General features: G+C 43.6%; 1 protein-coding gene across 1 annotated transcript; it reads left to right on the forward strand.

The window, feature by feature from the left end:
* Positions 1-40,216: 40,216 nt before the first annotated feature.
* CARD10 (caspase recruitment domain family member 10) lies at positions 40,217-112,030 on the forward strand. Its single transcript, XM_060245498.1, has 22 exons — positions 40,217-40,485; positions 41,403-41,532; positions 50,208-50,426; positions 52,617-52,754; positions 54,154-54,479; positions 66,045-66,227; positions 73,512-73,667; positions 74,486-74,611; positions 75,337-75,534; positions 87,606-87,752; positions 94,018-94,133; positions 95,289-95,329; positions 96,226-96,346; positions 99,271-99,451; positions 100,460-100,583; positions 101,860-102,100; positions 104,076-104,145; positions 105,531-105,621; positions 106,218-106,388; positions 107,410-107,513; positions 108,827-108,942; positions 111,278-112,030. The coding sequence occupies exons 2-22, from the start codon at positions 41,526-41,528 to the stop codon at positions 111,483-111,485; spliced, it is 3,084 nt and encodes a 1,027-aa protein (XP_060101481.1). The 5' UTR covers positions 40,217-40,485; positions 41,403-41,525; the 3' UTR covers positions 111,486-112,030.
* The last annotated feature ends 19,200 nt before the right edge of the window (positions 112,031-131,230 follow it).

Here is a 131,230-nt window from a genome sequence, read left to right on the forward strand (position 1 = left end):
ACTTGTCACCTGCTGGGAACAAGGCAAACTACCACAGGACTTTCGCGATGCAATGATCATCACTCTATACAAGAACAAAGGAGAAAAGTCAGACTGCTCCAACTACCGGGGGATAACCCTGCTCTCCATCGCAGGCAAAATCCTTGCCAGAATACTCCTGAACAGACTGGTGCCCACCATTGCAGAAGAACTCCTCCCAGAGAGTCAGTGAGGCTTCAGAGCTAACAGGAGCACCACCAACATGGTATTTGTTCTCAGGCAGCTCCAAGAGAAATGCAGGGAACATCTAGATCTACTGCGGCTCTTTGAAGCATCATGCTAAAGAAGATCGTAAAGAGAGTTGGCGCAAGAACGCAACCTTGCTTTACACCTGTGCCTATTGGGAAGGGCTCTGAGAGGTCGTTGCAGTGTCTGACTTGGCCTCGCTGGTCTTCATGTAGCTGGATGATCATGCTGAGGAATCTCGGGGGACATCCGTGCCTTTGTGAAAATCTGCTTGTTAACGACCTTCACAGGTAGATGATGACGATGGTGTCTACATCCGCTATCGCACTGATGGCAGCCTGTTCAACCTGAGGCGACTAAAGGCTCACTCCAAGACAATGGAAAAACTCATCCGAGAGCTACTATTTGCTGATGATGCTGCACTCGTCTCCCACTTGGTATCAGCTCTGCAGCATATGACGTCCTGCTTTGCAGAGGCTGCCAAGCTATTCGGCCTAGAAGTTAGTCTGAAGAAGACAGAAGTTCTCCACCAGCCTGCACCCCAGGAAGATTATCACCCTCCCTGCATCACTGTGGGTGAATCAGTACTGAAGACAGTCCAGCAGTTCAGCTACCTGGGGTGCATCATCTCCTCAGATGCCAAGATTGACAAGGAGATCGACAACAGGCTGGCAAAGGCAAACCGTGCATTTGGCTGACTGCACAAAAGAGTGTGGAGCAACAAGCATCTGAAAAAAGGCACAAAGATCAATGTTTACAAAGCAGTTGTGTTGACAACCCTCATCTACGGCTCCGAATCGTGGGTTTTATACTGTCATCACCTGCAACTCCTTGAGCGCTTTCATCAGCGCTGCCTTCGCACCATCCTCAACATCCACTGGAGTGACTTTGTGACCAACACTGAAGTCCTCAAGAGGGCGGAGGTTACAAGCATCGAAGCACTGCTGTTGAAGACGCAGCTGCTCTGGGCAGGGCATATTTCTAGGATGGAAAACCACCGCCTTCCCAAGATTGCTCTGTATGGCGAACTTTCCACCGGCCATTGAAATAGAGGGGCACCAAAGAAGAGGTACAAGGACTCCTTGAAGAAATCCCTTGGCACCTGTCGCATCAACCATCACCAGTGGTCTGACCTAGCCTCAGATCACAAAGCATGGAGGCACACCATCCACCAGGCTGTCTCTTCCTTTGAGAACGCACGCATAGCTGGTCTTGAGGACAAAAGGAGATTGAGGAAGAATCGCACTGCTACAGCACCAACCCCAAATCAGACTCTTCCCTGCAGCCACTGTGGCCGGATCTGCCTGTCCCGCATTGGTCTTGTCAGCCACCAGCGAGCCTGCAGCAGACGTGGACTACTGCACCCTTCTTAAATCTTCGTTCGCGAAGTCAAGCCGAGAGAGAGATGTAGTTGCCATCATTTCAGGGGCTGGAGGTGGGCAATAGCCCATTGGAGTGCAAGAGAAGTATGCATTAAAAAATTACCACAAACCTGTGTAAAGGTGAGAAGAGTTGAATCCTCTTCATCTGCCTTTACTGTTACCCAAGTTTCCTCTGCAGCCCGATGCCAATGTCACAAATTAGCTGGGCTGGAGAGAAAACGCAGCAAAGCTCCTCTTATCTACACATACCTTTTGTTGGAAAAAATCAGGCCTCCTTCCATTATAACCCCTTTTATATATCAACAAGGCTACATAAGAACCATCCTGTCTGCCCTCCCCCATCTAATCTGCCTCTAATCTGAGTGACAGAGGTACAGTGGCTAGATGATTGTGGATTGAACGGCAGAGGGCACTGTTGGTCTAGATGAAATACACAAATATGGACAGACTCCAAAAGTGGTATAGGATTAGTTCATATTTTAGACCCTGGAATTCCATGAAAATTCAAACTCTTCCCTTAAAAGGAAAAATGTGAATATGTTGGTCCAGTTCCCCCCACCCTCAGCTTCATGAAACTGCTCTTTTCTTCCCCCCATGTGGGTCATGTACAGAGTGAGGGAGACACCCTGTGGCCTGGAAATAGCAGTGCAAACTTATTTTTTAAAACTGGGCTCTTCCCCTGTGTTTTTTCCTTAAAGGAAGCAATAAAATTGTAATCTATGTTGCAATTAAAAGACTTATCTTACTGAACAAGAACCACTGAAATTCCTGGCCAAATGTGTTTTGTGTTCAAATAGTGGTGGGGCATGGGGGTTGTCAGAGCAGCTTCATCCAGGAAACTGTTCCCTTGACAGTAAATTCTCTGAGATGAGGAGGCATGTGAGGAGGAAACTGAAAGGAAAGGTAAATACGGTCAAAACCCTTGGGGAAGCTTGGAGACTATTTAAAACTATAATCCTAGAAGCTCAGATAAAATACATACCACAAGTTAGGAAAGGCACAAACAGGTATAAGAAGAGGCCAGCATGGTTAACAAACAAAGTAATGGAAGCTGTAAAAGGTAAGAAGGACTCCTTTAAGCGGTGGAAAACCAGTCCAAGTGAGATTAATAAAAGGGAACACAGGCAGTGGCAAATCAAATGCAAGACTGTGATCAGGCAGGCAAAAAGGGACTATGAGGAGCATATTGCAAAAAACATAAAGACCAACAATAAAAATTTCTTCAAATATATTAGAAGTAGGAAACCAGCCAGGGAAGCAGTGGGGCCCTTGGATGACCATGGGGTAAAAGGATTACTGAAGGAGGATGGGGAAATGGCTGAGAAGCTGAATGCATTTTTTGCCTCCGTCTTCACCGTGGAAGATGAGAAGTGTTTGCCCGCCCCAGAACCACTAATATTGGAAGGGGTGTTGAAAGACCTGAGTCAGATTGAGGTGACAAAAGAGGAGGTCCTACAACTAATAGACAAATTAAAAACTAATAAGTCACCAGGTCCGGATGGCATACATCCGAGAGTTCTGAAAGAACTCAAAGTTGAACTTGTGGATCTTCTAACAAAAATCTGTAATCTTTCATTGAAATCTGCCTCCGTTCCTGAGGACTGGAAGGTAGCAAATGTCACCCCCATCTTTAAAAAGGGTTCCAGAGGAGATCTGGGAAATTACAGGCCAGTCAGTCTGACTTCAATACCGGGAAAGTTGGTAGAAACCATTATCAAGGACAGAATGAGTAGGCACATTGATGAACACGGGTTATTGAGGAAGACTCAGCATGGGTTCTGCAAGGGAAGATCCTGGCTCACTAACCTGTTACATTTCTTTGAGGGGGTGAACAAACATGTGGACAAAGGAGACCCGATAGATGTTGTTTACCTTGACTTCCAGAAAGCTTTTGATAAAGTTCCTCATCAAAGGCTCTTTAGAAAGCTGGAGAGTCATGGAGTAAAAGGACAGGTCCTCTTGTGGATCAAAAACTGGCTGAGTAATAGGAAGCAGAGAGTGAGTATAAATGGGCAGTCTTCGCAGTGGAGGACGGTAAGCAGTGGGGTGCCGCAGGGCTCGGTACTGGGTCCCATCCTCTTTAACTTGTTCATAAATGATTTAGAGTTGGGAGTGAGCAGTGAAGTGGCCAAATTTGCGGATGACACTAAATTGTTCAGGGTGGTGAGAACCAGAGAGGATTGTGAGGAACTCCAAAGGGATCTGTTGAGGCTGGGTGAGTGGGCGTCAACGTGGCAGATGCGGTTCAATGTGGCCAAGTGCAAAGTAATGCACATTGGGGCCAAGAATCCCAGCTACAAATACAAGTTGATGGGGTGTGAACTGGCAGAGACAGACCAAGAGAGAGATCTTGGGGTCATGGTAGATAATTCACTGAAAATGTCAAGACAGTGTGCGTTTGCAATAAAAAAGGCCAACGCCATGCTGGGAATTATTAGGAAGGGAATTGAAAACAAATCAGCCAGTATCATAATGCCTCTGTATAAATTGATGGTGCGGTCTCATTTGGAGTACTGTGTGCAGTTCTGGTCGCCGCACCTCAAAAAGGATATTATAGCATTGGAGAAAGTTCAGAAAAGGGCAACTAAAATGATTAAAGGGCTGGAACACCTTCCCTATGAAGAAAGGTTGAAACGCTTAGGGCTCTTTAGCTTGGAGAAACGTCGACTGCGTGGTGACATGATAGAAGTTTACAAGATAATGCATGGGATGGAGAAAGTAGAGAAAGAGGTACTTTTCTCCCTTTCTCACAATACAAGAACTCGTGGGCATTCGATGAAATTGCTGAGCAGACAGGTTAAAACGGATAAAAGGAAGTACTTCTTCACCCAAAGGGTGATTAACATGTGGAATTCACTGCCACAGGAGGTGGTGGCGTCCACAAGCATAGCCACCTTCAAGAAGGGGTTAGATAAAAATATGGAGCAGAGGTCCATCAGTGGCTATTAGCCACAGTGTGTGTGTGTGTGTGTGTGTGTATATATATTTGGCCGCTGTGTGACACAGAATGTTGGACTGGATGGGCCATTGGCCTGATCTAACATGGCTTCTCTTATGTTCTTATGTTCTTATGACCTTTCTGAGACTGTCCCCCACTCCAGGGCTTGCATGCTGCCTAGGGGCTTCCTGTGCAGACTGCTGCTTCCCATCTGTCCCTTGGTTACCTGTGAAGGTCGTTAACAAGCAGATTTTCACAAAGGCACTCTATGACATCAGTGTGTCTTCTTTCAAAGAAACTGACCTTGGGACAGGCAATTCTGAGCTCCCTGCTGCTCAGGAAAGAGAGGGAAGAAAACTAGATCTTTCTGAATTTACACATCCAGCTGGAGGATGTTAAATATTTATTTTGGGCCTCGGAGGATGCTGCCAACATATTTGTTAGATGTAGCAGTCCTTACTAGCACTGTGCAGTGCAAGAGAACAGCAGACAAAACCAAATCTCTCAATGAATTCAGAAAAGCTGTTGGTTTCAGAGCCTCCTATGTAATTGCAAAGTCAGTGTCAAAGCTCCCAGGGAATGAAGTGGAACAGGATTAGCCCCTGAGCCCCCCTGAATTATTTTGCTTGTCTTGCTTTATTTGCATTGTGGTCACTGAACTACTAGTATTTCAGTGCACTTTCCAGACTTTGTGGTCAGCAATGAGGAATGCTTGCAGAGAAGCACAATCTTGGATTTACTTTTTTTCATAATGGGTGGATTATGCATGATAATCTATAAAACCAGCCACAGCACGTGAACAAGCTCTGGGGGGAGCAGGATTCAGCCTTGATTCTTGGCAAAGACTCCCTTCACACACATTTACAGCAGAGTAGTGCATACTAGTACCATAGGGAAAAGGTCCTAGTGCCTGCTAGTACCACAGGGAAAAGGCTCCTATTTTTCTGTAGATATGTGTGACTAGTATGCATACCAATACATGTGGTTGTCTGTGGCTTGTTACTTGGATTTGTCAGCAGACTCTTGTGGTTTTAATTTTTATTTTTAAAACATATTTCTTTGAATGGGAATACTGCAGTTCACCTTCCCCATTTTACATTGGTGGTGTAATGCTTATTGTCTGCCACTAGGTTCCTGCCTGTCTAACCTATACCGTGAGCCTTCTGGTCACGAATAGACCTTTCCAGTACAGAATGTATATTGTTGGGAGAGGGAATTAGGGTTTCCAGACCCAGCCTGGCAATCAGGAGAAGACTGGCAGGGGGAGAACATGGAGGGGCATCAGCAATGGTATAATGTCACTTCAAGGAAAAACCTAGAAGTGATGTAACACCTCTCTAGGAATTGCCAGACATAATAAAACAGAGGGATTTTTTTCTTCACCACTGGCTACTGAGCACCAACAGGCAATGGCTGCTGGGGCCTACGGCAGATGTTCTGCCCCCGTTGGGCATATGGTATTAGGTTAAATGTAAAATAAATAAATAAATAAATAAGTTATGACTTGGAAGCACAGCAGCTTTATATGTGGTATCCCCGATTCTCCATGTTTGCTGGTTAAGGGGAAAATGCTGTTCAAATACATTACAAAGATGATCTGACTCCAGTGGTAACAACAGAAAGAAATGTTACTTACAAAAATAGAAGCACATCTTACATGACAGATTCATATAGATATATTGAACTTATTTTGAAGGTTAACTTGCTACAGCTCCAAGCTCATGTAAGAGAGAGAAGAGAGGGCCAATATAAAATGAGAACAGAAGGCAAGTGACATCCATTGAGACTCGACATCTAACTGATGAGAGGGTGGAGCCAATTGCCAAGTGTACCTGAGCGAGAATTCTCTTCCCCCTTTTCCCCTCAGATCCTCTTGCATTTGGAATTGCAATATTCAACATATGGTAACCCTATAGATGGAATATATAATTGTTCAGCAGTAATAGCAATAGCTAGTGAAAGGACTGGACCGGTTCCCAAACTCAGTATTTTGTTCCTTGACACTTTCTCCCTTCTTGGGTCTGTCTGCATGAAGAAATGGTACTTCCGTGCTGCAGAATGAAAAAAAAAAGTTTTGTTTGGTTTCTTGGGCATCTGTGATGTAAAGAAATGTGTGTGACTGCAATCAACAGTTAATGTGTAATTCCAATTTGTGTTTAAAGTCTTCAGGGAGGCTTCCAATTCACTCTTGTTTTGAGGCCAGACAGTGAAGAATCAAACTCTTATGTATTTCCTAATAGAAGTGGCAAAGCTTTTCCATTAAGCTGATACACAGTCTCTGAACTGTTGCTCAGGGGAGCAGAGGGAAGAGAGTTGAAACAGGATTAAATTTTTAATTTCTGTGATCACTTGTTTATTGTGTTTTCATCTGGCACAAGGCTACATGTTGTTCTCAGTACCTCTAGTACAAAAAATAATAATAATCATCAGCAGCAAGCAGCTTCTCAAACTATAAACTGCAAACAGGACGTTCATCATTGATGCAATACCACCAGTGTTATAGTATCGACTTCTGTCTCTGTGGGGCCTTATGCTGGCACAACCAAGCACTTTTGGTGAACAATCAAAGAAGCAAGAGATGATGAGAGAGATTCTCAGCTTGTTCCCAAAGGGGTGAGGATTGGGGTCATATAAGACAGGGATGTCAAACATGCAACCTGGGGGCCAAATCAGGCCCCTGGAGGGCTCCTATCAGCCCCCTGAGCAACTGGCTGTCATCTGCTTCCTTCTGCATAACAGCTTGCTTTGCAAGGTTTGCTCAATCATGCAGGAGCCATAGAGCAAAACCTCTGTTTTCTCAATTGGCTGAGGCTCCTCCCTTGAGGAGGAAGGAGGAAAGGCAGAGCTTGTTTTTCTAGGCTCTCTCAATCGCACAACAGAGCTACTGAGTCAAGCCTCTCTTCCTTCTATTGGCTGAGGCTCCTCCCTCCAGTCCCCTGGGGAAGGAAGGAAAGAGCCACAGCTTCCAGCCCAACAAGGTCTCATTTATGTCAGCTCCGGCCCTCATAACATATGAGTTTGACACCCCAGATATAAAAGATGTGTTTTTTATTAGATCAAGACAGGTAGCCATGTTAGTCTGTCTGTAGCAGTAGAAAAGAGTACAAGTCTAGTAGCATGTTAAAGACTAACAAAATCCGTGGGTCACTACTCAGTTCTTCAGATACAGTTAGAATGTGAGTCCTGTCCTAAATATTGGAAAGCGAAGTGATTTCAGATGCCAAATGACATCAGCAGGCAAATGACAACAGCAGGTGTCATTGATTGGGTTAGGTGTGATATGCAGCATGGGTGATGAGACAGGAAGCCTAGGTCTCGATTCAGTCCAGGTGAATGCATTGTCTTGAACTTCATTTTCAGGTACAATTCAGCAGTTTTTGATTCTTTAGTTACAGGGCTGGTCCTAGACTGTCTGGCACCCTAGGCAAGGCTAACCTCTGATGCCTCCCCCCCCCTGCACTGATAATGTCACAGAGACACAAGGGAGGTGCCAAATTTGGCATCCCCAGAAGGCCAGCACTCTAGGCAATCACCTAGTTTGCCTAGTGGCAGAACTGGCCATGTTTAGTTATGTTGAACATATAAATTCTCTCCTTTAAAGCAGCTGTCATACATTCTGTACAGTGACAGATCACTTATATTAGTACTTCATGTTGATTATGTTAATACAACAGGAGTTCATGCTCATAAAGCTTTTATAAAAAAGAAAATATGTAAATAAACAGTGAAAACAAATATTTATATGTTTCTTTTCTATCCTCAAAATAGCTTAGAATAAGTAGATTTGAATAACTATCATCCAATCTCAAATATATATATATCATTCTTGAGTAAAGTGACTGAATTAGTGGTAGCTGGACAACTTCAAGGATTCCTGTATGAAGCAGATTATTTGGATCCTCTCCAATGTGGTCTTTTGAGGCATTGCTGTCCTGGTGAATAACCTGCACTGGGAGACACACGGGGAGTGCAATCCTCCCTTGTGACTCTGTGACATTATCAGTGTGGAGGGGAGGCACCAGAGGTTAGCCTTGCCTAGGGTGCCAGACAGTCTAGGACCAGAAGAAGAAGATATTGGATTTATATCCCGCCCTCCACTCCGAAGAGTCTCAGAGTGGCTCACAATCTCCTTTACCTTCCTCCCCCGCAACAGACACCCTGTGAGGTGGGTGGGGCTGGAGAGGGCTCTCCCAGCAGCTTCCCTTTCAAGGACAACCTCTGCCAGAGCTATGGCTGACCCAAGGCCATTCCAGCAGGTGCAAGTGAAGGAGTGGGGAATAAAACCTGGTTCTCCCAGACAAGAGTCCTCACACTTAACCACTACACCAAACCAGCCCTGTGATTCTCCTGGACCTCTTAGTGACTTTTAGTACTACCAATCATGATATCCTTCTGAATTTCCTTTCTGGGTTGAGACTGGGAGGAACTGTTTTGTGGCGGCTTTTGTCCCCCTGGAAGGGAGGTTTCAGAAAGCAGGACTGGGGAATTGCTGCTTGGCCCATTAGCCTCTGGCTTACAAGGTCCCAGAAAGTTCCATCTCCCCCCTCCCCCTTTTAATTCCAAAACCATTGGGTAAGGTAATCCAGAGATCTGTGTTGGGTTGTCGCCACAATACAGATGACCTGCATCTCTATATTGCACTTCCAGCAGATCCCAGGAAGGCTGTGGAAACCCTGAATCAGTGCCTGGGGCAGTTTTGTCAGTTTTGTCTTCAGGACAGAGGTGCGAAAGGACTGACCAGGGCATTGTGTCTCCTATTCCAGGTGAGATTGCAGTCCCTATAAGGAGCAGGTTCACTGGGTGGGAGTACTACTAGAGCTCTTGCTGGTAAGCAGCTGGCAGCAGTGGTCGAGGGTGCCTTTCACCAGTTTTGGCTGGAGAGCCAGCTGCAGTGGGTAAAAAAGATCTCGGCAGTGTGGTACATTACCTAGTAAAATATCGATTTGGTTACTGCAATGTGCTTTATGTGGGACTACCGCTGAAGAGTGTGGTATAGAATGCTGTGGCAAGTATGTGGACTGGGGTGGGTCATAGAGACCATATCACTCTTGTCTTGTTCACATGAATACATGAAGCCACCTTATACTGAATCAGACCTGTGGTCTATCAAGGTCAGTATTGTCTACTCAGACTGACAGCAGCTCTCCAGGGTCTCAGACAGAGGTCTTTCACATCACCTACTGCCAGATCCTTTAACTGGAGAAGCTGGGGATTGAACCTGGGACCAAGCAGACACTGTATCACTGAGCTGTGCCCTTTCCATCTACACCAGCTTCCAATGTGTTTCTGGACCCAATTCAAGGTGCAGGTATTGGCTTTTAAATCCTATACAGCTTCACACTAGCATCCCCTAGGGACATATCCAAACATGATCATATTCAGGGGGCCTTACTTTAGATGACCCCGTTGTTTGAGGTGAGACCGATGACATCCCCAAAAAGTGCCTTCCTCATTGTGGCATTCCCTCCTCCGGGAGATTAGTCTATCATTATCTTCTACCAGTGTGTGAAGACCTTTTTATTTCATTAGGTGTCCCCTTCTTCCTTTTTGTGTTTTTAATCATTATTTAATGTGTGTGTGTGTGTTTATGTATGTAATTTAAAGTTGGTTTTTAATTGTTGTAACTGTTCACTGCTTTGAGGACACAAATTGGGTGGAAAGGTGGCATGAAAATGTTTTAAATAAGTAAAATATAATCACAGTTATTAAACTCTTATAACAATATTTCTACGAAGCAGTATGAAAACATAGATAAAGCAGTAAAAAAGTACAGCAGAACCATGGGGCAACTAGTTCTCTTCAGTCCCAAATACCACTGCAAATAAATGTGCCTTCACTTGCCACTTGCATTATCCTAATGATGGAGCCTGGCAGATTTTCTCTGGGAGGGCATTAAGGCTACAACAAAGAAGACCCAGTCTCATGTAACACCCTCCCATACACTTTGGATAATACAAGAAAGTAGGGACTCAGAATATGACCTAACAAGGTGTCTAGGCAGAAGGCAGCCCTTGGTGAGGCTAGGGGAGGAGTCATGGACAGGGTTGCCAACTTCCAGATGAGACCTGTAGATCTCCTGGAATTACAACTGATCTCCAGTCTACAGTTTCCCTTGGCAAAATGGCTGCTTTAGTGGGTGGACTCCATGGCTTTATACACTTTCCTTGTCCACAGGCTCCACCCCCAAATCTCCAGATAGTTGGCAACCATAATCAGGAAAGATGAAGCCATAACAGACCCTGAAGAAATGGTGGCTCTTTCTCATGACAAGCTGGTATGGATTGGGGCAGAATCCAGATGTAACACTAAAGGATGGAGCTCACCTGGTTCCCCCAAGGATAAGCCTGGTAAAACCTTATGTTTATTGCTTCTTGAGGCCCCATAGTTGGACCAGTAAGATACTTGGTGCTTAACAACTCAAGGTCAATGCTGTACCCAAAACAGAAGGGGAAGCCTGCAGAGAGAGGCTGGTCAGCAGTTCATTCTTCTCTAGTGTTTCCTGTGCATCTCCTCGCTGCTCTCAGATCTCTAGAGTGGGGAGGTGGTACATGAAGATTTGCTTCCTACTGCAGCCCCCATCCCCATCCCCCTGCCCCGGTCCCTTCTGCATGGAAGCAGGAGATACCAGGGAATATGTCTTATTCTAAATACAAGCTAGCACTGTCATACTGTTGCAAAAGAAAAAAAATGGATGGCAAATACAATTTTAGATAACCAAATGCCACTTGGAGGTTGTACTGGATGCAACACATGGGCTGTGTCGATCAGTAATAGTGCTGCTCTCTTACTACTAGCTAGGCTTCAAAGCCACAGCAATCGGGAAAGAACTCAAAAGGGAGCAATAAAGATGACTGAGAGAGTATAGAGCAGAAAACATGAAGGAAGAATGACAAACATCCAGGGCATGTTTAGTTTATTGTAAAGGTGACTGTGGGAGAATGCGAGAGTAGTTTTCAAATATCTAAAAGGCTGTTGTAAATAGTTTGGAGGACAGCTATTTACTGGTGCGCCGGAGGAGCAGTGGGTTCAGATTGTAGCAAAGTGCATCTGAGCTGGAGAGCAGAAAATGCTTCCAGGCTGTAAGAAGTGTAAAGAAATGGAACAAGATGCCAAGGGAAATCATGGAATACAGTATCTGAGTTTGCATGAGCTGCAATATTTCAATAAAAATAAGACTGCAGGTAGGAGTTAACTGTGACGATAAGGTTCCTTTAAGAGATGAGCAGAAAGGAAGAATCAAACAGAGACTAATGGAGAGGTGTGATTATTAGGCAGACCAGCTTCAGGAGAGCAAGTGGAAAGACTCCTTACAAATGGAGTTGTCTGGTTAATAATGTTAATAAAATGTTAATTATAGACTAATGATTCCTGCATAAACTGCCAGCTAGAGAACATCATGTCTAGCTTCTAGGATAGAATGCCTCTGAACAATGTTCCCTTTAAGATGAGTTAGTGTGAATTAGTTCAGTTTTTTAGCCTCTGGCCATGCTCGGCAGGTGGGAGTAGGCCATGTAGGCAACCATCTGGGGTGCCCCTTGGCCTACAGGGACGCTACTGGGCACCCCCTCCCTGCCACTCTCAGCTTCCCAGGTCACAGACCTGGAAAGCTGAGAGTGGCAGAGTGGTGTGTTGGTGTGTGCACTCCTCCAAGCCCACCTTCCCTTGCAACGCACCCCACCTTGAAGGCGAGAACAGCCAGGTGGGGCACTGGTGCAGTTTCTCCAATCCCACCTTACCCTTGCAAGGAAAGTGGGCTTGGAGAAAAAACCCTAATCCACAACCCCCACTCGGCCTTCTCAGGTCTGCCTGTGCAGTGTGCTCTCAGAGGCACTCCAAAACTGCCCATCCCTCCCCCCCCAGCTGCGCCACTGTGCCTGCACTCCCCACGGGCAGGGGTGTGGCAGCAGGACAGGCACAGGCATGTGTGTGTGGGGTGTGTGCAGGGCAGGCACTAGCCTGGAGTGCCTGAGGACCTAGTGCCAGCCCTGTCTCTGGCTCTCACATTTTTGTCTTAGTTCAAGAAAAAGCCCAAGAGTAAACTAATTTTTGCAGTAGCTCACAACTTTAATGCCAGTAGCTCACAAAGTAAAAATTTTGCTCACAAACAGGGCTTTTTTGAGCAGCAACATACAGGAATGCAGTTCTGGCTGGCTTGGTCAGGGCTCCAGCTCAAAAAAAGGGTCTCTGGCAGAAGGAAGGCACTAGGCAGCCAAGCGCTCCCAGACCATGTGCTCCATCCTCTCTGCCACCTCCAGCCTCCAAGGGACTTCTGAAGAGAGCCAGAGCTGCCCATGAGTGGCCTCTTCTGGGAGAAGCTGGGACTGCCCCTATCTGCTAGGGTTGCCAAGTCCAATTCAAGAAATATCTGGGGACTTTTGGGGTGGAGCCAGGAGATATTGGGGGCAGAGCCAGGAGCAAGGGTGTGACAAGCATAATTGAACTTCAAGGGAGTTCTGGCCATCACATTTTAAAGTACCGCTGTTAGCCAAAATGCCCTCCAAACGAGGTTGGGGAATTAGTTAGGTGGGCACCTGGCTCACTCGGAATCTTTTTACCTATGTATAGAAGATTAACCAACCAGAGAGTGATGCTTAAATAATGGGGCTCTAATTTAGTAAAACCAATTTATTGAGAAAAATATAGTCTTCCATACAAGATAAAAATACGCATACAATCACACATACATACAGTCCTAGGAAATATAGATAGATGGATAGGGGAACATATAAGGGTAGACACACAGGGTAATATTACCTATCGTAGTCTTCGAGGAAGGCTCCAATGGGCGACACGTGAGGAAATGGGTAAGGGACCCGAGACAGATCAGGAATCGGGGATGGATCTATGCAGCGAAAGGTGGGATACTGATAGATGCACACATGAGTGGAGTTGGGTCAGAGGTTATAAGGACTCCCTTGAGCCCTCAAGGAATGGGAGGTAGGAGGGAGGAGAAAGGGAAGGCTCTGCAATGACCAGGAGGGCTGAACTATTGCAGAGCCAATAGCAAGTTCCTTGGTGGCACCTAATTGGGTACCTGCTCTTGACCAATGAACTCTGCCTAGGTCCTGTGTACCTGAAAGAACTTCCAGATTGAAACAGGCCATGGGGCAGGCTCCAAAGTGACAGAATAGAAGTGATTACTGGGTGGGGAACACTTAAGATTAGATGGACTTATCTGAAAAGGTGACAATAGAGAATCAAATATTGACCTAGGTACCACCCGGTTTAGACAAAAGACTTGGCTCATGCAGGAGATGGTCTTCCTCTTTCTTAGTCTTCTTCCTGACACCAGTCTTTGTTCTGGGTTTCGTTAGACAAAGGCTTGAGTGGTCTGGCAGGATCCATGCCTGGATAAGCTTGATTGCCTTATGCAAAAGCTGAAGCAGCTGTTGGATATGGAGTCAGGAAAGCAAGATGGATTCTGGTGGTGTTAGCCTTTGGTTCATGGAAACAGGCTGGAAACTGTTTGCTTTTACAGTTCATGGTGGCATGGCTTCCTTTACTGCAGCGGCCAAGACTGGGCACACAAGGAGTAGCTGGAGCACGTCTGTAGTTCTGGCTAACACCCTTCAGAGATGTAGAATGCAGCTGCAAAGCTGAGGCTTATAGTATCCACATAAGCCTTAGAAACTGTGGGCAAAGTCCACTTCTTAGAGCAGATGTGTGAGAGTCAAAACTCCAGGCACCCTGGCAACCATACTGGTGATCACGATGTCCATATGTATGAAAAGTAGGGGGCTTTCCTTACACCGCACATCTTTTAAATCCCTTCCCTTCATAGGAAATAATGAAGGATAGGGGCACCTTCTTTTGGGGCTAATAGAATTGGACCGCCTGATCCAATCTTTTTGAAACTTGGGGGGGGGGGTATTTTGGGGAGAGGTACTGGATGCTATGGTGCAAATTTGGTGCCTCTACCTCAAAAAACAGCCCCCCCAGAGCCCCAGATACCCGCGGATCAATTCTCCATTATTTCCTATGAGAATAAGTCTCCATAGGGAATAATAGAGTTCCCTCCCCTCCCCCTGCTTTCTCTCTCTCACTCACACACACGCTTAACTGTCTCTGGTGCCTCCACAACGAGGTCTGGAGAGTACAGGGGCTACGCTGCTCTCTTTTACACACACACTCACTTGTCTGAAACCAAAGCAAAACAAACAGAGGGGCTGCACTCTGACCAGGTCTATTGTTGCTAACCCTTCCCCATGAAGTACTTCCTGCTTCCTGCTCCAATTTGAAGGAACACGCCTGTTTTAAAACTGGATCTGTTTGCAGGTTCTGCCAGAGATCTAGAGGTACATGGTGTCTGTGGGGAGGGGCTTCCCTCGCCGGCCAGCTGGCTGGGGGCGGGGGAAGCCTGTAAAACCAGGGGATCCCCCGCTGGGACCTGGAAACTGGAAAGCCTACTACTTGCTCCACTGCATGTGGCTCTCTGTCTCTGGCCATGTTTGGGTGGGGTGAAACAAGGACTCTCATTGGGCTGTATGAGAACACACATCCATGAAATGCAGCTGATGGCATTGTACTGTTCTATGTCAATATGCAGAAAATAACCTACTAAATGGGTGATGTCACTTCTGACATCACGTGGTGTGACCTAATATGCAAATGAGTTCCTGCTGGGCTTTTTCTACAAAAAAAGCCCAGCTCACAAGACTCAACAGCTTAAAGGGGATAATGCTCTGAACACGCACAGAGTTCCTTCTCCTGTGCCCACATCATTTGCTGACTCTTCTTTGTGAAAAGAACAGAGCCTGGCTATGACATGGAATCTGCTGTCCTGCTTTTCACTCCCACTGTACCAGCCAAGGGTGGCCATGAATCCATAATCCTACAGAAGCTTTACTTCCTGAATGGTGGACTGGGATGAGATTGCAGCCAACCATTCAGCTGAGTGGGAGAGACTCAAACTAGACTCTGGGGGTTGCTGTTTTGTCTGTACAGGGGCTCAGAAACAAGTGAGGCATATCAAGTGCATCTTATTAAGCAACCAAAGTTCCATATTGTTTGAGCAATGTCCCGCTTGTCTGGTTCTATTTGCAGAACACACAGCCTTCCCAGCACATACAAGCATGCACAAGGAGAGCTGTAGCTACTGTCTCCAACTTTTGTGCAATGATAATAATGCGCTTGAGTATTAATACTACTCAAGGTCCCCCACCCTCTGGTACCCTTTAATTCTAGCAACAGACCAACAGCAATACTAAATAAGCAGAGTTACACCCTTCTAACAGTCAGTGGGCTTAATTTAGGACTGCATTGTAAAAGGGTAATATGGACAGGTCAGTCAGAGTCTGGTTGGGTGGCTACTCTAAATGCTACCAGGCAGGTTCATTTGAGCCCTGCCTGCCTCCCCACTGGGGACCCAACGGGGCTTACATAATTTTTCTCAATCTTATCCTGACAACAACACCATTAGAAAGACTAGACTGAAAGAGTGTGACTGGCCCAAGATCACCCAGTGAACTTTTGTGGCATGCGTGAGGATTCGAATCTGGGTTTTCCAGCTTATAGTCTTACACTCTGCCCATTATAGCACACCAGCTCTATGTGGCAGAAGAAGGGCATGAGAAGCTCTATGGCTCCTCTGTAAACCTGGAAGGTTTCTGCATTACTCTTCTGTGTCACGTCATCCATTTTGATTAAGTTATGCCGCTGTCCACTTTTGGAACAGGACTGAAACCCCCTGTTTAAAAATCAGCCAGCATATTCAAGGTGTGTGAGAGACATGCTACTCCCGCTCCTCCTTTGCAAGCATAACAGTATTTTAATAAGAAGACAATTCAGAAGCAGAGCCAGGGGTATACCTATCTGAAGATGGAGATTTATGGTTTAATTCTGATTCAGGCTTATTCATCAGTGGTTTGAAGGATGGGCCTTGCATTGCACTGAGAAACCATTCCGTAATGAAAAATGGATTCCATTTAAAAGGCCGTATCCAAGATTTGATTTCGCTGCAGGCATTCAAGTCTTGCTTCTTGCACCCCTGTACATGGCCTGCAGTTCTAATGAACGCAGGGATGTACTGACCATATTTTAGGAAGGGCTTCTTTGCCTATTCCTTTCTCCCTGGAGACGGCTGAATCATAAAAGTGTAGGCTTGCAAAGGACCTGGAGGTCATACAATTCAACCCCCTGCACAGAAACAGGTGTGATGTATTCAAAAAATATGGATAGATAAAAAACTTGTGTTAGTTAAGGGACCTGGGCATTACTGTAGGGTACAGAAAGCTATTAAATAGAATGTCTCCTAAACCTGTGATAGCTGAAGTGTCAGTTTTTTCTGAATTAAAAAAAAGAAGAGGGACACCTCACACTTGAGGCAGAAGTCTTCCTTTTTGATTGTCTGAGTAAAAACTACCCAGGGTAGTTTTTAGGCTTAGAGGAACTGTCCCTTGGTTTCTGCAGGAGATTATTAATTTGAGCAGGTCCTTTCCCAATTAGGAGATATGCAGAAATCAGTGACTCAGATGGAGAAGCACCAGGCAGCCTCCTCTGATTATGTTTTTGAGACTTTGCATTGGGGATAATTGAATGATCCAATCCAACATAATGCAGAGATGCAGCAGAATTAGGCATCCTCTACAAAGTTTCTTTAGGAGGAGGCAAAACCACCTTCTAAAGCAAAATCATGCAGTGGCACCTTCTTGTTTGTAGAAGTCCTTTAGACCCCCAGGAATGACGTGTTATTTAATTTATTAATTTCTTGCAGCACATAAGCACTTTCCAAGTATGTTTGGGGGAAGTGTTGACAGAAAGAAAGAGAGAGCAGAAATGCCAAAAAACCCAGTTTGTGATTAGTTTTGGCCTCAACACTAGGACAGCATGATAAGGCTCTAGTATCTGTGTACCTGCCGGTGTTCCTCAAAGGAAGCTGAAACAGCTTAGCACACAGTAGTGTGGAAAGTAGGGTTGCCACCTGAGTTAGGAAATATCTAGAAATTTAGGGGTGGGGCGTGGAGCCTCCTGAAGTTTGGGGAGGAGAGGAGCTTTAGTGGGATATAAGAAGAAGAAGAATCTATTTTCTCCAGGTGAACATATTCTCTGATTCTTGGAGATCAGATGTAATTCCAGGAGATCTCCAGCCACTGCCTGGAGGTTGGCAAGCCTAGAAAGTAACTGTAAGGGTGCTTCCACAGACTCTGATTAATGGGTTAGTTTAGCCACTTTTCAAAAACCTTAGCCCCAAAGTGTTTTTTCAGTACCAGGGTTCAACCCTCAATATGTGAAGTAGTCATTGGACAGACTCGAATATGTTGTTCTGCAATTGCGTTTCCTGAGGACTTTCTTTTGTTATCTGTCCCTCCCCCTAAGAGCTGATGAGTCAGATTTCAAAACGTGGAAAGCTTGGTTTATACTAGCAAATTTATTAGTTCTGGTAACTAACTTGCCAAACTGGCATTCCACCAGTCAACTAGGTAAAATTGGATTAAAAGGTGAAGGTAGTCCCCGTTTCCGACTCTGGGGTGACATTGCTTTCACAACGTTTTCATGGCAGACTTTTACGGGGTGGTTTGCCATTGCTTTCCCCAGTCATCTACACTCCCCCCCCCCCCAGCAAGCTGGGTACTCATTTTACTGACCTCGGAAGGATGGAAGGCTGAGTCAACCTGAGCCAGCTACCTGAAACCTGCTTCTGCCGGGATTGAACTCAGGTCCTGAGCAGAGAGTTCAGAAATTGGATAGCCTGGCCTAAATTTAGGTGTCAGTTTGGGGCACACCAGCAATTGCAGTTTGCAGACAGTGCTTTCTTCATGCAATGCATATGCTGTTGTTACTTATTGGTCACAAATGATTGACTTGTGGCAGGGGGTGTTTCTGAAGCATGGGTATCACACTTCCCTAACCTTTTGATTACGGAAGAAAGGTCTTGATGTGAGCTGAGTTAACCCTGGAAACTTTTTTAAAAATATATATTTTTAAGTATTTGTGTGCTTGCATGCTTGGAGGTTATGGTGACTTCTGGCAGCCCCTAGTGGTGTTTTTTCAGAAGGTGACTTGTATTGCCTGCATCTGTGTCCTGGCCCTGGTATTCCTTGGAGGTCTCCCATCCAAGAACTTGCCAGGGTTGGCCCTGCTTTGCTTCTGAAGTTCCAAGATCTGATGAGATTGGCCTTGCCTGGGCTATCCAGGTGAGGGCACCCTGTAAACTGTTTTCAGTGTAACATCATTTAAAATGGCTGGGTTAATTTCAGCCTGTTTTATTCTAGAATCCTCATGGTGCACAGGTATGTTTAGATTAGGAATGTAAGCCAATTAAGGCTGTAGTTAGTGGCGGTTTAGGAAGGAATACATTTTTACACATCTTTGGGGACCCATATGCACTCTTGTTTAAGGACATAGGACAAAAAACTTGCTGGGGGTCAGACGAAGGTAGGGTAGCAGGCTCCAGGATGGGAAATACCTGGTGATTTTGGGGCAGGGTTTAGAGAGGGGAGGGATTTCAGTGGGGTTTAATGCCATAGAGTCCATCTTCCAAAGCGACTATTTTTTTCAGGTGAACTGATCTCTGTTGCCTGCAGATCAGTTGTAATCCCAGATCACTAGCCACTGTCTGGAGACTGGAAACCCTAGATGAAAGTCCACTTACACCAGACTTCTTTGCCAGAATCAGCACAACCAGTGGGAACTTGAAGACCCACCAGACTTGTTGGTCCACCATTACCTCACAATCAAGCTCCTGCCCTCCCTTGCCCTCCATGCTCCAGAATATATACAGATCAATAATAAAGAAAATAAGGCCTGTGAATTTGTTACAGTTCTCAACTGGCCGGGCAGCGTGTGGGATGTCCTTTCCCTTTAATACAGGTTTAATATAGGAAAACTGGCAGTTGAAACTTTTCATGGCATGGAGCTAAATAACATTCCCTGATACATCCTCTTTTTTATTTTGTTGTGTTTCTTATTTGGAACAATAGATTAGAATAGGAGATTGTAATGTAACATAATGAAAAGTAGAATGTAATATAATTTGGAATGTATTGGAATGTATTTCTCTGGTCTGGGGACAAGGGAGGTAACTCTACACAGTCAATCACCCCACTTCAAAGAAGAAGATGCTAAAGGTTTCCTCCATGCTTGAGAGGAGGCGGATGGAGCATAATGGTAAAGTCTCAGTTAATTAATCTCAGCATTCCACAATTACAGATACTATACATCTGCCCATCAGTCTCCAGTTCTGACATATTTATTTCCCTCACTATGTTCCCCCACTGGAATTAAACCCAAACAAATGGTAACCATATAAACTAAACTTGTTATTCCTGTTTGGTGCTTGATTCTGTTAAACATCTTCATTATGTTCCATGCTAATTACTGCTCACCCTCTACCTATATGCATGGACTGGTAACTTCCATTTCATTGTATCTGAAGAAGTGTGCATGCACACAAAAGCTTATACCCTGAATAAACTTTTTTATTCAAGTGCCAGTGGACTCAAACTTTGTTCTGCTGTTTCAGACCAACACAGCTATCCACTGAAGCTATCAAAATCAAACTGATATAAAAGAGATTGCTAGAACGGTTAGATTTAAAATTGGCAACCCTAGTTTTTATGTGCATTGACTTTCCTATACATAGACAGGTTTCAATGAACAAGATCAAAGGAGTCTGGCATCCAAGAATGCTGGAGCCCTAGCTCCCGGTGGGTGAGAGTGGGGGAAGGGCAATCCCCCTCACTTCTGAATTTTAAAAAGCTGGGTAGACAAACTACCTGCCCCAGGGCAAGTCTGCTTGAAGGAAGGAACAATAAGATTCTCATTTAGTGATTCATGAGGCTGCTTGGAAAACCTTAAAAGGACATCACCTACTACTACATCTTATCAGTAGCTAGGGAAAGCCCCTTGTGTTACTTGCAGTGCAATCTATCCATGTTTACTCAGAAATAAGTCTCACTATAGTCAGTAGGTAGATTTGCATAGGACTGCAGATTTAGACTTGAACAGGATAGTTTGCTCATTTCCAGATCTGTGTGCATTTTCCAAAGTAATACTAAGAAAGCCATTTAGTTGAGGATGTGTTGCTTGTTAATGTTGTAAATCCATAATGGAAAGCATAAATGAAATGCACATTTTAGATTACATGTGAGCATGGGCTTGCCAATCCCCAGGTCCTGGGGAGGGGGGTGGGGTTCTTCAGCTTTCCCAGGCTCCTTCCCCCTCCCAGTCAGCTGGCTGGTGGGGGGAAGCCCTGCCCCCACAGCCACCATGTGGCTTTCCACCTCTGGAGGCTTTAGACTCTACTTGGAAAGGCTTCCTCTTGGGATGGTGTGTCTGTATCTTTAAGGTTGAATGTGGGCGGGGGGGGGAGCAGTCTGTGAAAGCAGCCCAGAGCCTCTGTTGGTTGCACAATCTTTTCAGAGGTCGTTTGCATAGGAAAGGTAAACTTGAACCTTTGGTTGCTCTGTGTTACTTTGAAGAAGTTGGAAGTTCTGCAGCTTGTGAGTAGAGATGCCAAGCCCCAGGTGGGAGCAGACCCTCCCCCACTTCAGAGTAATCAGAAATGATGTGTGGGGGAGGGAAATGTCTGCTGGGCACTTCATTATTCCCTATGGAATCGATTCCCATAGGGTATAATGAAGAATTGATCTGGGGGTTTCTGGGGCTCTGGAGGGGCTGTTTTTGAGGTAGAGGCACCAAATTTTCGGCATAGCATCTGCTGACTCTCCTCAAAATACTCTCCAAGTTTCAAAAAGATTGGACCAGGGAATCCAATTCTATGAGCTCCAAAAGAAGGTGCCCCTATCCTTCATTATTTCTAATGTAGGGAAGGCATTTAAAAGGTCTGTGGTTCCTTTAAATGTGATGGCCCAAACTCCCTTTGGAGTTCAATTGTGCTCGTCACAACTTTGTTTATGGCTCCACCCCCAATGTCTCCTGGCTCCACCCCCAAATTCCCCAGATATTTCTTAATTGGACTTGGCAACCTTATGTAAGCACCTTAATAATAATAAATTTTATTTTATATCCCGCCCTCCCCCGCTGAGGCAGGCTCAGGGTGGCTCACAGGACATGGTATATACCATGATTACAATAAAATACACATTCAATACCCTCGATCCTTGGGGCCGGGAGCGCCCTAAAGGACTAAGCCTCTCGTATAAATAATGCCACTCCTCCCCCCCGCCCGCTAGTCCGCGATTGGTGAAAGACTAATAATAATAATAATAAACTTTAATTTGTATCCCGCCCTCCCCGCCGAAGCAGGCTCAGGGCGGCTAACAAGACATGGTATCCCATGATTTACAAAAACAATTTTAAAATACAATTGGAACATACATTTAAAAAACGGTTACATAGAAGTTAAAATTACATAAAAGTTAAAACTACAATAGCCCGGGGGAGCTGAATAGCCCGGGGGAGCTGTTTGTAAGAGGGCTACTGTATCTCCCTCTTGAACCCTGGTTTCAGTCACGCAAGCCAGGTCCATGTCCTGTTCGAATAGGAACTCTCGAAGGACTGAGATCTTATTATTAACGGACCTGGCGTTACATGACACCAATGACGGAGGCGAGTTATTCAGCCTGACCCTACTACCTGTCACCCTTGGGATGGGACACAGATTGGAGGATGATCGAGCACTATCTTGTCTCGGTCCTCCTCCCTTATATTGTCTGTTCCCACCGCCATACCTCCCCCTCCCCAGGAGCACTGGAATCCCTAGGCCAGCCATTCCCCGCTGGTAGCAGCCGCTATCTTAGCCACCACCAATGCATTACTATCACTAATACTCCCCAGTCCACTCCGCCCTACTAGATCCCAATATTCAAATTAACCCAATAAAACCCCAACCCTCAATTTCTCTTGTATATTAATTGGTAAAAGTTTAGATCAGATAGCAATAATTAATTATAAATCCCACCCTATTAGTCATCCTCAAATTAATTAGCCAAAAATTTTTTTTATACAATTCAGACCCAATATATACAGTAAACCAATCAAAGTGAGTTACTTAGTAAAAAAATTTTTTTTTTAAACTAGTAGTTCATGAGTAGGTGGAGGTAGGATGTTGTTAAAGTGCAATATAAATTCTTCTAATTAAAGCAAGTGCAAAGTAGGGTACCGGGTGTGGTATATTGCGAGGTAGACTGTTAAGGATAGTAAAGTGCGGAGTGCAAAGTCAAACGCCGGCGTTGAGGGAATGCTGTACCAGATGAATGCCTTGTGGCCATGAATGTGACAGAAGCCCTAGTTGTGAGAGTCTCACATTCCTGGAGAGAAGCAGGGTGGGCCATGGCACAAACTCTCCCCTCCTCTGCTTTTCTTGTGCTGTCCTTGGGTTAGTGGACTATAGGGACACCTGCAGAGGCTTTGAATATGTGCTGTAGTGCTTAATTAAGCAATGTTACCGAACATTTAGGACTTACCTTGTGATACATTCCCCCCCCCTCCATCATTTGAATCAACCAGCATCAAAATAGTACAATATAGAATAGAGATGGGATGGTTTATGTATAAAAACGGTGAACACTAAGAAACCTTGAAATCAGTGGTGGCTGGCTAATTTCAGTTGGGAAAAACTGGCAGCAAATTTGACTACCTGCTACCCTATTGCCTTATTGAGCCTTGCTATCCAATCTGTCCAATGAATAGACCAGACCTTAATTTATGTTTGTTTACACATCTCAAAGTGGGCCCCAAGTCCCTGAGCCCAGACTGATGACAGTCGGTTTTCATGAAAGTAGCGATTGTTTCCAATTAAAATGTTGACATTGCCTTGTCAGGCTGATTGCACATCTTCTGCCTTGCTGGGGATTATATGACGCCATCCCTTTCCAAGGTGGGAAGCTATAATGCTGCCTTTGCTTATCTTCCTATTTTTTCACCTCATCATACTTTCCCTGGAAATCTTCTCATTTAAAAAAAAAAAGGAGGGGGGGATGAAGGAAAAGAGAGAGATTCTGGTTGGCTGCCACAGAATAACTAGCAGCAACTGTTGCCAAAGCTTCATTTGGTCTCAGCTCACTGAAGATGGTACAGCTTGTACAGGCTTCTGATCATTCATTTGAAACTGGTGAATTGATTCCTCTGAATGGAGATAAAGAAGGGAGACTGGAACTGAACGCTGAGTGCTGAGTTGGGTTGAGTTCTCTTTTTTACAGCAGCAGCCACCGCAAGGTGACTGGCTTGGGCCCCCTTCCTCCTCCCTTTTCAGACAATGAGTCAGCCACACTGACTCTGTTAACTGGAGCTTAATGGGGCAGATGAAATGCAAATATTGTATTGTGCTGTTGACTTAGATTTAGCTGTTCCGTCTTCTCCCCTGGCCATTGGTTGAAGAGATAGAAGCTGCAGAACAGGAGTCTCTGTAGTCCACAGTGCTGCAGGGTGGGCTGGACTTAAAAGGTGGCAACTTATTTACCAGCCTCAGCTCCTGTGCTGATAACAGCAACTAATGTTTCTGTATTTCCTGTAAAAAGCCCAGCACACTTCTGATTGGCCACTGGAGAACAGATTGGCTGTGAAGATTAAAATAGCATTGCTTCCACAGCTGCTGCCACAACACTGTTGGTTTTATTCCCTCTCTCATGCCTCTTGCCCAGCATATTTTTTTAAAAGAAGAAGAATTACCTCTCTTTATCCCTGCACTTGGACTTCCTCTCTCTCTCTGCATGGCTTTGCCTCCTGTGACAACTATTTTTGTAGCTGCACCCAGCGCACCCTATGTCAGAATCCCAAAGATGCCCACAGGCTCAAAAAGGTCAGGGACTCTGGCAATAGATCCAAATGCTATTAAAAACACAACAGCAGACTGGGCTAATTTGTTTTTTTTTTCCTGATCAGACAGCAAACCTAGCAGAACCATTCAGGCTTCCCAGCTATAATCCTCCTGCCTATTAACTTGAAAGTTCCAAGGCCTCAGAAGAGGATATTGCAGCCACTGTACCTCCTCCACCTGCTAAAGCAAGGGCTAAGCAGAGTCCATTCTCCCAGCACACCTTTTTTGTGAAGGCTTTGCCGTAACTGCTTGGCCCTTTCCTAATTGAAAACAAGTCTAACTCTATTTGCATGACCTATTACTCCTCTTCTATACCCTTCCTTCCCTTTGATTATACCCAAGTACGGTTTAACTTTATACTGTAAGCCTTTTAGGACAAGGATGGTTCTTTTGCTTTTGCTTTTGCTACACTGTGAAGCACCATATATGCTGATGGCACTAAAAAGTAACACATACTGCTGCGTAGGACAGCCAACTTTTCTTCCAACGGATCTGACTCCTGAGTCTGGTAATAGCATCCTACAGCACAGTACTGAAGTGGTTTAAATGCTTGCTGCAATCACATATCTCTGCACTGGAAAAACCATTGCCTGCTAATTTTTATTTATTACTGCATTTCAGGTTGTTGTTAAAGGCACAGAAACAACCTGTCTCACCCTTCCTTTTAAAAACTCATCTCCTCAAGCTTGTGAAGTTGGCATCCTATTTGAACTTCTGAAGAGAACAGTATCTTTCAGCTGAGACTTGACAGAATTAGATATGAAATAGACATAAAATTCTTATCCTAGCAAAAAAATGAAATGGATCTTTTTGTTTCATGTCTTTTTATCTTAAGCATGACCTTGAAAAGGACGCAGCAACAATGGAGTATGGAAAACCACTTGCTAGGTCTAGCAATTCCAGGAGGGCATCTGCAGTTATTGCAAACAAGGAAGAATTGTGCAGTGCTGTAAATGCTGGAACATTCATTGTGGCATATCAGATGCATGAAGTAGAATCCTCAGCTGGCAGACAGGTACGTATATATGTGTATGTATCTTGTGTGTATATATATATATATGTATGTATACACACATACATACACACAAAGTGAAGCCAGAAGCCCAGCAAAGCAAAATTAGTATGCGTAGCCCAAATGAAAGCAAGATCCAATCCAAAGAGAAAAAAAGATCAAAGGAAATAGAGGTAAAGGGCAGCACATAAAATTAACTAATGGTTAGTAAGGAAATTCTCTGATGATGAAGAGGACAGGGCAGTGGGCTTAATGAAAGTATTCTCTCTCTCAATATTTATTTCCAGATATAAAACAATAGATTCTGCAAGAAGGCTGGTGGTGCCACTTTGATGATGAACTAACTTTCATGTTAGAAACTTGGAAGTAGAGCACAGAACAGACTGCATAATGAACTATGGGCTGCACAAGTCATTCAACAATATTTCCAGGTACAAATTGCATGAACACCAGCTAATTTAGACATACCCCCAGGTTTTGTATGAAAAGTATAAAGAGGAGCTTTTGAGTTCACTTTCTTGTATTCCTCTATCTAGTCTCATTTCTTTGTTGCCCCTAATTGCCTGCACTAATGTTTCTATAATTAAATCGAAGAGAAGGGACTACAGCAGATATCTCAGAGATGTTCCCTTTTGTAATAACCTATATTGGGGTCAGTCTTAGCAATGTTTCTTCACGTACATGCCCCTAGGTTTAAGAAAATTAATGTTATGCATTGTTGAATGGAGCACATTTTGAGCTTTTTGAAATAAGAAGAAATGTTCCATCGGGGGTTGGGCAACTTCCTCAGTACTAGGGCCATGCCTGATTTCCATGTGTGAAGTGCTATTGCATTAGCAGTGTTTGCATAAATGCACACTATTAGGTCATGACCCAAGGTGGACCCTAAGACATATTCTTGATCCAATCTGTGAAATTTACAGTGTGATACTGGAAGTGTCAGTTCTTGGAAAGTCTAATGAATGCCCATTAGTTGTAGGAACTGAATTTAAATGTACAGAGATGCAGCAAAGACTGTGTTTTCTCACATGTTTTACTGCCAGAAATAGAAGTACTTTGAACGACAAGAAAAAAAATAACAGTATACTGAGAAAGCAGACAATCTCTTATTAGATAATACCTCTGCGCTATGGAAAGGAGGAACATTGTGTTATCATTCTGCAATTAAGTCCTGCAAATTAAAGCTGGAAGCAAAAAATTGAGAGAATATTTGAGAGACCAGTTGGACTGTGTAGGACAGAATCCAATTGATTTGCAGTCCCTCTCTTGGTCACCTGTAGTGAATAAGAATTATCTCTAGATGACCAGAGAAGGCACCTTTTGCTAACTAAGAATCACCCTGTCCCATTCCCCACCCTCCATGCTGCAGGTAATTACGATAGGTCAAATAGGTTAACAGACAGGTTAGGAAAAATGTTAGCAGGATATTGACTCCTGTGGGCTTATTTGCTAGGCTGTCATTTACCGTAAACAGCTCTATAATTTCCTGTGTTAATGTTGCATAGCGAATAGTTCTCTGACTTTGCAAAAAGTGGACATTGCCTGGTCTCCTGAGACATCTCAAAATCTTCTCCCTACTTTTGTTAGCACATCACAGCAAAGTTCTTGGTGTCTGAGAAGTGTGCTTCTATTGGTGCAGACATTTAGGTGTTTTTTTTTTTTTTTAATCATGTCAAGTATATAGTTAAAAATGGGGAAAGCCTGTGTTAGAGAAGTTCTGTTGGAGTATTTGCAAATTTACTACCTGATATCATGAAAGAGTTAACTTGTTTGTTTATGCATGCTAATTGTTAGTTAGTGAGCTTAGAATCAATAAGCCAGGGATGTCAAACATACCGCCAGTGGGAGGGAACCGACCCATCCAGGGCTCTTATCCATCCTGCTAGTAACTGGTCATTACCTTTATTTATAGATTTATAGAGGAAATTCATTATTTATAGATGACAGAGGCTGTGCAGTATGTCCCTGTATACTGTCTCAGTGCTAATGAATAATGGGTGGTGGAAGTGGGAGGGTGGGCACTTTAAGGAAATACTGTACGAGTGTTAATGTTTTAAGCATGTTTATGTTTTGAGTAAAAAATTAATATCATTCATTGGGTTTGCCTGTATCCTTTATAAAGTTTATATCTCCCATACCTGGCATTACATTTTGGCAGACATGGCCGGCCCAACAAAGGGACATTTATGTCAGATTCAGCCCTCATAACAAATGAGTTCAACTCTTCTGAATAAGCTGCCTCCCACTTAGTTCCAGCCAGAGAAAAGGAAGTCCTGTGCGTGATGAAGTGATCTTTATCCTGGCTATTGGTCAGTTCACAGTTGGGTGATGTTAACCTGATACTTTGCACATAGGCATTTTGGGTTTCTTCTTCCTCCCGTTGTTTAGGGATTAGAATTGTGTATCCATCTTGGAGTAACCAGTAACTAAAAAGATGTAGCTAGTCTGTTATACCTTTTATTGTTTTATCCTCATCATGCAACCCTTCCTAATTGTTATTAGTAAACTTTCTTTGAGCTAACTTACTTGAGTGTGCTGTGTAGTTCCCTTTTACTCTGCTAAAATTTTCAACAACTTCCTTTGTTCCTAAGTAGAGGTGTTCCTAGCTTGCTGGTGATGGAACTGTTGTTGTGGTCAAGTAGTTTTAAGCAAACACACACTGAGAGTCAGTGTGGTATAGTGATTAAGAGTGGCAGACTCTAGAGAACCGGATTTGATTCTCCACTCCTCCACACAAAGCCTGCTGGGTGACCTTGGGCCAGTTACAGTTCTCTCAGAACTCTCTCAGCCCCACCTACCTCACAAGGTGCCTGTTGGGGAGAGAGGAAGGGAAGGTGATTGCAAGCTGTTTGGAGACTCTTTAGGGTACACAAAAGCGGGATATGAAAATAATAATAATAATAATAATAATAAATTTTATTTGTACCCCGCCCTCCTTTGCCGAAGCAGGCTCAGGGCGGCTAACAATACGGTGACCAATGGTGCACCAACAATAAAACAGTTACATTGGAAACATTAAATTAAACATTAAATTAACCTTAAAAGCCTGAACTAAAACAATTAACTAAAACATATTATAACGCTATCCTTGATACTCTTCTAGTTGATGCTGATGGCGGATTTTCAGTTATTCATAAGCTAATTTAAAAAGGGTGGTCTTGCAGGCCCTGCGGAACTGATCAAGGTTCCGCAGGGCCCGCACCTCCTCTGGGAGTTGGTTCCAGAGATGTGGGGCTGCGGCCGAAAAGGCCCGAGAGCGAGTGTTCTGTAGTTTAATTTGTCTTGGCCCAGGGGTAGTCAGTCTGTTCTTTCCTACTGACCTCAGTGCTCTCTGGGGTTCATACGGGGAGAGACGGTCCTTCAGGTAGGCTGGTCCTCGGCCATATAGGGCTTTAAAGGTGATAACCAGCACTTTGTACTGGACCCGGTAAAACCAACTCTTCTTCTAATCTACCCAAGGTCACTTACAGAGCCATCCTAAGCAGAGTTATACCGTTCTAAGTCTATTTAAGTCAGCAAGTTTAGAAGTGTGTAACTTTGCTTAGAATGGCATTGCCATTGAGTTTCATGGGGCAAACAGCATATACCTTCTTGGTCTTGGCCCCAACCTGATGGAACTCTTTGCCAGACACCATCAGGGCCCTTTGGGATCTTATGCAATTCCACAAAGTCTGTAAGACAGAGATATTCTGCCAGGCTTTTGGTTGAGGCAGGGCTGGTGCCAGGTTTTATGGCACTTTAGGCAAGGCCCCCCACCCCATCCCACTAGTCTCCCCCTCCACTGACAGCCCCCTGCCTCCGATATCTTGCCTCACTGCCCTGCCTGCCTGCTGTGCCACGCCCTTCCTCCTCCCCACACACGGCAAAGCCAGCCTGGGGCCTGCCATCCCTCTCCTGCATGGCGTCTCCTGGCATCTCCTCCCTTGGCTGCTGCTGCTGCACAAGCAAGGGAGCCAAAAAGGTTCAGGTGGTTGGAAGGTTCAGGTGCCATTTAAGGTGCAGCTGTTGGCTGAACAGGGGAAAGCAAGGGATAGAATTTGCCAATCTAATTGCTGTTGCTGAAGCCTCTTCATCCTCTCACAACTTTTCACACACCTCAGTGTCAGCTGAAGAGGTGGTTTGGGGTTGGGGGATGAAGAGAGAAAGAGGGGAAGAGGGAAGAAGGAATGTGAAAAGTGACAAGGGAAAAAGCAGAAAAGCAGGGAAGGTGAACAAGGTGAAAGAGGACAGAGAAGAAGAGAAACTGAAAATGGATAAGGAAGGAATGTGGAAGGATTCAGGTTGTAGGACAACAGAGAAGCAGACAGGCACCAGCAAGCACTTTAACTGGTGCTGTGGTGTCTGTGGGTGCCGTAATGGGCATCACTGGTCTTTGTGCCACATCCCCCACCCCAGCAGTGCTTGGTGACCAGTCCCTAAAGATGGGAGAGGAAAGTGCTTCTGGGCATATTACACTTGTTGTGGTCCTTTTGCATTGTTCAACCCTCCCTCAGACCCATCTGTAATAACAACAGGCATTTTCCTAGACAGGATATAAACTGAGATGCACTAAACTGGAAATATGTATCTCCTTTTAGGTTTGTTTTACAGGGCTTTATGATAACAGGATCCTGGATCTCATTGCTTCAACAATGTAACTAAACCACTCTCCAGCCTGGGAGAACATAACCCCATTTCAAACTGTAATGTACTGAGAACCGAGACGGTTGGAAGGCAACATTCTTTATTGTGAGCACATTACAAGAGAGGGAACACGTGGGCCAGGCCCCGCTTATATACATTACCCGGAACTCCCCCTGGAATTGACCAGGCTAATCCTGGTCCATCCAAACTTCATGCCACAGGTCTTGGTGGGTGGGGTGAATGGCGAGCTACATCTGGGGACCCTGGGGTCGCCTTCTGTAGAGCCGGCCATGCGGTACACTTTAAAGTTAATACATAACACAAACCATAGAAGCAATGTTGTGGCAAGATATTTCCCCAGCTGAACATGCAGCTATGGCGATGGTTAAGCAACTGGATGAATGAGAAGAAGAAGAAGATGATATTGGATTTATATCCCGCCCTCCACACTGAAAAGTCTCAGAGCGGCTCACAATCTCCTTTACCTTCCTCCCCCACAACAGACACCCTGTGAGGTGGGTGGGGCTGGAGAGGGCTCTCACAGCAGCTGCCCTTTCAAGGATAACCTCTGCCAGAGCTATGGCTGACCCAAGGCCATGCTAGCAGGTGCAAGTGGAGGAGTGGGGAATCAAACCCGGTTCTCCCAGATAAGAGTCCGCACACTTAACCACTACACCAAACTGGCTCTCCAAGAGATTCTTTGTTCAAATTCCAGTTTGTCAAAGAATACACCAGAGGTTATGCAAGGTGTTGTCTCAGTTCTGATGTTGCACACAAGCAGTTTGTTTGAGATGGGCACAGGATTCATTTAGTAGAAAAAGAGGTTCTGGAGCTCATTAGCACAACTCAGTTGCATATGCCACACACCCCTGACATCACCAGAAGGTGTACTAAATTATATCAGCTCAGCATCTACCTTAAAATGCTTCTTGAATTGTAATTGTCATAATAAAACCTTACTCATGCTTTTAAAATTACTTTTTCCTATGTGGCCACAGTGGCATGATGAAGATTTCCATCTGTCTGTTTCTTATGTTTTGGTTATTTTCCCATTTTTTGTGGGGAAAAATATTAGAAAGTTTGACAAAGCTTAGAGTTCAGCAAAATTCTCACAGGGAGGTTGAACAATGGAGCCCAGAAGCAAGTATGGGAGAGGGGGGTAAGAAAGAAAGAGCACAATAAAATTTAGATGTTCTGGAGCTCCACTCCTGTGAGCTTCTGCCTGCCCAAAATGAGGCCTGTCTGGTTGTACAGCAGACTCATTTGTTCCTTCTACCTTTGGTGTGTAATGACTGGAAACAGGAGTCTTCAGCTATTTTTTTATGATGCTTGAATATGGGCATCTTAACAGATTGAAGTTAATTTATATCATGCTTTTCTCCCAGATGGTGTCCCAAAGTAGCTTACAACATGGTTCTCCCCTCCTCTGTTGTATCCCAACAACAACAACCTTGTGAGGTAGGTTAGGCTGAGATTGTGTGACTGGTCCAAAGTCACCCAGTGATCTTCAACAAAGAAGCAGGAAGGAGGGAGTCTGAAAATAGGAGAGTTAACTGTGGTTTGTTCATGACATTTTAATTAAGCTGTCCAAGTTTGATGCTGCCTTTTTGTACAGGTCTGTAAAGACCCTGAGGTAATGCATGTGAAGTGCTGAGAACCTGTTTGTCCTATGTAGACAACAAAAGGACACCGCTGATGGATGACTTCGTATATCACATTTAGGATGAATAGGGTAAATTAGCCCCTACTGGTATGGCGGATGTTATTAAGTTTGTAATAGTGTGACCTGAGTGAATACAGGGACGGCATCTAGGTTTATTGCAGGGTCTCATCCCTGGGCTGTTTTAAGTGGTCTGTTATTTCTAGTGAGTAGCTGTTTTAGATGAGAATGCTATTGGTAAGGGAGGAAGGGTCAACCACCCAAGGCCTGTATGCCAGAAAAAGATCATTGCTCAGGGATGGGCTATAGATCATTGATGATTTGTTGCAGAGGGTTTAGCTGAGAGCTGTAAAGGGAAACAAGCAGCATGCTGTCTCCTCTATTTTGCTGTGTACATAGGATATCAGAATCTACACAAAAGAAAGTCAGGACACAGATTTGAGCTCAAAAATGACAACATTCAGAAACCAGGGGGAGAACACTTTTTGTTCCATTTGTAATTGGAATACAGCTTGCTGCTAGAAGGGGCACTCTGCTGCTGACTTGAAAGTCACCTTTCTTCAACAAAGGAAGACTGCAGTGTGAAATTGCAGAATTAGGAAAAGCAGGCATTTTAACCAAGTTCTAAGCTCACTAACTCTAAAAACACTGTGAGGACCTTCATCATGTGGGCCTCAGGCAAGCTTGTACCCCCATGCCTTTTCAAATACCATTCTGACACTTGAAAAGATAAGACCACCTGGTACCCCCAAGCTGTGGACGATCAGGATTAGGCCCTCACAGCATTTTTTTTTCAGTTGTCACATTCTTCTGTAAAATGGCACCAGCGGCCACAAGTCAAACCTGTGATCACTGTACAATGTAGTTTGGCTCTTAGACATCTTGAACAAACCTCAGTTTATTCATGACAGGCATGATCCTGGACAAAGATACCATCAGGGCTATAGCCAGGATTTCAGGTTTGGTGGGGCACATAGCCAAAAATTTGGTTGGGGGGGCAGGGGCCCAAAATGACATCCAAAATGACATCACAACGATAAAAAAAAAAATCTTAAAATCCTTGCTGGTGGGCTGGAGAAACATGGCAAGCTGGGCAGGCACCTTCCAAGCCTCTCAGGGAAGAGCAGTTTGGGGGTGGGGGGCACCATAGAGTGACTGAGCAGCAGCGGCAGATTCCTGGAAGCCACTCCTGCTGCTGCTGGAAACTCCTCCAGGGCTCCCTGCCTCCAGGTGCCAGAAGCAGGCCAGATGCAGCAGGCAGAGAGGAGAAAGGAAAGGAGGAATGAAGGAGGGAGGCAGGTGGGCACACAATGGAAGAGTGGTGGAGGCAAGCACAAGAAAGTGGTGGCACCAGCACCGGCAAGCATGAGGGGCAAGACAAGCAGGAAGTGAGAGAAAGAGGCAGTGACACATGCAAGAAAGCAGCACTGCAGGCTGTACATGGCGGGGCCAGCCAATTTCAACTAGGCTTGCCCTCCCCCCCCAGCCCCACTGTAGTTATGGACCTGGGCATCATTTCAGATTTCAGTGGTACCCAGAATTTTGTATGTGTGTGTGTGAGAGAGATGCCGACTATAGAGTGGTAAATTCCTGGAGACATGGGGGCAGAGACTGAGAAAGGCAGAGTTTGGGAAGTGGAGGGAGTTTAGGAAGTTATAATATTGCCACAGAGTTCACCGTCCAAAGCAGCTGTTTTGTCTAGTCAAACTGGTTTTCCGTAGTCTGTAGATCAGTTGTAATTCCAGGATATCTCACCCCCACTGTCAGGTTGACATTAACCCTAGTATCCAGATTCAGAAGGCCAGTCTTTGTTTCTTTCAAGATTAATAAACAATATATTTTGAGAACATTGGTTGGGAATATTTTTAATCTCTTATGTAATTATCCACATGAACATGGATCTTTTGCAACCAAAGGATTTGTCCCCTTGGCACCCAAACCTGTCCTGTAAAGGCTGGAGTCCATCAGGGTTCTAAATATCCTTTATCTGAGCTGGAGCATACAAAGCTTCAGCTGGGCTTCTTTGTTAAGAATAAGCCTACCTTCAACTCCATCTTCCCCAGGAGTATGATTAGTCTGTCTGGACAAGATACAGCTTCTACTTGGCCACTAGGTGGCAAATAACAGGAACATATATTACGCTTCTCCCCCCTTAGTTTATGATTTATAACACATACTATAATACAAAAAGGAGATCAGAAAAGAACATAAAAAATCTGGGTATTATGTACTATTGGAAAGAATATATTTTTCCAACCCAAACCCTCATGCTTATAAATCATTCCGCTGGGCTTAGGAGTTCCTTTTAAACGGTGAGGTGGAATGATAATGTCCTTGGTGCAACATCTTTGTTCCCTGCTTGTTTCCTCATTTTATTCATTTACAAATTTATTTATAGGTAGAGAGCCAACATGGTGTAGAGGTTAAGAGCAATGGACTCTAATCTGGAGAACTAGGTTCAGTTCTGCAGTCCTCCATATGAAGCCAGCTGGGTGACCCTGGATCAGTCACAGATCTTTCAGAGCACTTTCAGCCCCCCAAATAAGCCTAGCTCACCACCTAGTGGTGCATAATGCTAAAACAGCTAGAACTTAAGGCTGCCAGACAATCTTAGGGTCTCCTGTTTATACTACATATGATGTCATGTGATAATTATTACCTTTTATAGGTGGCTCAACAACAATGAAACAAGTGGAAACGAAAATAGATAAATAAAAGCATCAATAAAACAAGTCAGTTAAAAATGCCAAGAAAAACAAGTCTTCCAGGGAGGCAGGCATCCAAGTATCTGACAATGCAAGTGGACTAACATACAAGCAGGGAGTTTAGAGTTTGAGGAAGGGAGTTTGGCAAGAGAGGCAATGTAGGGTCACCAGTGAGCCTAGAGGAAAATATCCTGTCTCTTCAATAGAGGCTTCATTTGTGGAAATAGGTGGTTGATACTTTTTATAGCATGGAAGTAAAATAACATCACTGGGTAAATAACATCCTATTAACCTCTATTAAAGGGACAACATTTTTTCTTCAGGCAGCTGGCAATCCTACCAGACAGAGGTATCAAGCGATAATTCAAGGACATCCAGGGGGCAAACTATGTAGAGCAGGACTGGGTTTGGCGAACAAGTCAGTAGGTATCCAGGGAACACAGCTCAATGTCAAGCATGAACTGGAATAATAATAGGAGCTCTCAATACAAAAGCTTTGGGATATATATGGATTTCCCAGGCTTTGAAGGATGCAACAAGATTACAGATGAAACAAAAGACCAGTTTCTGGATTACTTAAGGGAGGAGGCATGGCCTGAGGATATCATAGGTCTGTCTTTTTCTCCTTTTGTTCAGCAGAACAACAGAGCATTATGCCTAAACACCTTGAATGGATTGAAATACTTAAGAGTGCAACCTTAGGTATGTATACTCAGAAGGGAATCCAACTGAATTCAGTGGGACTTACTCTCTAGTAAGCAGGTTTAGGATTACAACCCTACAACAACAGTTGCAGACCTGGTCATGTCTGTCTGGATCCATTTCTGTATGAGTTTTTTATTGAGAGAAATTCCACCTTTTCTGGGATTGTCCACTTAGGGTAAGCTAACAAGTGATCCTTCAAAGCTAAGTGTTCCTTCAAGACAGCCTGCTCCTGCCTTTTTTCTACCCTACTTGCCTCTTTTGTCTTACAAATATATTCTGGAACAACTTCTAGGCAACTGCTGGCCAGAACTTTCTGAATTTGGCAGAACAGGTGTCTAATTATAGGCCATGGCATAGAGAACAATGTCAACAAAATGGAGGCATTAGTGGCAACAGCTATAGCTGATGCTGGGGGGAGGGGCAAGGAGTGCCTCATCTAGTTCTGAACATGAGAGCCACACAACACAGGCAAGAGTTATTGTTACCCTCACCCCGAGTTATACAGTGTGTGTGTAATTCCAGATGGGGAATACACACCTCACAACACATATCCCAAACCTCCAACTTTACTACACCACATTGTAGGATATAATATTTTGTTACAGTTAGTTAAAGCCATTCCAAAATATCTGTGTGTGTGTGTGTGTGTGTGTGTGTGCGCGCTAGTGTTTTACCTTCCTTTATGGATTTACCTTCTCATGGATTGCTGCCTTGACGTGGCGAGAGGGCTTGCGTGGTTCAATGAGGCTGTGAGCTATGCCATGCAGGGCCACTCAAGATGGACAGGCCACAGATGAGAACCCAGACAAAATGTAATCCACTGGAGAAGGAAATGGCAAACCACTCCAGTATCCTTCCCAAGAAAACTCCATGGACAGTAACAAAAGGCTAAAAGATATGGTGCTGGGAGATGAGCCCCTCAGGTCAGAAAGTGCCCAATATGCTACTGGGGAAGAAGAGCGGAGGGAAAGTCCAAGTAACCACAGAAAGAATGAAGTGGCTGGGCCAAAGCCGAAAGGATGCTTAGTTGTGGATGTGGCTGATGGTGAAAGAACAGTCCAATGCTGCAAAGAACAATACTGCATTGGAACGTGGAAAGTAAGATCTATGAATCAAGGTAAGCTGGATGTAGTCAAACAAGAGATGGCAAGATTGAACATTGACATCTTGGGAATCAGTGAACTAAAATGGACAGGAATGGGTGAATTTAACTCAGAGGATCACTACATCTATTATTGTGGACAAGAGACCCGTAGAAGAAATGGTGTGGCCTTTATAGGTAACAAGAGAGTGAGGAAGGCAGAAATGGGATTCAAGCTCAAAAATAACAGAATGATCTCTGTCCGTATCCAAGGCAAACCATTCAGTATCACAGTAATCCAAGTCTATGCCCCAACCACTGATTCAGAAGAGGCTGAAGTGGATCAGTTCTATGAAGATCTACAACACCTTCTAGAATTAACACCAAAAAAAGATGTCCTCCTCATCATAGGGGACTGGAATGCCAAAGTAGGAAGTCAAAAGGTAACAGGAACAACTGACAAGTTTGGCCTTGGAGAACAAAATGAAGCCAGGCAAAGGCTAATAGAGTTTCGTCAAGAGAATAAACTGGTCATAGTGAACACCCTTTTCCAACAACCTAAAAGGTGACTGTACACATGGACATCACCTGATGGGCAACACAGAAATCAGATTGATTATATACTCTGCAGTCAAAGATGGAGAAGCTCCTTACAGTCAGCAAAAACAAGACCTGGAGCTGACTGCAGCTCAGATCATGAGCTACTTATTGCAGAATTCAGGCTTAAACTGAAGAAAACTGGGGAAGCCATTAGGCCATTCAGATTTGACCTTGATCACATCCCTTATGAATATACAGTGGAGGTGAAGAATAGGTTTAAGGGACTAGAGTTGATAGACAGAGTGCCTGAAGAACTATGGATGGAGGTTCATGACATTGTACAGAAGGCAGCAATCAGCACCATCCCAAAGAAAAAGAAATGTAAGAAAGCAATGTGGCTGTCTGATGAGGTTTTACAAATAGCTGAGGAAAGAAGGAAAGCGAAAGGCAAAGGTGAAAAGGAAAAATTCACCCAACTGAATGCAGATTTTCAGAGAACAGCAAGGCGAGATAAGGAAGCCTTCCTGAAGGAACAATGAAAAACAAGAGAGGAAAATAATAGAATGGGAAGAGAAAATTGTAGAAATCAAGGTTATATTTCATGCAAAGATAGCCATGATAAAGGACAAAAATGGTAGGAACCTAACAGAAGCAGAAGAGATCAGAAAAAGGTGGCAAGAATCCACAGAAGAATTATACAAGAAGGACCTCAATGTCCTTGACAAACATGACAGTGAAATCGCTGACCTTGAGCCAGACATCCTGAAGTCAAATGGGCCTTAGAAAGCATTACTAACAACAAAGTGAGCGGAGATGATGTATCCCAGTTGAGCTATTTAAAGTCCTAAAAGATGATGCTGTTAAAGTGATGCACACATTATGTCAACAAATTTGGAAAACGCAACAGTGGCCACAGGATTGGAAAAGGTCAGTTTATATTCCAATTCCAAAGAAGGGTAATGCCAAGGAATGTTCAAACTATCGTACCATTGCACTCATTTCACATGCCATCAAGGTCATGCTAAAGATCCTACAAGCTAGACTTCATGTAGATCGGGAACTACCAGAATTTCAAGCTGGGTTTCGGAGAGGTAGAGGAACTAGAGATCAAATTGCCATCATTTGCTGGATTATGGAGAAAGCACAGGAGTATCAGAAAAATGTGTATTTCTGTTTCATTGATTACGCTAAAGCCTTTGATTGTGTGGATCACAACAAACTGTGGCAAGTCCTTAAAGAGATGGGAGTACCAGAGCACCTCACATGTCTCCTGAGAAACCTGTATAAGGGTCAAGAAGCAACTGTCAGAAGAGTATATGGAACAACTGATTGGTTTAGAATTGGAAAAGGGTTTCAACAAGGATGTATATTGTCACGCTGCTTATTTAATTTATATGCGGAATACATCATGCAAAATGCTGGCCTGGATGAAGCAGAAGCCGGAATTAAGATTGCTGGGGAAAACATCAACAATCTCAGATATGCAGATGATACCACTCTAATGGCAGAAAGTGAGGAGGACCTAAAGAACCTCTTGTTGAGGGTGAAAGAGAAGAGCATAAAAGTAGGCTTAAAACTCAACATCAAAAAAACTAAGATCATGGCATCCACCCCTTGGCAAATAGAAGGGGAAGACATGGAAGTAGTGACAAACTTCACATTTCTGGGATCCAAGATCACTGCAGATGGTGACTGTAGCCATGAAATTAAAAGAAGTTTGCTCCTTGGGAGGACAGCTATGGCGAACCTGGGCAGTATAATAAGAAGTAGAGACATCACCCTGCCAACAAAAGTCTGTATAGTCAAAGAGATGGTATTCCCAGTAGTAATGTATGGCTGTGAGAGCTGGACCATAAGGAAGGCCGAGCGCAGAAGAATAGATGTTTTTGAGATGTGGTGCTGGAGAAGACTCTTGAGAGTCCCTTGGACTGCAAGAAGATCAAATCAGTCAGTCCTAAGGGAAATCAACCCAGACTGTTCCCTGGAAAGTCAGATGCTGAAGCTGAAGCTCAAAGGGTGAAGCTGAAGGGAGCACTCCCTGGAGAAGATCCTGATGCTGGGAAAGACAGAAGGCAAAAGAAGAAGGGGACAGCAAAAGATGAGATGGCTGGACAGCATTACTGATGTAACAAACACAAATTTGAGCAGGCTTTGGAGGATGGTGGAAGACAGGAAGGCCCGGCATGGCTTTGTCCATAGGGTCACAAAGAGTTGGACTCGACTGTGCAACTGAACAACAAAAAATCCCCTCATCAGGACTTCTTTAGTTTCAAACTAACAAAAATTATTTAAAAATATACACTATATTACAATGTATCTATGGACACAGTTCTCAACCTTTCATATCTTATTTCCCATCAATCACTCTGTCAAAGATCCTGGGTCACACAGTTCTGCTAGTTGGGCATATCTCCCCAGTCCTGCCCTTGGTGTATAGAACAAATGGCTGGAGTCAGAACTCCTTTGAACTTAGTCCCCCCCCAACATACTTTTCATTCCTGGATTCAGCTGAGATTGCTTTTGAGCATGTGCAGTATGCTCTTCTCCAATCACCGAGTAACTCTGAAAATGAAGTATAAGTACTATTATGCCCTTAGCAGCTGTGTAGCAGGCTGAAGGTGATGTATCCCTGGGAATTGTGTCTTCATGCCAAGGAAAGCTGCACCTGTTGAATGTGTGCAGCATTTAAAAGTATAGAGAAGGGGCCAGGAATGTGGCAAATAGTAGCTGTTATCATCACACATCTGGGGTTTGGTGTATGTGTGAGGAGACTTCCAGCCTAGAGAGCATTACTTACAGGCCTGCTTGTGCCTTGACACTTTAATTTCTAGCAGTGGATGGGGGCTATAAGCCAAAGAGCCCATTTGGACAATCACATCTGGAACTTAAGCTGTGCTGCTTCTTCTTGTGCATAAATTTAATATTGAAAACTGGTCTTGTGGCTTGTCTTCCTTACTGGCCAGGAGAAAACATGATTTCAGAAAGAACATTTGTAAGGAAGGCAGAATAGGTGAACATCAAGATACCCACTTGTGCTTTTGACACCTAATGGCTAGATTTTTTCCATAGTACTCAGTCTGTGTCCAGATTTTACTTATTTTGATTATCTACTGACATTTCTGCAACACCTTATATTCCGCTAGTGATTATAGGGCATTTGTCTACTAAAGCCTTCAGCAGCCAGGAAAAGGCCATTGCAGAGAACCAAGGTCGGTTGCTGCACCTCACAGTTCAAACTGCTTCTTAAGCCTCCACATGCGGTCTCACAGAGGACATGGCAACGTCAGAGTCCAATAGCACCTTACAACTCTTTCATGAGGGACACTGCAACAGTCCTGTGTAGGACACCGCTGAGAGTGGAGGCGTCTATACTGGCAACACTTTTTAAAAAACTGCCGCTGTTTCGATTGCTTGTTCTCTAGAAGCGAACAGGTGTGCGTGCTTGGGGAGCAAAAAGAGCTTTGCTTGGTAGCTGCTCTGTCTCCTTTTCCCTTGTTGCTTTTTGTCCGTCCATTCCCGCCCACCAGGGTGCCTTTTCTCTTCCGAAAGGAATCCACACAGCGCACATTCCTGGGCAGGCGGAGGGGCTGCTGGGACTTGTTTTGGCTGAAGCCACCTCATGCTCCTCATTCAACTGGGAAGCTATCCCGCCCTCCCTTTCTCGGCAGGGCGCGGGAGGCGCTTGCCGCTCCGGCCCCTCCAGGTGTGCCAGTGAAAGAGATGAGTAGGCGCAGGAATGAGGGAGGGAGGGAAGGAAGGGGCTACAGGAAAGAAAAGGCAGGCAAGAGAGACTGAGGGGAAAGCTGGCAAACTTCTGGCTGGCTCCCCTATTGTTTGACCAGACTGCTGCTGAAACGCAGACCCAAAGGAATTAGCTCCTCACTGGAGAGGCTGAAGGTAATAGCGCCCAGGGCTTCAACAGGACTGCAGGATGGTGGGGAAAGGGCTGTGTTCGGCAGTCTTTCCGATCATCTTTACTCTGAAAAGCAAGGCTCAAATGCCTGTGGGTGTGAATGGGGAAGTTGAGTAACCACTGCAGCTCCTCTTATCCGGGCCCAGGAGCCTGGAAGCGGGAAGGGACTACATTATTGTGGCTTTGTCACTTCAGAAACAAAATAGAAATTCTTCTGTCATGAGACTGAGTGTTGGGGTCGTGTTCTATGACTGTCATGGGGGCAGAGAAGCTGGGTGTTGGGCCAGCACAAGGTGTAAGCCCCGGTTGGTGATGTGTGTGTGTGTGGCGTGGGAGAGTTAGCTGCTGGTTAATCAGTGCTGTAGAAAAGGCTGTCTGCAAAGTGGTCCAAGAGGCTTTCTTATTGTTCCTAAGTAAAGGGGCTGAAGCCTAATTAGATCTGGGTTCTGAGGTAATGGTAAGTGGTAGAAAGGCTGGATATAAATTTTCTAAATAAAATAATTAATGTATGTTCAGAGTTGGCTTATATTTGGGTTAGCCAGTTGCCAGTGAGCGGCTCAATGCCCTGTAAACTGCCAGTTTACAATCGGATAGGCTGCAGAAGTTAAGTTAAACGTCAGGATGCTGGTGAAACACGTGGCATTTAGCCTTGTACCACTTTGCTAAATGTTTTCTTTTGATTATTTCTGATGTCATAAGGTATTTCTGCAGCATGCGTTTTGGTTGTGCATGACAGCTGCATAGAAGCATAGCAAGAGAAAATCCAAAAAGGGGCGGTGGCGGGAATGGGGCTGAATGCCTAGGGATAAAAGGGGAAACCCATCCATGCAGCTAACTCTAACAATACTAAGAGAATGTACAGTGCTGTAACAATAAAAGCCCTTCTCTGATGCATTGCCAGTTGGATTTAGGATAATCTGAGCTTCCCAAAAAGCAGCTGTCCCAGGAACTCTTATTGAATTGAGGGCAAAACGCCAAAAGCAGCTCACAGAAGCAGAGATATTTCTACCTGTGACTTCTGAGCATGACAGGTAAGCTAATTTGAACTGAGCGAGTGTGATGGGCTGGTGGTCTTACTTCTGTATTCTAAAACTGAAGTGATTGTACGTGAGAGTATGTGTGTTATATTTGCATTTGGGCATGCCTTTTTCTTACATCATAAATGTAACTCCATAAATCAGTTAAGACTGATGACAAACTGCTAAAGAAACTGCCCTCAGGTTGTCTGTGTAGGATGGAGTTGGCGAGACCGGTGTTTGATAACTTAGCAAGACATTTGACTGTCTAATATTGGTGACTCAGGCACTTCCTTGGAATGTCCTTTCTCTACCTCTGACATCACTTTAGCACAGCAAAGGGTTGGGAGAAAGACATCAATATGTGCTTATGTTTAATTTGAATGACAGGGAGGGCAGGATCGTTGTTCTTGACTTTTGCAGAACTTGTGTGCCTTTACTTGATGTGACAAGATGGCAGCCATTGGAAAAGGTGCAACTTCTTTCCAGTGAAGGATTAGAGATGAGAAGATCTTCCATTTTTAAATTCCACTTTGCTTTTCATTCTGCTTTTAAAATCACAGAAAACTGAGGTGATAGACTCTTGATGGGCCCTATTATTTCTGTCTCTTCAGCCTTAAGTATCCTTTCTATTGTAGTTGGGAGCAGCTCCCCAGAGTATTCAGGCAGTGATGCTTTCCAGTCATGTTGTCTGCAAACTTTTTAACAGGAGACCCCAGGGTTGAATTTTATGTAGGTAATTTGGTTGCTCTGTTACTAAGATACTATTTGTTATTATTTATCTACTTCCTTTATAACCCATTGCCGCTGTTTCAATTGCATGTTCTCTAGAGGCTGTAACCCTCTAGAGACAAAGCAGCTCACATCATTATCTTCTCAATTTTTTCTTCACAACAACCCTGTAAGGTAGGTTAGCGTAAGTGTATGACTGGCCCAAAGTCACGCAGCGAGCTTCTGTAGCAGAGCAGAGATTCAAAGCTGGGTCACCCAGATCCTAGTCCAGCTGTCTAACAACTATAGCACACTGACTCCTGGGAGAAATATGAGCTCTCCCTAAAAGTGGTGACACCCGGGTAGTTCATGATATGGACAACATGGAATGTACATTCTAAATATAACCTTTGGACTTTTTTCTTGGTGTTTAAAGAGACTTGACACTTCTTTTCATTCATTTCTTATTTTAAAGTTCTAATTCTTGCATTGTTTGTTCATGTGAATGCTACAGAAGTAGAGCCTGCCCTTTCACTCTCCTGGGGGGTTAGTTTACAACCAAGAGTGTGTTTATTTGCACTTGAAAAGTGGAGCTAAGAGTAGCTTTAGTTCATCCCCAGATGATTTCATTAATTAATTACATCCAGGAGGGGAAAGAAGCAGTGATGTACTCCTAAACCAGGGGTGACCACCGATAGCTCTCCAGATGTTTTTTGCCTACAACTCCCATCAGCCCCAGCCATTGGCCATGCTGGCTGGGGCTGATGGGAGTTGTAGGCAAAAACATCTGGAGAGCTAGTTTGCCACCCCTGTCCTAAACTATATGTATATACCAGGGTTGGCCAGGCTTGCTTATTGTAAGAGCCACATAGAATAAACGTCAAATGTTTGAGAGTCGCAAGATATGAACAAAATATTACATATACGTCTTTATGAAAATTCTTTAAAACTCTGCACAGAAAGATAAAATACATATGTATGCACTTTACAACACAACCATGCTAGGAGATTATTTTAAAAAACCAAAAGCTGGGAATAACAGTCGAACATCAGCATAGGGAAAGGTTAGGGAATTATTTTTTGGCACCAGTGGGAGAAGGAAACACACATGCACCATATAAATCACTGACCACCCTTCACATCATTATGTATCTCTTTGTCTTGACACAACATTAGTAGATACAGCTCCTAAAAGAGCTATGAAACCAAAGGGAAACTCTGTGCCACCCTCTTTAATTCTGTCCCTCCTTCCAGTAGCTCCCAGGGCTCTTGCACTCTCTTTCCCCACTCTAGGTCTCCAGGTGACCTCTGTGGTGGTGAAGAGCTTGCAAGCCTGCCTATTTCCCCCTCCTTCCCCACTTCACACACAGCAGAAATAGTCGGCTACCTATGGATTAGTGCACAGAGGCTGACTGAGGTCCCAATGCTAGGCATGCTTACTTGAGAGTAAGCCTGCATTAAGTACCTCCTCATTCTCCGGGAGCCACACAATATGTGTGAAAGAGCTGCTCTTGGCTCCTGTCCCGCAGTTTGGCCACCCCTGGCATATACAATTCCCTTAATTCTTTTCATTCAAGCTGTAGGCCTGGTTTGGGGACAGAGACTGCTTTAGTGGCACTAGTTCAAATGATAAAGGAACTGTGTCCTTGCTAGTGTTGCTGACCTTTTGGCCAAACTGATAGTGTGGACTATCCCATGTTACTGCAGTGCCTAAAAGGAGGTAGATCTAAGGGGAGGAGAATTAACTTTTAAGGTCCTTGATAAAATGCTGTACTCAAAAAGTGGTAGTGGGAGATGAAGAATCAGATCTATGAATTTGCATGGGGAAGGTCCCACAACATCAGGTTTTTCTCCTCCTCGTTCAGTTCTTATTTATTTATATTATTTATAGCTCACTTACACAGTGTAAGTTAATACCATCAACAGGATGGGACATATAATAAAAATGCAATGAGATTTGTATAGCAGAAATATGAAACAGAGCTGAAACAAGCAGTTAAATGACATGTTAAATGATTAGGGTTGCCAGGTCTGGTTTGGAAAATTTCTGAAGACTTTGGGGACAGGTCTGGGAGAGGGTAGCGTTTGGGGACGGGAAGGACCTCAGCATGATACAATGCCATAGAGTTTCACCCTTCAAAGTAGCCATTTTCTTCAGGGGAGCTGATTTCTGTCAGCTGGAGATCAGTTGTAAAAGCAGGAGATCTCTAGGCCCCACCTGGAAACTTCAAATGTTAGGGTTTCAGTGTGAAATAGGCAACAAGATAAAGAACCACTGAAATGTCGGAGTGCAAATAAGCTTCTGTGTCAATTTTAAGCAAACAAAAGCATTTTAAATCTTTAGTATGTGTAAATTATTTACTATGGTACCAAAATATTTAACAAATATATCACATTTCAAACATACATGCCCTTCCTGAATAATACAGAAGAAGTGACACAATTACAGTTTCTTTCACTGAAGTAGAGCTTCAAGGACACAGTTTCTCTTGCTCCCACAGTCACTTATTTCTTGTGTTCAGTTGGTCCTATAGGTACTCAAAATGAAAAGGTCACTTCTTTAAAGCCAAACGACGATATGAGACTGCAGTAACAACAACAAACAGACACACCTTCCGGTACAGGTGGTTTTGTTATCACTTTTTCAGCGTTTGCTTAGAATTTTTATTTGGAGCCATAGGAATAGATTCAACCTAGATCATTTCCTTTTCTTCTTGTAAGTTTCCATTCTCAAGTCCCAAAGTGTTTGAAATGTGATATGATATACCTATTAAATATTTTTGGTGTCACAGTAAATAGTTTACACATACTTAAGATTTAAAATGCTTTTGTGTGCTTAAAGTTGATATAGAGGCTTATTTGCATTCTGATATTTTAGTGGTTCTTTATCTTGTTCCCACCTGGAGGCTGGCAGCCGTAGCCAATGCAAAAATTACATAGTATGAGCATACTTTCAGCAACAGATAGTAGAAAAGTAATATAGTCCACAGCCCCTATCCCTTTACCAAAGCATCTTTCTGAATCCTTTCATTACAGCCCAGTCCTATTACCTGTGTAAAAAGCTCTCCTGAATAATCCAGGTTTGTATAGTTCGCAGGGTCATATGTATGTGTGGCATGAGGTCATCAATATGCGAATAGTATCCAGCTGTGTATCACCTTGACTAAATCACCGGGAGCTGCCATCTCTGTGCTAAGCCAGTGCCTGAATGCAGAGGTCAGGTGGCTGAGGGAGAATGAATTGAATTCAGATCTGATTTAGGTGATGCTGATTGGTAAACTCCTGGACACTTGCTCTGGCTGTGCTGATCCATGCTGTACTAGGTTTGAGGCTAAATTACTGTAATGCACTCTGCAAAGGGCTGCCCTGGCAGACAAACTGGAAGATTCAGCAGCAGCCCCGTGGCGCAGAGTTGTAAAGCTGCAGTACTGTGGTCTGAACTCTCTGCTCACGACCTGAGTTCGATTCCGCAGAAGCTGGATTCAGGTAGCCGGCCCAAGGTTGACTCAGCCTTCCATCCCTCCGAGGTTGGTAAAATGAGTACCCAGCTTGCTGGGGGGAAAGTATAAAAGACTGGGGAAGGCAATGGCAAACCACCCCATAAAAAGTCTGCCATGAAAACGTTATGAAAGCAACGTCACCCCAGAGTTGGAAATGACTGGTGCTTGCACAGGGGACCTTTCCTTTCCTGTATGATATTAGGTTCTTCTTGTTGGGACCACATTACATTGGTCCTGAGGTCTCTTCACTGGCTGCCTATTTGTTTCCAGGTCCAATCTGAGGTGCTGTAGCTCACCTTTAAAGCCTTTCATGACCCATATTATTGAAGGATCATCTCTCCCAATATGAACTTGTGGGGCAATTAGGAGCCTGCAAACAGTCCTATTGAACCCTTAATAGCCAAGCTTCTTCCTTTACGGCCCTGCTGCTATGGAACAGCATCCCAAAAAGGATGAGGAAGGACCTACCTTCAAGGCTTTTCAGCAAGGCTATAAGACAGAATTATTATTTTTAAATACTTATGGAAAGCGTTGATGGGCTCTGTTTTTAACTGTTGTAATTGTATGTATTTAACTATGCAATTTTAATTTGACAGATTATCGCTTTGGTTTTTGTGGCGGTGTTGCCCACCATGGCTCCTGACTGTTTTGGGAGAAAGTTGGGGTGTATCAATGTGTTAAATAAATAAACATGATTACATGAATTATGCCTGCAGGTGTAGCTAGTGCTTCTTTCTCTTGTTCATATGAATGTCGCATTCAAAAACCAAACTGAGCATAATGGAGACCATCACAGGTATTGTCTGCACTGCTCAGGTGTAAGTAACGGATGTATGGGAACTCTATTACTTATGTAAAAGTAGGGGGTACAAAACTCCTCCTACACCTTTCCTTGCTGCATATCATTACTTCAAACACTTTTCCCTTCAGCTTTTCTGGCTCACTTTCCATATTAGAGCTGGCCAGGAGAAAAGTTCTCTGAGCAATGGAACCTCAGTACTTCTCCATCCTATGTTTTTCTCCATGTGGAAGGACTACCTCCTCCTGTGCTGTCCAGCCCATGAGTTAAGAACTTTCTCTCAAGCCCTGTTCTTGGTGTTCCTGCCTGCAGAGAGGTGAGGTACGTGGTAACCAAAGACAGGGCTTTTTCAGTGGTAGCACCTCACCTATGGAATCATTTCTTTTCTACTTTCTTTTAGGTGGTAAGAAGCATTTCTTTCTACCTAGGCTTTTGGTTAGGGAATGATATATTGAATTTTTTTTTACAGTGTGCTCATAGCCTGAGAACTGTTTTTTGAGACTCATTTTATGCTGCTAATAGTTTTATCCTAGGTTTTTAATAGTTTGCTCATTTTTAATGGTAGTAATTTTTCAAGATTTTTATCATTTTATTTTGTGAGTCATCTCAAGTTTGTTCTCCAGAGAGGCAGCATGTAAACTTTCTAAATAAATAATAAATAGATATAAACCTTGTCTCCTTTGGAAAACAAAACACACAGCCGTGTGAAAGGGGCAAACCCATTAATAAATACACATGGCAGACCTTATCCCATGGTACATGGACCTACCTCTCCCTACCTATTTCCTCCAGTTGCTGCTAGCCCCTGATATTTCCACAATCCCAGCCTTGTTCTGGCTATAGCAGACGGTGTGAAAATTCTATAGACATATCTGTACTGCTGATTTAAATTGGGTCGATAGTTATTTTCTCTTTCTGAGGAACCCTGAACATGGGTGATGAGAGGGTGGAATAGGGTTTTTTTACATAGTAGCTCACCAAACTGAAATGCCTAGGATTCTTTGGAAGAAGCAATAACAATTAAAATGGTCTAAAGTAAATACAAGTTTGCAGACCAAGGACCTTTTAGTCACTGTCAGGTTTGGTTTAGGATCCTTGTTAAAGTGACTGTTCTTTTTGATGTTCCAATAAGTTCAGTTTGGCTTGTGGCTTACGGAGGCTGATGTGTTGAGCAGTGGCACATTTCTGCAGGCAATGCTGGCATTTGCTGAAAGAGGCTTCTGTGGAAAAGCAAACATTTACATCTGGGTCTCCTATATGAGTTCAGAGTTTCCAAGGAAACTCTGGGGAAATCCTTTCAAGTAGGAACTGGAACTCCAGTGAGCCTTGAATCAAGTTCAGGTGTAAGGTGGTGAGTCATATCCAATACTGTGTTTCTGTGGAGGCACTGTGAAGATTTTCTCCTGTTCAATGGAGCTAGGGCCATGCCTTTGGTTGAGGCAGCAGACACCTGAGGATTTCAGCCTCCCCTGCCTACACTGCTCTCTTTAAAAAAGATCATTATGGCATCTGTTGAATGGGTCCTTGTTTTAGTCATCATGTGCCCTGCACTTGTGGGAGGCCTTTGTGAATGCCAGAACTGAGTCTCTTTGATACTGGTTTTAAATTTTTTAACCCTGCATAATCTGTTTGTATTATCATGTTGTAGTTTAGCTACTGTAACCCACCCTGAGCCGGCTTGTGGGGAGGATTGGGATATAACTCAAAGAAATAAATAAAATATTTAGTGGGTTTTTTCCCTTGGCTCTTTGCCATGTGAAAACAGAGGCTCTTGAGTCTGGGAGGGAATGATGGCAGGGTGACTTTTTCCTCTGTGGAAGAAGAATTTCTTTAAAAGTTAATGGAAAACTTTTTGTCCACATTTGCAGAGCTGTTGGAGATCTCTTTTACCCACAGAGCTTTTAAATGTGTTTGTAGTTGTATAATTGAGGGACTTTAAATTCCTTTCATTCCTGCTGGTTTGGCATAAAGCTCATGGGGACAGTGTTACTCTGCCCTTGTCTGCCTGCTTGACTCAGTAAGTCCCGATGTATGGTCTGAGGTGCATAATAAATATAGTAATCTACATGCCAAAGTTAGGCAGGACTGGGCCTGGTCAGTGCCTGGATGGGAGAGCACTTGGGAATCGAGTGTGTATTGAGCTGTGGTCTGTGAAAGAAAGGCAAGGTACAAAGGCCAGACAGCATCTAATGTGTGATTTCCACAGCTGAAACTGCAGACAGTGTTCAGTCTTTAAAGCCTGGTGTGTGTCGTATGGATTGGGGTTTGAGGAACAGGAGGGAGATCAACAGTCCCTTCCCATACCATTTTCTCCAATTAAAAATAGTTTCCCCCCCTCCCTTTCCCTTCTTTACGCCCCATTAGAGAAAAAGGCAAGTACAATATAGATCTGTTCCCTCCTAAAAGCAGTCAAGGAGGTTGGCAGTAGTAGATTTCAATTATGGAATCTTGTATCTTACAACTGCAGACTAGTCAAGGGAATTTTGTCATCCTGTCATTATTTAGTCAGTGCCCATAAATACATTATGCTCTGCAGAATTAACAAGCAAGGCAGGATGTCCCCCTGCTCTGTGGTGCTTACAGTCTGCATTTCTATAGTGAATGAAGAAAGGAAGAGGCTAGCTAATCGAGGATAAAGATTAACAAATGCTGTTGTGTATTTTTCAGCTTTATTTCATAGACAGAACTAAGGGGCTGAACCAATGGTTTTGTAAATGAGATGGGTTTGAGGCTGAGATTTGCAAAAAGAAAGAGGTGATTCAGCACACAGGTATTCTAGGAGAGAATTCTAGAAGCTCCCATCTACCCACTCTGTATCTATTCCATCCATGTTGGTACTGGTCTGTCTTCAAACAGTTATGTCCAAGATAACTTAATTAACCCTTACCTTTCTTACAATGTATATGTGATATCACCTTTGTACTCTACATAAATTAATACAGAAAACACAAAACTTCAACTCAGTTCCATAGGGGAGTGGCTGTGGCTCAGGAATAGAACACAGGGATAGAACTAATGTGGTGGAGTGGTTAAAAGTGGTGGACTCTAATCTGGCCATTCCTGAGCCAATGTCGTGTGATAGATGAGCAGGATGAAGAGGAGGTACTGAGTGCCTACTGGTTTCCATGCAGAAGCAACCATACAGGCGAGAAGTACTCGTGGCTAATCTGGAGAACTGGGTTTGATTCCCCACTCCTCCACATGAAGCCTGCTGGATGACCTTGGGCCAGTCACAGTTCTCTCAGAACTCTTTCAGCCCCACCTACCACACAAGGTGCCTGTTGTGGGGAGAGGAAGGTGATTATAAGCTGCTTTGAGATTCCTTAGGGTAGAGAAAAGTGGGGTATAAAACCCAACTCTTCTTCATATGCTTTGCATTTATAAGGCTCTAGGTTCAATTTTGTCGCTTTCTGTTAAAAAGGTCAGGTTATAGCTGATGGAAGAGACTTTTACCTTGAGACCCTGGAAAGCCACTGCCAGTGAGGTTAGATGATACAGACTTTCATAAATTAATGGCTTAAAAATCAGTGTAAGGTTGCATCATGAGTTTCAGTGTACTCTATGGAGGTGAGTGTTCCCTGAGCATACATTGAAATAGAGGGAAATCGCCATCCTGATAGTAAGTGCAGAGATTAAAGGGAAATGAACCCACATTTAATTACCTTGATTGTGCCCTCTAGGGCCTGTGGATATGGACAACCAGACCTCAAGCCTCTCAAAAGTGGAGGAGGAGGAAAGTATCTTGTGGGAGAAGATTGAAAGTGTGCGGCATCAGCTCACCCGATCTCTAAACCCAGCCAAGCTGACGCCATACCTGCGCCAATGTCGTGTGATAGATGAGCAAGATGAAGAGGAGGTACTGAGTGCTTACCGGTTTCCATGCAAAAGCAACCGTACAGGTGAGAAAAGTACTTGTGTCACAGAGCATATGAGGGTAAGATGCCTTTTTTGCTTTGTAAACCTTTCCATTAAGTGTGAGGTAGAGAAGTACATTATGAAAGAAGTTGTGGATATCTGCCATGCTTTGGCTGGTAATGGCTCCCTTGAACATGTTGAGCATTTAGAACAGGGATGGCCAAACTTGCTTCATGAAAGAGCCACATAGATGAAAGGCCAGATGCTCGGAGGGGGGAAGGAAGAAAGGGGAAAGAGGAAAACAAAGAAAGCAAATGCATGGGCGAGGGAGAAGGGGATGAAGGGAGGGAGAGAGAGAGAAAATAGATGGAGAGGGAGGGGAGAAGAATGGAATGAAGAGAGAGGAAGGGAAAGGGCAGGAGGGGAAACAGAGAAAGAAACAAAGCAAATAGATGGGTAAGGGAGGGGTGGGGGAGAGAGAGAAAGAAAACAAATAGATGGGGGAGGGAGGAGGAAGGGAGAGACCAAGCTTGGAGGCTTTTCTTGCCAGGTGGTGTGAACTGCTGGGCAAGAGGAGCTGGTGCCAGGATTTCCCCGCTTAGAGGCTTCTCATGTGGGCGGTTTCAACCTCCCAACAAAAGAAGCTGCTGCTGGCTGCATTGCTGAGGTGGAGGAGGGTGCTGAGGGGAACCCAGGGGGTGGGGTGGCAAGCCTGAGTGAGCCACATGGGAGGGGTTGAAGAGCCATATGTGGCTCATGAGCCACAGTTTGGCTGCCCCTGATTTAGAGGTGTGTGTTTGTGTGTGTGTGTACTTTGCACTTACTCTTAATTTGAATTTTGCTGCAAATGCTCATAGAATTTTCTTAAATTTAGGCGGCCTTGTGAAATCTGAAGCAGCTTTTAGTGTGTGTTTATCTCCTAGTGGTCTCTGTTTCAAGAGAAGATTTACAATAGGCAGGCTACCCTTTTCTCAGGCATTCATGTCAGGTTCTCTGACAATTGTATGGCTGATCATACTTGTACTATATTGTCCTGTACTGGTCATTTATTACATTTTTCTACTGAGCATATATTTACTACATTATCTTGCCAAGTATTTACCCATTCAGCCTGCCTTGTAGTGTCTGCTTGCTGGTAACAGTCTTTCCAAGTTGTGCAAGAGGTGGCTATTGTGGAGAGTTGGTTATCTGGTAGTGACTGGTAGGGTTGTTAGCTCCAGGTTGGAAAATACCTGCAGAATTTGGGAGTGGAACATGAGAACATAAGAGAAGCCATGTTGAATCAGGCCAATGGCCCATCCAGTCCAACACTCTGTATCACACAGTGGCCAAAACCCCCAAGTGCCATCAGGAGGTCCACCAGTGGGGCTAGAAGCCTTCCACTGTGCCCCCCACCACAGGCACAAGAATACAGAGCATCACTGCCCCAGACAGAGAGTTCCAACAATAAGCTGTGGCTAATAGCCACTGATGGACCTCTGCTCCATATGCTTATCCATTCCTCTCCTGAAGCTGTCTATGCTTGTGGAGCCTGAGGAGGGCAAGGTTCAGGGCATAGTGCCATATAATCCAACTTCTAAAACAGCCATTTTCTCCAGGTGAGCTGATTTCTGTAATCAGTTCTAATAGTGGGAGATCCCCAGCCACCACCTGCAGGTTGACAACCATAGTGACTGGCCAGAGATCTCCACTGGACTTTTATGGTGAGCAGGATTCAAACACACAGGTCTCCTTACCCCACACTGATGCTCACTAGAAATCTGCTCATGCAATTGTGTGGTTGAACTTGTTACGGTGTTGTTTGGTATTGTAATTTGGGCAGTTCTTCTATATAAATCTGTAATCCTGCCTTATCTCCATTTATTACTTAGCATCTCAACACGCAGAATAGGTTTAGTATCATTCTCTTGGCTTTGTGTCACAACAATCTCTGCCCCCCATTATTCCCATTTTACATATAAGAAGGAACTAAAGTTGAAAATGATTTTCTTAAAGCTCTCTCTGGGTTTAGAGCAAAAGCAGAAACAGGATTGAATTTGAGTCTCCCAGTGTGAACTATCTATCTACAGCCCCATGCTAGTTTCCAGCAGCGACAGAGAGTTGGATTAGATGGCTGTGTTAGATCCTCTCAGTTCTATGACTTTGAGACTCTGCAATTACATGTTTCTGTCTGCTGCTCATATGGCACTTATTAGTTCAGAAAAAGCATCTTTTGACTGTATTTTTGTCTGCAGGACTCCTCATGGATATTCTTCGAAGCCGAGGGAAGCGGGGCTATGAAGCGTTCCTAGAATCCTTGGAGTTTTATTATCCCGAACATTTCACCCAATTGACAGGGAAGCAGCCTGTTCAGCGCTGTTCTATGATCTTGGGTAAGGAGTTACAGACATCTTCCTCTTATATGATTAGTTAGATGCAAAGAGGCCTGAGGAATCCTAAAATCCAGAACCCTTGGTCATTTGTGTATGACCCTGGACATTCTGTTGAAGTATAGAATTCCATGTGGAATCTGCAGTCTTGTGTTTCACCTGAATTTCTGAGGGTCATGGGTTGTTTTGTTTTTAAACAGAAAAGTTCTTAGTCCTTATGACTGGGAACAGCTAGGCAATGCCTGCAGTCTAGTATATGCCTGATCTGTATGCTTAGCTATGCCTTTGGGGTTACTTTGATGGAAGGTTGCTTTGCCAGAAAAGAAGCAAGAAATCTGGCTTTGTGCATACTGTCATACAGTTCAGCTTGCTAATTCAGAGCCAGTCTACAAAATACTTCATAACGCAGCAGCTGTGTTTCTGTCCCTTGTATGACTACCTCCCATTTCTGCCTGTATGCCTCTTCATGTAGAGCGCTATGCCCCTACTTTCCTTCTTATACCAGTATTTGTGAACCCAGACCATTCTTATTTAAACCACTATCCCCTAAAAAATAAAGCATGCATATTAAGCAAATTTATGCAAAATAATCCATTTTACAAGTTAATGAAAGTGCTCCTGAGCACAAAAATATGAGCTTGCTGAGAGTAAGAACAATGGGATATAATCCTTGGGAGGATTGTATATATGCATAGGGGGAAAAGTCCTTAGAAAGAGAGATGTGTGAATGGCTCTGCACAATAGAAAACTCTGGCTTGGATCCCATGAAGGATTTTTGTGAGCAAAAGCTGGGGTGTGATTTTCACTGATTTTCTCCTCCTATAGCAGACCTCTGACTCCTTCCCTTTGCTGTTCCTGGGGGCTGCGCTGTTCCTCAGAAGCAATATTTCAGGTGGGGAGGCATTTTGTTTTTGCAGCAAGAGACAGCAAAGCAAGAAAGTTATGCTTTGTAGATGGAAATCCCTTCTGCCTGTGGACGTTTCTGATGGAAAGAAGCCTCTGAGTGAATGTGAAAATTGAGCAGGGCAGCACTTGTGTATATTGAGACTCTGGAGTTTAATCACCAGATGTCTCTGTTGCATCCACTGTTGCACTATAAAAGCCAGTTTAACACTGTATGGCAAGCTTTTCAGCCATTTGTTTGCTTCACATTGTAGAGTGCTCTTTGCTGCAGAAATGCACATGAGAGCAAGTATGGCAACCTTGCACTAGTGATTGTCCTAACTCTTCCTGGGTTTCCATCCAGTGTTGATTTAACAGTGCCTGTCTCCATTTCATGCAGCACACTGTTTACTATTGCAGATGCCTGTGACTATGTGGCATTTAAATTAGTTGCCACATTGGCAAGTGTTCTTTGTAGTCGTGGCACTCAAAGACCCAACCATCTCTGCCCTCTTTGCAGATGAGGAGGGGCCTGAAGGCCTGACACAGTTCCTGATGATGGAAGTGAAGAAGGCAAGGGCCCAAAGGAAAGGGCATCTGACCAAAGAGCACCAGCTTCAGGTGAAAAACCAGGCCTTGCAGGAGGAGGTCACTCAGCTGAAGCAACAGCTGCAGGAGCTGCAGAAGGTGCAGGAGCGTTGCCGGAGGTTCCAAGAGGAGTGGAATTCCAACAGCATGGAGCTGCTGAGACTGAAGGATGAGAACTACATGCTGGCCATGCGCTATGCGCAGCTATGTGAGGAGAAGAATGCTGCTGTCCTTCGGAGCAGGGACTTGCAACTGGGGGTATGTGTTGAATGCAGACCCTACTAAAGCTTAATAGCGTGTTGCGAAGAGATGTGTATGTTGAAGTCAAGCTAGCTGACTTCCCTTCGACAGAAGTCAGCCATGAATTTAGCGCTGTCTGCACAGATCTAGCTGCTCCAGTCTCATTAGTCCCAGATTTTTGGCAGCTAGTTCAGAAAGAAATAAGAAAAAGGTGTTGAAAGACTTGCCCTCTTTTTTTCCCCTGGAGTTTCTTGTTTGTGTCTCATCCTCAGCACTGCATCACCCTGCCTGTTTCTGTTCCTTAGGGCACATTTTACACACTGGAGTTAGATTCGTTTATAGAAGACCTTTTATTTTCGAAATGTAGCTACTAGAGCTTCATTTTCCATGGGAGAGGTTAACCCCTTCCTTCTCTGCCATATTTTGGCTGGCTAATGTTGTAACCTCCACTCACCCACTTTTTATTCCTACTGGGGAAAAACTGGCAGATATTCAGAGGTTTTCTTCAGCAGAGGTGAAAATGGTTCAAGGAGTGGCAGAAATACAACCTGGAGCCATAAGAATGTATGAAGCTTAAACAGTACATATTTTAGGGGGAAATCCTGGCACTGATAAATGGTTCTAGAATATGGATCAGCCAGTGTCCTCTGGCAAAGTGTTAGGTTTCTTTCTTTTTCCTAATATGAGTTTGTCCAGCCATTCAGTTGGGGGACTTTTTCCCCCTGGCTAAGTTCTTGCATGGGGCACCTCTAACCTTTCTTGCAGTTTTTCTTCTTGTCACACCTAAAATTCTCTTCCCTGCCCCCCCCCCCCCTCCTGCCTGCTCCCACATAGTTGGGAAGGGGTCTAGATTGTCAAACTCTGTACTTTGCTGCACAGACTTCTTTCCAGCATCCTTCTCAGGCTGCCAAACAATACCCATAATCCTGCCTAATCCGATTTAGAATGTGAGAAAAAAAGAGAATGGGAGTGAAGAATGTGTAACACACTAAGATGCCTACAGAGCATATAAATTCCAGATGACTCCAACAAATGAGTCGTGGCATATTTTGGAGGGCAGCATTAAAAAAACATGTTTCTTTCCAGCCAAAAATAGGTAATGCAGGGATGTATGTTGTCTTAAGCTTCACAGGAACAGCATGGGCAGGTTTCCTGTGCTTCCTATTGCCTACAACAACAGCCCTTTAAGGAAGAGTAGGCTCCTGTATCCTGGAGAGAAAGTAAAGTGGAAAAAGAAGAAAGATGGAAGAGAAAGTAGAACAGTTGGCCATAAGGAAGGGCAAAAGAATAAAGCCTGATGTTAAGGATCCTGCTTTGTGTTGTCTCCTTGCCTTTATTATATGCAACCTTCCCCCAAAATTTGATGTTCATGTTCTAGTTTAAAACAATTTTATTGGTAACATATGGTAACAAATCTTTTCTTACATCTTAATTTCTTTTATCTACCCCATATATTACTTTCTACCCACCCCTCCCCCTGTTACTTGACCCCCGCCGGTGTTATTTACTTAAAATGCTAATATTTAAAGGTGCCCTTAACAATTAAAACACAAATTTATATTCTCCTTCTTTCTAAAACTTAATCATTATCAAAAATTGTCCAATGTCCTTTTATTTTCCACTCTTTTTCTACATATCTTCTAAACTTTTTCCACTCTGTCTTAAAAACTTCTAAATCATAGTCTCTTAATATTCTTGTTAATTTGTCCATTTCACTCCATGTCATAACTTTTATAATCCAATCCCATTTCTCTGGTATTTTTTCTTGCTTCCACAACTGCGCATATAATGTCCTAGCAGCTGAAAGCAAGTACCAAATTACAGTTCTATCTTCTTTTGGAAATTTTTCCATTTGTAATCCCAACAGAAAAGTCTCTGCAACTTTCTTAAATTCATATCCCAAGATCTTAGAAATTTCTTGCTGAATCATCTGCCAATACTTTTTTGCCCTTTCACAAGTCCACCACATATGGTAGAAAGAACCTTCATGTATTTTACAACATCTGTCTGGCATCTTATTGTTCATCTTCGCCAATTTTTTAGGAGTCATATACCATCTATACATCATTTTGAAACAGTTCTCTTTAATACTACGACATGTCGAAAGCTTCATAGAATTCTTCCACAAGTGATCCCAAGTTTTCATCTGTATTTTATTTACATTAATTGCCTATTTAATCATTTGAGATTTCACTACTTCATCCTCCGTAGACCATTTTAACATTAATTTATATAATTTTGAAATTAATTTTTCATTATCCCCAAGCAGAACTTTTTCCATTTCTGTTTGTTTTCTTATTCCTTCAGTTTTGATATCATTATCCACCAAACTCTTTATTTGTTGCATTTGGAACCAATCATATTTATGATACAACTCTTCAGCGGTTTTCAGTTCTATTTTGCCACTTTGTATTTTTAATAATTGATTATATGACAACCACTTTTCTTCACCTATCTCAGCTGTTATTTTTATTACTTCAGCTAGCACTATCCATAACGGTTTTCTCTCATCCTTATATTTCTTGTATTTCATCCATGTATTTAGCAAATTATTTCTTATATAATGGTGAGAGAAAAAACCGTCCATCTTCTTTTTTCCATAATACAAATACGCGTGCCAGCCAAATTTATTTCCGTGACTTTCCAGCACTAAGAGTTTTTTGTTTAACAGCGTTATCCATTCTTTTATCCACACTAAACAAACTGCTTCCTGATATAATTTTAAATTCGGTAGTTGAAATCCACCTCTCTCTTTTGCATCTATCAAAATTTTCATTTTGGTCCTTGGTTTCTTCCCAGCCCACACAAACTCTGAAAATTTTCTTCGCCATTTATCAAATTGTTTACTTTCTTTCACAATGGGAATAGTTTGAAACAAATACATTATTTTTGGTAGAATATTCATTTAAATTGCAGCTATTCTAACCAGCAATGACAAATTAAGTTCATTCCATTTTAACATATCTTCATCCATTTTACGCCATAGCTTCTCATAATTATTTTTTAATAGATCAATATTCTTCATTGTTATCTCCACACCTAAATATTTTATCTTGGAGGTGACTTCACAACCCGTTAATCTCTGTAATTCTTGTTGCTTATTTATTTGCATATTTTTACATAGAAATTTTGATTTTTCTTAATACAAAGTCCTGCCAACTCCCCATATTCTTGTATTTTGGCTAACAACAAAGGTGTGACTTGTATGGGGTTTTCATTTATAAACATTATATCATCTGCAAATGCTCTATATTTGTAAGTAAATCCTTTTATTTTTAATCCTTCTATTTCTTTATCTTCTTGGATCTGCATCAGTAATATTTCAAGAGTCATTATAAACAACAATGGGGAAAGTGGACAACCTTGTCTTGTACCTTTGCTAATTATCATATCTTCTGTAAGGTCTGCGTTTATACATAGCCTTGCACGTTGTTCAGTGTATATTGCTTTTATCATTCTTATAAAGCTTTCTCCCAACTCCCATTTTCTCCATTACTGCAAACATAAAGTCCCAGTTTAAATTGTCAAATGCTTTCTCTGCATCCGCAAAGAATAATGCTACTTCCTTTTCTGGATGTCTTTCATAATATTCTATAATATTTACAACCGTTCTGATATTGTCTCTTATTTGCCTTTTGGGAAGAAACCCCGCTTGATCTTCCTTTATAAAATTTATCAAATGTTGTTTAAGCCATTCTGCCAAGATTCTTGTATATATTTTATAATCATTGTTTAATTGCGAAATTGGTCTATAATTTTTTACATTCGTGACATCTCTATCTTCCTTTTGTATCGATGAAATAACAGCTTCCTTCCATGTGTTTGGTATTTTCCCTTTTATTCTTATGTTCATCAACTTCTGCAATTTTCCTGTTAACTCATCTTTAAAGGTTTTAAAATATTTAGCTGTATATCCATCTGGCCCAGGTGCCTTTCCATTTTTCATTGCATTAATTGCAGCTTCAATTTCTATTTTTTCAATTGGATCATTCAAAACTTTTTGCATATTTTCAATTAAGGGTTCTATCTTTTGTAGATACTCATCCATCTTTTCTTTCTTTATTTTATCACCTTTAAACAACTTGGCATAATACTTAAAAATTCTTTTCCCCCCCTCTTGGCCAACCACCTCTCTTCCATCTACCACAATTTTATTAATAATTTTATTTTCTCTCTTTTTCTTCAATTGCCAAGCCAAATACTTTCCAGGTTTATTTGCTCCCTCAAAAGATTTCTGCTGCAGTCTTTTCAAATTCCATTCCAATTCTTTAACAAATGTCTCATTTGCGTTTGTAATATTGTAATTTCCCTTATAATTTTCTTTTTCCCTGGCCTTTTTCTCAACTCCCCTTCTTTTTTCTTTATTTCATTTTGAATGTCCAACAACTGTTTTTCTTTTGCTCTCATCTTTATTATTCAAGGTAATCAGTATTCCTCTCATTACTGCTTTATAGGCATCCCAGACCATCTGAAATTCTGTATCCTCTTTGTCATTCATTTGAAAGTTTTATTTTTATTTTCTAGGTATGTCACTATTTCTTTATTCTATAGTAAATCTTCATTCAGTCGCCATCTTCTCAACTTCTTAGACAATTTTGTAATCCACATTATTGGGTTATGGTCAGCCCCAATTTTAGGTAAAATCTCTATTTTCCTTGTTATAAGACCTAAATCTTTAGTGCCCCACAACATGTCAATTCTAGAAAAAGTTTTATGTCTTGCTGAAAAAAGGTATAGTCCCGCACTTCAGGGTTAAATTTCCTCCGTATGTCCTCCAAATTTTCTTGTTTGACCAATTCAAAAAAAGACTTCGGCAATTTTCCTTCTTTGTTATTTTTTTTTCCTCCAGACCTATCTAGAGAGTTCTTAATTGTTCCATTAAAGTCTCCCATTATCAAAACTTGGTCATAAGTCAGTTCATCAAATTGTTGTATGATGTCCTTTGCACCATTAGGCACATACAGTCCCAATAACAACTTTTTTTTGCATTTAATATTATTTCTACTGCTACAAATCTTCCATCTTTATCTTTAAACACTAATTTTGGCTCCAATTCTTGTTTAATATAAAAAATCACTCCCCTTTTCTTCTGTTCAGCCAATGAAAAAAATTCTAACTCCAATTGTTTATTCCATAAAAATTTGTAATCCTTTTGTTTAATATGCACTTCTTGTAAACAAACTATATTACAATTTTGCTTTTTAATCCAATGAAACGTTGCCCTTCTTTTTCTTGCATTACATTCCAAGACAATAATTTGTAATCCATCATGGTGCAAATTCTTCTACCTCCTGCACTTCCTTAGATGTTTCCTCTGTTTCCTTTCTGAGATCTTTCATATCTTTTTTAATCTCTTCTATAATTTCTTTTTTTGATGCAGTTATCATCTCTCTCATGCCCTTCATCATTCTGGCCTCCGTTGCCTCTAATTGATCCTGCATTTTCTCCAATGAAGTAGCCCTTGTACGGGTTTGCTTGTGTTCTGACATTTAAAAACACCGAAAATTTTGATCTCACCAATTTCAAATTTAACTATCAGATTTAAAAGATTAGAGCTTGCTTTTTATAACAAGCCTAATTTCGCCATCCTCAGAGCTTCCCAAGCCGAGATATTAATTTTTAACATTTTTAATCCTTCAAAAAGGCGGTTGCGACTTTTTGCTTCTCTCTGCAACTTTTTTCCCTTTTTCTTTTAAAGGCTTCTAAAGTCCATAACAAACAATATGTCCAACAGTATTTATCTTCTTGTCATCTCAATTAATTCCAACAATTTTTAATGTCCTGAACACTTTAAAAACATTATTTTAATTTTGACCTTCAAGCAATGGCCGCTGATGTTTCTCAATGGTATTATAGTCCTAGAGTAGGCTTTTCATCCGCTACTTCCTGCTTTACTTGCCACCAAATCTCGTTTTCACTGGTAAAGAGATCTCACGATGCTTGAGGTACTTCCTGCATTGATTGTATATGCTGCAGGTCTATGACAATGGTGCTCTTTTTTTCAAAACCGCAAGTAGACCAAACAAATTCCTTTCCACTTTTTAGCACTGTCCTTTAAATTTACAAAGTCCAAATTTCACCTCTTCCTCCCTTCTTCTTCCAAGCTTTTTAGATTTCCATTTCCCATCTTCTGAATTTATTCTGTTTAACTGTAAATAGTCCCGGAATGAAAGACAGTAATCTGTACCTTTTCTGCCAATTATCCAGATCCACACCGGTCTTGTGTAGCTTTAGATGTTTAGCAAAGTCCAAGAATGTTAGGATTCTGTCGAGCTTATGTCAAGTAAATGACTCTGAGAACTTCTGCAGATGATGAAAATGCAACTCTTCTCCGGAGAACCCTCAAAGGAGCCCCCCCCCCCACCCGGGACTCCCTTTTAGCCAAGGTAAATCTCCTCAAAGTTTCCTGTGCATATCTTGGACTAATCTCTAACTGAGAAAAGTAGGCAGTAGGCATTAATTTGCCTTCCACTACCCCGAACAGAAGTTCCAGCCTGCTCCCGTTATGAGAAGCAGCTCAGCCAAACAAGCATGGAAAATGTGTGTTGTGAGGATCATGAGTAACTTGTGTTTCTGTTACACATGGTTGAAGTGCCAAAATTGAGCTACTGGATGCATGCTATGTGCTGTCATGCTGATTTTAAATTAGGTCGTGACTAGGAATTAATGATCTCCAAAACATCCTATCATTAGCAGCTCTGCTCAGATCTTGCAAACTGAAGGCCATGGGTTGTATACCGTAGCATCTGAAATACAGCTGTTCCATCATCTCTGCCTGTGAGATGTTTGATCTTAGTCTGCAGCAAAACTTACTCAGAATATTTCTCCAGGAGAAAATTCTATTAGCGTACAAATTTACACTCACAAGTTACAAGTGTATACTTGATGGTTCTTTGTATGTGCGTTGAGAAATTCTCATTTTACAGTCAATGCATGAACAGCTAGATGTCTGATACAAATACCACCTTTATCCAGACACTGGTCCCTGGTTTCATTCGTAAAACGAATGTGTGTTGGCTCTTTCTTAAAAATGAATGTATGCACATACAGAGAGGATGTACATCCATTAACTGTAATGTGTGAACAGGGCTCTTGTCGCTAACAATACTATTTCCTATTGTCCCAAATATGCTTTGCAGCTTTCCCTCTCCAAATTCCTCCTCAAGGTTTCCATCAGCTTCCCACATCCTCAAGCTTGTGTCTAAGTATACATGAAACTGCATTTTCTGCTATAATATGATGTCGCTTGTTGGTCTGTCTGTGTCTCCTTCCTCTTTTTATTATTATCTCCTTCCCCTTGATTCACTGTATATCGCACTCACTGTGGTATAAGCAACTGCCTACTCTTTGGCTGTGTAACTCTATGCATATTGATGAGGCTGTAAAAATGATAGATAGCAGCAGCCGAAGCCTTTGCAGGTTGCATCTGAGGCACCGTAGCAACTTCCATTTTTTTTGCTTTGGGAAGGCACTGCTACACAGCACATGGCCAACTGCTCCTTTTACTTTTTAATGAACTGAATAGGCTACGTTCTCATGCATTTGGGATGCCAGTGCCTTGTTGCTTAGGGTTCCTGTTCCAGAAGTGAAGGATTGGATCCAGAATAAGCCTTCCATAATTGGGACAGAATTTTCCTGCCTCCCCCATCCCACTGCACCCAACTGATCTCCACAAAGTGCTACTACTGGGAGATAGGGAAATATGAGAAAGGTGTTGAGGGGGTGTGGTTACCAGCTCCAGGTTAGGAAATATCTGGAGATTTGGTGGGTGGAGCCTGAGGAAGGGAGAAGATTGGGGAGGGAGGAACTTCTTTGGGGTATAATACCATGGAGTCCACTGTCCAAAGTGGCTGTTTTCTGCACATGAAATGATCTGTCAACTTGCAATCCCAGGAGGACTCCAGCCACCACTTGGAGGCTGGCAACTGTGAGGTGATCTCCTGGGATGGGAAGGGTCCATAGGTAGACAAGTCACCATTATGTACAGCTAAAATTGGTTTCAGTTAGCATCATTCTCTGTTTGGTTTTTCACACACATTATATTAGTAATTAGTAATGTCTACAACCAGTCTGGAATCTGAAGAAGTGAGCAGTGTGTTAGTCTTGCTCTTTTCTACTGCTACAGACAGACTAACATGGCTACCCATCTTGATCTATAACCAAGTCTGTAAGGGAAGATTGTCACACACCTGTTTTAATATTGGCTTATTATGGTGGTAGGGTTGTCAGGTTGCCGGTGGGGGATGGAGGGATAAAGTGTCTAAATCCTGCTTGAGAAACTCCTGGAGATTTGGGGATGGAGCCTCAGGACCTCAGTGGGTTCAAGGACATAGAGTCCACCCTCCAAAGCATCCATTTTCTCCAGGGGAACTGATCTTCATAGTCTGGAGATGAACTGTAATTTCCAGGGATCTCCTGGCCCCACCAGGAGACTGGCATTCCCATGGGTAGGCACATAAGAACATAAGAGAGGCCATGTTGGATCAGGCCGATGGCCCATCCAGTCCAACACTCTGTGTCACACAGTGGCAAAACCACCACCCCCACCACCAACAACAAACCAGGTGCCATCATGAGGTCTATCAGTGGGTCAGGACAGATGCCCTGACTCTGAGTTCTGTTAACACAGGATTCTTGTCAAGTAATATCAAGTTATATCAGTGTTGCATTGTAGTATGAGTGATATTATTATGGAGGCAAAAGTCACTGTTATGCCCACCTTAAAGATAGGGTGTTATCTGTGCTGAGGGCCAAGGCACAATGATTTTGGAGCTCTGTGGCAGGCACTCCCTCTGTGTAATAAGTCAAAAGAGCAACCATGAGGGTGGGGATTGATTTTTGGATTGTAAACATAAGAGAAGCCATGTTGGATCAGACCAATGGCCCGTCCAGTCCAATACTCTGTATCACACAGTGGCCAAAAAAACCAGGCGCCATCAGGAGGTGCACCAGTGGGGCCAGGACACTAGAAGCCCACTGGACAGTGTTGACCACTGTGTCTATGGCACTAGTGTTTAGCCCTTTTCTATCTCTATTGTTGCCTTCCTGCTACACAAGAAGACATTTTAATTCACCATCTCTCCTCACCCCAGCACCTTTCGTGCAGCCATTTGGCACTTATTCAAATTCCTTCCTCCTCCTTCCCCCCATTGTGGCAGCTTTTGAAGCTTGCATGTGAAGTGAGTGCATGTGTGAATGCAGTCCCTTTTAAATGTATTGGATTTAAGATTCTTGGGCCACGGTACTGACCTTTCTTCCCTATAAAAAGGACCTTTCCTCCCTACCATTAGTAATTTTTTTAAAAAAATAAACATTCATATGTGTGTGAACAGCTGAGATTGGTTATATATCTGTTTATATGTCTGGGATTTTTTTTTCTGCTGCCGCCACCCCACTCCAATTTGGTATTTTGCATATTTGTATGTGTATGTGTTTGCACCTGGGAGTAAAGGTGACCTCTGGTGACTGACCCCTGCTGGGGGCTATTCAGAGAGGTAACAGTATAGAGCAGGGGTGTCAAACTTATTTGTTATGAGGGCTGTATCTGACATAAATGAGACCTTGTTGGGCTGGGCCATGTGTGTCATAAAATGCAATGCCAGGTAGCAGAGAGATAAACTATAAAGGACAAAGGCAAACACAATTAAAGATTTTTTTAAAAATATATATCTTTAAATAAACCATGCTTAAAACATTAGCACTTGTTGATCTTAGTGCTTTCTTTGTATTTCTCCCATGGGATCCAGGGAACTGGGGAAAGGAAGTTCTGGTTCTTTCCTTCCTTCCCCATGGGACTAGGAGAGGGAGGGGCCTCAGTCAATAGAAGGAAGAGAGGGTTGGCTCCGTAACTCTGCTGTGCAGTTGAGAGAGTCTGGCAAAACCAACTATTTCTCTCCCTTTTCCTCCCCAAGGGAGGAGCCTCAGCCAATGGAGAAAATAGAGGCTTTGCTCTGTAGCTCCTGTTTGATTGAGCAAGCTTGGCAAAGCAGGCTGTGCTGCAAAAGGAAGCAAGAGAGAGGGAGAAGGAAGCAGATGACAGCCAGTTGCTTGAAGGCCTGATAGAAGCCCTCCAGGGGCCTGATTTGGCCTCTGGGCTGCATGTTTGACACCCCTGAAATAGAGCCTGCCCCTGTCCTCCTGACTAGGTATTTCAAGGAAGTCTTCCATCCAAGTATTAACTACAGTTGACCCTGCTTAGCTTCTGAGAGCTAATGAGATCGGGCTTGCCTTGGCTACCTAGATACTTGAAGACTTTATTGGACCACACCTTTGTTATCTGGTTTTAACCTCTGGCATGCATGCCTCTATATGAGGGCGGCTTCACTTTGAGCAAATGTCCTTGTCATTCTGCTTACAAATATAGAAGTTGTTCTAATACTGTTATGAATTTCTGGCTTTTGGAGTTTAGTCACTGACTTCTCACTGTTGCTATGCAGTACAAATCTTGTTTTTCATTCCCGGGAAGCACACAGAGCCTGTTTCCATATACCTATATTTGGCACTGTCAGAGCTCTTTGTGTAAAGTGGAGTGTTTATGACAGAACAACTTCCAGCTCTTGAAAACACCTTTCACAGGCCACGTGGGTCTTGTTGGGACAGTCATTTGCTCCCAGCATACCTCACAGAATGGTGGTTGTGATGATAAAACTGAAGAGTGAAGTATGTTGTAGGCCACTTTGGGTATCCATTGGGGAGAAACGTGGGGTATAAATGAAGTAAATCAACACAACAGGGTACCATGTAGGGTTGCCAGCCTCCAGGTAGGGCCTGGAGATCTCCTGGAGTTACAGCAGATCTCCAGACTATAGCAGGGGTGGCCAATGGTAGCTCTCCAGATGTTTTTTGCCTACAACTCCCCATCAGCCTCAGCCAGCATGGCCAATGGCTGGGGCTGATGGGAGTTGTAGGCAAAAACATCTGGCCACCCCTGGACTATAGGATCAGTTCCTCTGGAAAAAATGGCTGTTTTGCAGGGTGGACTGTATGACATCATATCCTGTGGAGGCTCCTCCCCTTCTCAGGCTCTAACCCCAAATCTCTAGGAATTTCCCAACTGGCAATGAGGATTGCTACTCTCCAGGTGGTGACTGGAGAGGTCCTGGAATTACATCTGGTTTTCAGGTGACAGACCAACTTTCCTGGATAAAATGTCTGCTTTGGAAGGTGAACCCTATGACATTGTACCCCATTAATATCCCTCCCCTCCTCAGATCTTGCCTTCTCCAGAATCTCCAGGAATTTCTCAACCCAGAGCCAGCTGCCCTACAAGTGGTAACCCTAGTTAAAGGGGATTTTGGCATTACTCTGTGTTAAGTAATCTCTTTTCAAAAGAGAGGTTGATTTGGAAAGAAGCCTTATGCCTGCTTTTTGACCTCAAAGCTCTCCCCCCTAACCCGAGAAATGTGGGGTGGACTGTGGGAGAGACACACTTTGCACATACTCAGATGTCCTGGTGTTCAGGACAAAATTGTTTGATTGTCCTAGTTCAGGTTGAACCTTATGTACATCTCTTTTGCTGCCTTTCCCTCCATTAAGACTTTTTCAGTTGAAGAGACCTGTTAATTTTTGTTCCCTTCATTTCAGGTGGATCAATTGAAATGCAAGGTGAGCAGCCTGGAGGAAGAGTGCTCTGTGCTCAAGAAACAGGCATCCGAGGCTCCCCAACGAGAGGCGGAAGAACACAGCATTGCAGACACCATATCAGAGTTGCAAGCGGAGAACCAGAGGCTCATAGCTTCACTACAGGAGCTGCAGAATGTGGTGCAGGTATTAGCTAGGGCAGTGGAGGAAAAGGAATAATCCTAATAGTTCTCAGAAAGGAAAATGAGAGAAATTACTTGGGTTACAATGAGTCATTACCAAGTTAAAAGGATTATTGGCTTATCTCCCTTCTCTGGCAGAGACAGCAGTTTTTCCAGAGGTCTTTAGTAGGCCAACTACCTGAGACTGCTGAGCGGAAGATGCTGGTTGGTTGAACTTAGGCCCTCAGGTGGGCAGCACACATGCTGTATTAGTGAACTTGGTGCCCCTTTCCTCCTTCTCTGCTGAAAGGAAAAGCTAGCCAAAAGGGAAGCCAGTAGTGTTCAAAGCCTCTATCAATGTCATAATCACCATTTTAGCCAACTATAATCAAATGAGTGCCAGAGGCTGTACAAACAGAAATGAGGAGAATATTTGGAGGTTGAAGATTTATTTATTTTTTTAAAGTATACAAAATTTATGTTTGAACAAACAGTTTGCTTTGGGTTATGGCTGCTTTTACCCCAGTACTTAGAAAGTTACCTCATGAGCAGGGATGACACTTCAGGGCTCTTGTACTTTTCTTAATTAGTATTTTACTGAGGGTTTTTCATTTTAAGAAAGAACACACTATGCTCATTGGGCTCTTAGGTACCTATGATGTATGTATAGTTCAGAGAAATGGTCCTGAACTATTGTTAAAATAATCATGAATGTCCCATTAGCCCCTGCAGGCATGGTAAGGATAGGGCCTCTGAGTTTCAGGGAACAAAGAAGCCAAGGAAGAATTGCTGTCTGGACTGCAGGCAATGCAAAGGTACTGATTTTATGCAACCTGAATGGAGCAGATGGGAACAAAACAATTGATTAGTAACTAGAAACAGGAAAACTGAAATAACAAAAACATGTAAATAAGTAATGAAAGCTGTTTGGGTTTAATGCCAGCCCAGGCCGGCCCAGGACAGCATTATATCAAACTGCAGCAGTAGAAAAGAGCAAGAGTCTAGTAGCACCTTAAAGGCTAACAAAATTTGTGGTAGGAGGTGAACTTTTGTGATTCACAGTTCACTTCTTCAGATACCTGGAGAAGTGAGCAGTGGCTCAAGAAAGCTCACACCTTACCACAAATTTTATTAGTCTTTAAGGTGCTACTGGACTCTTAATCTTTTACTATTAGACAAACACAGATTTCTAGATGACGCTTCTGTCCTAGACCCGTGCCAGTCTGGCTTCCGACCGGGTCACGGGACGGAGACGGTCTTGGTCGCCTTGGCAGATGACCTCCAACGGCAACTGGATCGAAACGGTGTAGCGGTGCTGATGTTATTAGATCTGTCGGCTGCATTTGATACGGTCGACCATCGGCTACTGATCCACCGCCTTGCCGACATTGGGGTTAGGGGGTCCACTTTACAATGGCTGTCCTCCTTCCTCATGGGTCGGGGACAAAGGGTGGCGATTGGGGGTGAACGATCCCAGAGGCGCACACTAGATTGCGGGGTGCTTCAGGGAGCAGTCCTCTCCCCGATGTTATTTAACATCTATATGCGCCCCCTTGCCCAGATTGCCAGGAGGTTTGGGCTGGGTTGCCATCAATATGCAGATGACATCCAGCTCTATCTGCTAATGGACGGCCGGCCTGCCTCCGCCCCGGGAAACCTGGATCGGGCGTTACGGGCTATCGCAACGTGGCTTAGACTGAGTGGGCTGAAGTTAAACCCGGCAAAGACAGAGGTTCTCTGTGTGGGTTGCGGCGCTCCAGGAGGGGAAATATCTCTCCCGACCTTCGATGGTGTGCAGCTAAAGGCGGCGCAGTGGGTGAAGAGTCTGGGTGTCTTGCTGGAGCCTTCATTATCAATAGAGGCCCAGATAACAGCCATTGCCAAGTCAGCATTCTCCCATCTGAGGCGGGCGAGGCAGCTGGCCCCTTTCCTGGAGCGTCGGGACCTAGCAACGGTGATCCATGCGACGGTCACCTCACGATTGGACTACTGTAACGCCCTCTACATGGGGCTGCCTCTGTGCCGGACCCGAAAGTTACAACTAGTGCAGAACGCGGCGGCCAGGCTGTTGCTTGGTCTCCCAAGATGGGAACATATACGGCCGGGGCTACGCGAGCTGCACTGGTTACCGATTGTATACCGGGTCCAGTACAAAGTGCTGGTTATTACCTTTAAAGTCCTATATGGCCGAGGACCGGCCTACCTGAAGGACCGTCTCTCCCCGTATGAGCCCCAGAGAGCACTGAGGTCAGTAGGAAAAAACAGACTGACTACCCCTGGGCCAAGAGAAATTAAACTACAGAACACTCGCACACGGGCCTTTTCGGCTGCGGCCCCATATCTTTGGAACCAACTCCCAGAGGAGGTGCGGGCCCTGCGGAACCTTGATCAGTTCCGCAGGGCCTGCAAGACCACCCTCTTTAAATTAGCTTTTATGAACAGCTGAATTATAATTCTACAACGAAGAAATATCCGCCATCAGCATTAACTAGAATAGCGTCAATGATAATGTTATGGTTTGCTTTAATTAATGCTCTAACTGGTTTTTAAGGTTAAATTAATGCTCAATTTTAATGTTCTTAATGTAATTGTTTTATTAATGTACCATTGGTCATTGTGTTGTTTATTACTGTTCTATTTATTAATGTACCATTGGTCATTGTGTTGTTAGCCGCCCTGAGCCTGCTTCGGCGGGGGAGGGTGGGATACAAATAAAATTTTACTTTACTTACTTACTTACCCATCTTGATCTATCAAACTGCAGTTATTGTTGCTTCCCTGAAACTTCTGCTTCTCTAGGTGGTGAGAAAGGGGCAGGCTGGGCCAAGACAGGGGCTTCTCTGGCCTCATCTGGAGGAAAGGGGGCTAGTTGCACCGTGTGCATGCACCCTACCTCTGACCAGGGGCAGCAGTAGAGCTCCTGCTTCTACCTTGTGATGTGTGCTTTCCAGCTGTGCCTGCTTCCTGTCACTATTGCCTTGCTTATTACTAGGCTCTGATGTAGTTTCCTTAAAATAAGCATTTTTAGACTGCTTTTCTCTCTTTGTGACTCCATGTGGATTACAAAATGAAAAGGTTAGTTCCTAATATTAAAAAAAGACCTTAACATCCAAACAGAAAACAGAAATTTGTTCTTGTCTGGGTCCACCAAGCTGGTTATCATGGGTTTCAGGTGAAGGGTCAAGACCTTACATTAAAGCTTCTTTTTCAAGTGGCTCCCTTCCTGTTCAGCTTATGTGTTCTTTATCCTGTCTTGATATCTGGGGGCATTGGCAAAGATGGGGGATGCTTCTTGAATTATCATACCTGGATAAGAAGAGCCACTTTCTGTAGGCCAGATGATCTTCTTAGTCTGCCAGCTTCTTTTGTCCCATCATAAGAATATTTGATGTTTTAATTTTCCTCCCCCCCAACCCCCATCCATCAACTGTTCACTCCCCCCCCCTCAATTTTCTCTCTTCCTTGTAAAGGGAGGTCTATGACTCAGGGGCAGGGTACCTGCTTTATAAGCAGAAGTTCTCAGGTTCAGCCTCTGGTATGGCCAGTGAAATCATTTTAGGTAGCAAATGCTGGGGTACCTTTCTGTACCTGAGACTCAGGACATCCCTTGCCAGTAAATGTGGATAATACTGAGTTTGATGGACCAGTGGTTCAGTTCTGTGTAAGGTAATGTCAAGGATGAGAATGGAATGGGGATAGCCCAATCTCCTTGGATTGTGAAGGCTGAGCAGGGTCAGTACTTGCATGGGTGACCACCCAGGAGGAATCTGCAGATGAAGACAATGACTGGCCACCTCTGCTTGCTTACTTACACTTGGTGTTGCCGTAAGTCAGTTGTGACTTGATAGCATTTACGTATATAAGGTAGCTCCATATGCACTTGCTAACTTTCTGTAATTTTCCTTTCTGGTGTCTTCACTGATCCCTGATATTCTGAGTAAGTATGTAGCAACCATAGCCTTTCAGAGGTAAATGTTGTAGCAGTGTTTTAAGAATAAGATGGTTAGACTGAAAGAAAGAGGTGATCTAGTGCACTGATTGGAAAAGGAATGAAATATAATATGCAAAAAAAGAGGCAGGGAAGAAAGAAGCTGAAATCAGGCAAGGGAAGTAAATTTTATCCTCCCCCGTCAAAGAATGTGTTTTAAAATATGTGTCACTTCTGCTTCTTTTTGGATGATATTTTTTTTCTTTCATTGCTAACCAGCTGAGTTAGCCACAGCAGGCTTAAAAGTGTGCCTTGAGATTTCCAGCCATTCAGTATTAATCTTTTTGCCACCACTGGTGCTCTATAAATTACGCTTACTTTTAATAGTTTTGTTGTAGGGAAGATCTTGCTGGTGCAGGTAGGCTGCAGCCTTCAGCAGTGCGGTTGTTCCATTGGGTACCAAACTTTCAGTGGTGTTATCCTGAACTGCTGAAGTTCAACAAAAAGTCCCACAGGCCTGTGAGAGTGTGTGTGTAAAGTGCTGTCAAGATTCAGCCGACCTATGGCGGCCCTGTAGGTTTTCAAGGCAGGAGACTTTAACAGAGGTGGTTTGCCATTGCCTTCTCCTGCATAGTGACCCTAGAATTCCTTGGTGGTTTCCCATCCAAATACTATCCAGGGCTGACCCTGCTTGGCTTCCTTGATCTGACAAGAGTAGGGTAGCCTGGGCCATCTTGTCTTGCAGCTTCTACACTTGATCTTAGCTGAAAGGCCAGAAAACAATTGTTTCGCAACTTCTTAATTCCTAGAAGGTGATTCTGTTGCCTCTGGGAGCACTCTCCCATATAGTTATGGCTGCTTATCACATCAAAGTTGTTTATCACCCCTTCATCCTGTCATCACAACACCATCCCTGTTCGGTAGGTTAGGCTGAGAATTTGTGTGACTGTCCTGAGGTCACCCAGTAAGTTTCCATAGCAGAGTGGGCGTTGAACCTGGTTCTCCCAGGTCCTAGTCTGACTCTCAAACCACTGTGCCATGCCAACTCTAACTACTATTTTGCTCACCAGACCTGGCAAAGACATTGTATAGCCTGGCAGTGGCAGGCACTGATGCAGCGTATCTTTATTCTTGTTATCTTCTGTGCCTGATGAGGACTTTAATGTCTCTGTGCATGCAGTGTCTGTTTGCACACTAGGCTGGGTCCTGACTTCAGATCATGAAATCCTGGTTTAAGCCCTGCTTGGTAAGCAGCTGACAACTGTAAGGCCTTCACCGCCTTGCTGCTCAGTGCTCTCTCCCACCAACTGGATCGCATCCATGTCCCACATTGCCTAGCCAATGTATGTGAGTTTATGCATATCCCTTAAATGAAAGACCTTCCCTCTTTCTTCATAGCACTGTCACTTCTTGAAGATTTGTCCTTCATTTATTTCTCCTTCTCTTTTCCCCCTCCCAGAGTATCACTCTACCAAGGCTGCCTGTTCCACCTCTGCCTGTCTGGAATGCACACTTCCCAAGATTTATTTGAAAAGAGAAATTGTGCTTAACAGCTTAACCTCTTGCAACAAGACTGAAACAAAATCACCTCCGTGCTTTGCAGGAGGATTGGAGATAGTGCTTCTGGTTCTGGGTCAGGGCTGGTGTTACTAAAACACTAAAAATAAAATCTGTTTTAAAAGAGAAGTCCTTTAGTGTTTAGGCAGTGCTGGAATATCAATAGGTGCTTTGAACTGCCTTGTCTCTCAGCTGTTGTCTTGGAGCAGTAAGCTGGTGGCTGGTGATATGGGCTATGCGTGCTCCCTTCTCTGCCCCCTCCTCCATCTTCTCCATGGCTGATATGGCAACATGTCATTTTAGTATTTCTTTCCTCTCTGTCAAAAGGCATCCTATATGAGAGAGCTCTAATGGTCTGCTATATCCTCGGTTGTTTTTAATGCTATTTATACAGCTTTATCTTAATAACTTGAAGTGTGTCAAAGCCTAGAGAAAACCGCTTAAAGATGTTTTCTGTTTGGAGTTCCCACCCACAATAAGGATTGAGTGGCAAAACATATAATTTAACTGGCAGGGGGAAGGGAAGGAACCATTTGCCTGTATATGGCCTGCTTTTCTGGAACTATACAAGCCCTAAATGTACTTACTACTTGGAATTACATATTGTCATCATCTCTAGTCTTCCAGTTCTTTCCCCTTCCTTTCTTTTGCTCCCTTCTTGCTTTCCTTTCTCCTGTTCAACCCCTCTTCCCCTTTTCCTGGTAATATGAAAAACAGACTTCAGTTTTTAAAGAAAAAAAGATTAATAAGGGCAAATCTGGAAAAGTCAGTTACATAAATTGATCATATGCTTCATAAAATGTTGACATTGCTGTTAACCCATATAATTTTAACTTGGAATGGTTTAAAAGCTAGTCCCCCAAATCATATGTAAGGTTTTTTGTCTTGAAAGGCAAGTTCTGTTGCTCCATGTTCCTAATAAACCACAAAGCATTGTGTAGTTATGACATTTTGACTCTACAACATTCATGTGGAACAATGTGTGGCATCCTTATTTTGGACATCTGTATTTTTGTCAGCTCTGGTCAGTATTGTTTCCTTATCTGTGGTTAGTCATTTGGCTGCAGCTGCCCCACCACAGCATAAGGATCTTCACTGTGTGACTGCAGATAAATTGTGTGTAAACAAAACAATCTTTTGAAATAGTAGGGTCATTTAAAAAATGTGTCCTGTTAAGCAGAGCTTCAGCCTGAAATCAGAGTTTTGCATAACCATTTTGTGGTTTGGCTCCGTTTCCTGTGGCAGCCACTTTGTGGTTGGCTCTACCTCCTGTGACAGCTGTTTTGTGGTAGCATCCACCACCCAATGTCATAATCCTAAATGTGCCCACGGGTTAGAAAGGTTGGGAATTCTTGAACTAGGGCATATCAAGATGGACAACTTCAGCTGCTTGAACAAGTTGTCCCTTCTCTCATGGGAATTGTAGGGCTTGTAATGAATATCTGGCACTTTCATCAAGCTACAGTTCCTTGGAGTTTTTTTTGGGGGGGGCGGGGCACTGTGACATCTATAGCAGTAGAAAAACTGGTATAGGTCTGCCTTTATTTTCTTGGAGATATGCCGTTATTTTATTGTGGAGAGCTGTACAGGAAGGAGCATATTGGTAACTGTTTTTACTTCAGTGCCCCTGCTGGAAATGTTGATAATGGTCACCCTGAAACAGAATTTCCCACACTGTGACTATGTGGTCCTTTCTATTTTAAAACATTTCAGATTTACAAAAAAATAGAAATTCAAACAAAACAGCCATTTGCTTTTTACTTCATGGCCCCTCAAGTTTATTCATTATGCTTCCCCCTGTGAGCCCACAATCTTGTTTTCCAGATGGCAGGTGAAGGCCAGGTACCAAGTTCTGAACGGATTCTTCTAGATATTCTGGAACATGACCGGAAGGAAGAACAAGCTGACCGCCAGGAACTTTGCCAGAAACTAGACTCTGTGCAAAATGAGCTGCAGTGGGCAGAGGAGTTGAGAGATAAGGTAGGATGCCTTCCATCCCACAAGCATCCTGTGTGGCACAGCCAGCTTCCTTATGTGTTTGTAGTTCCTTTATTTAGAACATTTATACCTCATATTTTCATAGCACGCTTGGTAACAAACTGACACCCCTCTCCCAATTTTAATGAGCCTGGGACCTGTCTCCCTTCGGGACCGCTTCTCCCCTTATATGCTTCAGAGAGCACTATGTTCAGGGTCCCAAAATCTTCTGTAGATTTCTGGACTGAAAGGAGTTCGATTGTCTACCATTAGAGCCAGAGTGTTCTTGGTAATAGCCCCCACTCTGTGGAATGCCCTCCCCGAAAACATCAGGGCCCTGTGGGACCTGCCACAGTTCTTCCAGGCCTGTAAGACCGAACTATTTAAGTTTGTCTTCAATAGTTAAGGGGAGGTAGCAAGTGTCCCACAGCACTGACAATCCCACTGGACAAATATAGATATTCAGAAACATCAATGTGCATCTTGGATTTTATGGTTAAAATGTGTGGATTGATTTTATTTTATATTGTTCTTAATATTCTATGTGTTTTTTAACTGCTGTTCGCCGCCCTGAGCCTGTTAAGGGAGGGAGGGATATAAATTTGATAAAATAAATACAAATAAATCTTAGGAAAGTCAGTCACAATTGGACTTAGCGGCAGTGTGAAAATGCTGGGTATGATCTGCACCTTTTTAATTACTTGAGGTATCCCAGATCTAGCTTTGGCACCAAAAATAAGCTGTAGAGCTGAGTGTTGAATTAATTTAAGCCCTAAATATGTCTCTGGAAAATGTAAGTCTTTGCATTTTCCCACCCTCAGTATTTGCAGGAAGTGGAGCTCCTCCAGCTGAAGCACCAGACCCTGCAGAAGAACTGTGACCTGTACAAGCACAGAATGAACACTGTACTGTCTCAATTGGAGGAGATTGAGAAGGAAAGAGATCAGGTGAGTTACCTCTTTCAGGAGTCCATTCCTTCTGCTGGAATTGGAGCCCCAGCTAGCTGGCTGAATCATCCAGTAGGAAAGTTCTGGGCAGGGCTTTACATCGTGGTACTGGCCACTCCCCTGTAACTTCATCCCACAGTGTGCCAGATAATGCATCTGCAGGACCATTTCTCTAACTGCCTGGAAGGCTGGGTGTGGGGAGTGGGGAAGTCCTGTCTCTTTAATAGAAGCTTAATGAGATGTTGTTTACCAGTTAATGCTATTTACTTCCATACTTAAAAAGCTTCAGCTGCCTATTCCCATACTTTACATTTCTATTAAAGAGGCAGGACATTTTTCTTTGGTCCTGTTGGCAACTCTAATTTCTTCCCATGTATCCCTATGCATCACCTTTGGTTTTCTGGCTGGCACCTTCTAGTTGCCCCCACCACCACCTTAGTGTAGCCTGCTTAGCATATACTGAAGCTTGTTCCTTCTCTGTAGTGGCTTCCACCTTGCCCTAAATGGTCTGATGAGGACTTCCAATAGCCTCTGTCCTCTGCTCCAAATGCAGAGGCAATTATGCAAGAAAAAATAAACAAAAATATGCAAAGCTGTTTAATTTGCATAATTCAGACGTTAAAATTTTTAAAATAAACTTGCATGCACACAGTTCTGTCCATAATCCCACCTGACCAAAGTAAATCTCTACTGCTGCCTCCGCTTTAGCATGGTGTTTGTTTTAGGCAATCCAGAGTCGAGATGGCATTCAAGTGCAGTACTCCCAAAGCCTTGTTGAGAAGGACCAGTACCGCAAATGTGTTAGGGCTTTGGAAGAGGAGAGGGATGAGTTGCTGAGCAAACTGACCCAGGCAAAAGGCAAGATCAACACACTGGAGGCCCAGCTGCAGCGATGCCATTGCTCCAGGGCCTTGGGCAAGAAGGTGAGTTTAACAATGGAAGATGATTGTATAAAAAAAGGGTGACTGGACTTCCGGGGCTTGAACATGATGAGCTGACCTGCTTCTTTCAGGAGGAACAGACTGGAATCTTTGTTTTGGGCATAAAAGGCATTCTAACGCCTACTGCCTACATTTTCCAGTAAAGGAATCTGTCTAAGACATGCTTGAAAATTTTGAGGGGACTTGCTTTGGCTGATGAGAGATCCCAGGAGGGGTTTCTTTTTGGCTTTGAAGAATCCCCAATGAAGAATTGCATTCCATCGTCTACAAAGAATCTCCGGAGTCATTAAATTGAGAAACTCATCAAGATTCCAGCTTTCTATGGACTATAATAACATCTGAAGGCAAAGTGGACAGTATAAAGAAGAATAGACTTCGTTAAGGTAAAAGATACTTATCTATCACTCCGGGACTAAAATAAGACTGTTAAAACAAAAGATTTAAGGATATGGCAGGGAAAATTCTAAATAAAAGTTTTCAAAAAGCCCTGACAGTAGAAGGGAGTAGAGTCAAAATAATGAAAGAGCTGCCAAGACAAGTGATAAATGACAGGAAGAAATACAAGAGATTAACAGAGAAGCTGCGTGCAGAGGGCACGAGATACAGATGGATACTACCCGAGGGTTTGGGCTTTTAACAACGTGGAAGAAGGGTTACAATAAGGAATGAGCAAGAGATGTACAGTTTTTTTGAAGAGAATAAAGACTCTGCATCATAATGGAGTACAAGTTATTATCCTGGAATATAAATGGACTAAATTCACCACAAAAACGAAAAGCAACATTTCATTGGATTAAAAAGCAAAAATGTAATATAATTTGTTTACAGGAAGTTCATATACAACAAAAGGATTATAAATTTTTATGGAATAAACAATTGGGATTGGAATTTTTCTCATTGGCGGATCAAAAGAAAAGGGGTGTGGTCTTTTATATTAAAGAACAAGTAGAACCAAAATCTTTAAATTGATATTTAAAGATAAAGATGGAAGCTATATAGCAGTAGAAGTGATGATGGATGCAAAGAAAACGTTGTTATTAGGATTATATGCGCCCAATGGAGCGAAAGACACTAATCGACAGTTGGATGAAATGTCATATGACCAGATCCTGATGATGGGTGGTTTTAATGGAACAATTCAAAATAATAGAGATAGATCGGGCCAAAAGAGGAATGATAAAGAAGGAAGACTGCCAATATCATTTTTTGAGTTGGTTAAACAAGAAAGCTTAGAAGATATTTGGAGAAAATTTAATCCTGAAGTAAGAGATTATACTTTCTTTTCAGCAAGACATAATTCTTTTTCCAGAATTGATATGTTAAGGGGCTCTAAAAGCTTGGGCCTCATAACTAGAAAAGTGGAGATTCTACCAAAGGTTTGTGCAGATCATAACCCAATATGTTTGATTACAAAACTGCGAAAGAAAACAAGAAGATGGAGAATAAATGAGGACTTGCTACAAGATAAAGATATTGTGACTTTTCTAGAAAAGGAAACTACAGCGTTCTTTCAAATAAATGACACCGATGATATAGAATTCCAGACGGTTTGGGATACTTATAAAGCAGTAATGAGAGGACTATTAATCACATTGAATAATAAAGATAAGAGGGCCAAAGAAAAGCAGATTTTAGATATACAAAATGAAATAAAGAAAAAAGAAGGGGAACTAAGAAAAAGACCAGGGAAAAAGAAATTAATTAGGGAAATTACAATACTACAATTCCAAGTAAGACATTTGTTGAATAAAAAACTAGAATGGAACTTAAAAAGTTTGCAACAGAAATCGTTTGAAGGTGCGAACAAACCTGGGAAGTATTTAGCCTGGCAACTGAAGAAAAAGAAAATAAAATCCTTAACAAAATTGTGGCAAATGGAAAAGAGATAGTGGATCAAGAAGGAATTAAAAGAGAATTTTTTAAATATTATGCAAATTTATTTAAAGGTGTGAAAATCAAAAAAGAAAAAATGGAAGAGTATCTACGAAATATTAAGATAGCACCCCTGACTGAGTATATTAAAAAGATTTTGAATGACCCAATAGAAAAAAAATTGAAATTGAAGCAGCAATAAATGTAATGAAAATAGGCAAGGCTCCCGGGCCAGATGGATATACAACTAAATTTTATAAAACTCTTAAAGATGAGATAGTACCAAATTGCAAAAAAAATTGAATACGATAAGAATAAAAGGGGAAATTCCAAATACTTGGAAAGAAGCTGTAATTTCGTTGATCCCCAAGGAAGATAGAGATGTTACAAATGTAAAGAACTATAGACCAATTTCATTACTAAATAATGATTAAGATTTACACAAGAATCTTGGCAGAACGACTTAAGCAATATTTGATTAACTTTATAAAGGAAGAAAAGCGGGATTTCTCCCTAAAAGGCAAATAAGAGACAATGTAAGAACTGTTGTAAATATTGTAGAATATTATGAGAAACACCCAGAAAAAGAGGCAGCATTATTTTTTGTGGATGCAGAAAAAGCCTTTGATAATTTGAACTGGGACTTTATGTTTGCAGTAATGGAAAAAATAAATCTGGGAGAATATTGTATAAGAATGACGAAAGCAATATACACAGATCAATATGCAAAATTGTGTATAAAGCAAACCTTACAAAAGAAATGAAGGTGAGCAAAGGTGCAAGACAAGGATGTCCGCTTTCACCATTGTTGTTTATAATGACTCTTGAAATTTTGTTAAGGCAAATACAAGATGACAAAGAGATAAAAGGATTGAAAATTAGAGGATTTTCTTATAAATATAAAGCATTTGCAGATGACATTGTGTTCATAACTGAGAATCCGATCCAAGTGATACCTTTGTTGATAGCTAAGATAAAAGAATATGGAGAAATGGCAGGACTATATATAAATAAAGAGAAGTCGAATTTTTTATGCAAAAATATGCAACCAAATAGACAGAAAGAATTGCAGATTTTGACGGGATGTGAAGTTACTCCTAAAGTTAAATATTTAGGTCTAGAAATAACTGAAGAATATCGATTTGTATAAAAACAATTATGAAAAGTTATGGTGCAAGATGGACAAAGATATGATGAAATGGAATAGACTTAATTTGTCTTTGTTGGGTAGGATTGCTGCAATTAAGATGAATATTTTGCCAAGAATAATGTATTTGTTCCAAACTATTCCAATTGTGAAAGATAGCAAACAATTTAACAAATGGCAAAGGAAGATTTCTGAATTTGTATGGGCTGCGAAGAAACCAAGGATTAAGGTGAAAATTTTAACAGATGCTAAGGAGAGGGGAGGTTTTCAACTTCCAGATTTAAGACTGTACCATGATGCAGTTTGTCTGACATGGATAAAGGATTGGATAATGCTGTTAAATAAAAAACTTTTATTGTTAGAAGCTCATGGGAACAAATTCAGCTGGCATGCTTATATGTACTATGGGAAAAATAAGATGGACGGTCTTTTTTCTCACCATTATTAGAAATAATTTACTAAATACATGGATAAAATATAAGAAATATGGTGATGAAAGAAAGCCACTTTGGATAGTGCCAGCAGAAGTAATAAAAATAACAGCTGAATCTGATGAAGAGAGAGGGATGTCATATAACCAACTGCTAAAGATTCAAGGTGATAAAGTTGAATTAAAATCTGCAGAAGAGTTAAACAACAGTATGACTGGTTTCAAATGCAACAAATAAAAAGCTTGATGGAAAATGATATTAAATCTGTTGAAATTAGACGTGAGCAAACGGAATTGGAAAGGGTTCTGCTTGGAGATAATGAAAAATTAATATCGAAAATATATAAATTATTGTTGAAATGGTCTACAGAAGAAGAAGTAGTAAAATCTCAAATGATTAAATGGGCAATTAATGTAAACAAGGAAATACAAATGGATACATGGGAATATCTTTGGAAGAACTCAATGAAAATATCAACATGTCAGAGTATTAAAGAGAACTGTTTCAAGATGATGTATAGGTGGTATATGACTCCGAAAAAACTGGCAAAGATGAGTAAAAAGATGTTGGATAGATGCTGGAAATGTAAGAAACGTGAAGGTTCTTTTTACCATATGTGGTGGACTTGTGGAAAAGTGAAAAAGTTTTGCAGATGATACAACAAGAAATATCGCAAATTTTGGGATATGATTTTAAGAAAGTAGCAGAGACTTTTTTATTGGGACTACAAATGGAAAAATTTCCAAAAGTAGATAGAACTTTAATTTGGTATTTGCTCTCAGCTGCTAGGACATTATATGCGCAGTTATGGAAACAAGAAAAAATACCAGAGAAATGGGACTGGATTGTGAAAGTTTTATCATGGAGTGAGATGGATAAACTAACAAGAATTTTAAGAGACTATGATTTGGAAGTGTTTAAGAGGGAATGGAAGAAATTTAGAGGAAAAAGAGTGGAATTTGAAAGGACATTGGGCAATTTTTTAACAATGAATTTAAGAAAAAGAAAAAATTGAACTTTGATGGGTTAAGGGTACCTTTATAAGTGAACTTAAGTATATAACATCGGCAGAAGTCTAGTAAAGGAGGGAGGGGGGATTAGAAAAATATCATATGGGTTAGGGATTGTAACGATATAATTTGACATTGTTACCATATGCTATTAATAAATTGTTTTAAACCCAAAACAAAAGATTTAAGTTCTGGAACTATTTGCAAGAGCATAAAATCAAGGAGACGTGGAAGGGGGTAAAAGTGGAATTTCTGGAGCTAAGAGCAAGCAGAAAAGTGCAGAAAAATAATTGTTGTTTGGAATTCTTGTGGCTTTGAAAAAAAACCCCATACATAACATAGCTGCAGACTCTTAATATGAAACAGGAAGTGACGTTTTGTAACTATCGTGGGATCTACAACCATTGAGAACGAGACTTCATGGCCAGAGAGTCAGGAAGTAAGTACTGAAAGAAGAGGAATCTTTAAGCATCTGGGTCTTCTCTAGAGCCAGGAACCATAGAGAAACATCAGCGGCCATTACAGAAAGGTCAAAGGTTTTACATAAAATAAATTGGAACTGGACTTAAAAAATTTACAAAACTGATACAAATCATCTCCAAAAGGTAAAACAGCTTAGACTATTTGTTTGAAAATAAATAATAAGCCCTAGGGGGAAAAGGAAAACTTTTTTAAAAAGAGGCTTGGAAATATCGCGGCCGCCATTTTGGAAAAATTAGGAACTTTAAAAATTAATATCTGGAGCTAGGAAGCTCAGAAGACGGCGATTTTGGGCTTGCTGGAAAGGGCATGATCTAATCTATTGAAATCTGTCATCAGATTGTGGTTTGGTGAGGTCAGCTTAAGAACCCATTTATGCAATGGGAGGACAGTGATGTCTGATCAGAAGCTGGGACCAAGGGTTACACGTCTAAGAGAAGAAGGAGAAGAAGGAGAAGAGAAGAAGAAGAAAATAATATTGGATTTATATCCCGCCCTCCACTCCGAAGAGTCTCAGAGCGGCTCACAATCTCCTTTACCTTCCTCCCCCACAACAGTCACCCTGCGAGGTGGGTGGGGCTGGAGAGGGCTCTCACAGCAGCTGCCCTTTCAAGGACAACCTCTGCCAGAGCTATGGCTGAGGCCATGCTAGCAGGTGCAAGTGGAGGAGTGGGGAATCAAACCCGGTTCTCCCAGATAAGAGTCCGCACACTTAACCACTACACCAAACCAGCTCTCCTCATTGGGAGCAGCCTCGTTGGGAGAAGGAAAAATGGCTAAACAAATCCAAGAACAATTGGATGCTATGGAGGCAAGACTGGTGAAGGTAATGAAAGATTTAATAACTGGAAGTGAGAAGAAACTCACTAAAGAAATAAACTCTAGTGCTGAGGAAGCCAAGAAAGATTAAAAAAGAGATTGATGATCTCAGGAAAGAGTCTCAAGCAGCAGCTAAAAAGACAGAGGAGATAGAAGTTAAAATTAAGGATCAAAATGCTACTATTAAGAAGATGCAGGACAAAGCAATACTACAAGATTGTAAGTTAATGGAGAATATGATTCGCCTAAGGGGAGTGCCTGAAAAAGACCAAGAGGATCTAAAGAAGTACATTGCCACAATTATTGCTGAGTTTATGGGAGATGACCCTGAGGTGATGGGACATTTGTGTGACTATGTTTACAAAGTCAACTCAGAATTTGCTAGAAAGTGCAAGTTACCAAGGGACATGGTAGTAAAATTTACTATAAGTGACATGGTGGGAAGGATCTTAAGTCAACAATTTGAAAGCCCAATGGAGGTGGAGGAAAGCCGAGTACGGATAATGAAGGAGCTGCTGAGGAAGGTTATTAGTGACAGAAGACAATTCAAGAAATTGACAGACAAGTTAAGAGAGAAGGGAATAAGATGTTGATGGATTTTACCTGAAGGTCTTAGCTTTGAGTATAAAAGACTGAGAATGACAATAGTAGATACTCAAGGCATGGAGAAGTTTTTTGCAGACAATAAAGAGTTTGGGGATACAGAATAATTGAAGAACCATTATGGATTACAAATTAATTTCTTGGAATGTAAATGGACTTAATTCACCGCAAAAAAGGAAAGCAACTTTGTTGTTAGCCGCCCTGAGCCTGCCTAGGCGGGGAGGGTGGGATATAAATAAAAATTTATTATTATTATTATTATTATTATTGGATTAAAAATAGAAATGTAATATAGTTTGTCTACAAGAAGTACATATTAAACAATTGGATTACAAATTTTTATGGAACAAATCTCTTGGAGAAGAATTTTTTTCATTAGCTCAAGAAAAAAGGAGTGGTTTTTTTATATTAAAAAAGAATTGGAGCCAAAATTGATTTTTAAAGACAATGAAGGTAAATATGTTGCAGTGGAGGTGTTTATGAATGAGAAAAAGACGTTGTTACTGGGACTATACCCCCCCAAATGGGGCAAAATATGCTTTCTTTAAAGACATTATGCAACAACTAGACCAAGTGACTTATGAACAAATAATGTTAGTGGGAGACTTCAATGGAACTTTGTTTCCAGATCTTTGGACAGATCCGGAAACAAAAAGAACAAAGATGGCAAGCTACCAAAGTCATTTTTTGAACTAACAAAGCAAGAAAGTCTGAAAGATACATGGAGAAAGTTTAAAACTAATATGCGTGATTATACTTCCTATTCAGCAAGACACAACTCCTTCACAAGAATTGATATGGTATGGTCCACGAAGGATTTGGGACTTATAACTAACAAAAATAGAGATTCTTCTGAAAATAGGTGCAGACCACAATCCATTAATGTGGTTAGCAAAAGAAAGGAAAAAGATGAGAAGATGGAGGCTAAATGAAGATTTATTGCAAAAAGTAGAAATAGTGAAATCTCTTGAAAAAGAAACTAAGGCTTTTTTCCAAATGAATGAAAATCAAGATGTTAAAATTCAGACCGTATGGGATGCGTACAAAGCTGTTATGAGATGAATCGAACAAATAAAATCGAACAAATAAAAAATAATAATAATACTAATTACATCAAACAATAAAGATAAAAGCGCTAAAGAAAAACGATTGATGGACTTACAAACAGAAATAGGTAAAAAAGAAAATGAACTAAAAAAAAGACTGGGGAAAAAAATATTACGGGAAATCATTATTTTGCAGAACCAATTGAGACACTTACTGAACAAAGAGGTGGAGTGGAATTTAAAAAGGTTACAGCAGAAGTCATTTGAAGGTGCTAATAAGCCGGGGAGATATTTGGCTTGGCAAGTAAAGAAAAAAAAGTGAGAAAAAATTCATAGAATTTTTTCAGAGGGTAAGGAAAATGTGGATCAAGCTGGAATTAAAAGGGAGTTTTACAAATTTTACGCTAAATTATTTAAAGGTCAACAAGTAAATAAAGAGAAAATAGAAGCTTACCTGCAAAGAATAAAAGTGAAACCCCTAAAAGAAAACATGGAAAAAACTTCGAATGAACCAATTGAAAAAGTAGAAATAGAAGCAAGAATTTGTTCAATGAAATTAGGAAAAGCTCCAGGTCTGACAGTCTTTTAGCAAAATTTTATAAAGTTTTAGCAGAAGTACTAGAACCTAAACTTCAAAAATTGATGAACAGTATTAGACAAGATGGGATGGTGCCAAATACATGGAAAGAAGCAGTTATTTCATTGATACCGAAAGAGGAAAGAGATGTCACGAATGTCAAAAATTATAGACCGATTTCACTACTGAGTAATGACTATAAAATATTTGCTAGAATTCTAGCAGAACGACTCAAACAGCATTTGAACATTTCTATCCAAGAGGAACAAGCAGGTTTTCTCCCCAGAAGGCAAAAAAGAAACAATATCAGAACAGTAATAGACATTGTAGAATATTATAAAAAGCATCCAGAGAAAGAGGTGGCTTTATTGTTTGCGGATGCAGAAAAAGCTTTTGATAATCTCAATTGGGACTTTATGTTTGCAGTGATGGAAAAAATGAAACTAGGAGATGATTTTATAAGGATGATCAAGGCAATACATACAGAACAACAAGCTAAACTTTGTGTGAATGCTGACTTGACAAAACAAATGACAATTAGCAAAGGCACAAGACAAGGTTCCCTCTATCTCTTTTGCTATTTATAATGACCCTAGAGGTCTTGTTGATTCAGATTGAAGACGATAAAGAAATAGAGGGACTGAAGTTGAAAGGTTTTTCCTATAAATATAGGGCCTTTGCGGATGATGTGATGTTTATTAATGAAAATCCATTACAAGTAACACCCTTGTTAAAAAAATTAAAAAGTATGGAGAACTGGTGGGTTTTTATGTAAACAAAGAAAAATCGAAAATCCTTAGTAAGAATCTGTCACTAAGCAAACAAAGAGTTACAAAATGCTACTGGATGTGAAGTTACCTCAAAAGTAAAATATTTAGGTGTGGAGATTACGATGAGAAATATTGATTTATATAAGAACAATTATGAAAAGCTTTGGCATAAAATTGAAGAGGATATGTTAAAGTGGAATAAATTGAATCTATCTATGCTGGGGAGGATATCTGCAGTTAAAATGAATGTTCTACCAAGAATTGGTTTTTTTTTTTCAAACTATTCCAATAGCGAAAGATAAGAAACAATTTAATCTTTGGCAAAGAAAGATTTCAGAATTTGTATGGGTGGGTAAAAAACCAAGAATTAAAATGAAAATTCTGATGGATGCGAAAGAAAGAGGTGTCTTCCAACTACCTGATTTAAGGTTATACCATGATGCAGTTTGTCTGGTATGGATTAAGGAATGGATAACTTTACTTAATAGAAAATTATTGGCCATGGAAATATTTTTGGTTGGCATGCTTATATGTATTATGGGAAGGAGAAAATGGATGGATTTTTCTCACACCATTATATAAGGAGGAACTTGTTGAATATGTGGAAAAAATACAGTAAATATGGTGATGAGAGAAAACCACTTTGGATAGTGCCAACAGAAGTTATAAAGTTGTCTTCAAGTACACAGGAAGAAAAATGTGTATCATACAAACAACTGCTAAAGATTCATGGAGGCAAAGTAGAATTGAAATCGGCCGAAGAGTTGCAAGATAAGTTTAATTGGTTTCAACTGCATCAAATTAAAAGCTTGGTTGAGAATGATATTAGGAATACAGGCATAAGACATGAACAAATAGAAATGGAAAAAATGCTGTTGGGTGAAAATGAAAAACTGACTTCAAGGATTTATAAGCTGTTACTGAAATGGTCTACTGAAGAGGAGGTGGTGAAACCTCAAATGATTAAATGGGCAATAAATTTTAACAAGGAAATACAAATGGAGATGTGGGAACACCTATAGAAGAACTCTATGAGAATATCGATGTGCTATAATATAAAAGAGAACTGCTTTAAAATGCTGTATAGGTGGTTTATGACGCCTAAAAAACTAGGAAAAATGAACAATCAAGCTTCAGATAGGTGTTGGAAATGTAAAAAACATGAAGGTTCTTTCTGCAATATGTGGTGGACTTGCGAAAAGGCGAAACAATTTTGGCTTATGATTCAACAAGAGATTTTGAAAATCTTGGGATATAATATTAAGAGAGCACCGGATGTTTTTTTGGTGGGATTACAAATGGAAAGCTTTCCGAAGCGAGACAGGACATTGTTGTGGTACTTGCTTTCAGCTGCGAGAACATTGTATGCGCAAATGTGGAAGCAAGATAAAATACCAGAAAAATGGGACTGGGTCTTAAAAGTACTAAACTGGAGTGAAATGGAGAAACTTACTAGAATCTTGAAAGACTGTAATTTGGAGAAATTCGAAGAAGATTGGGAGAAGTTTCAAAACTGTGTAGAGAAAGTGAAGAGACATTTAGTGGTTTTTGACAACAATAACTGAACTTTTAAAGAGAAGAGAAGAACTGTGATTATTGATAAGTGATTTAATATGCAAATTAGATAACTGAGAATTAAGTAGGGGATAAAATATAATAACCATCTTTGAGTTAAAATAATGGTAATTTTTACTGAAGATTCTATAATTATGAATTTTACCTTTAGAATGTTTTTCATTTATTTTAAATACCGGTGGAGGTAATGAATTAGAGGTGAGGGGGGAAGGAAAATTTGTAATATATTGGCGGATTACATTTGGGTTATGTTAGAAGTATACTTTTCAATATATTGCAAAAATAATAAAAATTTGATTTACAGGTATAAAAAAAGGATGACTCTTTCAGAGAGAGGGAAAGGAAGGCAGACTGGAACTTGGTGGTTTGAAATTGGGATCATAAGATGGAATGACAACAGGTTTTTGTATTATCACAGAGTGCCAGTTTGATGTAGTGGTTAAGTGCGTGGACTCTTATCTTGGAGAACTGGGTTTGATTCTCCACTCTTCCACTTGCACCTGCTGGAATGGCCTTGGGTCAGCCATAGCTGTTGGAGTTGTCCTTGAAAGGGCAGCTTCTGTGAGAGCCCTCTCAGCCCCACCCACCTCACAGGGTGTCCGTTGTAGTGGAGGAAGGTAAAGGAGATTGTAAGCCGCCCTGAGATTCAGAGTGAAGGGTGGGGTATAAATCCAATATCATCATCATCAACAACAACAACAAACTTAACTGGAGATGGACAGTAGTTTAAGGGAGTTGAAAGTGGCATGGAACAAAAAAATCCAAATGTTGGGTATGGGCTAATGGAATTCGAACTTGCTGAGACTGAGAGGGAAAAAGATCTTGGGGTCATAGCAGATAGTCCAATTAAAGTGTTTAACCCAATGTGCTGCAGTGGTGGAAAAAGCAAACTCTGTGTTGAGGATTATTAGAAATTGAAATATAAAAGATTATTAGGAATTGAAAATAAAATGGTCGATATTATAATGCTCCTTGTATAGATCTATGGTGCAGCCTCATTTGGTATACTGCAGGCAGTTCTGGTATCTCAATCAGGATGTTGCAGAGCTGGAAAAAGTACAGCTCACCAGGATGATTAGAGGGTTGGAGAACCTAACCTGTGAGGAAAGGCTGAAGAGTCTGGGACTTCTCAGTTCAGAAAAGAGGGAACTAAGTGGGAGACATGATAGAGGTTTATAAAATTATGCACGGGGTAGAGGGGGTTGGGAACTTTTTCTTCTTCTCCTAAAATACTAGGGCATCCAGTGAAGCTGATGGGCAGGAGATTAGGAACAGACAAAAGAGCATACTTTAAAATATGGTACGTGCTTCTAGAAGATGTAGTGGTGTTAATAGCCATAGACATTTTTAAAGGGGATTAGATTCATGGAGGATAAGTCTATCAGTGGCTACTAATCATGGTGACTAAGGAGCCTCCATTTTCAGAGTCAGTAAACCTCGACTATCAGTGCCAGGAGGCAACATCAGGAGAAGTATACCCTGTTGTTGAACCTCTAGAGAAACTGGCTGGTCACTACGTGAGACAGGATGCTGGACTAGATGGACCACTGTTCTAAGCCATCTGGGATCTTAGGTGACTGAAGCAGGATTTTCCATGATGGATGCACATTTCTGTCCACAGAGGGCTTCTGCCTTGAAAGTGTGACTTCCAGGTAAATAAAAGCCTCATCAAATAGGAATCATCTAGCATATTGAGGCATTTTTTAATTTTTTTCTCCCCTAGATGTGTTCCTCTTCCCATTCACTCTGTTCCATCCTAAGCAGCACCTGGAGCATTATTGACAAGCCTTCCCTCCTGGAGGACGGAATTATAGATACTTCTGGCATCCTGGATGTTGTCTTCCCTGAGGACTACATAAACCAGAAAGCGGTGAGGCTTTAGTGACCCTGAGTGCTGTTTTTCATTTGTGTGACCCAGCTACCTGGAATGAACTGGGCAGACTTGCCAGTATCTGTGGGAGTTGGCAGGTTTTCCTGACCTTATTTTCTTTTTCTTCCAAAGTGGAAAAAATGCAGCCTGGGATGGCTAGGGGTCTTGTCTACAGGGCCGGCACATGGGAGTAGGCCAGGTAGGTGGCCGCCTAGTGCCCCTCCCCTTCCCTGCTTGTCTTGGATGCATTTGGAGCAGCTCTGAATGCCTCCGAGCTGAGGAAATGCACTGCTGTCCCCACTCAGACTTGGGCAGGGGCAGTATGGAGCATGTTTCCTCAGCTTGGAGGTGTTCAGAGCAGCTCCAAATGCCTCTGACCTGAGGAAATGCACTGCACACCCTGCCCAGCCCCCTCCAGACCCAGAAGGGGCTGAGCAGGGTGTGTGGTGCATTTCTTTGCCTCAGAGGCATTGGGAGCTATTCCAAATTCCTCCAAGCCAAGGAAGCATGCCCCCCATCCTCCTCCAGACTCAGAGGGGGCTGGGCGGGGCACGCGGCACATTTCCTCGGGTCAGAGGCATTTGGAGCTGCTCTAAATGTCTCTGAGCTGAGGAAGTGCACCCCATCCAGCCCCCTCTGGGGCTGCAGGGCAGGACATGAACCTTGCCTGTGGTGCTGGAAACCCCAGTGCCGGTGCCACTTGTCTAAAGTCACCAGGAGCTGGAAACCATATTCAGAAGTTAAGAAGCGAGGGCAGAAGACACAAGGCTGCTTCTGTTTTTTAATTTCAGCAAGAGCAAAATATGGCAACCCTTTGTAACTCATGCTATAATGAAAATGTGACACAGCCCCAGCTCATCTATAGTTATTCTTTCCTACTGGAAAAAATAGCTTTTCCTGGCTTTTTTTTGTTCCCCCAGTGGACAAGAAAATATTTTGCTGTGGCTTTTGCTATTACTTAGGAAGTGTGGAGACCTGCCCAGCTGTGACTACAATGCAGTGTTCTGTGTGACTACAATGCAAGCATCAAAGATCTAGTCTATAGAGAGCTAAAGTTGCATGCCTGCTTGGGAACAGGCCTACTGAGATCAGAGTAATTTGCTTCTGAGGAAACTTGCATAGGTCCAGGCTGTGTGAATGTAACCAGTGACATAGGAAGGCCCAGATTCAAATGTCACCTTAGCCAACAGAACTGTGGTATGGTTTTAGGCCTGCCCTTCCCCTGAAATAGGAGAATTATGGTATTAACACTTCTTACAGATTCCTGCTCTCTCATGGATTGCTGCCTTGACGTGGCGAGAGGGCTATGGGCTATGCCATGTAGGGCCACCCAAGATGGACAGCTGAGAACCCAGACAAAATGTGATCCACTCCAGTATCCTTGCCAAGAACCACTCCAGTATCCTTGCCAAGAAAACCCCATGTACAATAACAAAAGGCTAAAAGATATGGTGCTGGAGGATGAGCCCCTCAGACCTGAAGGTGCCCAATATGCTACTGGGGAAGAGTAGAGGACAAGTCCAAATAACTACAGAAAGAATGAAGAAACTGGGCCAAAGCCGAAAGGATGCTCAGTTGTGGATGTGTCTGATGGTGAAAGAACAGTCTGATGCTGCAAAGAACAGTACTGCATTGGAATGTGGAATGTAAGATCTATGAATCAAGGTAAGCTGGATGTAGTCAAACAGGAGATGGCAAGACTGAACATCGACATCTTGAGAATCAGTGAACTAAAATGGATGGGAATGGGTAAATTTAACTCAGAGGATCACTACATCTATTATTGTGGGCAAGAGTCCCCTAGAAGAAATGGTGTGGCCTTTATAGTTAACAAGAGAGTGAGGAAGGCAGTAATGGGATACAAAAATGACAGAATGATCTCAGTCCGTATCCAAGGCAAACCATTCAATATCACAGTAATCCAAGTCTATGCCCCAACCACTGATGCAGAAGAGGCTGAAGTGGACCAGTTCTATGAAGATCTACAACACCTTCTAGATTTAACAACAAAAAAAGATGTCCTCCTCATCATAGGGGACTGGAATGCCAAAGTAGGAAGTCAAAAGATAACCGGAACAACTGACAAGTTTGGCCTTGGAGAACAAAATGAAGCCAGGCAAAGGCTAGTAGAGTTTTGTCAAGAGAATAAACTGGTCATTCCAACAACCTAAAAGGCAACTCTACACATGGACATCACCTGATGGGCAGCACAGATATCTGATTATATACTCTGCAGTCAAAGATGGAGAAGTGCCTTACAGTCAGCAAAAACAAGACCTGGAGCAGACTGCGGCTCAGATCATGAGCTACTCATTGCAAAATTCAGGCTTAAACTGAAGAAAACTGGGGAAGCCATCAGGCCATTCACGTTTGACCATTCAGGTTTGACCATTCTGGTTTGACCCTTATGAATATACAGTGGAGGTGAAGGAACTAGAGTTGATAGAGTGCTGGGAGAACTATGGACGGCGGTTCGTGACCTTGTACAGAAGGCAGCAATCAGCACAATCCCAAAGAAAAAGAAATGTAAGAAAGCAAAGTGGCTGTCTGATGAGGCTTTACAAATAGCTGAGGAAAGAAGGAAAGCAAAAGGCAAAGTTGAAAAGAAAAAATTCACCCAACTGAATGCAGATTTTCAGAAAACAGCAAGGAGAGATAAGGAGGCCTTCCTGAAAGAACAATGCGAAGCAATAGAGGAAAATAATAGAATGGGAAGGACAAGAGATCTCTTCAAGAAAATTGGAGAAATCAAGGGAACGTTTCGTGCAAAGATGGCCATGATAAAGGACAAAAATGGCAGGAACCTAACAGAAGCAGAAGAGATCAGGAAGAGGTGGCAAGAATCCACAGAAGAATTATACAAGAAGGACCTCAATGTCCTTGACAACCATGACAGTGAAATTGCTGACCTTGAGCCAGACATCCTGAAATGTGAAGTCAAATGGGCCTTAGAAAGCATTACTAACAACAAAGCGAGCGGAGATGACGGTATCCCAGTTGAGCTATTCAAAGTCCTAAAAGATGATGCTGTTAAAGTGATGCACACATTATGTCAACAAATTTGGAAAAAGCAACAGTGGCCACAGGATTGGAAAAGGTCAGTTTATATTCCAATCCCAAAGAAGGGTAATGCCAAGGAATGTTCAAACTATCGCACCATTGCACTCATTTTACATGCTAGCAAGGTCATGTTAAAGATCCTACAAGCTAGGCTTCAGCAGTATGTAGATCGGGAACTACCAGAATTTCAAGCTGGGTTTCGGAGAGGTAGAGGAACTAGAGATCAAATTGCCAACATTCGCTGGATTATGGAGAAAGCATGGGAGTATCAGAAAAACGTCTATTTCTGTTTCATTGACTATGCTAAAGCCTTTGATTGTGTGGATCACAACAAACTGTGGCAAGTCCTTAAAGAGATGGGAGTACCAGACCACCTCACATGTCTCCTGAGAAACCTGTATAAGGGTCAAGAAGCAACGGTCAGAACTAATTGGTTTAGAATAGGAAAAGGACTTCGACAAGGATGTATATTGTCACCCTGCTTATTTAATTTATATGCAGAGTACATCATGCGGAATGCTGGCCTGGATGAAGCAGAAGCAGGAATTAAGATTGCAGGGAAAACATCAACAACCTCAGATATGCAGATGATACCACTCTAATGGCAGAAAGTGAGGAGGACCTAAAGAACCTCTTGCTGAGGGTGAAAGAGGAGAGCACAAAAGTAGGCTTGAAACTCAACATCAAAAAAACTAAGATCATGGCATCCGGCCCCATCACACCATGGCAAATAGAAGGTGAAGACAGTTTGCTCCTTGGGAGGACAGCTATGGCGAACCTGGGCAGTATGATAAAAGTAGAGACATCAGCCTGCCAACAAAAGTCCGTATAGTCAAAGCAATGGTATTCCCAGTAGTCATGTATGGCTGTAAGAGCTGGACCATAAGGAAGGCCGAGCGCAGAAGAATAGATGCTTTTGAGCTGTGGTGCTGGAGAAGAATCTTGAGAGTCCCTGGGGGTCACAAAGAATCAGACTTGACTGTGCGACTGAAGAACAACAACGAACAGATTCCTGGGAAGATCCTCGAGACAAAACATCTCAAGTGCTTTGAGCACATTCTGAATTCCACCTTTATTTTATTTTATTTTTTGCATCTCATATTTCCTGCTGGGCCCATTTATGTACTGTGCATTTTTATGACCCTTTTATGACATGGATTCTTATATATAATTAAAGTGCTGTTAGCTACCCTACATTTTTTGGAGTGGGGTATAAATAAGGAAATTTCCCAAGTATTAAAATTGTTTCCAGAATTTCAATAATGTTTTAATACATTCAGTGCTATAAGCCATCCCTGTTTGTAGTGAAGAGCAGGAAGTGAGAGGACAGTGTTCTTGACTCCTCACCTCCTTGTGGCATAAAGATAGACTTGGCCAAATTGAATTTCATTCATTTTTCTTCCATGCAACTGAAACACCACCTACATTTAATCTAGGATCTCCACCATTTGTGCAGAGCTTGCATCCATTGGATTTCACTCTACCCGCATGCTATGCAGCCAAGTAAGTGCATGCTAATTTGGGGAGTTGGGCGGGCATGTGAGATGACGGGCACCACTCTTCTTTATGCATATGATCTTATGCTTCATCTGAGCTGGCCTGTTTTTAAAATCATGAAAGATGTAAAGTCAGATAGAACCTTTGTAAGAATCACTGTGATGTAAAGCCTTTATGGTTTGGGAGAAACTCTTGGGAAAATTGGAGTTAGTTAGATGAAATGGAAATCAGAGTTGTGGGGTTCATCCATTTCTTAGGACACACACATCCCTTGTATATAGACCCCCCACTCCATTTTAATCCTTTTGGTGGAACAACGGCAAGTAGAATAAAGCATATACATTTCATTTGCAAAATTTAGCTTCATTGCAGAATGTTGGGCCGGCAGCCCAACTGTCCATTGTTCTATCTTTTTTCCCCTGGTCTTTTCTAAAAGAAGCCTGAGAACTGCAGCCAATGTCCTCATCACAGCTGGCTCTCAGATGGAGGGAAATTTTCCAGAAACAAATTTGGTTGTAATCCAATAGGCTTCTTGGAGTTTCCCCTTCCCAGAACAACAGCCAGTGTGGTGGTCTGGAGCTTTTCAGTTGGCTGTGAATGTGCAAGTGATGGTTGCTGAATAAAGAGCAGAAGGGCAGTGGGGATTGGCTCCTTGCCCTACATTTTGCTCTGAATTGGCTTGATGGTATGTAATGTAAATCTTGACTGTCATGTGAGTTGCTGACAACTGAATTTTTGCATGGAAGACTTTCTAGCTTGTATTTAAGTATCTGTAGCTGTATTTTTTGGGTACAATATCTTTTGGGCAGAAATAAGCAAACAAGCTGCTCATTTAACTCTGCACTTCTAGCTGAAATGCTGCTGACCCTGAAAAGGAATAGCATGTAACAAAAAAACAGCTTGTTGCTTTTTCTAGCACATCCCCCCCTTACCTCACAACAACTTAGACGTGGATTCAAGGAAGACAGAACTCATTACTCCAGCTTGTACAGGATTCTGCAGCTGCAGACTTGCAATTCTGCGGTGGGAAATAAATTAGAAGAAAAGTAAACTGGAAGGAAATGTAGAGGGCTGTGAATATACTGAATAATATCACCTTCCTACAGTTTGGTTGTATTTCATAACTCATGATTTTATGTTGAGCTTCTGGGTTTTTCCTTTTTAAAAGATTGGGTTTAAAGCAATTAGATTAGGGCCATAAGATACTGTTGTGCATTTGCCTTTGCTCTTTGAAGTCTGCCATAAATTATAGCATTAGTCTGATTTAACATAAATAATTGATCCACATGAACTTCTCCTTTAGTGTTTGCAGTTCAGTATGTTACAAAGATCAATTTCAGAAGGTGCCCTTGACTTAATTAGGCAGCCTTAATGCAAGTTCTTGCAAAAAAAAAAAAGGAAGAGAAAAAAGTTGACTAATGCCTTCTTTTATATAAGAGGTATTCCCCCTTCTCTCGCACGCATGCAAGGGAATGGAATGCCTCTTCTGCTTGCTATGTGCATCATCTGCCTTCAAAAACTATATGTAATAGTTTGTAACATAGATCAGTTTCATATGATGATGGTATTTAATGTAAATCTAATTAATATGATCAACAGATTTCTTTCTTTTAAAAAAAAAGATTAGGCATAATATGAGCAGGAACATGAAGAGTGAGATGAGAAAAATCTGGATCTGGTTTTGAGGCATTTTTTCCTTTCTAAACAGGAAGTGACTCCAGACAGAGAGAAGGAAATTAACCGCCTTTCCATCTTTCCCTTCCCACCCTGTGCTGGCTCCATACTTCGAAGGCAGCGTGAAAATGGATGGATGCACTCCAAGAGGTAACAACAGGGCTCCCAGGCCATCTGTGCTGTTGTGAAATTTCTCCCTATAAGCATCCTGAATTTTATCCCTGAGGTCCAAGTGTCTCAGGAGCCATGCCTCATGCCTTGGGGTACTGAGTTGATTCCCAAATCAGTTTCTCCAGCCAACAGACTAGTATTCTGCTGTAGTTGGGGTTCCAGTAATCCTTGGCTGAGAGAGGCCTGTGACAGGAAGTACCCAGGCCTGTAGAATGATCAACCTTCAGTGGGGCCTGAGCCTGGAGTTCTCCTGGAATTACAACTGATCTCCAGGCTACAGAGATCAGTTCCTCTGGATGAAGTGGCAGCTTCAGAGGAGGGACTTTATGATATTGACCTCAGCAGAACTCCCTCCCCTCCCCATGCAAGCCCCCAAACCTCCAGGAATTTACCAAGCTAGTTGTTGGTGATGTTACCTGTTGGGCTGTATGCTTAAGTAGGGGCTGCCAAGCTCCCAGGCAGGGTGGGGGTTCTTCCACCCTGGAGGTTCTCAACCCGCTGGCGGGGGGATCCCCTCCCAACATCGGCAGCACGATGATGTCACTTGCAAGTGACATCATCGTGCCAGCAATGTCGTGTGCCAACTGCTCTAGGAGCTTCCAGAAAAACTCTGTGGTTTTCCTGGGTGCTCTAGAAATTTGGGAGGAAGACTCTATGGTACCAGAGGCTGCGGGGGACTTAGCAACCCTTTGCTTAAGTACGCTTTGTTTCATACTCTAGTAAAAAAAAAAAAGGGTATTGTAAATTGGTCATAAGGATGCATTGTCTTTAGGAGAAGTCTACAGGTGCATGAATGGGGGTGGGGAAGGAGTGGAAGTACCAACTGCAGAAATGCAGTTGTGCTATTTGCCACTTGCAAAGTGAGAGAGTATCTTTTTGAAGGCCAAATACTGATGGTGAGAAGAATGAGAGGGTGGCTGAGAACAAGTTGACCCATCAGAGCTGCTGTTGTGGAGTTCAAGGCAGTGATGAGTTCAGGAAATGATGCTCATGTAATTCCATCTTTGAAACTGAGCAGATCTGGTACTGGTACTGTTACATGTGGAGAAAGGGTGGGTACAAAATTATATTTTGAAGAACAATTTGAATATTTGAATTAATATCTTCCTTTCTGAATTTCTTTTGTGCCCTCAGTCAGTCTTATGGGTCCTTTGGCAGCATGGAAGACTTGACAGGTATTGCCAGCTGTGGTTTATCTATTATGATTCCCTTGAATACTGTGTGAGGAAACTGGGGAGAGGAGGGGGTTTCCTTGTTCCATGCTAGCTGCAAGACCATATGCCCACTAGGGGCACCCCTGCCCCATACTACTCCTGCCAGCTCAGGTAGTGCCTCCAGGGGGTCAACCCATGGCATGCATGCATGTGTGCTTAGTTTTTAGGCCATTCCAGTCTGGTGTGTTTAATTTATATAGGGTTTTATTTGACAGTGAATTCAATTCAGCTTCAGAGGAGTGGGAACTGGAAGAGATAAATGTCTTTGCTTTAGGCTGTTATCGGCTGTTGGTGACAGGCTGTAAATCTCTAGAGCATGTCCCACTGTATATCTCATATTCGGCTAGATTTGTGGCATATTCTACCAATGTACCTCCCCTGGAGAACTGGCACACATGCAATGCCTGTCTGGCTTCTTCAGTCAGCCTGTGTTCGTACTGGAGGGAAGGTTTGCCTCATAATCCAGGTTTTTCTGGTTGGCCTCTTAAATAGGCAATTCTGAGCCTTTGGTCCAGGGACCGCTGGGGTTCAGTTTAGGTTTTTGCCTGTGTTTAGTGCTGCATTCTCCGAAACTGTGAATGTTCTTTAAACATTACTCCATCCTCTTGGGTGATGCTTTTCCATTGTGCACAACTGGCATAATCTAAAACTGTGCAATCATGGGGGTCCCTTGGTGGGTGAGTGAGAAATATCCACATGGAGTACCATTTCTGGGACCTAAGTGGGTATGTTTCCTGTCTGTCAGAGCTGCAGTCTGAAACTCGCAAATGCTCTTGGGGTCAAAGGGGTGCTGAGCAGTCCCAAACTCTCAAAGGTTTTCTGCAACAGTGATGATCTTCATCCTTCTATCTGTTTAGGAAGCATTACAACAACTGTCTCATCCGCCAAATCACCCTCCTCTTCCATCAGTGCGCACGCCAGGACCAAGTCAGAAATTTGCTTGTCTAGCACATCTGACCAGCAAGAATTTGCTAGAAGGTTTGTGTTGGAGTTTACAAGTTGCATACATTTCAGTCATTATAGGGTTAACTGATACTGCTAGATGTTTTACTAAGCAGGATATCATATACTATTACTTGTAACCACTTAGAGACGAGATTAGTTTGCCGGGGAAAGTTTGTGGGAGCTGTTTATCCTAATTAAGTGACCTTTAACCTTTCTATTGGTCAGTTAACATCTTGGTTGCAGAAAATGCTTTGCTCTTGTTTGCATGTATTCACAAGTTTATGGCTGATCTTCCACTGTGTGGTCTGAGCCAGGAGAAGGAAAGGAGTAGCCATTAGTTACAGCTCTTTGTTTCAGCCATGTAGCAGTTAGGATGCAAGAGCTAGGATGTATTCTTTATTTCTTTCATCCAAAGTTCCCGTCCCTGTTTTTTTTCCAGTAAACTTATGTATTTCTTTATCACCTTAAGCATGATGTCTGGCTCCTGCCTTGCACTCAGCCTTTATTTAAAAGCAAAAATTCCAATAGCATGCTTGCCTCTTTCTCCCCCATTGAATCAAACATGTTGAATTAATAATGAGTCTCCTTTCCTTGGGTTATCCTTATAACACCCCTCTCAGGTAGCTTAGACTGTGCATGTGCAACTGGCCCTAGCTTATCCAGCTAGCCTCCATGGCAGAGTGGGGCTTTGAACCTGGGCCTCCCAAATCCTGGTCCAACACTAACCTTCTACTGGCCATCTGTACTTTCTGTGGGTAACTCTTTGAATTCAGGCATCCTGAATGGGGCTCCCACAATGAACTATCCTGTTACAAGGCTTTTTTTTTTTTAGCAGGAACTCCTTTGCATATAAGGCCACATACCACTGATGTAGCCAGTCCTCCTGGAGCTTACAGGGCTCTTAGTACAGGGCGTACTGTAAGCTCTTGGAGGATTGGCTACCTCAGGGGTGTGTGGCTTAATATGCAAAGGAGTTCCTGCCACCAAAAAAGCCCTGATCCTGTATATTGTGAGTGCTCTCTGCCGCATGATGTCAGTCACCAAGATTCCTCTCCCTCAGTGCTGCAATCTGCCACTGCTAGACTCTTACCCCCTCTTCACCTCTCCTTTCATAACCCCTGCCTGCATTGCAGCCTGTCATAATAAGTGGAACAAAAGCAGTTGCAATTGAGGGGGAGAGGGGGAAGAGAGAGTACCCAGAAGGTTGTGAAACGCTCTTTCTGGGACCAGAACTTGAGACAGAGTCTTCTGTTGTATGTACAAGTCCTGAATGCTAAAGAGAAGGCCAGACTAATATGGGTCTGAGCTGAGAGTCATTTTTCTACAGCAGTATCTTAGTGTCACTGTTGAGCTTGTTGCTCTGCAGAGCAAAGAAGTTACATGAAACCTGTCCAGCCCAGAAGGCTTGTATATGGGAAGAGGCAGGGATGGAGGTGGAGATCAGGGATCAGCAAATGAGGGGGAGGGGAGAGAGAGAGTGGCTGGCTGGCTGGCAACAGAAGTGTTAGCGAAGCATAGCTAGGGTGGTTCTGGGACTCTCTGTGGAAAATGTGGGCTCATGAGGAAGGGCAGTAGCAAGAAGCCTGGGCATTAGACACTCCCTCACACTTTGGACCTACAGTGGACCATCAAAAAACAAAGAAGTGGGCTCTAGATGAAATCAAGCGTGAACTCTCCCTAGAAGCTAAAATGACTAAACTGAAGCTATCATACTTTGGTCCACATTATGAGATGGAAAGGGTCACTAGAAAAGATGATAATGCTAGGAAAAATAGAAGGCGGCAGGAAAAGAGGAAGACCCAACATGAGATAGATGGACTCAGTCAAGGCCCTCAGTCTGCAAGACCTGAGCAAGGCTGTTAATGATAGGGCATTTTGGAGGACATTACTTCTTAGACTTGCCATACATTGGAAGTGACTTGATGGCACTTACCTCACACACACACCCCTCTAAGGACAGGGTAGCAACATGACCTCTATATTCTATCATTTCTGTTGCTAGGTGGGACACTGGGCTGGTTTTTATAAGGCAAAAAATATGCCTGTATGATTTTATGCTCCCCTGAAAAGTGGCTTCAGAGGGCTGGGGTAGGCTCAGGAGTAGAGTGAGGAGAAGTTGGCAGAAACTAGCCCCCTCTCTCCTTGTGTATACTTTTCCACAAATAGAGCAAGAGCTCACCCAATGGAAGGGAGATTTCTGCCAATTCCTCTACAAGCTGCAGCCTCTTGTGCTGTATTTTCACTGCATTTCTTTATTAAAACATTTATACTCTGCCTTTCTGTCGTGGTTCAAGGCTGGGTGTGCCACTCCGTTCCTGAGACTGTCCCACAGATTCTGCATGGGAAGAGATTCATTCCAGATCCTTTTTCTATTCCTGGCTCATAGAATCCAACCCATTGCAATGGTATGAACTTGCAAACAAGGCATTGGTGCTGGTGGTGAAGGTAGGCTGAAGGAGGCACCTCCTCTAGACTGGAGTCCTCTGAGGTAGCAAAGGAAGAGCCAGAATCTCATGAACTTGGCCCAGTGCATGGTGGGAATGTTGGCTGTTTACTCAGAACTGCAGAACACCTCCTGTAAATCAGACTAAGTTAGTAGCACAGCTGCCTTGGGCTTATATGGTAGCTGAGGCAGAAGAGGAAATTGGATTTATACCCTACCCTTCACTCAGAGTCTCAGAGTGGCTTACAATCTCCTTTCCTTTTCCCTCCCCACAACAGACACCCTGTGAGGTAGGTGGAGCTGAGAGAGCTCTGACAGAAACTGCTCTTGTGAGAACAGCTCTGAAAGAACTTGTGGCTGGCCAAAGGTCATACCAGTAGGTGCATGTGGAGGAGTGGGGAAATCAAACCCAGTTCTCCCAGATTGGTGTAGTGGTTAAGTGCGTGGTCACTAATCTGGCTCTCACAGAGAGACTGACGTTGAGAGTTTGCTGTTTCTTTTTGTTCCTCTTCAGATCTGTTGTGGTACAGTTGCCTAGTGCAGGTCAGCTGTGCACTCCAGTGCCTCAAAGCAGGGGACTCGCCGGGGATATCTCCATCCTTGGAGGAAACAGGACTGGGGTTTTTATTCAGTGGGTGAGGCCAGGTTCTGCAGCTGAGCGTTCAGGGCTTCGAGAGGGATGCCGGCTACTAGAGGTATGGATGAATGTGTGGGATATCAGTTAACACCTGTGCAGGAAGACTTGGGTGGGGGGAGATGATCATGTAATCATAAGCAAAGGGGTGGCTCCATTTTGTCTCCTGTGGTTTGCGAGGAGCTGTGGTTTGCGAGGAGCGCATCCTGTTTAAGATTGTTGATATGTAATACAGAATGACACCTAGTGGCTGAGAGGTACATTGCGGACTGTATCATTTAATATCATTTCTAAGATGAGTATCTTAAGTTGAAAGACTGAAACCCGTCCTGGGATAGGCTGGGGATTTGGGAAGGAGCTTATTGCTATGCCTTTTTTGTCCCTTCCAAGAATTCAGCTGTATAAATTTTAAAAAAAATTATAACACTGCTTAACATTTTCTATAGTTCTTGAATTGCATTATCTTAGTCATCTGTTCAACTTCCCTGTAAATTAGTTCCAGTATTATTGTCCCCATATTGTAGATAGGGCTGGGGGAGGGCTGAAACATAAGAACTTGCTATTTAATGAGTTCATAGCAAAGGCACAGTTTGAACGAGGGGCTTCCTGAGTTGTAGCTCACACCCTGGGCTGCTGTACTACATCAGCTCTCAATGCCACCTGTGAACCAAGTTGTTTACCCTCTCAGATTCTGAGCCCAGCTGGAACCCTTGCAGACAGTTAAACATAGGGATGCAGCTGATCATACAGAGTTCCTTCGATCCACCACTGAACAGAGGCCTGAGTCATATTTTGGCAGCTTCAGGAGGTATGACTGCGTTGAGGTGTCCCTAAACATCCCCAACACTCCTCCCTTAGAGAAGTCAGAGAACCGAGCAGCAGCCTATGTAAGATCTCTTATCACAGGGAATCTCTTAGCATACATGGATCAGCCTCATCTTGTACTGTTTATCAAGAGGTGAAGGTAGATCTTTATAAACCTGAAATGGCATGAATTTGAAATGAAATATTACGGGCCAAATGGTGACTGATCTCTGTATCTCCTTTCTTGTGTGTGTTTCTGTGGCAGCTTAGGGAGATGCAGCTAAATTGGCAGGTGTTCTCTCTGGAGAATTGTAGCCGGGAGGTAGCTTATCTGAGCCTGTTACACTGGGATGACCCATCTGCCCTCGTCTTTGTGCCTGATATGAAAGGTAAGTTGCTGTAGCCACATAACAGGGATGGGTGCAGCTTAATGCTGGAAAGTGTGCTTTGGTTTCAGAAGGTCCAAGATTCAACCCTTGGCATCTCCAGTGACAACATGTCTTGGGTAGATGCATTAGAAAAGACACATCTTCCTGGAAAATCCCAGTCAGTCAGAAGAAATAATATTTGGGGAGAAGAACCTCTTTCTCCAGGATAAGCTTTCTTTGTATATTAAAGTATATGTTGCTGTTATCCTCCATGCATCAGGGTAATCATATTTGGCTGTATTCTCTGTTCATCTGATTGCTGTAAAAATACTGATATATTTGACACAGAGTTCCACATCTTGGGTGAATCTCAGCTTTAACTTAGTAAAAATATAAGCAAACTGTTTAGTCCTTATGGCTGCAGGAGATAAGAATGTGCTCACTGAGAATAGTCTGTGGAAGACAGTCTTGTTCTATAGATTGTAGATTTCCAGTGTAATGCTCTTGTGTGGCTCCTAGTTACCCCTCCCCCTTCCATAGCTACCAGAACACATTATTTGAAATAGGCACACATGTATAGATATGAACACCATATATGCTACTTGGAAATATTGCCTGTTAACAAATTTTTGAGGGTTGCCTTCTAAGGAATGGATGGAGCTCCTCATCATCCCAAAACACCTGTCTGAAAGTGATCAGGTCAAGCCAAGAGTCACCACTGAACTTGGTCATGGTTGACAGCTCAGGGGAAGGGAAGGAAAGACTTCTGTCTTTGTGTTGCATGGAATTCCTTCCTTCCGCTGGTGCCAGGTGCAATACAGAAACGTAGAGCTGATGTTGCCTAAAACACACCTCACTTTTAACTGCTTCAGGGGATGATGGTCCTATCGAAGCAGTGGCCTGAGGAGCCCAATGCAGTCTTTATTAACTGTGTCATAACCTTGGAAATTTGGAATTCCAAGCAAAGAGAAAGCCATGGCATGAGCTTCCCCACTGTTTTCATTTTAGAGAGGGTAGTGTTGTCACATTCTATCGGATGGAGAAAGGTTGTACTCCAAACCTCCTTTTTGGGTTTTCAAGCCACGTGTTGCTAAGAAAGAGGCAGCTGTGGTGACATGACAGTAGCCATTTGTTAAGTTCCGCTTGCTTCCCTGATGTGGGAGGAAGATCTATGTGGTATCTGCAGAACCTCTGAAGCTCTTATTCCTGAGCCAGCTGTAGAGTTTGAGCACTGTTCATTTATGCAGATCTTGAATAGCCTCTTTCCCCACACTGTGCACCTTCTTCCCTTTGTCAGGATACCAGCCTCTCAAAGAGGCTCTGGATGCTGGGAAGGAGGTTCCGGGGGACTCATTCTATGTGCGCGTCAACCTGACCCTCCTGGACCTTGTGGATCCTTATGCCCTGTGTGTCAAGTGTCGAGAGATCCTTCACGTCACGGACACCTTGCACAAGGGTCGGCTGGAGTGGTACTGTGCCCGGGTAGACCCCTTCACCCTCCGAGACTTGGACAGGGGCACTGTGCCTAATTACAACAGGTAATGGGATAGAGGGGGTGTGCTTCTGGGGTATCAATTCCTCCTTCTTCTAGAAAGGAGAAAGCAGCTCTCTACCTTCTCTCTCTTCTGTCCTGGTTTGTTTGTTTGTTTTAAGTGAAAAGCAAAGCAGGTTAAAGGGAATGAGGTATGTTGATACCATAAGAATAAGTGTTAATGTAGCACCTGGATTCTGTAGAAGAAGGGATCTGGAATGGATCAGATTTTGGCTGCGTGGGATTGAAACACCCCTCCCCCCAATTCACATCTACCCTGCTCCGTTCCTTCTATTTGAGAAACTGAAACAGTTGGGCGCAGCAGGGCCCTTATCAAACAGTCTGCCCACTGAGTGTTGCTGAGGTCTAGTCTGCAGGCGTTGTTTTTTTGTAGAACCAACAAAGCCATATTTAAGAAGAGTTTTTAAAAAATGCTTCTTGTAATATTTATGTAATTTTATTGGATTAATTTTAGAGCTGGGTTTCAGAGTGCTAATTGAATTTTATTTGGTGCTGTGTTTTTACTGCATGACTGTTGAATTGTTAGTTGCCTTTTCTCCCCACAGAGAATGTTGGGTGTGCATTTCTAAATAAATGGATGGTAAACAATGCTGGGAGAAGAGTGGAGATGGAAGTTTGGGGCAGTGGGATGAAAGCACTGCAGTGCTACTGCAAGGGGCTGTTGAGAGTTGGAGAATTGGAGGGAGTTGTTGTCATGCAGGTGGGGTGTGTGTGTGTGTGCATGGAACTGAGATTCAGGAGACCTGAGTTCAAATTATTGCTCAGCCGGAAATATCCTTGGGTGTTTCTGGCCTAGTCAGAATTTTTCCACGGAGGCTACTTTGGAATAACTGAGTCGAGACTTGTGTAAAGCACTGCCTTTGAAGTGGAAATAGATAATGCAGAGAAACTGATCCCAAGATGAGGCTATGCTTCACGTGGGCAGACTTGATTCTGAAAGCTCCCATCAAGTTCTAATGAGCCAAATCGTGGCAAGGTTAGCTGGATTTGAGTCTGGCAGCACCTTAGACACCAACAAGATTTTTGGGGCATAAGCTTTCGAGAGTCAGCATTCCCTTTGTCAGATAGCTGATGATGGGAGTGTTGACTCTTGAAAGCTTTTATCTGCTTCATCAGATATTTCAAAAGTAAAGTACTGTTGATCTCAGGTGCTACTGGATTTGAATCCAGTACCCTCTGCCTTTTCTCTCTCCTGTCCTGGTTTGTTTTTTTCAAGTGAAAAGCAAAGCAGATTAAAGGCAAAAGATCAAAACCATCTCTTCTTGATGAAACTGGGATCGCAAGATGGCATGCTTCTATCACCTAGTTTCAATCCCTCACCTCTGCAGTTGAAACGATCCCCTGGTAGTTTATGTGGAAGACCCTGGAGAGCCACTGCCCTGTCAGAGTGGACAGTAGTGACCCAGACGGACCAGTGGGCTGATTTGGTATAAGACATATTTGTGTGTTCATGAGAAGGATTTCAAGAAAGTGCAATATGCAGCTATGTTTCTTTATGAAGGAAAGGAACTGAGATGAAGAATAATATCCCTTCTACAGCTGCCTAGCTGTTGTGAGGACGAGCAGCAGAGAAAATGCAATGGGCTTTGCTTGCTGAAAGAGCCAGGTGATTTTTAAAAATTCTGCTATACAAGTGCATCAGTGTGCTTCTCAAGACCAGATCCAGGTGGGTAGCCATGTTGGTCTGAAGCAATAAAACAAACTTAAACCCTAGTGGCACCTTGAAGACCAACGAAGTTTTATTCAAGATATGAGCTTTCATGTGCACGCACACTTCCTCAGAGACATGTGTTCTCAGATAAATGTGTGGGCACGTGAAAGCTTATACCTTGAATAAAATTTCAAGATGCCACTGGACCTAAGCTTTGTTTTACTTTTCAAGACTAGTTTGCTACACTTTGCTGCCTTTGTTTTGTTTTGGGTTTCTAATGAGGTGCTTACCATGGCTATCCTCCTTCCAGGGCTCTCCAGCTGCTGAAGCTACAGGAGAAAGGTCAGGGAGTGGCCCGACAGAAAGGCTACAGGACTAAGGTAAGCTGTCTAAGGGGAAAAGGAGGTGCTGGTGGTTCCTATGTGTGGTTTCAGTGAAGCAGCTGTTCCAATGCTGAGTTGAGTTTGCATGTGGTTGGGGGGGGGGGGTAGAAAGTGCTGTCAAGTTGCAGCCAACTTCTGGTGCCCCTATAGGGTTTTCAAGGCAAGAGATGAGCAGAGGTGCTGTGCTTGCCTCAGCATAGCAGCTCTGGAATTCCTTGGTGGTTTCCTATCCAAATACTAAACAGGCCATCCCTGTTTAGCTTCCGAGATCTGACAAGGTCAGATCAGCTTGGCCCAGCCAGGTCAGGGCTGGTTGTGCTCAGATTGGTGGATTTGTCCTTGCATTAGGATATTGACCAGGGCTCATTTTTGAATACTAAGACCCAGAAAATGCTTTTGGCCTTGCTCAGGTAGGTGTAATGGCACTGAACAAAGTCTTGACCTGGGTTCAGCCCTGGCACCTGCTCTCAGTGTTAAAGCTTCTCACTGCAGCCTATACAGGAGTAGAAAGAAGAGAACCCCTTTGAACATGTGCAAAGAAAGTACTTGAATCTCCCACGTCTGTTTGTAATCCATTTTACAGTTTGTGAAATATAAATATTTGAGATGAGTTTCTAGTTTCCTGACTAGATGATGAGTCTTGCTTTAGGACAAAAGCACCGATCTTAGCTTAGAGAGAAATTTGCATCCTTGCTTGGCCTGTGTTTCAAGCACAGAGCTGCCAGGAAGTCTTATTGTCTGACATTGCTCATTGTTGTCTTGGCTTTCAGTTGGTGGGATTTAGGGAATGGAAGTGCTGGATCGCTGCTTTGTGCCTCCCTCTAGGAATGTGGCTGGGCCAGGTCAGGGTACCTGTGCACCAGTAGAGTGGCAGCTGTTGCCAGTGTAGTGTAGTGGTTAAGAGTAGTAATGTCTAATCTGGAGAACAAGCTTGATTCCCCACTCCTCCACATGAAGCCAACCGGGTGACCTTTGACCAGTCACAGTTCTCTCAGGCCCACCTACCTCACAGGTTGTCTGTTGTGGAGAGAGGAAGCAAAGAAGATTGTAAACTGCTCTGAGACTCCAAGTGAAGGGTGGAGTATAAAACCAGCTCTCCTTCCTCTTCCTGCTGTGTGGTATTCTTTTAGGGAAGCTGTTCTCATATTGGGCATGCAAAGAAGCGCCTTACAGTGTTAAGGTGTTTCTCAAAGGAATTCAGAAATGCAGAAAGGGGGAGGTTTAATTGCTGATATGTCCCTCCTTGCTTTGGGAATTTCATCCCAAGGCAGAGTCTAAACTCCCCATAATAAACATGTATCTGTCATTTTGTGAGCCACTGAGTGATGTGTTCTTTGTTCATGCTCTCCTTCTCTCCCCCCTCCCATTTTTGTTCCTTTCAGCTAAGAAAACGAGCCTTGGGCCAACTCCGCCTGGCGAAATACAGACAGCAGGGGGGGCAGGGGAATGCCTTCCTGCAGGACCCTGGCTCAGGTGAATTGTGGCCCCTGCCTCTGCTGCACCTGCACAGGAAAGGAAAATGCATTTGTTGTTCCACATAACTCACCCCTATCATTCCATAGAAAGAACTCCTAAGAAATCCTTGAAATCCATGACAGGTCTTTCTCCCTTGGGGGGTCCTCTGTGTGCCTGGCAGTGGATATTCTGCATATTCATAACATTATGCTGGAAGCTGGGTCCAGATGAAGCATGCAGCATCTTGTGAATGAGAGAGTGAGATACTCCCTTCTCTTACCTGCATGGCTGTCAAGAAAAGCATGAGAACTTACATGGCAGTGTGCCTGTGCTGAAGGGGGAACTTGCATACAAAGTCTCCTAATGGAGTACATTAGAGTTAATCCTTAAGGTATTTCAGGACTCTCTGTCATTTGCAAAGCACAAGGAGCCAGAAGAGATTAGAATAAAGCTTTCAATGAAGAGCCACATAGAGCATCTTGCCTTTCCCTTATGGTTACTATAGATAATGCAGTCACTAAATGCATGGGACTGGCCCCTGTACTCAGTCTGGCAGCTACACTTCCACCTCTCTTGCTCACCTACAGGCATCTTTTATTGCTTTTTATATGCAGATGGAATTTTGAAACCCTATAGTCCAGTACACCCTCTGGTGGTTCAGACACATCGTCCTGTGGTGTTTTCACCTGACTTCTTAGCACCCTGGCTCATTAGGAACTTGCTGGACGTCCCTTCCTCTCTTCAGGACTTCTACTCGTACCCAGCAGGTAAACCCAAGAAGCTGAGTGATAGGGTTGACAGCTCCAGGTTGGGAAATACCTGGAGATTTGGGGTGGGGATGGGGAGGAGAGGGACCTCAGCAGGGTATAACACCATAGAGTCCATCCTGCAAATCAGCCACATTATCTAGGGGAACTGATATTGGTTGTCAAGTGATCAGTTATAATCGTGGGAGATTTCTAAGTGCCACCTGGAGGTTGGCAACCCCACTAACTTGATGGAGGCCATTTGTAGTGTTGGAGTCAGAAGCAGAACCAAGGCTTCTTCCCATGCTCAGATCTGGACTTTGAGTTTCAAGACTGCCCTTGTAATTGGCCTTCATAGCTTTCTCTACCCAGTCATCATTAATCCCTTTTAACAGGGGGTGTACATGGTTCTCTCTGTCTCCCTCTTTTGTAAACAGGCATCTTCTGCTTTTGGGGAACAGGCATATGTTTCTTCACGGTGAATGGCTGGGACCCCTGAACAGCAATGGTGTTCCGTTAGTAGATCTCTTAGAAAACTAGTAGGGACAGTGATGCTAAAGTCTTAGAAACCAAAGGAAGTCTAGGAGCTATTGTCCTGTATCCAAGCACTTTCTAAAGACTTATGTTTCCCTAGAGCGGCAGTAGTTTCTCCCTTCCTACTTGGCCTTGTAACCTGTTCCTGAGGGATCTGCTGTATCCCAGGAACTAAATTTCAGGGTGGTCTTAAGGGCTGCAGCCTAAAGGGGACATTGTTGTCTTCTCTGCAAAAAATATCAGAATTGCTTTTTTGATACAGGCCTTTTCCTTTCCTTCCCTTCCAAAAGACAAATACTGCAAAATTTTTTGAGAAGGATATAAAGTTGTAAGTAGCATAATTTAGGCTGCAAGCTCATGTATGTTTGGAATGTTCCACTGAATTCATTGGAACATAATTCTGCATAGGATTGGTTTGAGCATACTATTAGGAAGATTCTGTTGTATTCAAACCAGCCTTATTGGCATGTATTCTCCACATATCTACAGATTTGTTTTAACAAATTTCTCTTCACATACAACCTAGCTGAAGAACGACTCTCTTCTGCCTCCAAACATAATACTTATGGGATTTCTCAAAGCCAGAGAGATTGTGGGAGGATCCAAGCCATCCAGGAGGCTATTGGAAAGGTAAAAAATAGAGCACAGCTGGAAGGTGTGGAGGCAGAGCTCTAGGAATTGTTTCTTTAAGTACATTTTACAATAGGGTCCCAGGCAATATAAATTCTCCTTCTGTTGTAAATGCTACCCAGGTGACTCTTTGTGAAAAGAACATCTGTGCTATTCCAGTTCCCCAAGAGTGTGGAGTATGGAGTTTAACAGCCACACTTCCAGAAGTGGGAAATGTAACAAGGAGCGGAATGGCCACACTGTCTAATTCTTGTTAGATTTCACACTCCCTCTTCCTTGATAGATTTCAAATCTTGGATTAACAAGGCATGAGGGAAGAAGTCATGAATTTACTGTGACACGAAGAGGAATGGAACCCAGAAGGGGACCTGGACTTGGATCTCTTTTAATCAAACTCTGATGGATCAGGCGAAAGAAATAGAAAATGAAGACTACCAGTGGGTTAAAAATTGTCAACTTTCTGTGTCAGGTCTCTTGTTCCTCTAGCAGCTGTCTGGCAAGTAGAAATTCAGCTGCTGAAGCCTTTTTTCCTCAGCATATGATGGGGAAAACTTCAATTGCTGACTTTCCTGCTGTGGTATAGCTGCAAAAAAGGTAGGCAAGTTCAGGAAAGAGCACTACTGAATGAAAACTTAGAAAATGGAATGCTGTTGAGTACTAGGCATAAGAACAGAAGAAAAACCTGACTGGGTCATGCTTGCCATCTGTTCTGGCATCCTGTTTACCACAATGGCCAACTAGATGCACCTCATAAGATGTAGAAGTAGGGCACAGATGCCAAGTCTCCCCCCTGTTTTCACCCCCATCAACTGTTATTCAGAGATACACTGCCTCTGAATATAGAGGTTCCATTTATCCATTGTGGATCATAGCCTGTCCTGCATGCATTTTCAGAGACCCAATTAACTCCTTTGGTTACAGTTGTGGAATAGCAAATTGGACACAGTGTATGTACAAAACCACTTCCTCACTTATTTTATCTTCCCATGAAGAAGGAACTTTCCCAGGGCAAAATTAGGGTGAGTAATGCAGGTCTTTGTGGTGAAGCTACCATTGCACACCCAAAAGACAGAGTACTCTGGCAGATCTCCTTATCCTGGACATATTGGACTCCCACTCAGTTATATATCAGGTGACCCTGCCCTTCAATTCTGTTTTCCTCTTAAGTTTGGTAGTAAATCCCATCTTTTAATGGAATTACTATTGGAAAAGCAATAATATTTCACAGTATAGGGTTTGATTTAATGTAACTTGTCAGGGACAGGTTATTTCTTTTCCATTTAAATCGGTAAATCTGTTGGATTTCCTTGCAGAATAAACATTGCCTGCTAGAGCTGAAGGTCCAGATGGTGAGGGATCTAATTAAAAGTGAAATATATCCCATTGTTATCCATGTTGAGGTCACTGCGAAGAATATCAGGGGAGTCAGGTAAGAAAAGCCCCTTCCCAGAATTGACAGAAGTTATTTTGTGGACGGGGGAAGCTAGTCGCTGCATGAGAATAAGACAGGAGCAGTCACTGAAAAGGGAGGCTTTGCCTTTACAGAGTAAATTGTGTGAGCTTTCAGGGCTTTGCTTCTCTTTGCTGACTTTGCATTGGTGCTGGTTTTAGGGGAGGAAAGCCCACTGCATAATGTAGCGTCATAATGTAGATGGAAGCCATTGACCCAATGCAAAGTAATTATTATTTCATTGCTACCTAAGCCAGCCTTCTTTCCAAAAGGGAACTCAAGGCAACTTACAAATGAACCTCTTATCTAGGCACTGACTAGACACAGGCAGACCCTTCTTAACTTGGGCAGGCTTGTTGAGTTGTACACCTTCCAACCCCTGGGATCCCAAGTAATAGAACTTGACTTATTGTCCCAGGATGCCTCCATCCCTTAAGCTTTGATATCTATCCTGTAAACCTGCAAATGGGGCTCATCTTTTTAAAAATACTTTTTTTACCCTGCCTGGTTGACAGGTTAATTATAAATTGATATTATTATTTATGGGTCAGTCCACATATGTCAGCCAGGAGCTTATATTCTGCACATAATCCTTTCCATGGAGAAGATCACTCTGAATGGGCAGGTCAGGGTTGCAAGCTGTCTCTACCTTCATGAGCCATTTCTGTGATTGTGGAGGCTGGAAGAGAAATACTGTGATTATGGAAATAGAGACCACCATGGACAGCAGCTGTCTAACAGTGCTCAAGGGTAGTAATTTCCCTGTTTATGCTCTTCCACGTGGCATATTCTGTGTGTGTGGAGCAGAAAAAATAAGGGGGGTGGGAACTCTGTCCATGTTGTTTCCATGTGGGGAAATGTCTTGGGGAGGAAGGCTGTGGTGGTGTTCCAAGTCCATTTGGGAACTCCTTTACTTTTAAAAGCCTTTCTGCGCAGCTGTTGTTTGGCTGTGAGGAACCTGAATTGGGTGTGGGAATCAGAGCTGGAAGTGACCTCCAGGGTCATCTAGTCTAACCCCCTGCACAATGCAGGAAATACAAAAGAAAAACAGCACACACCCCAGTGACCCCTGTTCCATGCCAGAAGATGGTAAAAAGCCTCCAGGATCCCTGGCCAAGCTGGGATGGAGAAAATTGCTGCCTGACCCCAAAGTGGCAAACAGTGTTTCATTGGGCCTACAAGAAAGGGCCATGAGAACTAAGTACTGATATAACCCTTCCTGCCCTCCTCCTCATGATCTGCCTAAGTTCACAAAATCAGCATTGCTGTCAGATGGCCACCTAGTCTCTGTCTGAAAACCTCCAAAGAAGAAGAGCCCATCACCACCCAAGGAATTCTGTTCCACTGAGGAACCACTCTGTCAGGAAGTTCTGCCTAATGTTTAGCTGAAAATTCTTTTGATTTAATTTCAACCCACTGGTTCTGGTCTGACTTTCTGGGGCAACAGAAAACACACCATTCTTTATATGATAGCCCTTCAAGTACTTGAAGGTGGTTATTGTATCACCTCTCAGTTGTCTACTCTCCAGCTCCTTTAACCTTTCCTCATAGGACTTGGTCTCCAGACCCCTCACCATCATTGTTGCCCTCTTTGTTGCAAATACTACTGTTGAGACAAGTATCTCCCATCCTATAATTATGCATTTGATTTCCCCTACCTAAACACAGAATTTTTGAAATTCATTTTATTTGTTTTAGTCCAGTTTTCCAGCTTGTAAAGATCACCATGACCCAAGTCTTTAAAAACCCGAATGTGTAGTTTGACCCTCAGTGGAGAATTCAATGTTTTCTAGGGAACAGTCTTGTACTTCAAGCAGTGGACAGTGTTGACCATTCGGCCCATTGTGCACAAATGAACTGTAGCCCCGGAATTACTTGCAGTGTCTAAAGATGTCATGGTAGATGTACAGGGATTCCTTTTGCAGGCAGCATGATGTAGAAAGCATTTGAAAACCACTGTATGAGGAGGTGTATGCCACAGACCCTCAGGCTTTGCCCAGGTCAACTGGCTTTTATAGTGTCCGCCCTCAGCTGTTAAGCATTTAAGGCACTTCAGCTGAAACCTTGAACTAAAATATTTTTTCTGGCAACATGGGTATAATGCTGCAATTTGTAACATTCCACTAGTGCAGCGGTTGGTGCCGGCTCTAGCTCGAGCATCTGTTTGGCAGCACCTCCATTCTCGGGATCAGACCATTAGACTTCAACATGCTTAAACTAACATGCTTGACTTAGCCCATCTCTGCCTATGCATTATTCATAGAATCTGGAAGAATATACTTATGGTGCATTTTTCTTCCGTGCTTCTTTCCAGGAGCTTGCTAGGGAAGTCAGGGCTGCGTGATTCTGAGGTGCTGAAGCAGTGCCAAAGAGCCGAGCAGACCCTCCACAGCCTTCCCTGTTCGTGGACCTGGGTGGATTCTCAGTCCTGGAGCAGTGCAGGGGAGCTGGCGAAGGTGCTGAAGGCTTGCATCTTCCAGGAACAGACCAGGATCGTATGGGTTGAAGACAATGAAATGTGACCGGCACTAATGTGGAGAAACTAGTGTCCTCTATGAGGCACGTACAACCAGAATAAATGCACATTGCCTCTGCAGGGCAGGGGCTTGGACTCTGTGGCCCGCTGGAGTTCTTCTACACATCCTGTGCTCTTGCCTCATGGGATATGTAGGTGTTCTAGCCTTTCCTTCCCATGGCCTGATCAACAGGAGAAACCTCTGTGGAAATCAGCCCTCTGTGTGGTTGCCTCCTCATTTGTCTGAACTGATTGACTAATTCCTCAGCCTTTATCCTAGTCTACCAGGCTGGCCTGCCTTCCTCCCCCATACCCTCACTGGGTCCCTTGTCTCTCCCTCCATCCACATCCCAGTGGCAGGGGGAATGGATGTGTTCACATTCACACACACACACAGGCACACGGACAGTCCCTTTAGCCAAAGCGACTTAAAGTGGGCTTCTGAGACATCCTTGTCACAGACTTTATTGCATGTAAATTATTAATGAATAGGGTTTTTTTAATGGAAGACCTGCATATAAAAGAGAATTAAATAGTATTTGTAATGGAAAAGAACAACTGGCTGTTTCTTCCAGCATTTTTGGAGGTGGGGATGGGAATCATCCAGTTCAGTCTTCTATCTAGCTTTTCATCTTTCTGGTGCCCCTTTCTGTGTCTCACCTAGGCTTGCCAATCCCCAGGTGGGACAGGGGAATAAACAGCAGGAAGCTTCCATGAAAACCAGCCTTCAAACAAAAACAAAATTTACAAATTGTATAAACAATAAATACAGTATGTTCTCAAATAGACAACTCCATCAAGAAATATTGCACATATCAAGAAATATTGGACCGTTTGACATCATCTTTTACTTCACCTGGGTTTCCTTGATGTTGTTTGGCATTAATTTGCTGGAAGAAAATAGGACTGGTTTCCGGTTAACACGTTCCGTGCTTTGTATTAAGGACTGATGGAATTGTCTATTTGAGAACATATTGTATTTATTGTTTATACAATTTGTAAATTTTGTTTTTGTTTGAAGGCTGATTTTCACGGACGCTTCCTGCTGTTGATTCCCCTGTCCCTCTTTTGCCGTGATTCTCTGTTTTTGTTGCACAATCCCCAGGTGGGGGCAGGGGATCCCCCGGTTTGAAGGCCCTCCCCCTGCTTCAGGGTCATCAGAAAGCAGGGGAGGGGGAGGGAAATGTCTGCTGGGCCCTCTGTTATTCCCTATGGAGACCAATTCCCATAAGGTATAATGGAGAATTGATCTGTGGGTATCTGGGGCTCTGAGGGGGCTGTTTTTTTGAGGTAGAGACACCAGATTTTCAGCATAACATCCAGTGGCTCTCCCCAAAATACCCTCCAAGTTTCAAAAGGACTGGACTAGAAGGTCCAGTTCTATGAGCCTTGAAAGAAGGTGACCCTATCCTTCATTATTTCCTATGAAGGGAAGAAATTTTAAAAGTGCGTGGTCCCTTTAATTGTGATGGCCAGCACTCCCTTTGGAGTTCAATCATGCTTGTCACAACCTTGCTCCTCGTTCCACCCTCAAAGTCTCCTGGCTCCACCCCCAAAGGTCCCCAAATATTTTTTGAATTGGACTTGGCAACCCTAGTCTCACCCTAGCAAAAGCATACGCTGGAGGTCCCCGGTGTGGTGCCTGTGAGTGCCATGGCTCCTGCTGACACCTTTTTGTGGCACCTGCCAAGTGTTTAGGAAGTGGGTGGAGCCAGGTAGGGAATTTACCAGCAAGGTTTCTGATTGAGTATCAAAGACAAATGGGATGTGCAGATTTTTTAAAATGTTGGTTTTGTAGCAGCTGCCACCACAACTCAAGGATCTATACTGTGTGACTGAAGTTAGGATCAGCTAGACTTCCCTTTCTCCAAGACTGAAGCAAACTTGCTTAACAGATCATATAAGTAAGCCAGCACACTGATAGTTGCTACAGTAGAGGCCAGCTTGCAGATCATTTTTTCCAGGAGTCTTCCCTTCCTGGCACCCAGCTCAGCCAGATCTTGCAAAGCAGTAGTTAGGGTGTTGCAGCAAGGTAAAACAACCTTTCCCTTTCTTAATTTTGCTCTCTCTTTTTCACACTCTCTTTTCACCTAATTTTTCCATGTCCCCCCACACCTCTATTTTATAACTTCTTGGCCTCAAGACCTCATCCCTATTCTGCTTAGTCAGTGACAGAATGTATTTAAGAGTAGTATAGTAGTAAAGCTTCGTTAATATTATGAACAGAAGGAAAGGGGGTTGCTGGGCACTGTACTGTGCTGGTGGTGTTGGGCTTGCAAAAATGCTCCCCCATCAGTTTCTATTGTAGAGATTTTCTGGTTTGACATTAATTCCTTGGAAGCAATGGAGGATGGGGCACCTTTGGCGGAGGGTGGTGGTGTGTTTCTTAATATCTAGTCTGGTGATGCTTTGGCTAGTGTTAATAAAAGTTTGGGGGTCATTATTAGTCAGCTGTAACTTGACAGCAAAAAAAAGAAATAGAGGGGGCATGTGTTAAATAGGCTAGGTATACCACTGCCCAGAACAGTCACCTGAAGACCAGCTATCAGGTTGTCTGCTCAGCAGAGTGACTATGCATCCTCTGCAGATGAAGAAATTCAGTCCTTTGTTCTCTGACTTGCCCCTTCCTCTTGGACCTTATGAAGAAGATTAAGTGAGAATGAGAGCTGGCCAGCAGAAATGGAACATCCAAGCTGGCTTGTGGCAGACAGCTGGGCTTTTGTCTTGCCTTCTGTGTAGCCCTCTGGAAAGGGTATAAGCTTCAGAAGCAGTCAACTCACGAAGCTAACCTTCTGTTGATTATAGGGACCTGATGCCTCTCACGGGATGCTGAATGTATTTGGCAAAGGAACCTATCATGGGCTGGAGAGCCATGGATAGTTTGCGGATATTAATGTCATTTTATAAGAGTGAGATATGCAAATAGTAATAGGAATTGGAATACATTCTGTCTTGGCATACAAGTCTTCCTGCCAACTGTGGTGATGGAAAGCCAAGGTGGTGTTGACCCTCAAATGAGCCAGTATGCTAAATGGCTTTAAATGGAAGTCCTGTGCCAGACCTCCATGGTGTGTAGATTAAGCAGATTGCAAGTGGGAGCTCTTCTGCTGCTCCCATTTAGCAATGTTTGGGGGGCCTCTGATTTTGTCCAAGCCTCATGCACTGCAAGATGTGATTTGGGGCAAGTGAACAGGAGCCATAGATTTTGCTCCTGTCACCTTGGCACTCTTTCCAGGAAGTGGGAGAACAAGACCTTCCTAGGTATGGAAAATAGTGTGGCTTTTTAAATTGACCCAAAGAACAAAACCCTTAAAATGGCCTACTAAGAATACAGGATACCCAGGAAAGCATGGAGAATTGAGAGTACTTAGGAACTGATTAAGGGAGGGGGTAAGGGGGACAGTAGAACATTCAAGCCCTTGAGGGTTTATAGCAGGGGTGGCCAAACTTGCTTAACATAAGACCCACATAGAATAAACATCAGATGTTTGAGAGCCACAAGACATCAATGTCAGATTTTTGAAGGAAGGAAAATATATGGGGAGGTAGAGGTGGAAAAAGGCAACTTGAAATGCATTCTCCAGGCCTCTGGCTGGCTTGGCTTGGAGAAGTGATTTAAAGAGATAAATATCTTCTCTAAGCTAGCTGATGGGGTAGTGGGGGTTCTGAGAGCCACATGATATGTGTGAAAGAGCCACATGCGACTCCTGAGCCACAGTTTAGTCACTCCTGTGGTTTATAGAATTCCAGAGGAGTCATGACCTGGATAGCTTATGCTAAAACTGATTTTGTCAGTTCTTGGAAGCTAAGCAGGGTTGATCCTGGCTAGTATTTGGGTGAGAGACCAGCAAGGAATACCAGGATGTGATGTGGAGGCAGGCAAATGACAAACTACCTCTGAAACATCTTGCCTTGAAAAGCCTATGAGGTCACCATAAATCAGCTGTGACTTGATGGCCATTAAAAAAAGGGAGGAAGGAAACTTTTGAACTTCTTCCTGATTTTTTATAACCCCCTCCACCAAGTAAAGTAGAATAATAAAATGGCTAGCTCTCCTTAGTACCATGAAAACAAAGTCAGGCCACCCACAGAAGGTGAGGCAGGGTGCCTCACTGGCAATGTTTTTTAAAATATATGATTTTGTAAATTTTTTTGGGGAAAGAAAAGAAACAAAAGAAACCATGGCTTGATGAGAACTAAAATGTGCTCCAGGGAGACTTGGGATATTGAGAGTTAAAGAATCCACCCCCCACCCCCACTTCCAGGTGGGGATTAGCAAACTCAGGCCCTTGACAGTTTATAGACTGCTAGGGAGCAGATTGTGAGTGTGACCAAGTGTCAGTGAATGAATCAGATTTCCAAATCATCCCACACCCTGCAATTCAAGGCATGGCCTAAAGTGTGTCATTTTCTGCCAACATTCCTCAAAAGGAATCATGAAAAAAACAAGCTATGATGTTAAAATATCCAATGCTGAGGGCCTATGTAAGAAGAAATATTTCAGCGGGGATTCTACAAGCCTGTAGGGACTTTCCCAATATTTCTATTGGTTATATTATTGGAGAGGAAAGGCAGTTTTTGAGAAAACGGTGGCTTCACACTTTCAGCAAGGTTTAAACAAGATAGGTTTTCAAACAGTGTGTTTTTTAAAAAAAAATCTCAGATTCCTTTTCTCCGGGGGCCACAGTTTCTCTGCACTTGCCACAAAGGGATTCTGTGATGAAGAATACCACACTGCAGCCCTCTGAAGAGCCCTGTTTCTTTGAACACCTCTGCCACTCCAAATGAAGAAAAAACAACCACCTGGGGTCACAGTTCATATTACAGGAAATACAAACAAACACTGTGATATGTTGGCTAACACATGTAGTAAACCTTTTAAAAAGTCATATGAATCTTTTGTACTCATTATAAAGAAGTACAACTTTACAATATTACAAAGAAAAGAACATTCAACGAGCACTTGGATATCTATTCCGATCTTCTTCGAAGTTATCAGCCTCTTGTACAATTCAGTGTTGATACTGAGAGCAAGCCAGGCCTTAACCTCTTCTCTAAACAGATGAAAAAGCGTTCTAAATTTGGCTGACAAAATGCTCTCTGCAACCTGTTTATTTTCTTCAAAATTTATCGTCCTGGAATAGACCATGGTAATTATGAGATACACCACAAAGCTGAATGGAAGTGACTATTTTAAAAAATATTAAGAACTAGGGTTGCCAAGTCCCAGCTTCCTGCAACGTGATGTCACCCGGAAGAGACATCATCAAAATGGCAGTGCTTGTGTGGGGCCGCTCTAGGCATTTCTGAGAAACCTCTATGGTTTCCCTGGAAGCTATAGCCATTTGGGAGGTAAAAACTCTATGGTGCCTATTGTACCATAGAGTTTTCCCTCCCAGATGGCTAGATCATTCGGGAAAACTGGAGTTTTCCTGGAAACTCCTAGAGTGGCCCCACACGGGCATCTTCATTTTGATGATGTCACTTCCCGGTGACATGTCAGCGATGTGTGTGGGGGGGTTCCTCCCGCTGGCCCAATGTGGGCCGGCGGGTTGAGAACCTCCTGGGCGGGGGATTCCCCACCCCGACCAGGGGTTTGGCAGCCCTATTAAGAACTCCCCAATTATTAAGAGCTTACCTCTCTATTAAGCAAGCCAGTCCTGAACATTTTCTCTAACCAGATGCAAAAGCCTTCTGAATTTTGCTGTCAAATGCTTTATTGAAAACAAAATCTACTTTAAAAAAATCTTCTAGGTAACGCCATGCAGCTATGCGTTGGATATGTTTTTCTTAAAGGTGTAAAACAATATAACACTGATCAAAGTTATTGTGGACTGAAACCACTTATAATCCTTCCATTTAAATGCACTTTAAATATACTGTACTTTTAAGAGATGAACTAGGCTGTTTCTTGCATTCAATAAATAGCTGCAGAACCATGACCTTCAGTGATATATAAATGTAGTATTTAAAACATGTTGAAATCACACTAGAAACTTATTACTTCCCTGAGGATCTAATGGAACATCATTTATGAATCTTTATTATAACTAAATCTTTACTGTGTTTTAACAATTTATTGATAACATATGGTTACAAAACTTAATTGTATCTTTTCTATGCTAACCCATATGATATTTCAACCCCCCCTCCCTCCAATATTTGACTTCCCCGAAGTTATAAATTTTAAATTCAATACTAAAGGTACCGCTAACCAATCAAAGTTCAATATTTTTCTTATTAATACTAAAAAATTGTCCAATGTCTTTTTACATTCCACTCTTTCTCCATATATCCTTTAAATTTCTTCCACTCCTTTTTGAATATATCTAAATCATAGTCTCTTAAAGTTCTAGTTAATTTGTCCATCTCACTCCACAATAAAACTTTCACAATCCAATCCCATTTTTCTGGTATTTTTCCTTGTTTCCACAGCTGCACATACAATGTCCTAGCAGCTGAGAGCAATTACCAAATTAAAGTCCTGTCTTCCTTTGGAAATTTTTCTAATTGTAATCCAAGCAAAAAAGTCTCTGCAGTTTTCTTAAAGTCATAACCCAAAATTTTGGAGATTTCTTGTTGTATCATCTTCCAGAATTCTTTCGCTTTTTCACAAGTCCACCACATGTGAAAGAAAGAACCTTCATGTTTTTTACATTTCCAACATCTATCCGACATTTTCTTACTCATCCTAGCCAGCTTTTTCGGAGTCATATACCACCTGTACATCATCTTAAAACAATTCTCTTTGATACTCTGACAAGTTGAGATCTTCATCGAGTTCTTCCAAAGGTGCTCCCACGTATCCATTTGTATTTCTCTATTCACATTGATTGCCCATTTGACCATTTGAGACTTTACTACTACTTCTTCTGTAGACCATATTATAACTAAATCTTTACTAACCCCATTAATTTTTTTATACTATAACCAAGGAACTTTAGCTTGGAGAAACATCGACTGCGGGGTGACATGATAGAGGTTTACAAGATTATGCATGGGATGGAGAAAGTAGAGAAAGAAATACTTTTCTCCCTTTCTCACAATACAAGAACTCGTGGGCATTCGATGAAATTGCTGAGCAGTCGGGTTAAAACGGATAAAAGGAAGTACTTCTTCACCCAAAGGGTGATTAACATGTGGAATTCACTGCCATAGGAGGTGGTGGCGGCTACAAGCATAGCCAGCTTCAAGGGGGGGTTAGATAAAAATATGGTGCAAAGGTCCATCAGTGGCTATTAGCCACAGTGTGTATATATATGTATGTATATGTATATATATATATATAATTTTTTTGGCCACTGTGTGACACAGAGTGTTGGACTGGATGGGCCATTGGCCTGATCCAACATCGCTTCTCTTATGTTCATATGTTCTTAATCCTAATTGGTCTCAGTCTCTTAAATGAGAAATTTACTTCTAAGAACGTTGTTCCATAGAAAAATCTCAGTGCTTATGTAGTTCCAGATATGGTGATTAAATAATTGCCCCCCCATTTGGAATAAAGAGACGAACAACAATGTGGGATAAAGGGCCACTTTATTTAAAATAACGGCAATGGGAAAAAACATGGGGCCAGGTTGAGCCAGGGATCATAAACGCAGACCACCTCCCCAACCTGAAACAGGGCGAGCCACAGGCCCCGGGAGTGAGCCGACCCAACGGCTCAAACCCGGCCGGCCCGGCACTAGATCCAGCTCACTGAGGTCCACCCTCACCCGTGCCGTGCAGCCTGGGCTGTGTACCATTCCCTAGAGACTGGATCACCAGGCTCCCTGGAGCCAACCTTGAGCCGTGCAGCTTAGGTCCCCCAGGGACGCCTTGCACCCCAAAAGGTGCATTGCCATGTGAGCTCACCAAATGCCCCCCAAAGAACATGTTCCCCACGGTAAAACCGCCAAGGACAGCGCCAAGCCTCTGCTTAGGCCACTGACCCCCCACCAGAAAGAACATGTTCCAGCCCATGCCTCAAGTCGGCCAAAAAGGCCTCGTTGCCCTTTATCGATAAATGAACGCCGTCAGGCCTGTACCAATCCATACATTTGGCCTTGATGGCTGGGTGGGGTACGTAAACTCCGAGCCCTGCCTCCATAAATAAACATAAGGCTCTATTAGCCTTCCTTCTGGCCCGCTCCAAGCCATCCGGGTCCCAGGCTGCCTGCCACACCTGGCGCGGCAACATGGCTGACCACAAGACGAGGACGCCCGGCCATCTTCGCTTAATCAAGGTGATGTCATCCCGGGCCTGAATCGATAGGGCCCTACCCTTCATTAGGCCCAAATCATTCTCCCCCAGGTGAATCACCAAGATGTGCGGCGGCGGGCCCCTCCTCTCCTTAAACAGCAGCGAGAGGAGGCCCGCCCACTTCATGCCACGCCGTCCCTGCCACTCAATTGTGGCCTGCTCGCTCAGGCCCAACTGAGATCCTCCCGGCATCCGACGTGCCTGATGTGCCGCCCAAAAGATGATACTGTGGCTGCAAATAAGGATCCTCCTTCTATGCGAGCCAGCCACAGCACCTAAGAAAGAAATGACAAATTCAGAAATTAACCGTAAACAGAACCAAAACATAGAAAACATCCTTCAACGATCTCAAGGAACCAGAGGCCTGATATAAGACCTGAAAGCCTGGGACTTCCAACGACCCACCCGACGAATGACATCACCTTCGTAGCCCATAGCTGCAGCAGTGGATGCTGCGCCTATGCGAAAGGAGTGAGTGCCAAACCTTGAGCCACCAAGTCCCAACTTTTCCAGGGCCCGGGTGGTGATTGCCCAAAACTGAAACTTGGAAAGTGGGGAGGAGTCTTCATGGCGAAATAACAGGCCCTGATCCGTCCCTCGTATTTCCAAGTAACGTGCCAAAGCCCGGACAGGGCACAACTCCTGCTCTGGACACGGGCCCAGCGTAATCACACAACCTTTTTGTGTCTGATCGGTCTTAGACCGCCGAACACGAATGAGCGCCTGCCCCCTTTTCAGGGTAACGTCATCCACCCTCAGGGCCCTATCAGAGCTGTCAGTCCGAGAACCTGCCACCAGCTCTGATACCCGCAACGCCCCCAAAAATGCCGTCAACGCCACGGCGTGAAATAGTACCCTCTTGTAACTGGATACACACACCGAGACCCAGGTGGAGTGGAGTCCCCGTAAAATAGATGGCGAAATTGGGAGCCTACTATCGACTTGGCAACCTGCCTCCTGAGACCACCCTTCCAGCATTTTGGCAATCCGAAAATCCTTGGTGCCATCTGTACACCCACGGGACTTGCTAATAAAAGCCAACCCCGCGAGCTGACCCCTAATGGACTTCACGGAGAGACCGCGATCCTTCTGCCAGACGCAGAATTGCAGCAAATGCTCAACCGGGACCGGCCATGTTTCCTCCAGGCCGGCACCTACACTAAACAACGCAAACTGCTTTGCCGCCCGATCATACGACCTCCTCGTACTGGGTGCAATTGCAAGATGGATGGCCCGGCTCACTTCCTTCTTCCAATTCGCCACAGCTCTGCCGGCATGGGCACTGGACAACTGTTGGCCTCCGGGGCGAGCTGACGAAAGCGCTCCATCTGTTGGCGAGACAGAGCGTCCGCCACCCCGTTACTAACGCCTGGTACGTGCCTGGCGGCGAACAACACATTCAATTCCAGGCAACGTAATGTAAAATGCCTTACCAAACTCATAACTGGAGGGGACCTAGAAGTGAGATTATTGACAACATGGACAACCGCCATGTTGTCGCACCAAAAGTGCACCGTATGGTTGGCCAAAGAGCTTCCCCAAATAAAAACTGCAACCACAATAGGGAAGAACTCTAAGAATGCCAAGTTGGGAATCAAATCAGAGTTCCGCCACTCAGCTGGCCAAGGCTCCGCACACCACTGTCCCCGAAAATAAACACCAAAGCCAGTAGTACCCGCAGCATTGGAAACAATCTGCAATTCGGCCTCCAAAAGCATCACCTCCCACCAAAAGGAAGTCCCATTGAAATGCTGGAGGAAATTCTCCCAAACGTCAAGGTCTTCCCGCATGCTCCTAGTCACCCGAGTAACGTGATGAGGCAAACGCAACGCAATCATACCGTCACAAAATTGCCTCAAAAACGCCCTGCCGGGCGCCACCACCTTACATGCAAAATTCAGGTGGCCAACTAGCTGCTGGAGCTCAAGAAGCGAAACCTTCTTCCTTCCTTTCGTTGCTGCCACCTTTTCCCGCAAGCTACGCAACTTATCCTCTGGCAACCTAGAAGACTGCTGTAAGGTATCAAGCTCAATACCTAAAAAAGTCAACAAGGTTGAGGGGCCCTCCGTCTTTTCCGCTGCCAACGGCACCCCTAGCTCAGCGGCCAAACTCTCAAAAGACCTGAGTAGGTAAGCGCATTGACCAGAACCCGCGGGGCCAGCAAATAGGAAATCATCAAGGTAATGCACCGTATCGCGCATACCCGTCCTATACTGCAATGCCCACTCCAAAAAGGAACTAAACCGTTCAAAGGCCGAACAAGACACAGAACACCCCATAGGTAGGGCCCGGTCCATATAAAAACTGCCTTCAAAACAAAAACCCAACAACCCAACAACTCAAAGTCATCCGGGTGCACGGGCAGCAATCTAAAGGCTGACTTAATGTCGCATTTAGCAAGCTCCGCCCCTACACCGCAGTGGCGAACTATGTGCACAGCCCGGTCAAAAGAGGTGTACCTGACCGAGCACAACTCATCAGGAATGGCATCATTAACTGACCGGCCCCTTGGGTATGATAAATGATGGATCAGGCGGTACTCACCCCTGGCCTTTTTAGGTACCACCCCGAGAGGAGGGACCCTCAAATTAGGTACAGGCGGTTCCGAAAAGGGGCCCAGAACGCGGCCTTCCACACATTCCTTCCTAATTTTGTCACGCACAACATGCTGTAGTCCCCTCACAGACTTCAAGTTAGAACACAAAAAGAAGGCTCGCGGACCTTGATAAGGAATCCGAAACCCTAACGTAAAACCATGTAACAAATAATGCCTATCATCCAAACGCGGATAATCTAACAACAACCTATTGAGGACCGCTATTCTGATGGGGCTGGGGCCCTTTTCCAGATGGAGGATTGGGACCTCCAGGCCTCTTGAAGCCCCTTTTTGGCTTTGACCGACTATACGCTGTAAAAGCATGCGGTCCCCCACACACTGGACATTCATGCCTGTATCGACAGTCCTTCCTGGCGCAAGCCCCTTGGGAGGTAAACTCCCAACAAAGCAGCTGAGGTTGAACCGGCTGCCCCGCAGGGGTGCAGGGAACTGCAGGATGATTGGTCTTCTGGACAATGTGACCACTGTCCGATCTGTCGCCAGTATTAGGCTTAGCGGGAGCCATCAGCTGTAACCAGAGCTGTTGGCTGATCTGATCCCACGGCAACCCGGGATTGACCGCTGCCCTCATGCGGAACGCTCCGCCCACAAAGTCACTATAGGCACGATAAATAATATCGCAATATCGCAAAATAATATCGCAATATCGCAATATTGAAAAAGCGGGGCTGCTCTCCAGGGTTAAGCCCTAGCAATCACCCCCGCATAAATTAAAAACCCTGGCAACCAATTCGACCAGGACCTGTCTACCTTCCTCCTCTTAAGCTTTTCCTTGTCCTTCTCATCCATCTCCTCTTTTGGCTTTTTCTCTAGCTCCCGATATAATAAGCTGAATACGTCAACGTATTCACCCCTTAATATCTTTTCCCTGGTTGTGGCCGTAAGGTGGTCACCCAAAGGCATAGCAGAATCGCCAAAGGGGATGGCGTGATACGGAATCGACGCGTACGAAAAGGAAGGTTGTGTTGGAAACCCAAGTCCCCCCCAATGCTGTGTAAACCAAGGAGAAGAGGCCGGAGTGGCTAACTGGCTGCCCCAAGGAAGAAAGCCCCCAGCCACTTGGCTTGCCAAACCACCAACTCCGCTCGGAGGTCCCGCTGTAAGTGGCAAAGATGACCAAGCAGACCCTGAACCTGCTTGCCCTGTCGGGGAAGACGAAAAAGGCGACCACCCCAACTGAGGCTGCTGGCTCGAGGAGGGTCCTCCGGCTAGATACGGAAACCCCAGCCCTTGAGAAGGTCCCGATGTACCAGCCCCGGGCCCGCTGACTGGGCCCCATGGCCCCCAAGGCCAACCAGCCCCCTGAGACTGAACCGGCCACCTACCTTCCTGTTCAGTTTGGTGTAGTGGTTAAGTGTGCGGACTCTTATCTGGGAGAACCGGGTTTGATTCCCCACTCCTCCACTTGCACCTGCTGGAATGGCCTTGGGTCAGCCATAGCTCTGGCAGAGGTTGTCCTTGAAAGGGCAGCTGCTGTGAGAGCCCTCTCCAGCCCCACCCACCTCACAGGGTGTTTGTTGTGGGGGAGGAAGGTAAAGGAGATTGTGAGCCGCTCTGAGACTCTTCGGAGTGGAGGGCGGGATATAAATCCAATATCTTCTTCTTCTTCAAGTGGAACCACTGCCCCGTCAGCTGGCTCCTGCCCTTGCTCATCGTCCGGGGCGACCTGGTCCGGCGTATCACCATCACTGCCACCCTGCAAGGCAGATAAACGGGCGAGAACCTCTTTCTGAAACGCGATGGTTGCCGCCCTGCCGCTTCCTATAAGACCTGAGACGCGTCGTGAAGGGCCGGCCACGCCTCTCTCCCCCTCCAAAGCAGCCAAACTGTCAAGGATCACTTGACGAGTGCCAGCATCATCCCATTCCTCAGCCGGGGGCACCACTGGACAGGGTCTCTTTGTTGGTTTTTTGGCAGGCTGCTTGCCCTTTGAAGGGCCCTGACCCTTTTTAGGACCCATAGCCCCAAGCTAAACCACAACCACCAGACCACTCAGACCTCCTGTCCTGAGGGGAAAAAAGGGGGCACTCCTTAAAAAACGACATGTAGCCCCACGCCCAACAGGATCCAGTTATCAGCTGTAACCCTGAACCTATGGGCAAGGCCCTCAAACACAATGAGCCCCTCCTACCAACAATACCAGGGATGAGGCTTTATCCCAAACCTGCTTTGTGGGAACCAGACTGTTGTACACCAACCCGCGTACTATTACCACGGGGTGGGGCCTGGACTATCCTCAATCTACAGGCCCCACTGCCTAGCCAGGAGTGCAGAGGGGGTGTGTGTGAGAAAAACTCGAAACAAACCCCTCACTAATTGCAGCCCCGGTGTGGCCTGGATTATTCAATGCCCATAGGCCAACACACCCCCAACAGAGCGCCCAGCACATCCACTACCCGACCAAGAAGGTGGGGGAGGAGGGTTAGCAAAAGCCCAGAAAAAAGGCCCCTCACTAAACCCAGCCCTTATGCGCACAGCCCACCCAATTGAATTGACATAAAAAAGGCGGGGGGGAAGGAAGTCAAGGCAGAACGGCCCAAACACAAGGAAGAGCTAAGCGCTATCACAGCGCTAGCCTCAGGGAAGGATTCAACGTCCTAGCAACAGGCTCCGAACGGCCCCCTATCGTCAAACTAAAAGAACTGGCACAGGGGAGAAGGGAGCAGAAAGAGCGGGAAAAAACCGCCGCGACCGCTCCGCAGCAGGCCCTGTAAGAACGGGGCCCTGGGGGTCGCCAACTAACCCCCCAAAAAAGCACTCGCAGTCCCCACGCCTAAGGAACCACTGGGGGGGGGGGGGCAATGAAGCCACAGACGCCGCACCCGCGGCAGCGCCAACCGGCCCTCCCGGACCCTGTTGAAAGGCCAAATATTCCCCCCAAAGAAGCACTCGCAGTCCCTACGCCTAGGAACCACGGGGGGGGGGGCAATGAAGCCACAGACGCCGCACCCGCGGCAGCACCAACCGGCCCTCCCGGACCCTGTTAAAAGGAATACTCCCTGTTGAAGAACGCTCCTTTGGATGCCCAGCAGAAGCCCACGCACGTCAATCAGCAGCCTCTGAATGGCCTGCACAGCCGCCGATGACCCTCAGACGCCGCTCCCGCCGGTAAGCCCAGGGCCCAGCACAGCCACGCCTGATCGTGGCAGCGCTGGAGTCATTCACCGTCCGACAAGCCCTGAGAATGACTGCGCAGCGAGGGGAGGGGCCAGCCTATTTAAGGCTGCCCCACCCCCCAAGCAGTCAGGGCAAACCAAGTCTCCCCGTCCCGTAGGGGAGGCAAAGAACGGCACCCATCCTAAGGCGGCCGATTGGCCGCCCGGCTGGGTGGTGCCGAATTCCCAATACTGAAAACTCTTAAAGGGGTGGTGTACAGCTCCAGATTCTTCCATGCCACACCTCTGTTTTGGTTACTTAGCCTCCCCCTCCCTCCTCAGCAGCATACTTTGGGAAAACAGCCCTGTTTGGGACTCTTCAGTGGGATGGGAGAAGGTTGATGGAACAGCTGGGAGAAGTGGGATGGGGAAATTCAGCTCTAGGGGGCTGTGCACAAGCCAGAACATTTCTTTGGGTTTTGAGCTAGGCAGCTCTACCATGAAAACAAGATGCTCTGGAGCAGGGATGGCCAAATTGTGCATCTGGAGCCACATGTGGCTCTTTCACACGTTGTGTGGCTCTCAAAGCCCCCACCACCTTGTTAGTCAGCTTGAAGGAGGCATTTCTCTCTTTAAATAACTGGTGCCTTAGGGAATGCATTTAAAGTTAAAGTTTCCTTCCTTCCTTCCTGCTCTCAAACATTGATGTTCATGTCTTGTGGCTCTCAGACATCTTATGTTTATTCTATGTGGCTCTTACATTAAGCAAGTTTGGCCACTCCTGCTCTGAAGCATGACCTGCCAGGCAAAACTGGAGAAGATGATGCAAATAGCAGGCTTGTAGCTGTGCAGGAACTCTGGATACAGATTACCGGTAGAACATTAATCTTTGCAGGTTTCTTTGGAGGGCTCAGTTCTTTTGGGCTCATTTCTGAGTATATGTCAATGCTGATGCTCCATGGTTTTGTGTCGATTGTTAGGATCTTATTGTGAACTGTCTCAAGCAGGTCTCTTGGAGAGGCAGTATAAATTAAAGAAATGTTAAATAACACTACAATTGCTGAGCCTTGACACTGAGTTTAAAAAGTCCAAGAGGTAGTGAAAAAGTCATTGTCCGGCAAAGGCAGCCTTGACTTGCCAAGGATCTGATTGAGGTCCATTATACAGCTGGGGTGGGTAGATGGCTGAGTCACAAGGTAGTGATATGTTGTGAGAAGGCTATACGGGAAAAAAATCTTGGTACAAGGTACCCAGAAATCCTGGTCTTCAATTTCTCACTGCAAGGGTCTGATAGATGCTACTATTCTTGCCAGCGTCTGTTTCTGTACGTATTTTGGCTGCTCACAATGTTTTTCAGTAAACACTTCTCCTTTCCTGTTTGCCAGATTCCTGTTGAGCCAGTTGGAGGAGGAATCTTGGGTTAAAATATTAACCCTCTGGGTCCTTTGGCATGCTGGGGAAAGGACCGTCATGGGTGGCTGGCAGGAGGAATGCTATTTGCATCTGAGAGCATCTATTACTGGTCATAAATACCTTGTCTAAGTAGCGTAAAGGACAATTTAAAGTACTTGCCCTCAGGTGAGGGATTCAGCAAAGCCATCAAGATGCCAAAGGAGAAGGGAGTGTAAAGGCAGAACAGAGCTTCAGGAGGGTTTTGTTTTTTGAGCCCCTTCACCAGGTATATCCTTGCCAGGGAACAGAGTTGCTAATCTTTTATATATTCAAGGATCCTGGCACTTGGTCATTGTGCAGTGATAGGGGTTTTAGTGTCAGATCCAGATCTGGGAGGTCCAGGTTTGAATCCTTCCTCTGCAAGCAACCTGGGCCAGTCACACTCTCAGTCTAACCTCCCTCACAAGGTATGTCTTGAGAATAAAATGGAGGAGTATCAAATGATGCTGGGGTTGGGGAATTTGTGGCTACACTCTCTTTTCCTTTTTGGAGGAAGGGTGGGATAAAAATGAAACAATGACTTGCACAGGGTGCTTCTTCCTTTCTGGAGGAGACGCTTCCCTCACCTGGCCTGAGGCCATGGGTTTGGGACGGGTATAGAATCTGATGTCCTGCCTATGAGACAGCCCCCTGGGTGAGATGCTGGCAAAGAGGCAGTTGGGGACAAGATAGCAGGAAGCTGCCTGAAGGGGAGGGGTAGAGAGAAGGAGAGGCCTAAATTCTGTCAATATAGCCATATCTGGGAGGCCATTATCCATGTATTGTCAAATCATTTAATGGGATGGAACTGCTGCTCCCCTCTCTGCACGGGTGTCTTTTAAAGGAGCAGATATCCATGTGATGATCCTGTTCACATTCTGATTTCACATAGGGTTGCCAAATCCAATTCAAAACAATCTGGGGACTTTGGGGGTGGAGCCAGGAGCAAGGTTGTGACAAGCATAATTGAACTCAAAAGGGAATTCTGGCCATCACATTTAAAGGGACCACATACCTTTAAAATGCCTTCCCTCCACTGGAAATAATGAAGGATAGGGGCACTTTCTTTTGAGGCTCACAGAACTGGACCCCCTGGTCCAATCTTCTGAGTTCCCTCCCCTCTCTAAACCCTGCCCTCCCTAGACTCCACCCCTCAAATATCCAGGGATTTCCCAAGCCAGAGCTGGCAACCCTAGTGCTGGGTGGGGCCTTGATTGCCCATGGCTGATATGGAAGGGGAACAAAAAGAGCAGGGCCCATTTTGTTTCCGGCTCAACATTAGGAAGAACTTCCTGACAGAGCGGTTCCTCAGTGGAACAGGCATCCTTGGGAAGTGGTGGGTTTTCTTTTCTTGGAGGTTTTTAAACAGAGGCTAGATGGCCATCTGACAGTGATGGAGATCCTGTGAATTTGAGGGGAGGTATTTGTGAGTTTCCAACATTGTGCAGGGGGTTGGACTAGATGACCCTGGAGGCCCCTTCCAACTCTATGATTCTGGGCTTTCCATGTGCCTACTGGGGACAGGAGAATTCCTGGTCCCAACAAGCCCTTCCCACTCCTGGGTGGTAGGAGAAAATGAGGGGGAAATGGGGAAGTGGATGCCAGCATCTAACACAACAGGAAGTGACATCAGTGTCAGTGGTGACACTTTAGCAATTAATCAAAAACCCTTTGGTTAAATCATAGAGTTTTGACTAATGTTGGAGCATCACTGGTGATGTACTGGCTTCACATCCAGTCATGACTCTAGTGCAAGGCCCCACTTAATTTTGGGAGGTGAATCTCCCACTGGTTGTCAACCTCATGCTGACAAACCCAGGCCCCTTCCTGGACTTTTGCCCAGGGCCCCAGAACCACTAAGACTGTCTTGCACTATAAAGCTAGATTTTTGTTTCTGCATGTCATCCTTAACCTCTGACAACATCTCAAGAGGATAACATTCTAGGTAAACCAGCCCTGCCCATGAATTGCAATTCTTCTTTTCCGTGACCCTACCAAGTATTATAATTTTGATGACTTCCAGTTTTACACTGGGCTACAAAGGATACAAGCGTTCTTCCCAACGAAGACTTGATTTTATCTTTAAGAGTTTATTATCTTGGATGACAGTACAATTTGTGTTGCCCTGAGGCACAGAGCTGTGGAGTTCCTTCTGGCCAGGGCTCCCAATTCATTGGGATGCAGCAATGCTTTTGGCGAGGTCAGACACATGCCTGCCCGGTGTTCACCTCTGCTGTGGATGCTTTTGGCTGTCCTTGAATGCTTCATTCTCAATGCCTCAGTTGGCAGAGCAGAAACAGCACTTAATTTTTATTCATTTATTTTAAAATGTGTATCCCTTCCCTTCTCTATCACCATTGGTGGCTAGGAAATAGGAGCAGAAACCCCTAAAGCAGTCAATATATCTCAACATTGACTAAAAACCAGGAGAACCACCAAATGAAGGTGTTAAAAAACCCAGTGAAAATGGAATTACTGAATGGCTCTATAAAGCTCGCAGGGGTAAACTCTGGCAGATGAACATCAGAACAGCAGGGATATGACAGCAGAGGTAATAGAATTACAGAGTTGGAAGGGGCCATACAGGCCATCTAGTCCAACCCGCTGCTCAATGCAGGATCAGCCTGGAGCATCCCTGACAAGTGTTTGTCCAGCCACTCCTTAAAGACTGGCAGTGAGGGGGAGCTCACTACCTCCCCAGGTAGCTGATTCCACTGCTGATAACTCTTACTGTAAAAAGGTTTTTCCTAATTCCTAGCCAGTACCTTCCTGCCCTTAATTTAAACCCATTATTGTGAGTCCTATTCTCTGCTGCCAACAGGAAGAGCTCCCTGCCCTCCTCTAAGAGACAGCCTTTCAAATACTTCAAGAGAGCAATCATGTCCCCCTCAGCCTCCTCTTCTCCAGACTGAACATTCCCAAGTCCCTCAAACTTTCCTAATAGGGCTTGCTCCTTCCAGTTCTTGCATCAAGGGGATTCTAAGCTGGTACTCCCTAGCAGAATTTAGGGAGCTAGGAGACTCATATACCTTGAAGGAACAGCGGTTTCCATAAATAGGGTTGCCAACCTCCAGGTAATACCTGGAAAACTCCCACTATTACAATTGCTCTTCAGATGACCAAGATGAGTTCCTCTGGAGAAAATGGCTGCTTTGGAAGATGGAATCTATGGCATTATACATGGTTGAGATCGCTCCACAGACTCCACTCCCAAAATCTCCAGGCATTTCCTGACCTGGAGCTGGCAGCCCTATGACAGCGGCTCTTGTTGAGGCTTTCAGAAATTAGACAGATGGGTACTGGAACCATGGCCTTTTCTGTGGTGGGACACAGACCTCAGAATACTCCTCCTAGACACTTGTCTCCTCCTAGAATTGGAGGCCTTGCAGATGCTTGCAAAGGCAGATGACTGCAGCAGGCAGTCTGGGATTCAATAGTTAAGTCAGTGCAGACAGATGAGTTCAGCTAGTTTTTATGCTGAGGTGTAATAAAGACAATAATTCATTTAGCACCCAAACAACCAGGTGTTGTACAATCAATAATGAACCATAAAACAAATGGCCAGGCCTACAGGCTTACAGTCTGTAAATCAAACCGAGGGCAGAAGTGCTCTATTAGCAGTGGAGTAACATTGATAGCTGTCTCGAGCAGTCTGCTGGCCCAGAGCCAGTTCCAACGCATCACCCAGCAGCCAATACTGCCAGAGGAAGGGACACCCTGCTATGTGTTCAGCATCCCAGGATACCTCTGGCAAGGCTGAAGGGGTGTCATTTCATCCATGTTGTTCAGGGAGTCCCCGTCTCCACAGGGAGCCTCAGAGAGCCCTTGCTGTTCACTTTCCAGCTCCTTTGTGCCTGCAGAGCATGCCCAAGGATTGGTTGCCAGCTTCACTAATTCAGTGCTTGGGATCAGGTGCTTTGGGTTAAAAGGTCTTTGCAAGGGTGAAGCTTATTGGGCCAAGGAAGGCCTCAGGTACTGTTCAGATAAGCATCTCTGGACTGAAGGCAAATTCAGCACCAGTGTTCCCAATCAGTCAGTGAAAGAACATGGTGATGTTCAAAGGGAATCTAAAAATAATAATAATAAAATAATAAGTATCAGGGGAATACTTGAAGAGACAGGAAGCTGCCTGGAGTTTTCAGTACTTTGGAAAGATCTGGGGCAGATAGAATGTGGTGCCTTCAGAAGGCAGTTCAGATGAGGCTAGAATGGAAGGTTGGGAGGGTTTTTGCTGGGGTGAGGTGGGGAGATAAAGGCAGAATTGTGCAAATCTTATGCAAAAATTACCTCAAATTCTGCACCAAGAAGTGCTTATTTCTGCAACCTATGTAAATTAGGCAAATAGAGCAAATGTGCGTAATTTC

This window comes from Heteronotia binoei, chromosome 8 (genome assembly GCF_032191835.1).
Source record: "Heteronotia binoei isolate CCM8104 ecotype False Entrance Well chromosome 8, APGP_CSIRO_Hbin_v1, whole genome shotgun sequence".
Classification (NCBI taxonomy): domain Eukaryota; kingdom Metazoa; phylum Chordata; class Lepidosauria; order Squamata; family Gekkonidae; genus Heteronotia; species Heteronotia binoei.

Excerpts from the sequence above, each read along its gene's own strand:
- CARD10 (XM_060245498.1), top strand. Across the intron at positions 52,755-54,153 it reads GCGCTGTTCTATGATCTTGG|ATGAGGAGGGGCCTGAAGGC; the intron begins GTAAGGAGTTAC and ends CCCTCTTTGCAG. Across the intron at positions 74,612-75,336 it reads TTGAGAAGGAAAGAGATCAG|GCAATCCAGAGTCGAGATGG; the intron begins GTGAGTTACCTC and ends TGTTTGTTTTAG.